The following is a 144179-nucleotide window of genomic DNA, read 5'->3' on the forward strand; positions in this document are numbered from 1 at the left end:
ATGGTCCATAGATGGTACTGTATTACCATGGTCCATAGATGTATTACCATGGTCCATAGATGATACTGTATTACCATGGTCCTGGTATTACCATGGTCCATACCATGGTCCATAGATGATACTGTATTACCATGGTCCATAGATGTATTACCATGGTCCATAGATGATACTGTATTACCATGGTCCATAGATGTATTACCATGGTCCATAGATGATGGTACATAGATGTATTACCATGGTCCATAGATGGTACTGTATTACCATGGTCCATAGATGGTACTGTATTACCATGGTCCATAGATGTATTACCATGGTCCATAGATGTATTATGGTCCATAGATTACCATGGTCCATAGATGTACTGTATTACCATGGTCCATAGATGATACTGTATTACCATGGTCCATAGATGTATTACCATGGTCCATAGATGATACTGTATTACCATGGTCCATAGATGTATTACCATGGTCCATAGATGATACTGTATTACCATGGTCCATAGATGTATTACCATGGTCCATAGATGGTACTGTATTACCATGGTCCATAGATGGTACTGTATTACCATGGTCCATAGATGATACTGTATTACCATGGTCCATAGATGTATTACCATGGTCCATAGATGGTACTGTATTACCGTGGTCCATAGATGGTACTGTATTACCATGGTCCATAGTCCATAGGTGTTACTGTATTACCATGGTCCATAGATGGTACTGTATTACCATGGTCCATAGATGGTACTGTATTACCATGGTCCATAGATGTACTGTATTGCCATGGTCCATAGATGGTACTGTATTGCCATGGTCCATAGATGGTACTGTATTACCATGGTCCATAGATGGTACTGTATTACCATGGTCCATAGACGGTACTGTATTACCATGGTCCATAGATGTACTGTATTACCATGGTCCATAGATGTACTGTATTACCATGGTCCATAGATGGTACTGTATTACCATGGTCCATAGATGATACTGTATTACCATGGTCCATAGATGTACTGTATTACCATGGTCCATAGATGTACTGTATTACCATGGTCCATAGATGAATTACCATGGTCCATAGATGGTACTGTATTACCATGGTCCATAGATGGTACTGTATTACCATGGTCCATAGATACTGTATTACCATGGTCCATAGATGGTACTGTATTACCATGGTCCATAGATGGTACTGTATTACCATGGTCCATAGATGATACTGTATTACCATGGTCCATAGATGTACTGTATTACCATGGTCCATAGATGGTACTGTATTACCATGGTCCATAGATGTATTACCATGGTCCATAGATGTATTACCATGGTCCATAGATGGTACTGTATTACCATGGTCCATAGATGGTACTGTATTACAATGGTCCATAGATGGTACTGTATTACCATGGTCCATAGATGGTACTGTATTACCATGGTCCATAGATGGTACTGTATTACCATGGTCCATAGATGGTACTGTATTACCATGGTCCATAGATGGTACTGTATTACCATGGTCCATAGATGGTACTGTATTACCATGGTCCATAGATGGTACTGTATTACCATGGTCCATAGATGGTACTGTATTACCATGGTCCATAGATGTATTACCATGGTCCATAGATGTACATGGTCCATAGATTACCATGGTCCATAGATGTACTGTATTACCATGGTCCATAGATGGTACTGTATTACCATGGTCCATAGATGGTACTGTACCTCATGCCAACTACCCATCACTAGTCTCTTATTCACTGTGTTGCTCAACATCTGCTTGTCTCAGTAGATCTTCATTGGTAACAAGGAGAAAGAGATCCCTGTGTTGAACATGTTTCCTGTTGCTGCCGTGGCTCGTTACATCAGGGTCAACCCTCGTTCCTGGTTCAACCGTGGCAGCATCTGTATGAGAGTGGAGATCCTGGGATGTCCCATGCCAGGTAACTGCTGTGTGTGAACTGTTTGATTCTGCCAGGTAACTGCTGTGTGTGTACTGTTTGATTCTGCCAGGTAACTGCTGTGTGTGTAACTGTCTGATTCTACCCAAGAACTGCTGTGTGTGTACTGTGTGATTCTACTAGGTAACTGCTGTCTGTACTGTGTGATTCTACTAGGTAACTGCTGTGTGTAACTGTCTGATTCTACCCAAGAACTGCTGTGTGTATAATGTGTGATTCTACTGGGTAACTGCTGTGTGTACTGTGTGATTCTACTAGGTAACTGCTGTGTGTATAATGTGTGATTCTACTGGGTAACTGCTGTGTGTACTGTGTGATTCTACTAGGTAACTGCTGTGTGTGTACTGTGTGATTCTACTGGGTAACTGCTGTGTGTGTACTGTGTGATTCTACTAGGTAACTGCTGTGTGTGTACTGTGTGATTCTACTAGGTAACTGCTGTGTGTGTACTGTGTGATTCTACTAGGTAACTGCTGTGTGTGTACTGTGTGATTCTACTAGGTAACTGCTGTGTGTGTACTGTGTGATTCTACTAGGTAACTGCTGTGTGTACTGTGTGATTCTACTAGGTAACTGCTGTGTGTGTACTGTGTGATTCTGCCAGGTAACTGCTGTGTGTACTGTGTGATTCTACTAGGTAACTGCTGTCTGTACTGTGTGATTCTGCTAGGTAACTGCTGTGTGTACTGTGTGATTCTACTAGGTAACTGCTGTGTGTATACTGTGTGATTCTACTAGGTAACTGCTGTGTGTATACTGTGTGTTTCTACTAGGTAACTGCTGTGTGTATACTGTGTGATTCTACTGGGTAACTGCTATGTGTGTACTGTGTGATTCTACTAGGTAACTGCTGTGTGTGTACTGTGTGATTCTACTGGGTAACTGCTGTGTGTGTACTGTGATTCTACCAGGTAAGGTAACTGTAACTGCTGTGTGTACTGTGTGATTCTACTGGGTAACTGCTGTGTGTGTACTGTGTGATTCTACCCAAGAACTGCTGTGTGTACTGTGTGAGGTAACTGCTGTGTGTACTGTGTGATTCTACTAGGTAACTGCTGTGTGTGTACTGTGTGATTCTACTAGGTAACTGCTGTGTGTGTACTGTGTGATTCTACTAGGTAACTGCTGTGTGTATACTGTGTGATTCTACTAGGTAACTGCTATGTGTATACTGTGATTCTACTAGGTAACTGCTGTGTGTATACTGTGTGATTCTACTAGGTAACTGCTGTGTGTGTACTGTGTGATTCTACTAGGTAACTGCTGTGTGTACTGTGTGATTCTACTAGGTAACTGTACTGTGTGATTCTACTAGGTAACTGCTGTGTGTGTACTGCGTGATTCTACTAGGTAACTGCTGTGTGTTTACTGCGTGATTCTACTAGGTAACTGCTATGTGTGTACTGTGTGATTCTGCCAGGTAACTGCTGTGTCTGTACTGTGTGATTCTACTAGGTAACTGCTGTGTGTACTGTGTGTTTCTACTAGGTAACTGCTGTGTGTACTGTGTGATTCTGCCAGGTAACTGCTGTGTGTACTGTGTGATTCTGCTAGGTAACTGCTGTCTGTACTGTGTGATTCTGCCAGGTAACTGCTGTGTGTACTGTGTGATTCTGCCAGGTAACTGCTGTGTGTACTGTGTGATTCTACTAGGTAACTGCTGTGTGTACTGTGTGATTCTACTAGGTAACTGCTGTGTGTGTACTGTGTGATTCTACTAGGTAACTGCTGTCTGTACTGTTTGATTCTGCTAGGTAACTGCTGTGTATACTGTGTGATTCTACTAGGTAACTGCTGTGTGTATACTGTGTGATTCTACTAGGTAACTGCTGTGTGTACTGTGTGATTCTACTGGGTAACTGCTGTGTGTACTGTGTGATTCTACTAGGTAACTGCTGTGTGTGTACTGTGTGATTCTACTAGGTAACTGCTGTGTCTGTACTGTGTGATTCTACTAGGTAACTGCTGTGTGTGTACTGTGTGATTCTGCTAGGTAACTGCTGTGTGTGTACTGTGATTCTGCTAGGTAACTGCTGTGTGTGTACTGTGTGATTCTACTAGGTAACTGCTGTGTCTGTACTGTGTGATTCTACTAGGTAACTGCTGTGTGTGTACTGTGTGATTCTGCTAGGTAACTGCTGTCTGTACTGTGTGATTCTACTAGGTAACTGCTGTCTGTACTGTGTGATTCTGCTAGGTAACTGCTGTGTGTACTGTGTGATTCTACTAGGTAACTGCTGTCTGTACTGTGTGATTCTGCTAGGTAACTGCTGTGTGTATACTGTGTGACTCTACTAGGTAACTGCTGTGTGTGTACTGTGTGATTCTACTAGGTAACTGCTGTGTGTACTGTGTGATTCTACTGGGTAACTGCTGTGTGTACTGTGTGATTCTACTGGGTAACTGCTGTGTGTGTACTGTGTGATTCTACTAGGTAACTGCTGTGTGTGTACTGTGTGATTCTACTAGGTAACTGCTGTGTGTGTACTGTGTGATTCTACTAGGTAACTGCTGTGTGTGTACTGTGTGATTCTACTAGGTAACTGCTGTGTGTACTGTGTGATTCTACTAGGTAACTGCTGTGTGTGTACTGTGTGATTCTACTAGGTAACTGCTGTGTGTACTGTGTGATTCTACTAGGTAACTGCTGTGTGTGTACTGTGTGATTCTACTAGGTAACTGCTGTGTGTGTACTGTGTGATTCTACTAGGTAACTGCTGTGTGTGTACTGTGTGATTCTACTAGGTAACTGCTGTGTGTGTACTGTGTGATTCTGCTAGGTAACTGCTGTGTGTATACTGTGTGATTCTGCTAGGTAACTGCTGTGTGTGTACTGTGTGATTCTACTATGTAACTGCTGTGTGTACTGTGTGATTCTACTAGGTAACTGTGTGTGTACTGTGTGATTCTACCAGGTAACTGCTGTGTGTACTGTGTGATTCTACTGGGTAACTGCTGTGTGTGTACTGTGTGATTCTACCCAAGAACTGCTGTGTGTACTGTGTGATTCTACTAGGTAACTGCTGTGTGTACTGTGTGTTTCTACTAAGTAACTGCTGTGTGTGTACTGTGTGATTCTACTAGGTAACTGCTGTGTGTGTACTGTGCGATTCTACTAGGTAACTGCTGTGTGTATACTGTGTGTTTCTACTAGGTAACTGCTGTGTGTGTAACTGTGTGATTCTACCAGGTAACTGCTGTGTGTACTGTGTGACTGTAACTGCTGTGTGTACTGTGTGATTCTACCAGGTAACTGCTGTGTGTACTGTGTGATTCTACTGGGTAACTGCTGTGTGTGTACTGTGTGATTCTACCCAAGAACTGCTGTGTGTACTGTGTGATTCTACTAGGTAACTGCTGTGTGTACTGTGTGATAACTGCTGTGTGTGTACTGGGTAACTGCTGTGTGTGTACTGTGTGATTCTACTAGGTAACTGCTGTGTGTATACTGTGTGATTCTACTAGGTAACTGCTGTGTATACTGTGTGTTTCTACTAGGTAACTGCTGTGTGTGTACTGTGTGATTCTACTAGGTAACTGCTGTGTGTATACTGTGTGATTCTACTAGGTAACTGCTGTGTGTATACTGTGTGATTCTACTAGGTAACTGCTGTGTGTGTACTGTTTGATTCTACTAGGTAACTGCTGTGTGTGTACTGTGTGATTCTACTAGGTAACTGTGTGCTGTGTGTACTGTGTGTTTCTACTAGGTAACTGCTGTGTGTACTGTGTGATTCTACTAGGTAACTGCTGTCTGTACTGTGTGATTCTGCTAGGTAACTGCTGTGTGTACTGTGTGATTCTACTAGGTAACTGCTGTGTGTATACTGTGTGATTCTACTAGGTAACTGCTGTGTGTATACTGTGTGTTTCTACTAGGTAACTGCTGTGTGTATACTGTGTGATTCTACTAGGTAACTGCTGTGTGTATACTGTGTGATTCTACTGGGTAACTGCTGTGTGTACTGTGTGTTTCTACTAGGTAACTGCTGTGTGTACTGTGTGATTCTACTAGGTAACTGCTGTGTGTATACTGTGTGATTCTGCTAGGTAACTGCTGTGTGTGTACTGTGTGATTCTACTAGGTAACTGCTGTGTGTACTGTGTGATTCTACTAGGTAACTGCTGTGTGTATACTGTGTGATTCTACTAGGTAACTGCTGTGTGTATACTGTGTGATTCTACTGGGTAACTGCTGTGTGTACTGTGTGTTTCTACTAGGTAACTGCTGTGTGTACTGTGTGTTTCTACTAGGTAACTGCTGTGTGTACTGTGTGATTCTACTAGGTAACTGCTGTGTCTGTACTGTGTGATTCTGCTAGGTAACTGCTGTGTGTGTACTGTGTGATTCTGCTAGGTAACTGCTGTGTGTGTACTGTGTGATTCTGCTAGGTAACTGCTGTGTCTGTACTGTGATTCTACTAGGTAACTGCTGTGTGTATACTGTGTGATTCTGCTAGGTAACTGCTGTGTCTGTACTGTGTGATTCTGCTAGGTAACTGCTGTGTGTGTACTGTGTGATTCTACTAGGTAACTGCTGTCTGTACTGTGTGATTCTGCTAGGTAACTGCTGTGTGTATACTGTGTGATTCTACTAGGTAACTGCTGTCTGTACTGTGTGATTCTGCTAGGTAACTGCTGTGTGTATACTGTGTGACTCTACTAGGTAACTGCTGTGTGTGTACTGTGTGATTCTACTAGGTAACTGCTGTGTGTACTGTGTGATTCTACTGGGTAACTGCTGTGTGTACTGTGTGATTCTACTGGGTAACTGCTATGTGTGTACTGTGTGATTCTACTAGGTAACTGCTGTGTGTGTACTGTGTGATTCTACTAGGTAACTGCTGTGTGTATACTGTGTGATTCTACTAGGTAACTTCTGTGTGTGTACTGTGTGATTCTACTAGGTAACTGCTGTGTGTACTGTGTGATTCTACTAGGTAACTGCTGTGTGTGTACTGTGTGATTCTACTAGGTAACTGCTGTGTGTACTGTGTGATTCTACTAGGTAACTGCTGTGTGTGTACTGTGTGATTCTACTAGGTAACTGCTGTGTGTGTACTGTGTGATTCTACTAGGTAACTGCTGTGTGTGTACTGTGTGATTCTACTAGGTAACTGCTGTGTGTATACTGTGTGATTCTGCTAGGTAACTGCTGTGTGTGTACTGTGTGATTCTGCTAGGTAACTGCTGTGTGTGTACTGTGTGATTCTACTAGGTAACTGCTGTGTGTGTACTGTGTGATTCTGCCAGGTAACTGCTGTGTGTACTGTGTGATTCTGCTAGGTAACTGCTGTGTGTGTACTGTGTGATTCTACTAGGTAACTGCTGTGTGTACTGTGTGATTCTACTAGGTAACTGCTGTGTGTGTACTGTGTGATTCTACTAGGTAACTGCTGTGTGTACTGTGTGATTCTACTAGGTAACTGCTGTGTGTACTGTGTGATTCTACTAGGTAACTGCTGTCTGTACTGTGTGATTCTACTAGGTAACTGCTGTGTGTGTACTGTGTGATTCTACTAGGTAACTGCTGTGTGTATACTGTGTGATTCTACTAGGTAACTGCTGTGTGTACTGTGTGATTCTACTAGGTAACTGCTGTGTGTGTACTGTGTGATTCTACTAGGTAACTGCTGTGTGTGTACTGCGTGATTCTGCTAGGTAACTGCTGTGTGTGTACTGTGTGATTCTGCTAGGTAACTGCTGTGTGTACTGTGTGATTCTACTAGGTAACTGCTGTGTGTGTACTGCGTGATTCTGCTAGGTAACTGCTGTGTGTGTACTGTATGATTCTGCTGGGTAACTGCTGTGTGTACTGTGTGATTCTACTAGGTAACTGCTGTGTGTGCTGTGTGATTCTACTAGGTAACTGCTGTCTGTACTGTGTGATTCTGCTAGGTAACTGCTGTGTGTATACTGTGTGATTCTGCTAGGTAACTGCTGTGTGTACTGTGTGATTCTGCTAGGTAACTGCTGTGTGTGTACTGTGTGATTCTGCTAGGTAACTGCTGTGTGTACTGTGTGATTCTACTAGGTAACTGCTGTCTGTACTGTGTGATTCTGCTAGGTAACTGCTGTGTGTATACTGATTCTGCTAGGTAACTGCTGTGTGTACTGTGTGATTCTGCTAGGTAACTGCTGTGTGTACTGTGTGATTCTGCTAGGTAACTGCTGTGTGTGTGTGATTCTGCTAGGTAACTGCTGTGTGTATACTGTGTGATTCTGCTAGGTAACTGCTGTGTGTACTGTGTGATTCTGCTAGGTAACTGCTGTGTGTACTGTGTGATTCTGCTAGGTAACTGCTGTCTGTACTGTGTGATTCTGCTAGGTAACTGCTGTGTGTACTGTGTGATTATACTAGGTAACTGCTGTGTGTTCTGTGTTATTCTGCTAGGTAACTGCTGTGTGTACTGTGTGATTCTACTAGGTAACTGCTGTGTGTTCTGTGTGATTATACTAGGTAACTGCTGTGTGTTCTGTGTTATTCTGCTAGGTAACTGCTGTGTGTGTACTGTGTGATTCTGCTAGGTAACTGCTGTGTGTACTGTGTTATTCTGCTAGGTAACTGCTGTGTGTGTACTGTGTGATTCTACTAGGTAACTGCTGTGTGTGTACTGTGTGATTCTGCTAGGTAACTGCTGTGTGTACTGTGTTATTCTGCTAGGTAACTGCTGTGTGTGTACTGTGTGATTCTGCTAGGTAACTGCTGTGTGTGTACTGTGTGATTCTGCTAGGTAACTGCTGTGTGTACTGTGTTATTCTACTAGGTAACTGCTGTGTGTGTACTGTGTGATTCTACTAGGTAACTGCTGTGTGTGTACTGTGTGATTCTACTAGGTAACTGCTGTGTATACTGTGTGATTCTGCTAGGTAACTGCTGTGTGTGTACTGTGTGATTCTACTAGGTAACTGCTGTGTGTACTGTGTGATCTCTAAAGGTAACTGCTGTGTGTGTACTGTGTGATTCTACTAGGTAACTGCTGTGTGTGTACTGTGTGATTCTGCTAGGTAACTGCTGTGTGTGTACTGTGTGATTCTGCTAGGTAACTGCTGTGTGTGTACTGTGTGATTCTACTAGGTAACTGCTGTGTGTACTGTGATTCTACTAGGTAACTGCTGTGTGTGAACTGTGTGATTCTACTAGGTAACTGCTGTGTGTACTGTGTGATTCTACTAGGTAACTGCTGTGTGTACTGTGTGATTCTGCTAGGTAACTGCTGTGTGTACTGTGTGATTCTACTAGGTAACTGCTGTGTGTACTGTGTGATTCTACTAGGTAACTGCTGTCTGTACTGTTTGATTCTACTAGGTAACTGCTGTGTGTACTGTGTGATTCTACTAGGTAACTGCTGTGTGTACTGTGTGATTCTGTGCCGTTTGGTTCCTGTTTGTGGCCCGCCTGTTAGCTTGCAGTTATCCTCCACAGAACTGCCACTGACTGCATGTTGTTTGTTTGTTCGTAGCACCTCTCTCTGTAAATCCAAGACTCTGTCGTGCGTTTAAAATCCCAGGAGGCCGGATGTTTCTGAGGCGCGCCTTGCACCGACGATCATGTTACGCTCAAAGTCGCTTCGGTCACTCGTTTTGCCCGTTCTAACATTTAATCAAACACTAACTGAATGCAATGATGACTGCCTACCTGATTCATATAGCATGTGGCCACATGACTCACTCTCTGTAGGAGAGAACCATTTTGGTGAATAGTGTTGGTGTACCTAATAAACTGACCAGTGGCCCTCTGTGTATTAAGGTGAATGGCAGTAGCAGACAAGGGGGTGGTGTACCTAATAAACTGTCCAGTTACCCTCTGTGTATTAAGGTGAATGGCAGTAGTAGACAGGGTGGTGTACCTAATAAACCTCAGTGTATGAATGGCAGTAGTAGACAGGGGTGGTGTACCTAATAAACTGACCAGTGGCCCTCTGTGTATTAAGGTGAATGGCAGTAGCAGACAAGGGGTGGTGTACCTAATAAACTGTCCAGTTACCCTCTGTGTATTAAGGTGAATGGCAGTAGTAGACAGGGTGGTGTACCTAATAAACCTCAGTGTATGAATGGCAGTAGCAGACAGGGGGTGGTGTTCCTAATAAACTGGCCAGTGGCTTCAGGGGTGGTGTATGGGCAGCATGTAGACCTACAAGACGCTGTATTTCCACAAGTCGATAAGACCATGAACAGTACAGGGGGAAGATATACAATAAGACCATGAACAACACAGGGGGAAGATATACAATAAGACCATGAACAGTACAGGGGGGAAGATATACAATAAGACCATGAACAGTACAGGGGAAGATATACAATAAGACCATGAACAATACAGGGGAAGATATACAATAAGACCATGAGCAATACAGGGGGAAGATATACAATAAGACAATGAACAGTACAGGGGGAAGATATACAATAAGACCATGAACAGTACAGGGGGAAGATGTACAATAAGACCATGAACAGTACAGGGGGAAGATGTACAATAAGACAATGAACAGTACAGGGGAAGATATACAATAAGACCATGAACAATACAGGGGGAATATATACAATAAGACCATGAACAGTACAGGGGGAAGATATACAATAAGACAATGAACAGTACAGGGGGAAGATATACAATAAGACCATGAACAGTACAGGGGGAATATATACAATAAGACCATGAACAGTACAGGGGAAGATAGTCATTAAAACTTTTCAACCACTCCACAACATTCTTGTTAACAAACTATAGTTTTGGTAATTCGGTTAGTACATCTAATTTGTGCATGACACAAGTCATTTTTCCAACAATTGTTTACAGACAGATTATTTCACTTATAATTCACTGTATCACAATTCCAGTGGGTCAGAAGTTTACATACACTGAGTTGACTGTGCCTTTAAACAGCTTGGAAAATTCCAGAAAATTTTGTCATGGCTTTAGAAGCTTCTGATAGGCTAATTGACATCATTTCAGTCAATTGGAGGTGTACCTGTGGATGTATTTCAAAGTTGTGGCAAAATGGCTTAAGGACAAAGTCAAGGTATTGGAGTGGCCATCACAAAGCCCTGACCTCAATCCTATAGAACATTTGTGGGCAGATCTGAAAAAGCGTGTGCGAGCAAGGAGGCCTACAAACCTGACTCAGTTACACCAGCTCTGTCAGGAGGAATGGACCAAAATTCACCCAACTTATTGTGGGAAACTTATGGAAGACTACCAGAAACGATTGACCCAAGATAAACAATTTAAAGGCAATGCTACCAAATAGTAATTTATATACCCTAAAGCCTAAGATAGTAAAGCTAAAACAGTTGAGAGCTCTCAACAAGTTTTACAAAAATTTTTTTTTTTACTTTGGGGGCGCCCCGAAAACAATATTAAAAAGTTAGGTCCTTTTCCGTGGTCTGAACAGTGTAGGTAGCTAGCAATGCTCAATCTACGTCACGTAATGTACTTCCAGAACCAGGACATAAGCATTGCCACACAACAAACTAAACCCAGTCTTTACAGGGGAGTATAAATCAAATCAAATCAAGTCAAATTTTATTTGTCACATACACATGGTTAGCAGATGTTAATGCGAGTGTAGCGAAATGCTTGTGCTTCTAGTTCCGACAATGCAGTAATAACCAACAAGTAATCTAACTAACAATTCCTAAACTACTGTCTTATACACAGTGTAAGGGGATAAAGAATATGTACATAATGATATATGAATGAGTGATGGTACAGAGCAGCATAGGCAAGATACAGTAGATGGTATCGAGTACAGTATATACAAATGAGATGAGTATGTAAACAAAGTGGCATAGTTAAAGTGGCTAGTGATACATGTATTACATAAGGATGCAGTGGATGATATAGAGTACAGTATATACGTATGCATATGAGATGAAATCAAACACAGGGAAACCATGGAAACCAGTGGAGGCTGCTGAGGGAGGACGGCTCATAATAATGTCTGGACCGGAGCCAATGGAACGGCATCAAACACAGGGAAACCATGGAAACCAGTGGAGGCTGCTGAGGGAGGGACGGCTCATAATAATGTCTGGACCGGAGCCAATGGAACGGCATCAAACACAGGGAAACCATGGAAACCAGTGGAGGCTGGTGAGGGAGGGACAGCTCATAATAATGTCTGGACCGAGCCAATGGAACGGCATCAAACACAGGGAAACCATGGAAACCAGTGGAGGCTGCTGAGGGGAGGACGGCTCATAATAATGTCTGGACCGGAGCCAATGGAACGGGGCATCAAACACATGGAAACCATGGAAACCAGTGGAGGCTGCTGAATGGAGGATGGTTGAGCCAATGGAACGGCATCAAACACAGGGAAACCATGTTTTTTTAATGTATTTGATACCATTCCACTAATTCCACTCCAGTCATTTCCACATGCCTGTCCTCCCCAATTCAGGCGACACCAACCTCCATTTTGTGGTATCGTGACTGTAACCCATTGATCATGATCAGACCTATCTAGCTCTTCAGTTGAGACTGTTGTCGATATAGTGATTTGTTCAATGACTTGATATGGGATGTGTTTGTTGTCAGACTCACAGAACTATTACCACAGACGGAACGAGATCACAACCACAGACAACCTGGACTTCAGACATCACAGCTACAAAGAGATGAGGCATGTAAGTAGAGGAATGCTGGGCAGATACTACACTACACCACAGACAACCTGGACTTCAGACATCACAGCTACAAAGAGATGAGGCATGTAAGCAGAGTAATGCTGGGCAGATACTACACTACACCACAGAGGAATGCTGGGCAGATACTACGCTACACCACAGAGTAATGCTGGGCAGATACTACACCACAGAGTAATGCTGGGCAGATACTACACTACACCACAGAGTAATGCTGGGCAGATACTACACTACACCACAGAGTAATGCTGGGCAGACACTACACTACACCACAGAGTAATGCTGAGCAGATACTACACCACAGAGTAATGCTGGGCAGATACTACACCACAGAGTAATGCTGGGCAGATACTACACTACACCACAGAGGAATGCTGGGCAGACACTACACCACAGAGTAATGCTGGGCAGATACTACACTACACCACAGAGTAATGCTGGGCAGATACTACACCACAGAGTAATGCTGGGCAGATACTACACTACACCACAGAGTAATGCTGGGCAGACCCTACACTACACCACAGAGTAATGCTGGGCAGATACTACACTACACCACAGAGGAATGCTGGGCAGACACTACACTACACCACAGAGTAATGCTGGGCAGATACTACACTACACCACAGAGTAATGCTGGGCAGATACTACACTACACCACAGAGTAATGCTGGGCAGATACTACACCACAGAGTAATGCTGGGCAGATACTACACTACACCACAGAGTAATGCTGGGCAGATACTACACTACACCACAGAGTAATGCTGGGCAGATACTACACTACACCACAGAGTAATGCTGGGCAGATACTACACTACACCACAGAGTAATGCTGGGCAGATACTACACTACATCACAGAGTAATGCTGGGCAGATACTACACTACACCACAGAGTAATGCTGGGCAGATACTACACTACACCACAGAGTAATGCTGGGCAGATACTACACTACACCACAGAGTAATGCTGGGCAGATACTACACTACACCACAGAGTAATGCTGGGCAGATACTACACTACACCACAGAGTAATGCTGGGCAGATACTACACTACACCACAGAGTAATGCTGGGCAGACACTGTAAGCGAAATGGAGGAACCCAGGCTTTGCTCTGGAGAGAGCCAATTTAAACCAATAAACATTTAAATGGTACCAATGTCCTTTATTAGAATGTTGTTATGAAAATGAAACATTTGGTAATACGTTATATGATAAAAAATATATTACATTATCACAGTGGAGTGATGCTGTTGTAGCTCATGGGGGATGTGTGGAATTAACTCCTCAGCCTTTAGTGTCCCCCTTATAGAGCCGGCGAATAGTTAGCCTTTCGCTTGGGGTGAGAAGCTTCAGGGAGGGCAGTCACGTGTGCTAGCAAGGCAGAGTTGGCCCCAGGTATGGGCAGAATCGGGAGGAAAGTGGTAGCCCGCTAAGTAAGCAGCGAGACATCATATCTGAAATCAATTTCGCCACGTGGAAGGCCTACTGAAAGTTCTGGGACTCTTGTTCTCTACTGGCTCTACAGCCGATGAAGGTGGTTAATTAATGAGGTGTTCTCTACAGCTGATGAAGGTGGTTAATTAATGAGGTGTTCTCTACAGCTGATGAAGGTGGTTAATTAATGAGGTGTTCTCTACAGCTGATGAGGGTGGATAATTAATGAGGTGTTCTCTACAGCTGATGAGGGTGGTTAATTAATGAGGTGTTCTCTACAGCTGATGAAGGTGGTTAATTAATGAGGTGTTCTCTACAGCTGATGAAGGTGATTAATGAGGTGTTCTCTACAGCTGATGAAGGTGGTTAATTAATGAGGTGTTCTCTACAGCTGATGAGGGTGGTTAATTAATGAGGTGTTCTCTACAGCTGATGAAGGTGGTTAATTAATGAGGTGTTCTCTACAGCTGATGAAGGTGGTTAATTAATGAGGTGTTCTCTACAGCTGATGAAGGTGGTTAATTAATGAGGTGTTCTCTACAGCTGATGAAGGTGGTTAATTAATGAGGTGTTCTCTACAGCTGATGAAGGTGATTAATTAATGAGGTGTTCTCTGACAGCTGATGAAGGTGGTTAATTAATGAGGTGTTCTCTACAGCTGATGAGGGTGATTAATTAATGAGGTGTTCTCTACAGCTGATGAAGGTGGTTAATTAATGAGGTGTTCTCTACAGCTGATGAAGGTGGTTAATTAATGAGGTGTTCTCTACAGCTGATGAAGGTGGTTAATTAATGAGGTGTTCTCTACAGCTGATGAAGGTGGTTAATTAATGAAGGTGTGTTCTCTACAGCTGATGAAGGTGGTTAATTAATGAGGTGTTCTTACAGCTGATGAAGGTGGTTAATTAATGAGGTGTTCTCTACAGCTGATGAAGGTGGTTAATTAATGAGGTGTTCTCTACAGCTGATGAAGGTGGTTAATTAATGAGGTGTTCTCTACAGCTGATGAAGGTGGTTAATTAATGAGGTGTTCTCTACAGCTGATGAAGGTGGATTAATGAGGTGTTCTCTACAGCTGATGAAGGGGTTAATGAGGTGTTCTCTACAGCTGATGAAGGTGATTAATGAGGTGTTCTCTACAGCTGATGAAGGTGGTTAATGAGGTGTTCTCTACAGCTGATGAAGGTGGTTAATTAATGAGGTGTTCTCTACAGCTGATGAAGGTGGTTAATTAATGAGGTGTTCTCTACAGCTGATGAAGGTGATTAATGAGGTGTTCTCTACAGCTGATGAAGGTGGTTAATTAATGAGGTGTTCTCTACAGCTGATGAAGGTGGTTAATTAATGAGGTGTTCTCTACAGCTGATGAAGGTGATGAGGTGTTCTCTACTGGCTCTACAGCTGATGAATTAATGAGGTGTTCTCTACAGCTGATGAAGGTGGTTAATGAGGTGTTCTCTACAGCTGATGAAGGTGGTTAATGAGGTGTTCTCTACAGCTGATGAAGGTGGGTGTTCCCTACAGCTGATGAAGGGCTCTACAGCTGATGAAGGTGGTTAATGAGGTGTTCTCTACAGCTGATGAAGGTGGTTAATGAGGTGTTCTCTACTGGCTCTACAGCTGATGAAGGTGGTTAATGAGGTGTTCTCTACAGCTGATGAAGGTGGTTAATTAATGAGGTGTTCTCTACAGCTGAATGAAGGTGTGGTACATTAATGAGGTGTTCTCTACAGCTGATGAAGGTGATTAATGAGGTGTTCTCTACAGCTGATGAAGGTGGTGATGAATTAATGAGGTGTTCTCTACAGCTGATGAAGGTGATTAATGAGGTGTTCTCTACAGCTGATGAATGGTTAATGAGGTGTTCTCTACAGCTGATGAAGGTGGTTAAAGTGTTCTCTACAGCTGATGAAGGTGGTTAATGAGGTGTTCTCTACAGCTGATGAAGGTGGTTAATTAATGAGGTGTTCTCTACAGCTGATGAAGGTGGTTAATGAGGTGTTCTCTACAGCTGATGAAGGTGGTTAATGAGGTGTTCTCTACAGCTGATGAAGGTGAAGGTGTTATCTACTGGCTCTACAGCTTGAATTAATGAGGTGTTCTCTACAGCTGATGAAGGTGATTAATGAGGTGTTCTCTACAGCTGATGAAGGTGGTTAATGAGGTGTTCTCTACAGCTGATGAAGGTGGTTAATTTAATGAGGTGTTCTCTACAGCTGATGAAGGTGGTTAATGAGGTGTTCTCTACAGCTGATGAAGGTGGTTAATGAGGTGTTCTCTACAGCTGATGAAGGTGGTTAATGAGCTCTCTACAGCTGATGAAGGTGGTTAATGAGGTGTTCTCTACAGCTGATGAAGGTGGTTAATGAGGTGTTCTCTACAGCTGATGAAGGTGATTAATGAGGTGTTCTCTACAGCTGATGAAGGTGGTTAATGAGGTGTTCTCAGCTGATGAAGCTGATAAGCTGGTGAAGGTGGTTAATGAGGTGTTCTCTACAGCTCTCTACAGCTGATGAGGTCTCTACTGGCTGATGAAGTGATGAAATTAATGAGGTGTTCTCTACAGCTGATGAAGGTGATTAATGAGGTGTTCTCTACAGCTGATGAAGGTGGTTAATTAATGAGGTGTTCTCTACAGCTGATGAAGGTGATTAATGAGGTGTTCTCTACAGCTGATGAAGGTGGTTAATTAATGAGGTGTTCTCTACAGCTGATGAAGGTGTTAATTAATTAATGAGGTGTTCTCTACAGCTGATGAAGGTGATTAATGAGGTGTTCTCTACAGCTGATGAAGGATTGTGTTACAGCTGATGAATTAATGAGGTGGTGTTCTCTACAGCTGATGAAGGTGGTTAATTAATGAGGTGTTCTCTACAGCTGATGAAGGTGATTAATGAGGTGTTCTCTACAGCTGATGAAGGTGGATTAATGAGGTGTTCTCTACAGCTGATGAAGGTGATTAATGAGGTGTTCTCTACAGCTGATGAAGGTGGTTAATGAGGTGTTCTCTACAGCTGATGAAGGTTAATGAGGTGTTCTCTACAGCTGATGAAGGTGGTCCCAGCTGATGAAGGGGGTTAATGGGTGTTCTCTACAGCTGATGAAGGGTGGTTAATGAGGTGTTCTCTACAGCTGATGAAGGTGATTAATGAGGTGTTCTCTACAGCTGATGAAGGTGATTAATGAGGTGTTCTCTACAGCTGATGAAGGTGGTTAATGAGGGTGCTCTACAGCTGATGAAGGTGGTTGAAATTAATGAGGTGTTCTCTACAGCTGATGAAGGTGATTAATGAGGTGTTCTCTACAGCTGATGAGGGTGGTTAATTAATGAGGTGTTCTCTACAGCTGATGAAGGTGGTTAATGAGGTGTTCTCTACAGCTGATGAAGGTGGTTAATGAGGTGTTCTCTACAGCTGATGAAGGGGATTAATGAGGTGTTCTCTACAGCTGATGAAGGTGTTAATTAATGAGGTGTTCTCTACAGCTGATGAAGGTGGTTAATGAGGTGTTCTCTACAGCTGATGAAGGTGATTAATGAGGTGTTCTCTACAGCTGATGAAGGTGGATTAATGAGGTGTTCTCTACAGCTGATGAAGGTGGTTAATGAGGTGTTCTCTACAGCTGATGAAGGTGATTAATGATGATGAGGTGGTTAATTAATGAGGTGTTCTCTACAGCTGATGAAGGTGATTAATGAGGTGTTCTCTACAGCTGATGAAGGTGGTTAATGAGGTGTTCTCTACAGCTGATGAAGGTGGATTAATGAGGTGTTCTCTACAGCTGATGAAGGTGGTTAATTAATGAGGTGTTCTCTACAGCTGATGAAGGTGATTAATGAGGTGTTCTCTACAGCTGATGAAGGTGGTTCTCTACAGCTGATGAAGGTGATTAATGAGGTGTTCTCTACAGCTGATGAAGGTGGTTAATTAATGAGGTGTTCTCTACAGCTGATGAAGGTGATTAATGAGGTGTTCTCTACAGCTGATGAAGGGGGCTGATAATTAATGAGGTGTTCTCTACAGCTGATGAAGGTGATTAATGAGGTGTTCTCTACAGCTGATGAAGGTGGTTAATGAGGTGTTCTCTACAGCTGATGAAGGTGGTTAATGAGGTGTTCTCTACAGCTGATGAAGGTGGTTAATGAGGTGTTCTCTACAGCTGATGAAGGTGATTAATGAGGTGTTCTCTACAGCTGATGAAGGTGGTTAATTAATGAGGTGTTCTCTACAGCTGATGAAGGTGATTAATGAGGTGTTCTCTACAGCTGATGAAGGTGGTTAATGAGGTGTTCTCTACAGCTGATGAAGGTGATTAAGGTGATTAATGAGGTGTTCTTACAGCTGATGAGGTGGTTAATTAATGAGGTGTTCTCTACAGCTGATGAAGGTGGTTAATTAATGAGGTGTTCTCTACAGCTGATGAAGGTGGTTAATTAATGAGGTGTTCTCTACAGCTGATGAAGGTGATTAATGAGGTGTTCTCTACAGCTGATGAAGGTGGTTAATTAATGAGGTGTTCTCTACAGCTGATGAAGGTGGTTAATTAATGAGGTGTTCTCTACAGCTGATGAAGGTGATTAATGAGGTGTTCTCTACAGCTGATGAAGGGGGTTAATGAGGTGTTCTCTACAGCTGATGAAGGTGATTAATGAGGTGTTCTCTACAGCTGATGAAGGTGGTTAATGAGGTGTTCTCTACAGCTGATGAAGGTGGTTAATTAATGGGGTGTTCTCTACAGCTGATGAGGGTGGTTAATTAATGAGGTGTTCTCTACAGCTGATGAAGGTGATTAATGAGGTGTTCTCTACAGCTGATGAAGGTGGTTAATTAATGAGGTGTTCTCTACAGCTGATGAAGGTGGTTAATTAATGAGGTGTTCTCTACAGCTGATGAAGGTGGTTAATGATGGTGTTCTCTACAGCTGATGAAGGTTGTTAATGAGGTGTTCTCTACAGCTGATGAAGGTGGTTAATGAGGTGTTCTCTACAGCTGATGAAGGGGTTAATGAGGTGTTCTCTACAGCTGATGAAGGTGATTAATGAGGTGTTCTCTACAGCTGATGAAGGTGGTTAATGAGGTGTTCTCTACAGCTGATGAAGGTGGTTAATGAGGTGTTCTCTACTGGCTCACAGCTGATGAAGGTGGTTAATTAATGAGGTGTTCTCTACAGCTGATGAAGGTGGTTAATTAATGAGGTGTTCTCTACAGCTGATGAAGGTGGTTAATGAGGTGTTCTCTACAGCTGATGAAGGTGGTTAATTAATGAGGTGTTCTCTACAGCTGATGAAGGTGGTTAATGAGGTGTTCTCTACAGCTGATGAAGGTGATTAATGAGGTGTTCTCTACAGCTGATGAAGGTGGTTAATGAGGTGTTCTCTACAGCTGATGAAGGTGATTAATGAGGTGTTCTCTACAGCTGATGAAGGTGGTTAATGAGGTGTTCTCTACAGCTGATGAAGGTGGTTAATTAATGGGGGTTCTCTACAGCTGATGAAGGTGGTTAATTAATGAGGTGTTCTCTACAGCTGATGAAGGTGATTAATGAGGTGTTCTCTACAGCTGATGAAGGTGGTTAATTAATGAGGTGTTCTCTACAGCTGATGAAGGTGGTTAATTAATGAGGTGTTCTCTACAGCTGATGAAGGTGGTTTAATGAGGTGTTCTCTACAGCTGATGAAGGTGGTTAATGAGGTGTTCTCTACAGCTGATGAAGGTGGTTAATGAGGTGTTCTCTACAGCTGATGAAGGGGTTAATGAGGTGTTCTCTACAGCTGATGAAGGTGATTAATGAGGTGTTCTCTACAGCTGAGGTGAAGGTGTTCTCTACAGCTGATGAAGGTGGTTAATGAGGTGTTCTCTACAGCTGATGAAGGTGGTTAATGAGGTGTTCTCTAGCTGATGCTCTGAGGTGTTCTCTACAGCTGATGAAGGTGATTAATGAGGTGTTCTCTACAGCTGATGAAGGTGATTAATGAGGTGTTCTCTACAGCTGATTAATGAGGTGGTGGTTAATTAATGAGGTGTTCTCTACAGCTGATGAAGGTGGTTAATGAGGTGTTCTCTACAGCTGATGAAGGTGATTTCTCTACAGCTGATGAAGGTGGTTAATGAGGTGTTCTCTACAGCTGATGAAGGTGGTTAATTAATGAGGTGTTCTCTACAGCTGATGAAGGTGATTAATGAGGTGTTCTCTACAGCTGATGAAGGTGGGTTAATGAGGTGTTCTCTACAGCTGATGAAGGTGATTAATGAGGTGTTCTCTACAGCTGATGAAGGTGGTTAATGAGGTGTTCTCTACAGCTGATGAAGGTGGTTAATTAATGAGGTGTTCTCTACAGCTGATGAGGGTGGTTAATTAATGAGGTGTTCTCTACAGCTGATGAAGGTGATTAATGAGGTGTTCTCTACAGCTGATGAGGGTGGTTAATTAATGAGGTGTTCTCTACAGCTGATGAAGGTGATTAATGAGGTGTTCTCTACAGCTGATGAAGGTGGTTAATTAATGAGGTGTTCTCTACAGCTGATGAAGGTGATTAATGAGGTGTTCTCTACAGCTGATGAGGGTGGTTAATTAATGAGGTGTTCTCTACAGCTGATGAAGGTGGTTAATTAATGAGGTGTTCTCTACAGCTGATGAAGGTGATTAATGAGGTGTTCTCTACAGCTGATGAAGGGGGTTAATGAGGTGTTCTCTACAGCTGATGAAGGTGATTAATGAGGTGTTCTCTACAGCTGATGAAGGTGGTTAATGAGGTGTTCTCTACAGCTGATGAAGGTGGTTAATTAATGGGGTGTTCTCTACAGCTGATGAGGGTGGTTAATTAATGAGGTGTTCTCTACAGCTGATGAAGGTGATTAATGAGGTGTTCTCTACAGCTGATGATGGGTGGTTAATTAATGAGGTGTTCTCTACAGCTGATGAAGGTGATTAATGAGGTGTTCTCTACAGCTGATGAAGGTGGTTAATTAATGAGGTGTTCTCTACAGCTGATGAAGGTGATTAATGAGGTGTTCTCTACAGCTGATGAGAGGTGGTTAATTAATGAGGTGTTCTCTACAGCTGATGAAGGTGGTTAATTAATGTTAATTAATGAGGTGTTCTCTACAGCTGATGAAGGTGGTTAATTAATGAGGTGTTCTCTACAGCTGATGAAGGTGATTAATGAGGTGTTCTCTACAGCTGATGAGGGTGGTTAATTAATGAGGTGTTCTCTACAGCTGATGAAGGTGGTTAATTAATGAGGTGTTCTCTACAGCTGATGAAGGTGGTTAATGAGGTGTTCTCTACAGCTGATGAAGGGGGTTAATGAGGTGTTCTCTACAGCTGATGAAGGTGATTAATGAGGTGTTCTCTACAGCTGATGAGGGTGGTTAATGAGGTGTTCTCTACAGCTGATGAAGGTGGTTAATTAATGAGGTGTTCTCTACAGCTGATGAGGGTGGTTAATTAATGAGGTGTTCTCTACAGCTGATGAAGGTGATTAATGAGGTGTTCTCTACAGCTGATGAGGGTGGTTAATTAATGAGGTGTTCTCTACAGCTGATGAAGGTGTTCTCTACAGTTAATTAATGAGGTGTTCTCTACAGCTGATGAAGGTGGTTAATCTAAGCTGATGAAGGGTTAATGAGGTGTTCTCTACAGCTGATGAAGGTGGTTAATGAGGTGTTCTCTACAGCTGATGAAGGTGGTTAATGAGGTGTTCTCTACAGCTGATCTCTGAGGTGTTCTCTACAGCTGATGAAGGTGTTAATGAGGTGTTCTCTACAGCTGATGAAGGTGGTTAATGAGGTGTTCTCTACAGCTGATGAAGGTGGTTAATTAATGAGGTGTTCTCTGATGACAGCTGATGAGGTGTTCTCTACAGTGATGAAGGGATTAATGAGGTGTTCTCTACAGCTGATGAAGGTGGTTAATGAGGTGTTCTCTACAGCTGATGAAGGTGGTTAATTAATGAGGTGTTCTCTACAGCTGATGAAGGTGATTAATGAGGTGTTCTCTACAGCTGATGAAGGTGGTTAATGAGGTGTTCTCTACAGCTGATGAAGGTGATTAATGAGGTGTTCTCTACAGCTGATGAAGGTGGTTAATTAATGAGGTGTTCTCTACAGCTGATGAAGGTTAATTAATGGGGTGTTCTCTACAGCTGATGAAGGTGGTTAATTAATGAGGTGTTCTCTACAGCTGATGAAGGTGATTAATGAGGTGTTCTCTACAGCTGATGAAGGTGGTTAATTAATGAGGTGTTCTCTACAGCTGATGAAGGTGGTTAATGAGGTGTTCTCTACAGCTGATGAAGGTGGTTAATGAGGTGTTCTCTACAGCTGATGAAGGTGGTTAATGAGGTGTTCTCTACAGCTGATGAAGGTGGTTAATGAGGTGTTCTCTACAGCTGATGAAGGGGGTTAATGAGGTGTTCTCTACAGCTGATGAAGGTGATTAATGAGGTGTTCTCTACAGCTGATGAAGGAGGTGTTCTCTACAGCTGATGAAGGTGGTAATGAGGTGTTCTCTACAGCTGATGAAGGTGGTTAATGAGGTGTTCTCTACAGCTGATGAAGGTGGTTAATTAATGAGGTGTTCTCTACAGCTGATGAAGGTGGAGGTGTTCTAATGAGGTGTTCTCTACAGCTGATGAAGGTGGTTAATTAATGAGGTGTTCTCTACAGCTGATGAAGGTGGTTAATGAGGTGTTCTCTACAGCTGATGAAGGTGGTTAATTAATGAGGTGTTCTCTACAGCTGATGAAGGTGGTTAATTAATGAGGTGTTCTCTACAGCTGATGAGGTGGTTAATTAATGAGGTGTTCTCTACAGCTGATGAAGGTGGTTAATGAGGTGTTCTCTACTGGCTCTACAGCTGATGAAGGTGGTTAATTAATGAGGTGTTCTCTAAGCTGATGAACAGCTGATGAAGGTGATTAATGAGGTGTTCTCTACAGCTGATGAAGGTGGTTAATTAATGAGGTGTTCTCTACAGCTGATGAAGGATTAATTAATGAGGTGTTCTCTACAGCTGATGAAGGTGGTTAATTAATGAGGTTCTCTACAGCTGATGAAGGTGGTTAATTCTCTACAGCTGATGAAGGTGGTTAATGAGGTGTTCTCTACAGCTGATGAAGGTGGTTAATGAGGTGTTCTCTACAGCTGATGAAGGTGGTTAATGAGGTGTTCTCTACAGCTGATGAAGGTGGTTAATGAGGTGTTCTCTACAGCTGATGAAGGTGGTTAATGAGGTGTTCTCTACAGCTGATGAAGGTGGTTAATTAATGAGGTGTTCTCTACAGCTGATGAAGGTGGTTAATGAGGTGTTCTCTACAGCTGATGAAGGTGGTTAATTAATGAAGGTGTTCTCTACAGCTGATGAAGGTGATTAATGAGGTGTTCTCTACAGCTGATGAAGGTGGTTAATGAGGTGTTCTCTACAGCTGATGAAGGTGATTAATGAGGTGTTCTCTACAGCTGATGAAGGTGGTTAATGAGGTGTTCTCTACAGCTGATGAAGGTGGTTAATTAATGAGGTGTTCTCTACAGCTGATGAGGGTGGTTAATTAATGAGGTGTTCTCTACAGCTGATGAAGGTGATTAATGAGGTGTTCTCTACAGCTGATGAAGGTGGTTAATTAATGAGGTGTTCTCTACAGCTGATGAAGGTGGTTAATTAATGAGGTGTTCTCTACAGCTGATGAAGGTGGTTAATTAATGAGGTGTTCTCTACAGCTGATGAAGGTGATTAATGAGGTGTTCTCTACAGCTGATGAAGGGTGGTTGAATTAATGAGGTGTTCTCTACAGCTGATGAAGGTGGTTAATTAATGAGGTGTTCTCTACAGCTGATGAAGGTGGTTAATTAATGAGGTGTTCTCTACAGCTGATGAAGGTGATTAATGAGGTGTTCTCTACAGCTGATGAAGGTGGTTAATTAATGAGGTGTTCTCTACAGCTGATGAAGGTGGTTAATGAGGGTGTTCTCTACAGCTGATGAAGGTGGTTAATGAGGTGTTCTCTACAGCTGATGAAGGTGGTTAATTAATGAGGTGTTCTCTACAGCTGATGAAGGTGATTAATGAGGTGTTCTCTACAGCTGATGAAGGTGGTTAATTAATGAGGTGTTCTCTACAGCTGATGAAGGTGGTTAATTAATGAGGTGTTCTCTACAGCTGATGAAGGTGATTAATGAGGTGTTCTCTACAGCTGATGAAGGTGTTCTCTACAGCTTAATTAATGAGGTGTTCTCTACAGCTGATGAAGGTGGTTAATTAATGAGGTGTTCTCTACAGCTGATGAAGGTGGTTAATGAGGTGTTCTTACTGATGAAGGTGGTTAATGAGGTGTTCTACAGCTGATGAAGGTGGTTAATGAGGTGTTCTCTACAGCTACAGCTGATGAGGTGATTAATGAGGTGTTCTCTACAGCTGATGAAATTAATGAGGTGTTCTCTACAGCTGATGAAGGTGGTTAATTAATGAGGTGTTCTCTACAGCTGATGAAGGTGGTTAATGAGGTGTTCTCTACAGCTGATGAAGGTTTAATTAATGAGGTGTTCTCTACAGCTGATGAAGGTGGTTAATTAATGAGGTGTTCTCTACAGCTGATGAAGGTGGTTAATTAATGAGGTGTTCTCTACAGCTGATGAAGGTGGTTAATTAATGAGGTGTTCTCTACAGCTGATGAAGGTGGATTAATGAGGTGTTCTCTACAGCTGATGAAGGTGGTTAATGAGGTGTTCTCTTCTCTACAGCTGATGAAGGTGGTTAATGAGGTGTTCTCTACAGCTGATGAAGGAGGGTTCTTACATTGAAGGTGGAGGTGTTCTCTACAGCTGATGAAGGTGGTTAATTGAAATGAGGTGTTCTCTACAGCTGATGAAGGTGGTTAATGAGGTGTTCTCTAGCTGATGAAGGTGGTTAATTAATGAGGTGTTCTCTACAGCTGATGAAGGTGGTTAATGAGGTGTTCTCTACAGCTGATGAAGGTGGTTAAGGTGGTTAATGAGGTGTTCTCTACAGCTGATGAAGTGTAATTAATGAGGTGTTCTCTACAGCTGATGAAGGTGGTTAATTAATGAGGTGTTCTCTACAGCTGATGAAGGTGGTTAATGAGGTGTTCTCTACAGCTGATGAAGGTGGTTAATGAGGTGTTCTCTACAGCTGATGAAGGTGGATTAATGAGGTGTTCTCTACAGCTGATGAAGGTGATTAATGAGGTGTTCTCTACAGCTGATGAAGGTGATTAATGAGGTGTTCTCTACAGCTGATGATGAAGTTGATTAATGAGGTGTTCTCTACAGCTGATGAAGGTGGTTAATGAGGTGTTCTCTACAGCTGATGAAGGTGGTTAATGAGGTGTTCTCTACAGCTGATGAAGGTGATTAATGAGGTGTTTCTACAGCTGATGAGGGTGATTAATTAATGAGGTGTTCTCTACAGCTGATGAAGGTGGTTAATTAATGAGGTGTTCTCTACAGCTGATGAAGGTGGTTAATTAATGAGGTGTTCTCTACAGCTGATGAAGGTGGTTAATGAGGTGTTCTCTACAGCTGATGAAGGTGTTAATTAAGGTGTTCTCTACAGCTGATGAAGGTGGTTAATTAATGAGGTGTTCTCTACAGCTGATGAAGGTGATTAATGAGGTGTTCTCTACAGCTGATGAAGGTGGTTAATTAATGAGGTGTTCTCTACAGCTGATGAAGGTGGTTAATTAATGAGGTGTTCTCTACAGCTGATGAAGGTGATTAATGAGGTGTTCTCTACAGCTGATGAGGGTGGTTAATTAATGAGGTGTTCTCTACAGCTGATGAAGGTGGTTAATTAATGAGGTGTTCTCTACAGCTGATGAAGGTGGTTAATTAATGAGGTGTTCTCTACAGCTGATGAAGGTGCTGATGAATTAATGAGGTGTTCTCTACAGCTGATGAAGGTGGTTAATTAATGAGGTGTTCTCTACAGCTGATGAAGGTGGTTAATTAATGAGGTGTTCTCTACTGATGAAGGTGAGCTGATGAAGGTGGTTAATTAATGAGGTGTTCTCTACAGCTGATGAAGGTGGTTAATGAGGTGTTCTCTACAGCTGATGAAGGTGATTAATCTCTACAGCTGATGAAGGTGGTTAATGAGGTGTTCTCTACAGCTGATGAAGGTGGTTAATTAATGAGGTGTTCTCTACAGCTGATGAAGGTGATTAATGAGGTGTTCTCTACAGCTGATGAAGGTGTTAAAGGTGCTGATGAAGGTGGTTAATGAGGTGTTCTCTACAGCTGATGAAGGTGTTAATGAGGTGTTCTCTACAGCTGATGAAGGTGATTAATGAGGTGTTCTCTACAGCTGATGAAGGTGATTAATTAATGAGGTGTTCTCTACAGCTGATGAAGGTGGTTAATGAGGTGTTCTCTACAGCTGATAAGGTTAATTAATCTCTACAGCTGATGAAGGTGATTAATGAGGTGTTCTCTACAGCTGATGAAGGTGGTTAATAATGAGGTGTTCTCTACAGCTGATTCTCTACAGCTGATGAAGGTGTTAATTAATGAGGTGTTCTCTACAGCTGATGAAGGTGATTAATGAGGTGTTCTCTACAGCTGATGAAGGTGGTTAATGAGGTGTTCTCTACAGCTGATGAAGGGGTTAATGAGGTGTTCTCTACAGCTGATGAAGGTGGTTAATGAGGTGTTCTCTCTACAGCTGATGAAGGTGATTAATGAGGTGTTCTCTACAGCTGATGAAGGTGGTTAATTAATGAGGTGTTCTCTACAGCTGATGAAGGTGGTTAATTAATGAGGTGTTCTCTACAGCTGATGAGGGTGGTTAATTAATGAGGTGTTCTCTACAGCTGATGAAGGTGGTTAATGAGGTGTTCTTCTCTACAGCTGATGAAGGTGGTTAATGAGGTGTTCTCTACAGCTGATGAAGGGGTGAGGTGTTCTTACAGCTGATGAAGGTGGTTAATGAGGTGTTCTCTACAGCTGATGAAGGTGGTTAATGAGGTGTTCTCTACAGCTGATGAAGGTGATTAATGAGGTGTTCTCTACAGCTGATGAAGGTGGTTAATGAGGTGTTCTCTACAGCTGATGAAGGTGGTTAATGAGGTGTTCTCTACAGCTGATGAAGGTGGTTAATGAGGTGTTCTCTACAGCTGATGAAGGTGGTTAATGAGGTGTTCTCTACAGCTGATGAAGGTGGTTAATGAGGTGTTCTCTACAGCTGATGAAGGTGATTAATGAGGTGTTCTCTACAGCTGATGAAGGTGGTTAATTAATGAGGTGTTCTCTACAGCTGATGAAGGTGTTAATGAGGTGATTAATGAGGTGTGTTCTCTACAGCTGATGAAGGTGGTTAATAATGAAGGTGTTCTCTACAGCTGATGAAGGTGGTTAATGAGGTGTTCTCTACAGCTGATGAAGGTGGTTAATTAATGGGGTGTTCTCTACAGCTGATGAAGGTGGTTAATTAATGAGGTGTTCTCTACAGCTGATGAAGGTGATTAATGAGGTGTTCTCTACAGCTGATGAAGGTGGTTAATGAGGTGTTCTCTACAGCTGATGAAGGTGGTTAATTAATGAGGTGTTCTCTACAGCTGATGAAGGTGGTTAATTAATGAGGTGTTCTCTACAGCTGATGAAGGTGATTAATGAGGTGTTCTCTACAGCTGATGAGGGTGGTTAATTAATGAGGTGTTCTCTACAGCTGATGAAGGTGGTTAATTAATGAGGTGTTCTCTACAGCTGATGAAGGTGGTTAATTAATGAGGTGTTCTCTACAGCTGATGAAGGTGGTTAATGAGGTGTTCTCTACAGCTGATGAAGGTTGTTAATGAGGTGTTCTCTACAGCTGATGAAGGTGGTTAATGAGGTGTTCTCTACAGCTGATGAAGGGGTTAATGAGGTGTTCCCTACAGCTGATGAAGGTGGTCAATGAGGTGTTCTCTACAGCTGATGAAGGTGGTTAATGAGGTGTTCTCTACTGCTGATGAAGGTGGTTAATGAGGTGTTCTCTACTGGCTCTACAGCTGATGAAGGTGGTTAATGAGGTGTTCTCTACAGCTGATGAAGGTGATTAATGAGGTGTTCTCTACAGCTGATGAAGGTGGTTAATTAATGAAGGTGGTGTTCTCTACAGCTGATGAAGGTGGTTAATGAGGTGTTCTCTACAGCTGATGAGGGTGGTTAATTAATGAGGTGTTCTCTACAGCTGATGAAGGTGGTTAATTTAATTAGCTGATGAAGGTGTTCTGATGAAGGTGATTAACAGCTGATGAAGGTGGTTAATTAATGAGGTGTTCTCTACAGCTGATGAAGGTGGTTAATTAATGAGGTCTTACAGCTGTTGAAGGTGGTTAATTAATGAGGTGTTCTTCTCTACAGCTGATGAAGGTGGTACAGCTGATGAATTAATGAGGTGTTCTCTACAGCTGATGAAGGTGGTTAATGAGGTGTTCTCTACAGCTGATGAAGGTGGTTACATTAATGTTAATGGGTGTTCTCTACAGCTGATGATGATGAGGTGGTTAATTAATGAGGTGTTCTCTACAGCTGATGAAGGTGATTAATGAGGTGTTCTCTACAGCTGATGAAGGTGGTTAATGAGGTGTTCTCTACTGGCTCTACAGCTGATGAAGGTGGTTAATTAATGAGGTGTTCTCTACAGCTGATGAAGGTGGTTAATTAATGAGGTGTTCTCTACAGCTGATGAAGGTGGTTAATGAGGTGTTTCTCTACAGCTGATGAAGGTGGTTAATAATGAGGTGTTCTCTACAGCTGATGAAGTGATTAATGAGGTGTTCTTAATCTCTACAGCTGATGAAGGTGGTTAATTAATGAGGTGTTCTCTACAGCTGATGAAGGTGGTTAATGAGGTGTTCTCTACAGCTGATGAAGGTTGTTAATGAGGTGTTCTCTACAGCTGATGAAGGTGGTTAATGAGGTGTTCTCTACAGCTGATGAAGGGGGTTAATGAGGTGTTCCCTACAGCTGATGAAGGTGATCAATGAGGTGTTCTCTACAGCTGATGAAGGTGGTTAATGAGGTGTTCTCTACTGCTGATGAAGGTGGTTAATGAGGTGTTCTCTACTGGCTCTACAGCTGATGAAGGTGGTTAATGAGGTGTTCTCTACAGCTGATGAAGGTGGTTAATGAGGTGTTCTCTACTGGCTCTACAGCTGATGAAGGTGGTTAATTAATGAGGTGTTCTCTACAGCTGATGAAGGTGATTAATGAGGTGTTCTCTACAGCTGATGAAGGTGGTTAATTAATGAGGTGTTCTCTACAGCTGATGAAGGTGGTTAATTAATGAGGTGTTCTCTACAGCTGATGAAGGTGATTAATGAGGTGTTCTCTACAGCTGATGAAGGGTGTGTTACATTAATGAGGTGTTCTCTACAGCTGATGAAGGTGATTAATGAGGTGTTCTCTACAGCTGATGAAGGTGGTTAATTAATGAGGTGTTCTCTACAGCTGATGAAGGTGGTTAATTAATGAGGTGTTCTCTACAGCTGATGAAGGTGGTTAATTAATGAGGTGTTCTCTACAGCTGATGAGGTGTTCTCTAAGCTGATGAAGGTGATTAATGAGGTGTTCTCTACAGCTGATGAAGGTGATTAATGAATTAATGAGGTGTTCTCTACAGCTGATGAAGGTGGTTAATTAATGAGGTGTTCTCTACAGCTGATGAAGGTGGTTAATTAATGAGGTGTTCTCTACAGCTGATGAAGGTGATTAATGAGGTGTTCTCTACAGCTGATGAAGAGTGGTTAATTAATGAGGTGTTCTCTACAGCTGATGAAGGTGGTTAATTAATGAGGTGTTCTCTACAGCTGTTGAAGGTGGTTAATTAATGAGGTGTTCTCTACAGCTGATGAAGGTGGTTAATGAGGTGTTCTCTACAGCTGATGAAGGTTGTTAATGAGGTGTTCTCTACAGCTGATGAAGGTGGTTAATGAGGTGTTCTCTACAGCTGATGAAGGGGGTTAATGAGGTGTTCCCTACAGCTGATGAAGGTGATCAATGAGGTGTTCTCTACAGCTGATGAAGGTGGTTAATTAATGAGGTGTTCTCTACTGCTGATGAAGGTGGTTAATGAGGTGTTCTCTACTGGCTCTACAGCTGATGAAGGTGGTTAATGAGGTGTTCTCTACAGCTGATGAAGGTGATTAATGAGGTGTTCTCTACAGCTGATGAAGGTGATTAATTAATGAGGTGTTCTCTACAGCTGATGAAGGTGGTTAATGAGGTGTTCTCTACTGGCTCTACAGCTGATGAAGATGGTTAATGAGGTGTTCTCTACTGGCTCTACAGCTGATGAAGGTGGTTAATGAGGTGTTCTTCTGGCTCTACAGCTGATGAAGGTGATTAATGAGGTGTTCTCTACAGCTGATGAAGGTGATTAATGAGGTGTTCTCTACAGCTGATGAAGGGGTTAATGAGGTGTTCTCTACAGCTGATGAAGGTAGTTAATGAGGTGTTCTCTACAGCTGATGAAGGTGGTTAATGAGGTGTTCTCTACAGCTGATGAAGGTGATTAATGAGGTGTTCTCTACAGCTGATGAAGGGGTTAATTAATGAGGTGTTCTCTACAGCTGATGAGGGTGGTTAATTAATGAGGTGTTCTCTACAGCTGATGAAGGGGTTAATGAGGTGTTCTCTACAGCTGATGAAGGTGGTTAATGAGGTGTTCTCTACTGGCTACAGATGATGAAGGTGGTTAATGAGGTGTTCTCTACAGCTGATGAAGGGGTTAATGAGGTGTTCTCTACAGCTGATGAAGGTGGTTAATGAGGTGTTCTCTACAGCTGATGAAGGTGGTTAATGAGGTGTTCTCTACAGCTGATGAAGGTGGTTAATGAGGGGTGTTCTCTGCAGCTGATGAAGGTGGTTAATGAGGTGTTCTCTACAGCTGATGAAGGTGGTTAATGAGGTGTTCTCTACTGGCTACAGCTGATGAAGGTGGTTAATGAGGTGTTCTCTACAGCTGATGAAGGTGGTTAATGAGGTGTTCTCTACAGCTGATGAAGGTGGTTAATGAGGTGTTCTCTACTGGCTCTACAGCTGATGATGGGGTTAATGAGGTGTTCTCTACAGCTGATGAGGGTGGTTAATTAATGAGGTGTTCTCTACAGCTGATGAAGGTGATTAATGAGGTGTTTCTACAGCTGATGAGAGTGGTTAATTAATGAGGTGTTCTCTACAGCTGATGAAGGTGGTTAATGAGGTGTTCTCTACAGCTGATGAAGGTGGTTAATTAATGGGGTGTTCTCTACAGCTGATGAGGGTGGTTAATTAATGAGGTGTTCTCTACAGCTGATGAAGGTGATTAATGAGGTGTTCTCTACAGCTGATGAGGGTGGTTAATTAATGAGGTGTTCTCTACAGCTGATGAAGGTGGTTAATTAATGAGCTGTTCTCTACAGCTGATGAAGGTGGTTAATTAATGAGGTGTTCTCTACAGCTGATGAAGGTGATTAATGAGGTGTTCTCTACAGCTGATGAGAGTGGTTAATTAATGAGGTGTTCTCTACAGCTGATGAAGGTGGTTAATTAATGAGGTGTTCTCTACAGCTGTTGAAGGTGGTTAATTAATGAGGTGTTCTCTACAGCTGATGAAGGTGGTTAATGAGGTGTTCTCTACAGCTGATGAAGGTTGTTAATGAGGTGTTCTCTACAGCTGATGAAGGTGGTTAATGAGGTGTTCTCTACAGCTGATGAAGGGGTTAATGAGGTGTTCCCTACAGCTGATGAAGGTGATCAATGAGGTGTTCTCTACAGCTGATGAAGGTGGTTAATGAGGTGTTCTCTACTGCTGATGAAGGTGGTTAATGAGGTGTTCTCTACTGGCTCTACAGCTGATGAAGGTGGTTAATGAGGTGTTCTCTACAGCTGATGAAGGTGATTAATGAGGTGTTCTCTACAGCTGATGAAGTGTGATTAGGGTGGTTAATGAGGTGTTCTCTACAGCTGATGAAGGTGGTTAATGAGGTGTTCTCTACTGGCTCTACAGCTGATGAAGGTGGTTAATGAGGTGTTCTCTACTGGCTCTACAGCTGATGAAGGTGGTTAATGAGGTGTTCTACTGGCTCTACAGCTGATGAAGGTGATTAATGAGGTGTTCTCTACAGCTGATGAAGGTGATTAATGAGGTGTTCTCTACAGCTGATGAAGGTGGGGGGTTAATGAGGTGTTCTCTACAGATTAATGAGGTGTTCTCTACAGCTGATGAAGGTATTAATGAGGTGTTCTCTACAGCTGATGAAGGTGGTTAATGAGGTGTTCTCTACAGCTGATGAAGGTGATTAATGAGGTGTTCTCTACAGCTGATGAAGGGGGTTAATTAATGAGGTGTTCTCTACAGCTGATGAGGGTGGTTAATTAATGAGGTGTTCTCTACAGCTGATGAAGGTGGTTAATGAGGTGTTCTCTACAGCTGATGAAGGTGGTTAATGAGGTGTTCTCTACTGGCTCTACAGCTGATGAAGGTGGTTAATGAGGTGTTCTCTACAGCTGATGAAGGGTGGTTAATTAATGAGGTGTTCTCTACAGCTGATGAAGGTGGTTAATGAGGTGTTCTCTACAGCTGATGAAGGTGTTAATGAGGTGTTCTCTACAGCTGATGAGGGTGGTTAATTAATGAGGTGTTCTCTACAGCTGATGAAGGTGGTTAATTAATGAGGTGTTCTCTACAGCTGATGAAGGTGTTAATGAGGTGTTAATGAGGTGTTCTCTAATGGCTCTACAGCTGATGAAGGTGGTTAATTAGGTGGTGTTCTCTACAGCTGATGAAGGTGTTAATTAATGAGGTGTTCTCTACAGCTGATGAAAAGGTGTAATGAGGTGTTCTACAGCTGATGAAGGTGGTTAATGAGGTGTTCTCTCTACAGCTGATGAAGGTGGTTAATGAGGTGTTCTCTACAGCTGATGAAGGTGGTTAATTAATGAGGTGTTCTCTACAGCTGATGAAGGTGATTAATGAGGTGTTCTCTACAGCTGATGAGGGTGGTTAATGAGGTGTTCTCTACAGCTGATGAAGGTGGTTAATTAATGAGGTGTTCTCTACAGCTGATGAAGGGGGTTAATGAGGTGTTCTCTACAGCTGATGAAGGTGGTTAATGAGGTGTTCTCTACAGCTGATGAAGGGGGTTAATGAGGTGTTCTCTACAGCTGAGGGTGGTTAATGAGGTGTTCTCTACAGCTGATGAGGGTGGTTAATTAATGAGGTGTTCTCTACAGCTGAAGAAGGGGGTTAATGAGGTGTTCTCTACAGCTGATGAGGGTGATTAATGAGGTGTTCTCTACAGCTGATGAAGGTGGTTAATGAGGTGTTCTCTACAGCTGATGAAGGGGGTTAATGAGGTGTTCTCTACAGCTGATGAAGGGGGTTAATGAGGTGTTCTCTACAGCTGATGAAGGTGGTTAATGAGGTGTTCTCTACAGCTGATGAAGGTGGTTAATTAATGAGGTGTTCTCTACAGCTGATGAAGGTGATTAATGAGGTGTTCTCTACTGGCTCTACAGCTGATGAAGGTAGTTAATGAGGTGTTCTCTACTGGCTCTACAGCTGATGAAGGGGGTTAATGAGGTGTTCTCTACAGCTGATGAAGGTGGTTAATGAGGTGTTCTCTACAGCTGATGAGGGTGGTTAATTAATGAGGTGTTCTCTACAGCTGATGAAGGTGGTTAATGAGGTGTTCTCTACAGCTGATGAGGGTGGTTAATGAGGTGTTCTCTACAGCTGATGAGGGTGGTTAATTAATGAGGTGTTCTCTACAGCTGATGAGGGTGGTTAATTAATGAGGTGTTCTCTACAGCTGATGAAGGTGGTTAATTAATGAGGTGTTCTCTACAGCTGATGAAGGTGGTTAATTAATGAGGTGTTCTCTACAGCTGATGAAGGTGGTTAATTAATGAGGTGTTCTCTACAGCTGATGAGGGTGGTTAATTAATGAGGTGTTCTCTACTGGCTCTACAGCTGATGAAGGGGGTTAATGAGGTGTTCTCTACAGCTGATGAAGGGGATTAATGAGGTGTTCTCTACAGCTGATGAAGGTGATTAATGAGGTGTTCTCTACAGCTGATGAAGGTGGTTAATGAGGTGTTCTCTACTGGCTCTACAGCTGATGAAGGGGGTTAATGAGGTGTTCTCTACAGCTGATGAAGGTGATTAATGAGGTGTTCTCTACAGCTGATGAAGGTGATTAATGAGGTGTTCTCTACAGCTGATGAAGGTGGTTATTGAGGTGTTCTCTACAGCTGATGAAGGTGGTTAATTAATGAGTTGTTCTCTACAGCTGATGAAGGTGATTAATGAGGTGTTCTCTACAGCTGATGAAGGTGATTAATGAGGTGTTCTCTACTGGCTCTACAGCTGATGAAGGTGGTTAATGAGGTGTTCTCTACTGGCTCTACAGCTGATGAAGGGGGTTAATGAGGTGTTCTCTACAGCTGATGAAGGTGATTAATGAGATGTTCTCTACAGCTGATGAAGGTGGTTAATGAGGTGTTCTCTACAGCTGATGAAGGGGGTTAATGAGGTGTTCTCTACTGGCTCTACAGCTGATGAAGGTGATTAATGAGGTGTTCTCTACTGGCTCTACAGCTGATGAAGGGGGTTAATGAGGTGTTCTCTACAGCTGATGAAGGTGATTAATGAGGTGTTCTCTACAGCTGATGAAGGTGATTAATGAGGTGTTCTCTACGGCTGATGAAGGGGGTTAATGAGGTGTTCTCTACAGCTGATGAGGGTGGTTAATGAGGTGTTCTCTACTGGCTCTACAGCTGATGAAGGGGGTTAATGAGGTGTTCTCCACAGCTGATGAAGGTGGTTAATGAGGTGTTCTCTACAGCTGATGAAGGTGATTAATGAGGTGTTCTCTACAGCTGATGAAGGTGATTAATGAGGTGTTCTCTACAGCTGATGAAGGGGGTTAATGAGGTGTTCTCTACAGCTGATGAAGGGGGTTAATGAGGTGTTCTCTACTGGCTCTACAGCTGATGAGGGTGGTTAATTAATGAGGTGTTCTCTACAGCTGATGAAGGTGGTTAATGAGGTGTTCTCTACTGGCTCTACAGCTGATGAAGGTAGTTAATGAGATGTGCCCCAACATCACAAGGATCTATAACATCGGCAAGAGCCACAGCGGACAGAAACTCTACGCCATTGAGATCTCAGACAACCCTGGAGAGCATGAACCAGGTAAGTTCAGAGAAAGGGCTCTGATAGGATTGTTATCCTTGGTTCATTCCTAGAAGTCAAGTTCTCTGGGTTCAAGTTGTTTGGTGAATGTGGTTTCCCTCCCTCTCTCCCTTCTCTCCCTCCCTCCCTCTCTTCCTCTCCCTCCCTCTCTTCCTCTCCCTCCCTCCCTCCCCGTCCCTCCCCTCCCTCCCTGTCCCTCCCCTCCCTCCCTCCCTCCTCCCTCCCTCCCTCCCTCCCTCCCTCCCTCTCCCTCCCTCCCTCCCTCCCCCTCCCTCCCTCCCTCCCTCCCTCCCTCCCTCCCTACGCCCCCCCCTCCCTCCCTCCCTCCCTCCCTCTCTTCCTCTCCCTCCCTCCCTCCCTCCCTCCCTGTCCCTCCCTCCCTCCTCTCCCAGGTGAACCAGAGTTCCGCTACACGGCCGGTTCCCATGGTAACGAGGTGCTGGGCCGAGAGCTGCTCCTGCTGCTGATGCAGTTCATGTGTCAGGAGTACCTGTCGGGTAGCCCACGGATACGTCACCTGGTGCACGAGACCAGGATACACCTGCTCCCCTCCGTCAACCCCGACGGGTACGACAAAGCCCTTGAAGTGGTAGGTGTGTGTGTCCGAAAGACCCCCAAAACCCCACAGCTGATATTGCAAATATTGACTGCATCCTTAAGGTTGTACTGAAACATACCACGGATACAACTGACTCTTCTGGGACACGTGTTGAGGGTCTTTTGCTTGTCAGCCCTATGTGATTGTCAGATGAAAGATTCTCCTCTTCAAAGTCAGAAGGTCAAAGCTTCCTCACCAGTGATTCCAGTGGCGGCTGGTGCCGTTTAGGATGAAGGAGGGTGACTCCTTCCTTATTTCTATTACAGCATATTGGATAACTGTCGCTCATATTCCATTCACCCAGTTCAATGTAACAGTGATATGTTTAGGCTACTACATGATACTGCAATGTTCCCCTATATCCATCATGAGGTTGCTACAACCTACACTATGAATCAAGGGTCAAGAGAAATTAGAGAAGAAGACAGACATTGACACATTCAATTGCCTGGCACTCTCTTGCCTTCATCTGGCTGATCTAGGATGAAATCACTTGTTTTCTTGTGGGGGGGGGGTTCACTTTAGGGTGTTGAGCAGCTTTAATATTGCAGGTAGATTGTAGCTTCCATCAACGTAATGATCTGCATCATTTTTATTAAGTATATATACAGTGGGGAGAACAAGTATTTGATTCACTGCCGATCTTGCAGGTTTTCCTACTTACAAAGCATGTAGAGGTCTGTAATTTTTATCATAGGTACACTTCAACTGTGAGAGACGGAATCTAAAACAAAAATCCAGAAAATCACATTGTATGATTTTTAGGTAATTAATTTGCATTTTATTGCATGCAATATGTATTTGATCACCTACCAACCAGTAAGAATTATTTCTGTCCTAGATTAATTATCTGACACTTTGATTGGGTGGACAACATGTACGTTCATGCTGCAAAAACTCTGATAGGTTGGTGGAGGGCATCCTCCAGAAGTTGTCATAATTACTGTGTAAGTCTATGGAAGGGGGTGAGAACCATGAGCCTCCTAGGTTTTGTATTGAAGTCAATGTACCTAGAGGAGGACCGAAGCTAGCTGTCCTCCGGCTACACTGTGGCGCTACCCTACAGAGTACTGCTGAGGCTACTGTAGACCTTCATTACAAAACATTGTGTTTTAATCAATTATTTGTTATGTGAATATATATATATAGTATAGTTTTATTTAAAAAATGATAACTTGTTATCCTTAATTAATTTAAAACCATTTGGGGACCTCATGTCTTAATTATCTGCTCTCACGTGTCACTCTGTGTCACTCTCCCGTTGTCCCTCAGGGTTCAGAGCTGAGTGGCTGGTCCCTGGGTCGGTGGAGTCAGGACGGAGTAGACATCCACCATAACTTCCCTGACCTCAACTCCATCCTGTGGGAGGCTGAAACAAAGAAATGGATCCCCAGGAAGATGCTCAACCACCATGTGCCCATTCCCGAATGGTATCAGTCCAAGAACTCCACGGTCAGTAAATGCCACACAAGATTCTGAGGAGTTTTCGAAAGACATTGATAGGGGAATCTCAGACATCCAGAACTAAAAAAGAAAAATGAGAAAAGATACTAATGAGACTAGCGAAGTCACCACCCTCCTTAACAGATACTTGCAGCCAGATTCGAGCCACTCTCTGGGCCAAAAACTGAGCACCTGAACAAAGTTCCTTGTTAGTCGTCGCATCCCACAGTTTGTTGATAGGGAACTTCTGGTTCTCATCATGTCACTATGACTCCATGACAGATAGAGGACTTCTGGTTCTCATCCTGTCACTATGACAGATAGAGGACTCCTGGTTCTCATCCTGTCACTATGACTCCATGACAGATAGGGAACTTCTGGTTCTCATTCTGTCACTATGACTCCATGACAGATAGAGGACTTCTGGTTCTCATCCTGTCACTATGACTCCATGACAGATAGAGGACTTCTGGTTCTCATCCTGTCACTATGACTCCATGACAGATAGAGGACTTCTGGTTCTCATCCTGTCACTATGACAGATAGTGGACTTCTGGTTCTCATCCTGTCACTATGACAGATAGAGGACTTCTGGTTCTCATCCTGTCACTATGACAGATAGAGGACTCCTGGTTCTCATCCTGTCACTATGACAGATAGAGGACTTCTGGTTCTCATCCTGTCACTATGACTCCATGACAGATAGAGGACTTCTGGTTCTCATCCTGTCACTATGACTCCATGACAGATAGAGGACTCCTGGTTCTCATCCTGTCACTATGACTCCATGACAGATAGGGGACTTCTGGTTCTCATCATGTCACTATGACTCCATGACAGATAGGGGACTTCTGGTTCTCATCCTGTCACTATGACTCCATGACAGATAGGGGACTCCTGGTTCTCATCCTGTCACTATGACAGATAGAGGACTTCTGGTTCTCATCCTGTCACTATGACTCCATGACAGATAGAGGACTTCTGGTTCTCATCCTGTCACTATGACTCCATGACAGATAGAGGACTTCTGGTTCTCATCCTGTCACTATGACTCCATGACAGATAGAGGACTTCTGGTTCTCATCATGTCACTATGACTCCATGACAGATAGAGGACTTCTGGTTCTCATCCTGTCACTATGACTCCATGACAGATAGTGGACTTCTGGTTCTCATCCTGTCACTATGACTCCATGACAGATAGAGGACTTCTGGTTCTCATTCTGTCACTATGACTCCATGACAGATAGAGGACTTCTGGTTCTCATCCTGTCACTATGACAGATAGAGGACTTCTGGTTCTCATTCTGCCACTATGACTCCATGACAGATAGAGGACTTCTGGTTCTCATTCTGTCACTATGACTCCATGACAGATAGAGGACTTCTGGTTCTCATCCTGTCACCATGACAGATAGAGGACTTCTGGTTCTCATCCTGTCACTATGACAGATAGTGGACTTCTGGTTCTCATCCTGTCACCATGACAGATAGAGGACTTCTGGTTCTCATCCTGTCACTATGACAGATAGTGGACTTCTGGTTCTCATCCTGTCACCATGACAGATAGAGGACTTCTGGTTCTCATCCTCTCACCATGACAGATAGAGGACTTCTGGTTCTCATCCTCTCACCATGACAGATAGAGGACTTCTGGTTCTCATCGTGTCACTATGACTGATAGGGGACTTCTGGTTCTCATTCTGTCACTATGACTCCATGACAGATAGGGGACTTCTGGTTCTCATTCTGTCACTATGACAGATAGAGGACTTCTGGTTCTCATTCTGCCACTATGACTCCATGACAGAGGACTTCTGGTTCTCATCCTGTCACTATGACAGATAGAGGACTTCGGGTTTTCCTCCTCACTTCTCCCCTCTCCTTTCCTCTCTCCTCTCCTTTCTCCTCTTTCCTCCCGTCCCTTTCCTTTTCTCTTCTCTTCTCCTCTCTTCTCTTCTCCTCTCCTCTCGTTCTCCTCTCCTCTCCTCAGGTAGCAGCAGAGACGCGTGCGCTGGTCTCCTGGATGGAGAAGATCCCGTTCGTCCTGGGTGGTAACCTCCAGGGAGGGGAGTTGGTGGTGACCTTCCCCTACGACAGGACCCGTTCCCAGGGTGTATCCAGGGAGCAGACCCCCACCCCAGACGACCACGTCTTCCGCTGGCTCGCCTTCTCCTACGCATCCACCCACCGCCTGATGACCGACGCCAGACGACGAGTCTGCCACACCGAGGACTTTGCCAAGGAAGATGGCACCATCAACGGGGCGTCCTGGCACACCGCGGCAGGGAGTTAGTGTTGATGTTTTCCCATTCAATTCATTTCAATTCAATTCATTTAAATTAAATTAAATTCAATTCAGTTCAATTCAGTTCAATTAAATTCAATTCAGTTCAGTTCAGTTCATTTCAGTTCAACTGATTTCAGTTCAGTTCAGTTCAATTAATTTCAATTCAGTTCAATTAATTTCTGATTCAAATAAATGAATGTATTGATGTATTATCACAGGCCAGTACCAGAGTAGTTCTGTAACGGTTTTCTTCCGCTGAAGGAGAGGAGGAGCCCCATAAACATACAAAAAACCTTAGAACAGGTACAACACATAAATCCCCCATGTCACACTCTGACCTCACCAAAATAATAAAGAAAACAAAGATAACTAAGGCCAGGGCGTGACAAGTTCTTCATTTCAACACATGTTGATTTGATTTATTATCACAGACCAGTACCAGAGTAGCTCTTCATTTCAACACATGTTGATTTGATGTATTATCACAGACCAGTACCAGAGTAGCTCTTCATTTCAACACATGTTGATTTGATGTATTATCACAGACCAGTACCAGAGTAGTTCTTCATTTCAACACATGTTGATTTGATTTATTATCACAGACCAGTACCAGAGTAGCTCTTCATTTCAAACATTTTTGGGGAAAAAAAACAAATTTCTTTGACCATCATTGTACAATTTCTCGTAAATGACGATAGATAAATGGTTGATTCTTTTTTTCCTGGCACCATGAATACAGGTTCATGTACTTCGACGTGAAGCGGTCAAATTAGCGCTCTCTTTTCGTTTTTGAAAAATGGCCTTAACTCAAAAAGCGTTGAGACCTCAACGCCATCTTGTTCCTGGGCTAACAGCCCATTAGGCCAAACCTATGTTTCTGGGCTAACAGCCGATTAGACCAAACCTATGCTCACCAAGTTTCATCTTCAAAGTCTTTTCCATTTAGGAGAAATGGCCATGTCGTGATTGGTGATGTTTTGTACATTTGCAATATAATCCATTCGCCATCTGGTGGAATTTACCAGGACAGCGAAAAATGACCAACATTTTAAAATGTTATAAAACGGAAACCGAATGTCCGAGAGACTTCGTTCGATGACTTCCCGGAAGATCTGGCCCTGGTGCACGGCCCGACGCTGTCGGCAAATTTTCAAACATTCGCGGACGTCTAGTAAGGGACCGTACATTTGCAATATGGAGATTCTCATCGATCATACAGCAAATGCCGAAAAGGGCACTTCAGGTATGATTTTTTTTTATGTCTCATGCATTGGCTTTCGAAAGTATTCACCCCCTTGGCATTTTTCCTATTTTGTTGCCTTACAACCTGGAATTAAAATATATTTTGGAGGGGGTTCTATCATTTGATTGACACAACATGCCTACCACTTTGTAGACTCAAAATACGTTTTATTGTGAATCAAGCAACAAATAAGACAAAAAACTGAACTTGTGTGTGCATAACTTTTCACCTCCCCAAAGTCAATAATATGTAGAGACACCTTTTGCTAAAATTACATCTGCAAGTCTCTTGGGGCATGTCTCTATAATCTTTGCACATCTAGCCACTGGGATTTTTGCCCATTCTTCAAGGCAAAACTGCTCCAGCTCCTTCAAGTTGGATGGGTTCCGCTGGTGTACAGCAATCTTTAAGTCATACAACATATTTTCAATTGGATTGAGGTCTGGGCTTTGACTAGGCCATTCCAAGACATTTAAATGTGTCCCCTTAAACCACTCGAGTGTTGCTTTAGCAGTATGCTTAGGGTCATTGTCCTGCTGGAAGGCGAACTTCATCCCAGTCTCAAATCTCTGGAAGACTGAAACAGGTTTCCCTCAAGAATTTCCCTGTATTTAGCGCCATCCATTATTCCTTCAATTCTGACCAGTTTCCCAGTTCCTGCCGATGGGAAAACATACCACAGACCAGTACCTGAGTAGCTCTTCATTTTAACACATGCTGATTTGATTTATTATCTTTATAAAACACTGGTGAAAAAAGAACATATCAGCTGATGTCTTTTCATTGGGCAAATGGCCGACAGATAAATGACTGTCTGTGCCGCTGTGTTGGCAGGTATGAACGACTAGCCCCCTGTCTCTCAGTGTTACAGTGCAGTAGCACCACTGTCTCTGTGTTGGCAGGTATGAACGACTAGCCCCCTGTCTCTCAGTGTTACAGTGCAGTAGCACCACTGTCTCTGTGTTGGCAGGTATGAACGACTTCAGCTACTTGCACACCAACTGCTTTGAGCTGTCGATGTACGTGGGCTGTGACAAATTCCCCCATGAGAGTGAGCTGGCGGAGGAGTGGGAAAACAACCGGGAGTCCCTGCTCGTCTTCATGGAGCAGGTACAGTATGTAGAGTCCAGAGAGGGCGTGTAGAGTCCAGAGAGGGCGTGTAGAGTCCAGAGAGGGCGTGTAGAGTCCAGAGAGGGCGTGTAGAGTCCAGAGAGGGCGTGTAGAGTCCAGAGAGGGCGTGTAGAGTCCAGAGAGGGTGTGTAGAGTCCAGAGAGGGCGTGTAGAATATGTGCACATGTTCATGAAATACAATATATGGCTGTAATCACCCCCAGACACACATGGCTAACTTGATGGGTCATTTAATCATCTGGTGAAATGCAGTCTTAAGTTCAGACATGTAACAAATAACTGCCATAATCCCAACTCATATTACTACCAATACAAACTGATTTTCATAGCTGTAGTATGAATCTGCAGTTAGCTACAGAGTTAATCATCTCGGTTCGATATTAGCTAGCTAACATTTGGTTATAACTAGCGATGCAAATAGATTTTCCGATTCAAGTAATTTTACTACACAGATCATACACGTAAAGTTAGCTAGCTGGCCAGTAAGGTAACGTTAGCTAGCTGGCCAGTAAGATAACGCTAGTTAGCCAGCCAGTAAGGTCATGATAGCTAGCCAGCCAGTAAGATAACGTTAGCTAGCCAGCCAGTAAGATAACGTTAGCTAGCGAGCCAGTAAGATACCGTTAGCTAGCCAGGCAGTAAGATAATGTTAGCTAGCGAGCCATTAAGATAATCTAACGTTAGCTAGCGAGCCAGTAAGGTCATGATAGCTAACCAGCCAGTAAGATAACATTAGCTAGCCAGCCAGTAAGATAATGTTAGCTAGCGAGCCATTAAGATAATCTAACGTTAGCTAGTGAACAATATGCTTTGACTTGCAATGAAATCCACTTTCTGACTAAATTAGAAATGTATAATATCTGACATGTAGCTAGACTCTGACCCACATACATGGATGAACGCGTCACGGCAGACTGGAACTATTTTATTCTGTTCTGTTTGCAGCTACATCTTGTTTGGTCAGCGTTGTGTCAAGTCACTCTGGTTCACACAGACTGGAACCATTTTATTCTGTTCTGTTTGTAGCTACATCTTGTTTGGTCAGCGTTGTGTCAAGTCACTCTGTTTCACACTGCCTGAAACCATCTTATTCTGTTCTCTTTGTAGCTACATCTTGTTTGGTCAGCGTTGTGTCAAGTCACTCAGGTCCACACAGACTGGAACCATTTTATTCTGTTTTGTTTGTAGCTACATCTTGTTTGGTCAGCGTTGTGTCAAGTCACTCAGGTTCACACTGCCTGAAACCATCTTATTCTGTTTTGTTTGTAGCTACATCTCGTTTGGTCAGCGTTGTGGCAGGTCACTCAGGTTTACACTGTTTCTGCAAGTGCAGAAAGTAGCCCGTCACAACTTTTTCCAACTTTAACTCCTGTTAAATTCAGGGCATAAATGTTGCTGAGAAAAGTAACAAAACCATTGTAGTTCTCGATGGCTAATGTTGTATCTTTCAAAAACACAGCAGTAGAAAGGACTGTCAACACATACTAAGCATCTCACGTTATAGACAGAAGTATGCTACATGGCAGACCAATCCAAACTCCTCTCTCGGCATGTCAAGCCCGTCCATTATCTCAGCCAATCATGGTAGTAATTAAGCTAGTATTTTAACAAATTGTATTCGTATTTACAGATTGAATAAATGTTTGTTTATTAAGGCACATGAAAGTTTACATGTTCCAGAATGCATTTCCATCAACGACAACAAGACGTTCAAATGCCTCTTCTGCAAAGTAGTGACATGCGACATACGCCTAGCTTTCTGAAACGAGTCATATTATATTGTTTAAATATTTATATCAAGGATCACATTGAAAATAATAGTTTTTAAGCATTCATGTGTCATACTCTGTGGTTTATTGTACTTTTAAATACTGTAATATTATAATATACTATAATATCATCAAATTAATATTATATATGATACATTACATATTATTATTGTTGTTATTATTATTATTCAGTCAGTTGATCTTTCACCTCTGACCTTTCATACACAGGTGCATCGTGGAATCAAAGGCATTGTCTGGGACATGCAGGGGCGGGGCATAGCCAACGCCACCATCCAAGTGGAAGGGATCGGCCATGACATCAGAACAGGTAGAGATACATTTATTTTATTGATTTATTTCACCTTTATTTAACCAGGTAGGCAAGTTGAGAACAAGTTCTCATTTACAATTGCGACCCTGACCAAGATAAAGCAAAGCAGTTCGATACAAACAACAACCCAGAGTTACACATGGAGTAAAACAAAACATACCGTCAATAATACAGTAGAAAAATAAGTCTATATACAATGTGAGCAAATGAGGTGAGATAAGGGAGGTAAAGGCAAAAAAAGGCCATGGTGGCGAAGTAAATACAATATAGCAAGTAAAACACTGGAATGGTAGATTTGCTGTGGAAGAATGTGCAAAGTAGAAATAAAAATAATGGGGTGCAAAGGAGCAAAATAAATAAATTAATTAATACAGTAGGGGAACAGGTAGTTGTCTGGGCTGAAGTATAGGTGGGTTATGTAGAGGTGCAGTAATCTGTCAGCTGCTCTGACATTTGGTGCTTAAAGCTAGTGAGGGAGATAAGTGTTTCCAGTTTCAGAGATTTTTGTAGTTCGTTCCAGTCATTGGCAGCAGAGAACTGGAAGGAAAGGTGGCCAAAGGAAGAATTGGTGTTGGGGGTGACCAGAGAGATATACCTGCTGGAGCGCATGCTACAGGTGGGTGCTGCTATGGTGACCAGCGAGCTGAGATAAGGCGGGGCTTTGCCGAGTAGTGACTTGTAGATGACCTGGAGCCAGTTGGTTTGGCGACGAGTGTGAAGCGAGGAGCAGCCAACGAGAGCGTACAGGTCGCAGTGGTGGGTAGTATATGTGGCTTCGGTGACCAAACTGATGGCACTGTGATAGACTGCATCCAATTTATTGAGTAGAGTATTGGAGGCTATTTTGTAAATGACATCGCCGAAGTCGAGGATCGGTAGGGTAGTCAGTTTTACGAGGCTATGTTTGGCAGCATGAGTGAAGGATGCTTTGTTGCGAAATAGGAAGCCAATTCTAGATTTAACTTTGGATTGGAGATGTTTGATATGGGTCTGGAAGGAGAGTTGACAGTCTAAGCAGACACCTAGGTATTTGTAGTTGTCCACATATTCTAAGTCAGAACCGTCCAGAGTAGTGATGTTGGATAGGCAAGCAGGTGTGGGCAGCGATCGGTTGAAGAGCATGCATTTAGTTTTACTTGTATTTAAGAGCAATTGGAGGCAAAGGAAGGAGAGTTGTATGGCATTGAAGCTTGCCTGGAGGGTTGTTAACACAGTGTCCAAAGAAGGGCCAGAAGTATACAGAATGGTGCCGTCTGCGTAGAGGTGGATCAGAGAATCACCAGCAGCAAGCGCGACATCATTGATGTATACAGAGAAGAGAGTTGGTCCAAGAATTGAACCCTGTGGCACCCCCATAGAGACTGCCAGATGTCCAGTCAACAGACCCTCCGATTTGACACACTGAACCCTATCAGAGAAGTAGTTGGTGAACCAGGCAAGGCAATCATTTGAGAAATCAAGGCTATCGAGTCTGCCGATGAGGATGTGGTGATTGACAGAGTCGAAAGCCTTGGCCAGGTCAATGAACACGGCTGCACAGTAATGTTTCTTATCGATGGCGGTTAAGATATGATTTAGGATCTTGAGTGTGACTAAGGTGCACCCATGACCAGCTCTGAAACCAGATGGGATTGCGGAGAAGGTATGGTGGGATTCGAAATTGTCGGTAATCTGTTGACTTGGCTATCGAAGACCTTAGAAAGGCAGAGTAGGATAGATATAGGTCTGTAGCAGTTTGGGTCAAGAGTGTCCCCCCCCTTTGAAGTGGGAGATGACCTCAGCCTCAGAAATACATGCTGTTATAGTATACTCTGTGTTCTCATTCTGTGTCCATACATACTATATATACCATATAGAGATGTATTATAGTAGACTCTGTGTTCTCATTCTGTGTCCATACATACCATATAGAGATGTATTATAGTAGACTCTCACCTCATTCTGTGTCCATACATACCATGTAGAGATGTATTATAGTAGACTCTGTGTTATCATTCTGTGTCCATACATACCATATAGAGATGTATTATAGTAGAATAGGTGTTCTCATTCTGTGTCCATAGATCTGACATTACTCCACCAAACCCAGCTATCAGAGTCCAAAATGCCACTCCAGTATCTGGCATGTCCAGTGTGTATCAACCAATGAGAATACAATAACACAATCAACGGCATAGTAGTACACAGGATATTGTTTTATCTTCATTCCATCAGTAGCATTCTATTGAAAACATCAGTAGCATTCTATTGAAAACATCATTAGCATTCTATAGAAAACATCTGTAGCATTCTATAGAAAACATCATTAGCATTCTATAGAAAACATCTGTAGCATTCTATAGAAAACATCAGTAGCATTCTATAGAAAACATCAGTAGCATTCTATAGAAAACATCAGTAGCATTCTATAGAAAACATCAGTAGCATTCTATTGAAAACATCAGTAGCATTCTATTGAAAACATCATTAGCATTCTATAGAAAACATCTGTAGCTTTCTATAGAAAACATCTGTAGCATTCTATTGAAAACATCATTAGCATTCTATAGAAAACATCATTAGCATTCTATAGAAAACATCATTAGCATTCTATAGAAAACATCATTAGCATTCTATAGAAAACATCAGTAGCATTCTATAGAAAACATCAGTAGCATTCTAGAGAAAACATCAGTAGCATTCTAGAGAAAACATCATTAGCATTCTAGAGAAAACATCATTAGCATTCTATAGAAAACATCATTAGCATTCTATAGAAAACATCTGTAGCATTCTATAGAAAACATCAGTAGCATTCTAGAGAAAACATCAGTAGCATTCTAGAGAAAACATCAGTAGCATTCTAGAGAAAACATCATTAGCATTCTAGAGAAAACATCAGTAGCATTCTAGAGAAAACATCAGTAGCATTCTAGAGAAAACATCATTAGCATTCTAGAGAAAACATCATTAGCATTCTAGAGAAAACATCATTAGCATTCTAGAGAAAACATCAGTAGCATTCTAGAGAAAACATCAGTAGCATTCTAGAGAAAACATCAGTAGCATTCTAGAGAAAACAGCATAAGCAGAGAATGTATTATGGACAACAGTATATATATTCATTTTGACAGGAAACCAAATGGACAAATTGAACGTGATAATCAGATAAGCAATATTTATAGCATGTAAATCAATCAAACATAATTAACGCTGCAAAAGTAATAACTTCTTCCAGAGCCAAAGACCATAACGTCGGATCATTAAACTCTCACAGACGCTGAACATGCTGGGATTTCATGCTTGACAAAAGTACGTCCGCAGCAGGAAATAGCTACCATTTTATAGAAAGACCTGAATATATTACTATACAGTAGATACTGCCTGTAAGGCATGATGACACAAGTACCCATCCCTATTTGCCTTGTATTTTCGAAGTCATATGTGTGGGGGTAAGCTTACATTGTGCAGTTAAAGCAATGGGCAGAAGTGTTGCTTCGGGGATTAATGAAAGTCCCATGTCTCTTCCTTTCAGCTTAATTCTACAGTGTTAGTCTCAAACACACACATGCACGCAAACACACGCACACACACACACACACACACACACACACACACACACACACACACACACACACACAAATATTCCTAGCACCCAATGATTACATCTAGCTTGTGACTCTACAAACTTGTTGGATGAATTCGCTGTTTGTTTTGGTTGTGTTACAGATTATTTTGTTCTCAATAGAAAATGAACGGTAAATAATGTATTGTGTCATTTCGGAGTCACTTCAATTGTAAATAAGATTATAATGTTTCTAAACACTTCTACCTTAATATGGATGCTACCATGATTATGGATAATCCTGGAATCCTGTAAGGATTGGTGCTGGTACTGTAGACGAGAAGCATCCTGTAAGGATCAGTGCTGGTACTGTAGATGAGAGCATCCTGTAAGGATCGGTGCTGGTACTGTAGACGAGAAGCATCCTGTAAGGATCGGTGCTGGTACTGTAGACGAGAAGCATCCTGTAAGGATCAGTGCTGGTACTGTAGATGAGAGCATCCTGTAAGGATCAGTGCTGGTACTGTAGATGAGAGCATCCTGTAAGGATCGGTGCTGGTACTGTAGACGAGAGCATCCTGTAAGGATCGGTGCTGGTACTGTAGACGAGAAGCATCCTGTAAGGATTGGTGCTGGTACTGTAGACGAGAAGCATCCTGTAAGGATTGGTGCTGGTACTGTAGATGAGATCATCCTGTAAGGATCGGTGCTGGTACTGTAGACGAGAAGCATCCTGTAAGGATTGGTGCTGGTACTGTAGATGAGATCATCCTGTAAGGATCGGTGCTGGTACTGTAGACGAGAGCATCCTGTAAGGATCGGTGCTGGTACTGTAGATGAGATCATCCTGTAAGGATCGGTGCTGGTACTGTAGACGAGAAGCATCCTGTAAGGATTGGTGCTGGTACTGTAGACGAGAAGCATCCTGTAAGGATTGGTGCTGGTACTGTAGACGAGAAGCATCCTGTAAGGATTGGTGCTGGTACTGTAGACGAGAAGCATCCTGTAAGGATTGGTGCTGGTACTGTAGACGAGAAGCATCCTGTAAGGATCGGTGCTGGTACTGTAGACGAGAAGCATCCTGTATCGGTGCTGGTACTGTAGACGAGAGGAATCCTGTATCGGTGCTGGTACTGTAGACGAGAGGAATCCTGTAAGGATCAGTGCTGGTACTGTAGATGAGAAGCATCCTGTAAGGATCGGTGCTGGTGCTGTAGATGAGAAGCATCCTGTAAGGATCGGTGCTGGTACTGTAGACGAGAGGCATCCTGTAAGGATCGGTGCTGGTACTGTAGATGAGAAGCATCCTGTAAGGATCGGTGCTGGTACTGTAGATGAGAAGCATCCTGTAAGGATCGGTGCTGGTACTGTAGATGAGAAGCATCCTGTAAGGATTGGTGCTGGTACTGTAGACGAGAGCATCCTGTAAGGATCGGTGCTGGTACTGTAGACGAGAAGCATCCTGTAATGATTGGTGCTGGTACTGTAGACGAGAGCATCCTGTAATGATTGGTGCTGGTACTGTAGACGAGAGCATCCTGTAATGATTGGTGCTGGTACTGTAGACGAGAGCATCCTGTAAGGATCGGTGCTGGTACTGTAGATGAGAAGCATCCTGTAATGATTGGTGCTGGTACTGTAGACGAGAGCATCCTGTAATGATTGGTGCTGGTACTGTAGATGAGAAGCATCCTGTAATGATTGGTGCTGGTACTGTAGACGAGAGCATCCTGTAAGGATCGGTGCTGGTACTGTAGACGAGAGCATCCTGTAAGGATCGGTGCTGGTACTGTAGACGAGAAGCATCCTGTAAGGATCGGTGCTGGTACTGTAGACGAGAAGCATCCTGTAAGGATCGGTGCTGGTACTGTAGACGAGAGCATCCTGTAAGGATCGGTGCTGGTACTGTAGACGAGAAGCATCCTGTAAGGATCGGTGCTGGTACTGTAGATGAGAAGCATCCTGTAAGGATCGGTGCTGGTACTGTAGACGAGAAGCATCCTGTAAGAGAGCAGGCGTGACAGTATCCCCCCCCCCTCTAGGACAGGAACAGCGTCTGGACAGGGGAGAGAGGGAGCAGATCCCCCTCTAGGACAGGAACAGCATCTGGACAGGGGAGAGAGGGAGCAGATCCCCCTCTAGGACAGGAACAGCATCTGGACAGGGGAGAGAGGGAGCAGACCCCCCTCTAGGACAGGATTGCATCTGGACAGGGGAGAGAGGAAGCAGACCCCCCTCTAGGGCAGGAACAGCATCTGGACAGGGGAGAGAGGAAGCAGACCCCCCCTCTAGGACAGGAACAGCATCTGGACAGGGGAGAGAGGGAGCAGATCCCCCTCTAGGACAGGAACAGCATCTGGACAGGGGAGAGAGGGAGCAGATCCCCCTCTAGGACAGGAACAGCATCTGGACAGGGGAGAGAGGGAGCAGACCCCCCTCTAGGACAGGATTGCATCTGGACAGGGGAGAGAGGGAGCAGACCCCCCCCCCCTCTAGGACAGGAACAGCATCTGGACAGGGGAGAGAGGAAGCAGACCCCCCTCTAGGGCAGGAACAGCATCTGGACAGGGGAGAGAGGGAGCAGATCCCCCTCTAGGACAGGATTGCATCTGGACAGGGGAGAGAGGAAGCAGACCCCCCTCTAGGGCAGGAACAGCATCTGGACAGGGGAGAGAGGAAGCAGACCCCCCCTCTAGGACAGGAACAGCATCTGGACAGGGGAGAGAGGGAGCAGATCCCCCCTCTAGGACAGGAACAGCATCTGGACAGGGGAGAGAGGGAGCAGATCCCCCACTAGGACAGGAACAGCATCTGGACAGGGGAGAGAGGGAGCAGACCCCCCTCTAGGACAGGAACAGCATCTGGACAGGGGAGAGAGGAAGCAGACCCCCCCTCTAGGGCAGGAACAGCATCTGGACAGGGGAGAGAGGGAGCACATCCCCCACTAGGATAGGAACAGCATCTGGACAGGGGAGAGAGGGAGCAGACCCCCCTCTAGGACAGGAACAGCATCTGGACAGGGGAGAGAGGGAGCAGACCCCCCTCTAGGACAGGAACAGCATCTGGACAGGGGAGAGAGGGAGCAGACCCCCCTCTAGGATAGGAACAGCATCTGGACAGGGGAGAGAGGGAGTAGACTCCCCCTCAAGGACAGGAACAGCATCTGGACAGGGGAGAGAGGGAGCAGACCCCCCTCTAGGACAGGAACAGCATCTGGACAGGAGAGAGAGAGAGCAGACCCCCCCTCTAGGACAGGAACAGCATCTTGACAGGGGAGAGCGGGAGCAGGTGTGACAATATCCCCCCCCCCTCTAGGACAGGAACAGCGTCTGGACAGGGGAGAGCGGGAGCAGACCCCCCCCCCTCTAGGACAGGAACAGCATCTTGACGGGGTAGAGAGGGAGCAGGCTTGACAGTGAATGTTGATGAGTGAGAAAGTTACAGAGGCATTCATATCAAAATCCACAAAAATGCTATAAAATCTAATAAAATTAAAAGTTTTTTGGTCACATACGCATTTTTAGCAGATGTTATTGCGAGTGTAGTGAAATACTTGTGTTCCTAGCTCCAACAGTGCAGTAATATCTAACTAAATGCTTGTGTTCCTAGCTCCAACAGTGCAGTAATATCTAACTAAATGCTTGTGTTTCTAGCTCCAACAGTGCAGTAGTATCTAACTAAATGCTTGTGTTTCTAGCTCCAACAGTGCAGTAATACCTAACTAAATGCTTGTGTTTCTAGCTCCAACAGTGCAGTAATATCTAACTAAATGCTTGTGTTCCTAGCTCCAACAGTGCAGTAATATCTAACTAAATGCTTGTGTTTCTAGCTCCAACAGTACAGTAATATCTAACTAAATGCTTGTGTTCCTAGCTCCAACAGTACTGTAATATCTAACTAAATGCTTGTGTTCCTAGCTCCAACAGTGCAGTAATATCTAACAATTCACAACAATACACACACATCTAAAAGTAAAAGAATGTAATTAATAAATATACAAATATTAGGACAAACAATGTCGGAATGGCATTGACTAAAATATGATATATACATATGAGATGAGTGAAGCAGTATGTAAACATTATTAAAGTGACCAGTGCTCCATTATTAAAGTGACCAGTGATTCCATGTCTATGTATATAGGGCAGCAGCATCTAAGGTGCAGGGTTGAGAGTGACTAGTGTTCCATTATTAAAGTGACCAGTGATTCCATGGCTATGTATATGGGGCAGCAGTCTCTAAGGTGTAGGGTTGAGTAACCAGGTGGAAGCTGGCTTGTGATGGCTGATGACAGTCTGATGACCTTGAGATAGAAGCTGTTTTTCAGTCTCTTTGTCCCAGCTTTGATGCACCTATACTGACCTCGCCTTCTGGATGATAGCGGGGTGAACAGGCAGTGGCTTGCATGGTTGTTGTCCTTGATCACCTTTTGGCCTTCCTGTGACATCGGATGCTGTAGGTGTCCTGGAGGGCAGGCAGTTTGCCCCCGGTGATGTGTTGGCCTCACCACACCACCCTCTGGAGAGCCCTGCGGTTGCGAGTGGTGCAGTTGCCGTACCAAGTGGTGATACAGTCCTACAGGATGCTCTCAGTGGTGCTTCTGTAAAAGTTTGTGAGGGTCTTAGGTGCCAAGCCAAATGTCTAATGCTGTTATTGTAATGGTGAGAGGTTAGCATGTCTTGGAGTTATGCTAACCTCCCCTGTTATTGTAATGGTGAGAGGTTAGCATGTCTTGGAGGTATGCTAACCTCTCTTGTAATTGTAATACTGAGATGTTAGCATGTCTTGGAGGTATGCAACCCTCCTCTGTCATTGTAATGCTGAGAGGTTAGCATGTCTTGGAGGTATGCTAACCTCCCTTGTTATTGTAATGGTGAGAGGTTAGCATGTCTTGGAGGTATGCTAACCTCCCTTGTTATTGTAATGGTGAGAGGTGAGCATGTCTTGGAGGTATGCTCACCCCCCCTGTCATTGTAATGGTGAGATGTTAGCATGTCTTGGGGGTATGCTAACCTCCATTGTTATTGTAATGACGAGAGGTTAGCATGTCTTGGGAGTAAGCTAACCTCCCCTGTTATTGTAATAATGAGATGTTAGCATGTCTTGGAGGTATGCTCACCCCCCCTGTCATTGTAATGGTGAGAGGTTAGCATGTCTTGGAGTTATGCTAACCTCCCCTGTTATTGTAATGGTGAGAGGTTAGCATGTCTTGGAGGTATGCTAACCTCTCTTGTAATTGTAATACTGAGATGTTAGCATGTCTTGGAGGTATGCAACCCTCCTCTGTCATTGTAATGCTGAGAGGTTAGCATGTCTTGGAGGTATGCTAACCTCCCTTGTTATTGTAATGGTGAGAGGTTAGCATGTCTTGGAGGTATGCTAACATCCCTTGTTATTGTAATGGTGAGAGGTGAGCATGTCTTGGAGGTATGCTCACCCCCCCTGTCATTGTAATGGTGAGATGTTAGCATGTCTTGGGGGTATGCTAACCTCCATTGTTATTGTAATGACGAGAGGTTAGCATGTCTTGGGAGTAAGCTAACCTCCCCTGTTATTGTAATAATGAGATGTTAGCATGTCTTGGAGGTATGCTAACCTCCCCTGTCATTGTAATGCTGAGAGCTTAGCATGTCTTGGGGGTATGCTAACCTCCCATTGTTATTGTAATGATGAGAGGTTAGCATGTCTTGGAGGTATGCTAACCTCCCTTGTTATTGTAATGATGAGAGGTTAGCATTTCTTGGGGGTATGCTAACCTCCCTGTTATAGTAATGATGAGAGGTTAGCATGTCTTGGAGGTATGCTAACCTCCCTTGTAATTGTAATACTGAGATGTTAGCATTTCTTGGCGGTATGCTAACCTCCATTGTTATTGTAATGATGAGAGGTTAGCATGTCTTGGAGGTATGCTAACCTCCCTTGTTATTGTAATGATGAGAGGTTAGCATTTCTTGGGGGTATGCTAACCTCCCCTGTTATAGTAATGATGAGAGGTTAGCATGTCTTGGAGGTATGCTAACCTCCCTTGTAATTGTAATACTGAGATGTTAGCATTTCTTGGCGGAATGCTAACCTCCATTGTTATTGTAATGATGAGAGGTTAGCATGTCTTGGAGGTATGCTAACCTCCCTTGTTATTGTAATGATGAGAGGTTAGCATGTCTTGGAGGTATGCTAACCTCCCTTGTTATTGTAATGATGAGAGGTTAGCATGTCTTGGGGGTATGCTGACCTTCATTGTTATTGTAATGATGAGAGGTTAGCATGTCTTGGAGGTATGCAACCCTCCCCTGTCATTGTAATGCTGAGAGGTTAGCATGTCTTGGAGGTATGCTAACCTCCCTTGTTATTGTAATGGTGAGAGGTTAGCATGTCTTGGAGGTATGCTAACCTCCCTTGTTATTGTAATGGTGAGAGGTGAGCATGTCTTGGGGGTATGCTAACCTCCATTGTTATTGTAATGATGAGAGGTTAGCATGTCTTGGGAGTAAGCTAACCTCCCCTGTTATTGTAATAATGAGATGTTAGCATGTCTTGGAGGTATGCTAACCTCCCCTGTCATTGTAATGCTGAGAGCTTAGCATGTCTTGGAGGTATGCTAACCTCCCCTGTCATTGTAATGCTGAGAGCTTAGCATGTCTTGGAGGTATGCTAACCTCCCTTGTTATTGTAATGATGAGAGGTTAGCATTTCTTGGGGGTATGCTAACCTCCCTGTCATTGTAATGATGAGAGGTTAGCATGTCTTCGAGGTATGCTAACCTCCCTTGTAATTGTAATACTGAGATGTTTGCATTTCTTGGCGGTATGCTAACCTCCATTGTTATTGTAATGATGAGAGGTTAGCATGTCTTGGAGGTATGCTAACCTCCCTTGTTATTGTAATGATGAGAGGTTAGCATTTCTTGGGGGTATGCTAACCTCCCTTGTTATTGTAATGATGAGAGGTTAGCATGTCTTGGGGGTATGCTGACCTTCATTGTTATTGTAATGATGAGAGGTTAGCATGTCTTGGAGGTATGCAACCCTCCCCTGTCATTGTAATGCTGAGAGGTTAGCATGTCTTGGAGGTATGCTAACCTCCCTTGTTATTGTAATGGTGAGAGGTTAGCATGTCTTGGAGGTATGCTAACCTCCCTTGTTATTGTAATGGTGAGAGGTTAGCATGTCTTGGGGTATGCTAACCTCCCTTGTTATTGTAATGATGAGAGGTTAGCATTTCTTGGGGGTATGCTTACCTCCCTTGTTATTGTAATGATGAGAGGTTAGCATGTCTTGGGGGTATGCTGACCTTCATTGTTATTGTAATGATGAGAGGTTAGCATGTCTTGGGGGTATGCTAACCTCCCTTGTTATTGTAATGATGAGAGGTTAGCATGTCTTGGAGGTATGCTAACCTCCCTTGTAATTGTAATACTGAGATGTTAGCATGTCTTGGAGGTATGCAACCCTCCCCTGTCATTGTAATGCTGAGAGGTTAGCATGTCTTGGAGGTATGCTAACCTCCCTTGTTATTGTAATGGTGAGAGGTTAGCATGTCTTGGGGTATGCTAACCTCCCTTGTTATTGTAATGATGAGAGGTTAGCATTTCTTGGGGGTATGCCTACCTCCCTTGTTATTGTAATGATGAGAGGTTAGCATGTCTTGGGGGTATGCTGACCTTCATTGTTATTGTAATGATGAGAGGTTAGCATGTCTTGGGGGTATGCTAACCTCCCTTGTTATTGTAATGATGAGAGGTTAGCATGTCTTGGAGGTATGCTAACCTCCCTTGTAATTGTAATACTGAGATGTTAGCATGTCTTGGAGGTATGCAACCCTCCCCTGTCATTGTAATGCTGAGAGGTTAGCATGTCTTGGAGGTATGCTAACCTCCCTTGTTATTGTAATGGTGAGAGGTTAGCATGTCTTGGAGGTATGCTAACCTCCCTTGTTATTGTAATGGTGAGAGGTTAGCATGTCTTGGAGGTATGCTAACCTCCCTTGTAATTGTAATACTGAGATGTTAGCATGTCTTGGAGGTATGCAACCCTCCCCTGTCATTGTAATGCTGAGAGGTTAGCATGTCTTGGAGGTATGCTAACCTCCCTTGTTATTGTAATGATGAGAGGTTAGCATGTCTTGGGGGTATGCTAACCTCCCTTGTTATTGTAATGATGAGAGGTTAGCATTTCTTGGGGGTATGCTAACCTCCCTTGTTATTGTAATGATGAGAGGTTAGCATGTCTTGGAGGTATGCTAACCTCCCCTGTTATAGTAATGATGAGAGGTTAGCATGTCTTGGAGGTATGCTAACCTCCCTTGTTATAGTAATGATGAGAGGTTAGCATGTCTTGGGGGTATGCTAACCTCCCCTGTTATAGTAATGATGAGAGGTTAGCATGTCTTGGAGGTATGCTAACCTCCCTTGTTATAGTAATGATGAGAGGTTAGCATGTCTTGGGGGTATGCTAACCTCCCCTGTTATAGTAATGATGAGAGGTTAGCATGTCTTGGAGGTATGCTAACCTCCCTTGTTATAGTAATGATGAGAGGTTAGCATGTCTTGGAGGTATGCTACCCTCCCCTGTTATTGTAATGGTGAGAGGTTAGCATGTCTTGGAGGTATGCTACCCTCCCCTGTTATTGTAATGGTGAGAGGTTAGCATGTCTTGGAGGTATGCTAACCTCCCTTGTTATAGTAATGATGAGAGGTTAGCATGTCTTGGGGGTATGCTAACCTACCCTGTTATTGTAATGGTGAGAGGTTAGCATGTCTTGGGGGTATGCTACCCTCCCTTGTTATTGTAATGGTGAGAGGTTAGCATGTCTTGGAGGTATGCTAACCTCCCTTGTTATAGTAATGATGAGAGGTTAGCATGTCTTGGAGGAATGCTACCCTCCCCTGTCATTGTAATGGTGAGAGGTTAGCATATCTTGGAGGTATGCTACCCTCCCCTGTTATTGTAATGGTGAGAGATTAGCATGTCTTGGAGGTATGCTAACCTCCCTTGTTATTGTAATGGTGAGAGGTTAGCATGTCTTGGGGGTATGCTAACCTCCCTTGTAATTGTAATGGTGAGAGGTTAGCATGTCTTGGGGGTATGCTAACCTCCCTTGTTATTGTAATGGTGAGAGGTTCGCATGTCTTGGAGGTATGCTAACCTCCCTTGTTATATTAATGATGAAAGGTTAGCATGTCTTGGAGGTATGCTACCCTCCCCTGTTATTGTAATGGTGAGAGGTTAGCATGTCTTGGAGGTATGCTACCCTCCCCTGTTATTGTAATGGTGAGAGGTTAGCATGTCTTGGAGCTATGCTAACCTCCCCTGTTATTGTAATGGTGAGAGGTTAGCATGTCTTGGGGGTATGCTAACCTCCCTTGTTATTGTAATGGTGAGAGGTTAGCATGTCTTGGAGGTATGCTAACCTCCATTGTTGACATTTGTGCGTCACTCATCGTTATTCACGATTCATTCAGGACTATATCTGTAGCTGTTGTTAGTGTTCCTGGAACCAACTGTTCCGTCTGCAAGTCACGTTCCTTCAAGAGAATCCAGTTCTCTCTGCTGCGGTCCCAGAGAGGAGGGAGGAAACAAGTCCAGCTGCTCTTCTTAAAATTGTCTTACTTTCGACTGACACACACACACACACACACACTCTCTCTCTCTCTCTCTCTCTCTCTCTCTCTCTCTCTCTCTCTCTCTCTCTCTCTCTCTCTATCTATCTATCTATCTATTTATCTGTTAAAAAGGAGGCTCTGCATGTGGAAAGAGGGGAACACCAAGTCCCTGCTGTGAACGACCTACTGGTAGAGAAGGTACTTGCTATTCCCCAGTTAGTCAGAGAGTGTGAATCATCAACATGATGTCATCACTGTGAACCCAGGACAGACAGACAGCTGATACACACACACACACATAACATTCTCACACAGAAGGATAGACGCACATTATTAATGAAGACGTTCCAGGTTTTGTTATCAAAATTATAAGTTATTAGCATTTTATAGCGTGTCATTTTTTGTTGTTGGTTAGAGGTCAAAGCAGAATGTGTTGCTCTTCGTGTGTCTGGTGCAGCGGATCAACAGTGTCATAACTGGCACCGTACACACACACACATACAACATTCTCTCACACACACACGCACAACATTCTCTCACACACACACGCACAACATTCTCTCACACACACACACACAACATTCTCTCTCACACACACACACAACATTCTCTCACACACACACAACATTCTCTCTCACACACACACACACACAACATTCTCTCACACACACACAACATTCTCTCACACACACACACACACAACATTCTCTCACACACACACACACACAACATTCTCTCACACACACACACACACACAACATTATCTCACACACACACACACACAACATTATCTCACACACACACACACACAACATTCTCTCACACACACACACACACACACACACAACATTCTCTCACACACTCTTCGTGTGTCTGGTACAGCGGATCAACAGTGTCATAACTGCCACCGTATCTCACACACAGATCAGTGGATGAGATGTGGGGATGGGTGGGTGGGTGAACAGCATGATGGGTAGGAAATCAAACGCTCTGTTTCTGTGGCTGGATCAAAGGTTCAGCACACACGGTGAGTTCAGTTCACTGTTGCTTCCAGCAGGATTGGCACAAACAATGTCATGCCTAGTGGAGACAGGAGGGAGGAGACAGGAGGGAGGTGAAACACAATATCCTGCCTAGAGGAGGCAGGAGACAGGAGGGAGGTGAAACACAATGTCCTGCCTAGAGGAGACAGGAGGGAGGTGAAACACAATGTCCTGCCTAGAGGAGACAGGAGACAGGAGACAGGTGAAACACAATGTCCTGCCTAGAGGAGACAGGAGGGAGGAGGGAGGTGAAACACAATGTCATGCCTCGTGGAGACAGGAGGTAAAACACAATGTCATGCCTTGTGGAGACAGGAGACAGGTGAAACACAATGTCATGCCTAGTGGAGACAGGAGGTAAAACACAATGTCATGCCTAGTGGAGACAGGAGACAGGTGAAACACAATGTCATGCCTCGTGGAGACAGGAGGGAGGTGAAACACAATGTCATGCCTAGAGGAGACAGGAGGGAGGAGACAGGAGGGAGGAGACAGGAGGGAGGTGAAACACAATGTCATGCCTAGAGGAGACAGGAGGGAGGTGAAACACAATGTCATGCCTAGAGGAGACAGGAGACAGGAGGGAGGTGAAACAATGTCCTGCCTAGAGGAGACAGGAGACAGGAGGGAGGAGGGAGGAGACAGGAGGGAGGTGAAACACAATGTCATGCCTAGAGGAGACAGGAGGGAGGTGAAACACAATGTCCTGCCTAGAGGAGACAGGAGACAGGAGGGAGGTGAAACACAATCTCATGCCTAGAGGAGACAGGAGACAGCAGGGAGGTGAAACACAATGTCATGCCTCGAGGAGACAGGAGACAGGAGGGAGGAGGGAGGTGAAACACAATGTCATACCTAGAGGAGACAGGAGGTGAGGTGAAACACAATGTCATGCCTAGAGGAGACAGGAGACAGGAGGGAGGTGAAACACAATGTCATGCCTAGAGGAGACAGGAAGCAGCAGGGAGGTGAAACACAATGTCCTGCCTAGAGGAGACAGGAGACAGGAGGTAAAACACAATGTCATGCCTAGCGGAGAAAGGAGACAGGAGGTAAAACACAATGTCATGCCTACAGGAGACAGGAGGGAGGTGGGAGGTGAAACACAATGTCATGCCTCGTGGAGACAGGAGACAGGAGGTAAAACACAATGTCATGCCTGGAGGAGACAGGAGACAGGAGACAGGAGGTAAAACACAATGTCATGCCTAGTGGAGACAGGAGACAGGTGAAACACAATGTCATGCCTCGTGGAGACAGGAGGGAGGTGAAACACAATGTCATGCCTAGAGGAGACAGGAGACAGGAGACAGGAGACAAGAGACAGGAGACAAGAGACAAGAGACAAGAGACAGGAGACAGGAGACAGGAGACAGGAGACAGGAGACAGGAGACAGGAGAAAAACGTTGTCATTCCTAGAGGAGACAGGAGGGAGGTAAATCCAAGATGACAATGCGGTGCTATTTTTAAACTTCTTAACAGTTGAGCAGGAGAGATGAGAGTTCCTCTTTTCATGAAGTAGGCTAGAACACCCTCTTCTTCCCTTTTTCCCACTTTCTCTAAGTTCTGCCCTCCTCCTTTCTCTATGTTCTGCCCTCACTCCTTTCTCTATGTTCTACCCTCCATCCTTTCTCTATGTTCTGCCCTCACTCCTTTCTCTATGTTCTGCCCTCCCTCCTTTCTCTATGTTCTGCCCTCCTCCTTTCTCTATGTTCTACCCTCCCTCCTTTCTCTATGGTCTGCCCTCCCTCCTTTCTCTATGTTCTGCCCTCCCTCCCTTCTCTATGTTCTGCCCTCCCTCCCTTCTCTATGTTCTGCCCTCCCTCCCTTCTCTATGTTCTGCCCTCCCTCCTTTCTCTATGTTCTACCCTCCCTCCTTTCTCTATGTTCTCCCCTCCCTCCTTTCTCTATGTTCTACCCTCCCTCCTTTCTCTATGTTCTGCCCTCCCTCCTTTCTCTATGTTCTGCCCTCCCTCCTTTCTCTATGTTCTGCCCTCCCTCCTTTCTCTATGTTCTTCCCTCCCTCCTTTCTCTATGTTCTGCCCTCCTCCTTTCTCTATGTTCTGCCCTCCTCCTTTCTCTATGTTCTACCCTCCATCCTTTCTCTATGTTCTGCCCTCCCTTCCTTCTCTAAGTTCTGCCCTCCCTCCCCTCTCTAAGTTCTGCCCTCCCTCCTTTCTCTATGTTCTGCCCTCCTCCTTTCTCTATGTTCTGCCCTCCCTCCTTTCTCTATGTTCTGCCCTCCCTCCTTTCTCTATGTTCTGCCCTCCCTCCTTTCTCTATGTTCTACCCTCCCTCCTTTCTCTATGTTCTACCCTCCCACCTTTCTCTATGTTCTACCCTCCCACCTTTCTCTATGTTCTGCCCTCCCTCCTTTCTCTATGTTCTGCCCTCCCTCCTTTCTCTATGTTCTACCCTCCATCCTTTCTCTATGTTCTGCCCTCCTCCTTTCTCTATGTTCTGCCCTCCCTCCTTTCTCTATGTTCTACCCTCCCACCTTTCTCTAAGTTCTGCCCTCCTCCTTTCTCTATGTTCTGCACTCCTCCTTTCTCTATGTTCTACCCTCCCTCCTTTCTCTATGTTCTGCCCTCCCTCCTTTCTCTATGTTCTGCCCTCCCTCCTTTCTCTATGTTCTACCCTCCATCCTTTCTCTATGTTCTGCCCTCCTCCTTTCTCTATGTTCTGCCCTCCCTTCTTTCTCTATGTTCTACCCTCCCACCTTTCTCTAAGTTCTGCCCTCCCTCCTTTCTCTATGTTCTGCACTCCTCCTTTCTCTATGTTCTGCCCTCCCTCCTTTCTCTATGTTCTGCCCTCCCTCCTTTCTCTATGTTCTGCCCTCCCTCCTTTCTCTATGTTCTACCCTCCCTCCTTTCTCTATGGTCTGCCCTCCCTCCTTTCTCTATGTTCTGCCCTCCCTCCCTTCTCTATGTTCTGCCCTCCCTCCCTTCTCTATGTTCTGCCCTCCCTCCTTTCTCTATGTTCTACCCTCCCTCCTTTCTCTATGTTCTCCCCTCCCTCCTTTCTCTATGTTCTACCCTCCCTCCTTTCTCTATGTTCTGCCCTCCCTCCTTTCTCTATGTTCTGCCCTCCCTCCTTTCTCTATGTTCTGCCCTCCCTCCTTTCTCTATGTTCTTCCCTCCCTCCTTTCTCTATGTTCTGCCCTCCTCCTTTCTCTATGTTCTACCCTCCCACCTTTCTCTAAGTTCTGCCCTCCCTCCTTTCTCTATGTTCTGCACTCCTCCTTTCTCTATGTTCTACCCTCCCTCCTTTCTCTATGTTCTGCCCTCCCTCCTTTCTCTATGTTCTGCCCTCCCTCCTTTCTCTATGTTCTACCCTCCATCCTTTCTCTATGTTCTGCCCTCCTCCTTTCTCTATGTTCTGCCCTCCCTTCTTTCTCTATGTTCTACCCTCCCACCTTTCTCTAAGTTCTGCCCTCCCTCCTTTCTCTATGTTCTGCACTCCTCCTTTCTCTATGTTCTGCCCTCCCTCCTTTCTCTATGTTCTGCCCTCCCTCCTTTCTCTATGTTCTGCCCTCCCTCCTTTCTCTATGTTCTACCCTCCCTCCTTTCTCTATGGTCTGCCCTCCCTCCTTTCTCTATGTTCTGCCCTCCCTCCCTTCTCTATGTTCTGCCCTCCCTCCCTTCTCTATGTTCTGCCCTCCCTCCTTTCTCTATGTTCTACCCTCCCTCCTTTCTCTATGTTCTCCCCTCCCTCCTTTCTCTATGTTCTACCCTCCCTCCTTTCTCTATGTTCTGCCCTCCCTCCTTTCTCTATGTTCTGCCCTCCCTCCTTTCTCTATGTTCTGCCCTCCCTCCTTTCTCTATGTTCTTCCCTCCCTCCTTTCTCTATGTTCTGCCCTCCTCCTTTCTCTATGTTCTGCCCTCCTCCTTTCTCTATGTTCTACCCTCCATCCTTTCTCTATGTTCTGCCCTCCCTTCCTTCTCTAAGTTCTGCCCTCCCTCCCCTCTCTAAGTTCTGCCCTCCCTCCTTTCTCTATGTTCTGCCCTCCTCCTTTCTCTATGTTCTGCCCTCCCTCCTTTCTCTATGTTCTGCCCTCCCTCCTTTCTCTATGTTCTGCCCTCCCTCCTTTCTCTATGTTCTGCCCTCACTCCTTTCTCTATGTTCTGCACTCCCTCCTTTCTCTATGTTCTACCCTCCCTCCTTTCTCTATGTTCTGCCCTCCCTCCTTTCTCTATGTTCTACCCTCCCTCCTTTCTCTGCCAGTTCAGTCAGTGAATTCCTAGAGGATTGCTTTGTGGAGCTCTTTGCCTTTCGCTGTTGCGAAGTATCAAGATGTGCTGCTTTCTTCCAGGGCTATATTTGCATACAGGAAAGTTACATTTGACTAGCTGAAAACAAGTTTTTTTTGGTGATTCACAGTCCGTGACCTCTATGGTGGAATGCAATGTGGATCAGAATGCTGACAAGGGCTGTGAACGCTGAACTTTCTCACAATTCTTCTGACACGTAACCTACAATACACATGTAGCACCTCTCTCCCTCTCCCTCTCTCTTCTCTCCTCTCTCTCTCTCTTCTCTTCTCTCCTCTCCTCTCTCTCCCTCTCTCTCTCTTCTCTCCTCTCTCTCTCTCTCTCTCTCTCTCTCTGTCTCTCTCTCTCTTCTCTCCTCTCCTCTCCTCTCCCTCTCTCTCTCTTCTCTCCTCTCTCTCTCTCTGTCTCTCTCTGTCTCTCTCTCTTCTCTCTTCTCTCCTCTCTCTCTCTCTCTCTCTCTGTCTCTCTCTCTCTCTGTCTCTCTCTCTCTCCCTCTCTTCTCTCTCTCTGTCTCTCTCTCTCTCTCTCTCTCTCTCTCTCTCTCTCTCTCTCTCTCTCTCTCTCTGTCTCTCTCTCTGTCTGTCTCTCTCTATCTGTCTCTCTGTCTCTCTCTCTGTCTCTCTCTCTCTGTCTCTCTCTCTCTGTCTCTCTCTCTCTCTCTCTCTCTCTCTCTCTCTCTCTCTCTCTCTAATCAGTTCAATTCAAAGGGGCTTTATTGGCATGTGGAAACACATTGCCAAAGCAAGTGAGGTAGATAATAAACCCCCCAAAAAAGTGAAATAATCAATATGAAATTGTAAACAGAAAACATTACACTCTAGTGTTCTAAAAAAAAATCAAGACATTTCACACGTCATATTATATATATATATATATACAGTGTTGTAACGATGTGCAAATGGTTAAAGTACAAAGAGAGCCAGGTCTGCCTACGGCGGCGTCTGTACATAGTCAAAGCTTTCCTTAAGTTTGGGTCAGTCACAGTGGTCAGGTATTCTGCCGCTGTGTACTCTCTGTTTAGGGCCAAATAGCATTCTAGTTTGCTCTGTTTTTTTTGTTAATTCTTTCCAATGTGTCATGCAATTATCTTTTTGTTTTCTCATGATTTGGTTGGGTCTAATTGTGCTGTTGTCCTGGGGCTCTGTAGGTTGGGTGTTTGTGTCTGTGAACAGAGCCCCAGGACCAGCTTGCTTAGGGGACTCGTCTTCAAGTTCAAATCAAATCAAATCACATTGTGTTAGTCACGTGCACCGAATACAACAGGTGTAGACCTTACAGTGAAATGCTTACTATCAAGCCCCTAACCAACAGTTCAGTTTAAAGATATATATATATATATATATATATATATATATATATATATATATATATATATATATATATATATATATATATATATATATATATATATATATATATATATATATAATAATAATTTAAAAAATACAAATAAGAATTAAAAGTAACAGATAATTAAAGAGCAGCAGTAAAATAACAATAGCGAGAGTATATACAGTGGGTACCGGTACAGAGTCAATGTGCAGGGGCACCTGAGGTTATTGAGGAAGCTGTTTAGAAGCCTCTTGGACCTAGACTTGGCGCTCCGGTACCTCTTGCCGTGCGATAGCAGAGAGAACAGTCTATGACTGGGGTGGCTGGAGTCTTTGACAATTGGATGGCAGGAAGCCTGGCCCCAGTGATGTACTCTGTCGTGCCTTGTGGTCGGAGGCCGAGCAGTTGCCGTACCAGGCATTGATGCAACCTGTCAGGATGCTCTCGATGGTGCAGCTGAAGATACATTTTGAGAATCTGAGGACCGAAGCTTTTCAGTTTCCTGAGGGGGAATAGGTTTTGTTGTGTCCTCTTCACGACTGTCTTGGTGTGCTTGGACCATGTTGGTTCATCTCTCTGTAGGTGATGGCTTTGTTATGGAAGGTTTGGGAATCGCTTCCTTTTAGGTGGTTGTAGAATTTTGATCATTAGTGGGTATCGGCCTTATTCTGCTCTTCGTGCATTATTTGGTGTTTTACGTTGTACACAGAGGTTATTTTTTGCAGAATTCTGCATGCAGAGTCTCAATTTGTTGTTTGTCCCATTTTGTGAAGTCTTGGTTGGTGAGCGGACCCCAGACCTCACAACCATAAAGGGCAATGGGCTCTATGACTGATTCAAGTATTTTTAGCCAAATCCTAATTGGTATGTAGAATTTTATGTTCCTTTTGATGGCATAGAAAGCCCTTCTTGCCTTGTCTCTCAGATCGTTCACAGCTTTGTGGAAGTTACCTGTGGCGCTGAAGTTTAGGCCAAGGTATGTATAGTTGTGTGCTCTAGGGCAACTGTGTCTAGATGGAATTTGTATTTGTGGTCCTGGTGACTGGACCTTTTTTGGAACACCATTATTTTTTGTCTTACTGAGATTTACTGTCAGGGCCCAGGTCTGACAGAATCTGTGCAGAAGATCTAGGTGCTGCTGTAGGCCATTCTTGGTGCTGCAGACTTTTCTAGTGCCCCCGCCAATTCTAATAAGAATCTATGCATAAGATTTAGGTGTCTCACTCACTCACTCACTCACTCACTCCCTCACTTTATTCTTGGATAATAATGTTATTATTGTGTAGTAACAACCCAGTAATAAAGGCCTGATTTATTCAGAAGGATATTCCTTCAGCTCTACTTTAACCCTGAGGTCACTCCCTCACTCACTCCCTCACTCACTCCCTCCCTCACTCCCTCACTCCCAGTCCTCTCTTTGTCTCCCTAGCGGCGGACGGGGACTACTGGAGGCTGTTGAACCCAGGAGAGTACAGCATCACGGTGAGGGCCGAGGGCTACAGCGCCAGCAGTAAGGTGTGTGAGGTGGGCTATGACGTCGGAGCGACCCGCTGTGACTTCACCGTCAGCCGCACCAACCTGTCACGCATCAAGGAGATCATGGAGAGGTACAACAAGCAGCCCATCAGGCAGCCTCTCAGGCCACCCGTCAGGCAGCTGCAAGCACGCAGGCCCGGCCCCCGACACAGACGTGTGAGGACATCATAGGGGCCCCCACCAGGGAGCGTTAGAGAGAACGAGTAGCCTGGTCCCGCACCTGAATGCGCTGTCTTGCCAACACCTGTGGTCATTGTTCTGCCAATCTGCCAATGACCAGAGGGTTTTACAGCACAAACTGATCTGGGACAAGGCTAGGTGTGAAGAGAGCAATGAGAGACAGACTCTAACATCTCTCTCTCTAGTTCTGATCCAACATCTTCTTTGATCGGAACTCCTTTCTCTGCTTTAGCCACGTCCATCCTGAGTGTCTGTGGAAGTGCAGATTGGAGACTGATGGTAAAAGATGAGATATTTTGAGTGATAACGGCATTTTTCTGTATTAAAAACAAGGTGCTGTTCTTTCAACCATGAATTAAGCTCTCTGGTGCTGGTCTTACTGTAAAATACGTGTCTTTTTGGGGGGGGGCGCGCGCATCTTAAAAAAAGTTGCAATGACTTCTCTACCAAAGAGTTGTTACAGTATACATGACTAACCTGAAATGTCCATGTTTTCCTTTGTGCCATTATTTGGTAATGAAAGTGTCAGTCTATATTCCATTATTTGGTAATGAAAGTGTCAGTCTATATTCCATTATTTGGTAATGAAAGTGTCAGTCTATATTCCATTATTTGGTCATGAAAGTGTCAGTCTATATTCCATTATTTGGTCATGAAAGTGTCAGTCTATATTTTAAATGATGAATTTTGACCATGGATATTACCATGTGTCTCTCTACTAACTCATGCAGTACCAGTACCATACCAGTACCAGTACCAGTACAGTACCAGTACCAGTACAGTACCAGTACAATACCAGTACCAGTACAGTACCAGTACAATACCAGTACAGTACCAGTACAGTACCAGTACCAGTACAAGTACAAGTACAGTACCAGTACCAGTACCAGTACAGTACCAGTACAATACCAGTACAGTACCAGTACAGTACCTGTACCAGTACAAGTACAAGTACAGTACCAGTACCAGTACAGTACCAGTACCAGTACAGTACCAGTACAATACCAGTACAGTACCAGTACCAGTACAAGTACAAGTACAGTACCAGTACCAGTACAGTACCAGTACCAGTACCAGTACAGTACCAGTACCAGTACAATACCAGTACAGTACCAGTACCAGTACAAGTACAAGTACAGTACCAGTACCAGTACAATACCAGTACAGTACCAGTACCAGTACCAGTACAGTACCAGTACCAGTACAAAGCAGTAATAACTATCTTACCGACACGTTTACAAGCTTCATCCTTGCAAGTAATATCTTTTGAAATTGTTCTTTGGAATAAATAAATAAAATGATGCATATATTTTGAATGTAGAAAAAGCTCTATATATTTTTTTATATAATGCCACTCCTCATGTTACTTTTCTGCGTTCAGAAAGGATTTAGAGTCCTAAAGGATTTAGAGTCCTAAAGGATTTAGAGTCCTAAAGGATTTAGAGTCCTAAAGGATTTAGAGTCCTTAAGGATTTAGAGTCCTAAAGGATTTAGAGTCCTAAAGGATTTAGAGTCCTAAAGGATGTAGAGTCCTAAAGGATGTAGAGTCCTAAAGGATTTAAAGTCCTAAAGGATTTAGAGTCCTAAAGGATTTAGAGTCCTAAAGGATTTAGAGTCCTTAAGGATTTAGAGTCCTAAAGGATTTAAAGTCCTAAAGGATTTAGAGTCCTAAAGGATTTAGACTCCAGGCTGCTTTTCAGCTCATTTATCCCCTGATTTACTTAACAAAACAAAATGTCTCAATAGCTGGTCCAGGTATCCTCATGACATCACAAGTTGGGAGGTGGGGGTGGGGGGGCTTTCCTCTTTTGTTCTCTGCTGCTCCTCTATTGGTCCTCATGCAAAGGGAGGAGGCTGATGACATCACGAATTCCCCCATTCAAACCAACTCTTTGAAAGCCCGGCTCATTAAAGGTTGCAGTTGTGTCTTAAAAAAAACACTATTTTGCTCAAAACGTGTTTGTTTTTTTACCCTTTAGTGTGTGTTTACTCGACTGTATTTATAGACGTCGCTTTTCAACAGTAAAAGTTCCTGAATCGCTGGAGGACATCTTTAATAAAATATATATTTATATATTTTATATTTGAAGAGCTTTGAACACTGTAGTCTCTCTGAAATCCTACCATGTTATTTGACAATGTTCTGAAAGGTTTTGTAGGTTCCTACCAAAAAGGTAAAAGAAAAACAACTGAACATGGTGATGGACGGTTGGCGCCACTATGATAGTAGGATGAAGCTCAATGTTACATTCAAATCTCCCTACCATCATGTCTAAGACAATATGTCACCAACATTTGCAAATCAAATTGGAGGTACACAACACACTCCCCGCCTCTCATCATGAGCCGTCCGGTCGTTACCGAGAACCACATATCGGATTTTTAACATATCGGATTTTTAACGTGGGTCGTTAGCAATTGAATTTTCAGAGTATTTTCTGCGCCCTACCTAGCTAGCTATCACCAGTCGGATGAGAAGCAAGCGACAAGCAAAGGAAGATAGGTAGCTAGTAAAGCGTAGCTAGTTAGCTATATTCATCCATAAAGCGTAGCTAGCTAGCTATATTCTTAAATTAAATACAAATTTAAAAAAAATATTTTACTCTGCAAGTCAGTTAAGAACAAATTCTTATTTTCAATGACGGCCTAGGAACAGTGGGTTAACTGCCTGTTCAGGGGCAGAACGACAGATTTGTACCTTGTCAGCTCGGGGATTCGAACTTGCAACCTTTCGGTTACTAGTCCAACGCTCTAACCATAGCTAATGGGTTTATTAGCAAGACATCAGTTAGTTTGTGTTGTGATGCAAGTAGCGCATTGGCTGTGCATTGCAGTGAGTGTACACATGCTATCTAGCTAGCTAATTAGCCTGATAAACACACAAGACAGACACTTTGCTCTTTGAGCATCGAGAACAAGTTCCAGCCCTTATGATGTGTTGATTCAGTACACTCCCTCCTCTGTCAATGCATTTTTCATCATCAGACATCCTTACTTTTCAGTCTGTTACCCACATTCTGAACCCAGTAAGCATAATTACATTTAAAATTCATATTTTCCAGGCGTTGAAGTTGGGTTCATTTTAGGTTGAAGGAAAGGTGAATGGATTTTGAGGAAGTCATAAATATGTATTTTCTGGGCGTATAAAATGTGTTTTTTAGTTGAAAATACATATATATATTTTTTTAAATCAGGCTCATTTTCAGGTCTGAATGAATGTTGAATGTTAATCTATTTTGTTTTTGTTTTACTGTACATTTACATTTTACATTTAAGTCATTTAGCAGACGCTCTTATCCAGAGCGACTTACACTGTTCTCTCTGTTGTGCTCTACTGCAGTGGTTCTCAAACCTCTCCCTGGTGACCTCCAGACGTTTCACCCATTTTTGCTAAACCTCTAAACTTGTTTTCTAATTTTAAATTTATACATTTTAGTCATTTAGCAGACACACTTATCCAGAGCAATTTATAGTTAGTGCATTAATCTTAAGATAGCTAGGTGAGATTCGAGAGCTTGAAGGTTTGATCTGGGGTCCCCCCGTGGAGAGGTTTGAGAACCACAACTCTATTGTACTGTACTGTGCTGTCCAAACTTGTGAAACATGGATGTCTATGATTGGTCTATGATTGGGTCACTTGTATCGAAGTGGTTTTAAGGAGTTCCGTCCGTGGACTTTGAAATCAAGGCCAGTCCGGACCTCACCAAGAAAAAGACATCCGGTCTGAACAGGACCAAGAAAAAGACATCCGGTCTGAACAGGACCAAGAAAAAGACATCTGGTCTGAACAGGACCAAGAAAAAGACATCCGGTTTGAACAGGACCAAAAAAAAAGACATCTAAAAGACATTGGCAGAGATCCCCTTAATGGGTGGTAGATCACAGATTTCTTTCCAAATGCTGACTAATTCAGTACGGATTTCATTCCAAATGCTGACTAATGCCAACTAATTCAGTACGTTGAGAGCCACTTCCTGGAACTGGTATGTGATTAATGTGAGGCAGCTGCTGTTGATATTCACCCCCTCCCCTCTTTAAAAGGGAGAATCCATGTGTTTTGCATAAATTTAAATAGCCATGTCGATGGAGTAACTACTAGGACCCGGTTTCCCGACAGCAATGGAACTTAAGCTTCCCAAGTTTTTTTTAACAATGAATCTATAATGGATGTAGAACATACATGCATTCACCACATAGGGAGAACTTTCAATAAGTTTGTCGTTGTTAAAGTTAAAGATATTGATAACATCGACAGAAAGGCAGATTTAGGCCTTGTGCTGGAAAACCTTGGCAGAACATGGGCGGAGGAGGCATTGCGGTGCTCATGTGATTTTCCATTCTTTTTCTTTTTCAGACCAATGCCTACTTCTCACTTAAAACATAGTTCTTTGTTTTAATATGTAAATAAACCATTTAAAGCATATAGGTCTCAGTAAGGAGCTCCCCTCACCTGGTTGTCTAGGTCTGAATAAGGAACTCCCCTCACCTGGTTGTCTAGGTCTCAGTAAGTAACTCCCCTCACCTGGTTGTCTAGGTCTGAATAAGGAACTCCCTTCACCTGGTTGTCTCAGTAAGGAACTCCCCTCACCTGGTTGTCTAGGTCTGAATAAGGAACTCCCTTCACCTGGTTGTCTCAGTAAGGAACTCCCCTCACCTGGTTGTCTAGGTCTCAGTAAGGAACTTCCCTCACCTGGTTGTCTGGGTCTGAATAAGGAACTCCCCTCACCTGGTTGTCTAGGTCTGAATAAGGAACTCCCCTCACCTGGTTGTCTAGGTCTCAGTAAGTAACTCCCCTCACCTGGTTGTCTAGGTCTGAATAAGGAACTCCCCTCACCTGGTTGTCTAGGTCTCAGTAAGTAACTCCCCTCACCTGGTTGTCTAGGTCTCAGTAAGGAACTCCCTTCACCTGGTTGTCTCAGTAAGGAACTCCCCTCACCTGGTTGTCTAGGTCTCAGTAAGGAACTTCCCTCACCTGGTTGTCTAGGTCTCAGTAAGGAACTCCCCTCACCTGGATGTCTGGGTCTCAGTAAGGAACTCCCCTCACCTGGTTGTCTGGGTCTGAATAAGGAACTCCCCTCACCTGGTTGTCTAGGTCTGAATAAGGAACTCCCCTCACCTGGTTGTCTAGGTCTCAGTAAGTAACTCCCCTCACCTGGTTGTCTAGGTCTGAATAAGGAACTCCCCTCACCTGGTTGTCTAGGTCTCAGTAAGTAACTCCCCTCACCTGGTTGTCTAGGTCTCAGTAAGGAACTCGCCTCACCTGGTTGTCTCAGTAAGTAACTCCCCTCACCTGGTTATCTAGGTCTCAGTAAGGAACTCCCCTCACCTGGTTGTCTCAGTAAGTAACTCCCCTCACCTGGTTGTCTAGGTCTCAGTAAGGAACTCCCCTCACCTGGTTGTCTCAGTAAGGAACTCCCCTCACCTGGTTGTCTAGGTATCAGTAAGGAACTCCCCTCACCTGGTTGTCTAGGTCTCAGTAAGGAACTCCCCTCACCTGGTTGTCTAGGTCTCAGTAAGGAACTCCCCTCACCTGGTTGTCTAGGTCTGAATAACGAACTCCCCTCACCTGGTTGTCTAGGTCTCAGTAAGGAACTCCCCTCACCTGGTTGTCTAGGTCTCAGTAAGGAACTCCCCTCACCTGGTTGTCTAGGTCTCAGTAAGGAACTCCCCTCACCTGGTTGTCTAGGTCTCAGTAAGGAACTCCCCTCACCTGGTTGTCAGGGTCTCAGTAAGGTACTCCCCTCACCTAGTTGTCTCAGTAAGGAACTCCCCTCACCTGGTTGTCTCAGTAAGGAGCTACACTCACCTGGTTGTCTAGGTCTCAGTAAGGAACTCCCCTCACCTGGTTGTCTAGGTCTCAGTAAGGAACTCCCCTCACCTGGTTGTCTAGGTCTGAATAAGGAACTCCCCTCACCTGGTTGTCTAGGTCTCAGTAAGGAACTCCCGTCACCTGGTTGTCTAGGTCTCAGTAAGGAACTCCCCTCACCTGGTTGTCTAGGTCTCAGTAAGGTACTCCCCTCACCTAGTTGTCTCAGTAAGGAACTCCCCTCACCTGGTTGTCTCAGTAAGGAGATCCACTCACCTGGTTGTCTAGGTCTCAGTAAGGGACTCCCCTCACCTGGTTGTCTAGGTCTCAGTAAGGAACTCCCCTCACCTGGTTGTCTAGGTCTCAGTAAGGAACTCCCCTCACCTGTTACAGAACAGCAAGTCCTCCCATTAGGCCTACAATACAGAACATCAGCTCAACATCTACCAGAGCAGAACATCAGTTAAATATCTACCAGAGCAGAACATCAGTTAAACATATACCAGAGCAGAACATCAGTTAAACATCTACCAGAGCAGAACATCAGCTAAACATCTACCATCTACCAGAGCAGAACATCAGCTAAACATCTACCAGAGCAGAACATCAGCTAAACATCTACTAGAGCAGAACATCAGCTAAACATCTACCAGAGCAGAACATCAGTTAAACATCTACCAGAGCAGAACATCAGTTAAACATCTACCATCTACCAGAGCAGACCATCAGCTAAACATCGACCAGAGCAGAACATCAGCTAAACATCGACCAGAGCAGAACATCAGCTAAACATCTACCAGAGCAGAACATCAGTTAAACATCTACCAGAGCAGAACATCAGTTAAACATCTACCATCTACCAGAGCAGAACATCAGCTAAACATCTACCAGAGCAGAACATCAGTTAAACATCTACCAGAGCAGAACATCAGCTAAACATCTACCATCTACCAGAGCAGAACATCAGCTAAACATCTACCAGAGCAGAACATCAGTTAAACATCTACCATCTACCAGAGCAGAACATCAGCTAAACATCTACCAGAGCAGAACATCAGTTAAACATCTACCAGAGCAGAACATCAGCTAAACATCTACCAGAGCAGAACATCAGCTAAACATCTACCATCTACCAGAGCAGAACATCAGCTAAACATCTACCAGAGCAGAACATCAGTTAAACATATACCAGAGCAGAATATCAGCTAAACATCTACCATAGCAGAATATCAGCTAAACATCTACCAGAGCAGAACATCAGTTAAACATCTACCAGAGCAGAACATCAGTTAAACATCTACCAGAGCAGAACATCAGCTAAACATCTACCATCTACCAGAGCAGAACATCAGCTAAACATCTACCAGAGCAGAACATCAGCTAAACATCTACTAGAGCAGAACATCAGCTAAACATCTACCAGAGCAGAACATCAGTTAAACATCTACCAGAGCAGAACATCAGTTAAACATCTACCAGAGCAGAACATCAGTTAAACATCTACCAGAGCAGAACATCAGTTAAACATCTACCAGAGCAGAACATCAGCTGAACATCTACCAGAGCAGAACATCAGCTAAACATCTACCATCTACCAGAGCAGAACATCAGCTAAACATCTACCAGAGCAGAACATCAGCTAAACATCTACCAGAGCAGAACATCAGCTAAACATCTACCATATACCAGAGCAGAACATCAGTTAAACATCTACCAGAGCAGAACATCAGTTAAACATCTACCAGAGCAGAACATCAGTTAAACATCTACCAGAGCAGAACATCAGTTAAACATCTACCAGAGCAGAACATCAGTTGTACCAGGTGAGGTAATAACTACAAGTCAGTTTTTGACTTCCTTTCTGTTTCTCTCCGTGGCAACGCTGTTGGAGGTTGGTGTGAAAGGATACCCCCCCTTCCCTGCAAGCTGCAGACTACTCTGTGGAACTACGACTCCACTGAAACCAGAAACCCTTATACCCCTGTTAGTCATTACAGTCGAGAAATACAAATCCCCATTTTAATAAAGTATTCTTTCAATTGCGCAATTGGCTTCACAGACATGTTCTTTAAACACACTGGATTTATCTAAACAGCATCACCGTGTATTTAATTGTTCCTTGATAGGATGGTTTATCCCTTTCACGTTCCATGAGTTCCATTTAATCAGCTATTTCGTTTCATTGTAAATGCATCCTTTAACTGTTTTTTAATACCTTGTCGATTTCTTCTTGGGTTAGCTAAGCTCATATCTGGGGCATGTCGGGAAGCAATGTCCCCAATTAGCTAGATGGCTCGCCTGAAAGAAAGTGGTCTGCGTCTCTCTGTCTCTCTTCCTCTCCTTCTCCCTCTCCTTCTCCCTCTCCCTCTCTCTCTCTCTCTCTCCATTTGTCCTCCTCTCATTCCTCCTTCCTTCAAACCTACCAATTACAAGAAGCACTCAACCTTTGGTTCCTTCCTATGTGAGCCATACACCTGTCGTCGTTCCACGTGAACGAATGAAAGAAACATTGAATGGAGTTAGTAAGCGATTCCTCAACACCCTCAAGCCTCCAGTCTTCCCATATGTAGTAGATAACAGCCTCCAGTCTCCAGTCTCCCCATATGTAGTAGATAACAGCCTCCAGCCTCCAGTCTCCCCATATGTAGTAGATAACAGCCTCCAGTCTCCACATATGTAGTAGATAACAACATCCAGTCTCCCCATATGTAGTAGATAACAGCCTCCAGTCTCCAGTCTCCCCATATGTAGTAGATAACAGCCTCCAGTCTCCAGTCTCCCCATATGTAGTAGATAACAACATCCAGTCTCCCCATATGTAGTAGATAACAGCCTCCAGTCTCCCCATATGTAGTAGATAACAGCCTCCAGTCTCCCCATATGTAGTAGATAACAGCCTCCAGTCTCCCCATATGTAGTAGATAACAGCCTCCAGTCTCCAGTCTCCCCATATGTAGTAGATAACAGCCTCCAGTCTCCAGTCTCCCCATATGTAGTAGATAACAGCCTCCAGTCTCCCCATATGTAGTAGATAACAGCCTCCAGCCTCCAGTCTCCCCATATGTAGTAGATAACAGCCTCCAGCCTCCAGTCTCCCCATATGTAGTAGATAACAGCCTCCAGTCTCCCCATATGTAGTAGATAACAGCCTCCAGTCTCCCCATATGTAGTAGATAACAGCCTCCAGTCTCCCCATATGTAGTAGATAACAACATCCAGTCTCCCCATATGTAGTAGATAACAGCCTCCAGTCTCCAGTCTCCCCATATGTAGTAGATAACAGCCTCCAGTCTCCCCATATGTAGTAGATAACAGCCTCCAGCCTCCAGTCTCCCCATATGTAGTAGATAACAGCCTCCAGTCTCCCCATATGTAGTAGATAACAGCCTCCAGCCTCCCCATATGTAGTAGATAACAGCCTCCAGTCTCCCCATATGTAGTAGATAACAGCCTCCAGTCTCCCCATATGTAGTAGATAACAGCCTCCAGTCTCCCCATATGTAGTAGATAACAGCCTTCAGTCTCCCCATATGTAGTAGATAACAGCCTCCAGTCTCCCCATATGTAGTAGATAACAGCCTCCAGTCTCCCCATATGTAGTAGATAACAGCCTCCAGTCTCCCCATATGTAGTAGATAACAGCCTCCAGTCTCCCCATATGTAGTAGATAACAGCCTCCAGTCTCCCCATATGTAGTAGATAACAGCCTCCAGTCTCCCCATATGTAGTAGATAACAGCCTCCAGTCTCCCCATATGTAGTAGATAACAGGCTCCAGTCTCCCCATATGTAGTAGATAATAGCCTCCAGACTCCAGTCTCCCCATATGTAGTAGATAACAGCCTCCAGTCTCCCCATATGTAGTAGATAACAGCCTCCAGTCTCCCCATATGTAGTAGATAACAGCCTCCAGTCTCCCCATATGTAGTAGATAACAGCCTCCAGCCTCCGCATATGTAGTAGATAACAGCCTCCAGTCTCCCCATATGTAGTAGATAACAGCCTCCAGTCTCCCCATATGTAGTAGATAACAGCCTCCAGTCTCCCCATATGTAGTAGATAACAGCCTTCAGTCTCCCCATATGTAGTAGATAACAGCCTCCAGTCTCCCCATATGTAGTAGATAACAGCCTCCAGTCTCCCCATATGTAGTAGATAACAGCCTCCAGTCTCCCCATATGTAGTAGATAACAGCCTCCAGTCTCCCCATATGTAGTAGATAACAGCCTCCAGTCTCCCCATATGTAGTAGATAACAGCCTCCAGTCTCCCCATATGTAGTAGATAACAGCCTCCAGCCTCCAGTCATTTCATTTATAATTGACTGTATCATAATTCCAGTGGGTCAGAAGTTTACATACACTAAGTTGACTGTGCCTTTAAGCAGCTTGGAATATTCCAGAAAATGTTGTCATGGCTTTAGAAGCTTCTGATAAGCTAATTGGCATCATTTGAGTCAATTGGAGGTGTACCTGTGGATGTATTTCAAGGCCTACCTTCAAATTCAGTGCCTCTGTGCTTAACATCATGGGAAAATCAAAAGAAATTGTATACCTCCACAAGGCTGGTTCATCCGTAGGAGCAATTTCCAAACACCTAAAGGTACCACTTTCATCTGTACAAACAATAATACGCAAGTATAAACACCATGGAACCACGCAGCCATCATACCGCTCAGGAAGGAGACGCGTTCTGTCTCCTAGAGAGGAACGTACTTTGGTGCGAAAAGTGCAAATCAATCCCAGAACAACAGCAAAGGACCTTGTGAAGATGAGGGAGGAAATGGGTACAAAAGTATCTACTGTTGAAGTCTGAAGTTTGCATGCACCTTAGCCAAATACATTTACATTTCTGACATTTAATCCTAGTAAAAATGTCCTGTCTTAGGTCAGTTAGGATCACCACTTTATTTTAAGAATGTGAAATGTCAGAATAATAGTAGAGAGAATGATTTATTTCAGCTTTTATTTCTTCCATCACATTCCCAGTGGGTCAGAAGTTTACATACACTCAATTAGTATTTGGTTAGCATTGCCTTTAAATTGTTTAACTTGGGTCAAATGTTTCGGGTAGCCTTCCACAAGCATTCCACAATAAGTTGTGGGAATTCTGGCCCATTCCTCCTCACAGAGCTGGTGTAACCGAGTCAGGTTTGTAGGCCTCCTTGCTCGCACACGCTTTTCCAGTTCTGCCCACACATCTTCTCTACGACTGAGGTCGGGGCTTTGTGATGACCACTGCAATACCTTGACTTAGTTGTCCTTATTAAGAGATGAACGTACTTTGGTGAGAAAAGTGGATGAAGGTGGAAACTAGAATCGGCACAATTGTAGTGTAGAGCAGCAGAAGCTTATCGTTAGTGCATTTAATAACACATTCTAATCTGAAACATTCTGATTTCTATGTTAGGGGGCCCAGTAGTATTGTTTACATGGGCCCCTAAAATTCTGCCAACTGCCTGTGTTTAGATTGACTATTGTGTTGGTTAGTTATAATAGGGCCCCTTTGTCTTATAACCCAGGCTCTGATTGCTTGGTGTAACACAGCAGGCTTTTTCTATTTCACCAGGCAAGTCAGTTAAGAACAAATTCTTATTTTCAATGATGGAACAGTGGGTTAACTGCCTGTTCAGGGGCAGAACAACAGATTTTGTACCTTGTCAGCTCGGGGGTTTGAATTTGCAACCTTCTGGTTACTAGCCCAACGCTCTAACCACTAGGCTACCCTGCCGCCCTCTTAAACAAACCCAACACTGATGCTGGGAACAGGAGATGGACTACAACTGTAGTCTCTCAGCTAGGATTAAACATGGAGCCCTGATCGTAGATGGACTACAACTGTAGTCTCTCAGCTAGGATTAAACATGGAGCCCTGATAGTAGATGGACTACAACTGTAGTCTCTCAGCTAGGATTAAACATGGAGCCCTGATAGTAGATGGACTACAACTGTAGTCTCTCAGCTAGGATTAAACATGGGGCCCTGATAGTAGATGGACTACAACTGTAGTCTCTCAGCTAGGATTAAACATGGAGCCCTGATAGTAGATGGACTACAACTGTAGTCTCTCAGCTAGGATTAAACATGGGGCCCTGATAGTAGATGGACTACAACTGTAGTCTCTCAGCTAGGATTAAACATGGCGCTCTGATAGGAGACGGACTACAACTGTAGTCTCTCAGCTAGGATTAAACATGGAGCCCTGATAGTAGATGGACTACAACTGTAGTCTCTCAGCTAGGATTAAACATGGAGCCCTGATAGTAGATGGACTACAACTGTAGTCTCTCAGCTAGGATTAAACATGGCGCTCTGATAGGAGACGGACTACAACTGTAGTCTCTCAGCTAGGATTAAACATGGAGCCCTGATAGTAGATGGACTACACTATAGTCTCTCAGCTACGATTGCATGCACGCACACACACACACAAACACACAAACAAAAACACACAATCTCACACAAACACACACACACACACTTACATACGAACACACACACACCACACACACGCGCAAACACAAACCATACACCCATACACACAGTGCAGTGTTGTGGTGTTGTTTAATTACCACCAGCAGTGAGGAGTGAAGAGTGACACCGTCCCTGGAGATCAGAGAGTCTAAATGTGTCAGAGAGAGATACAACTCCAATCTCCACGTGTTACAACGGGCCAAAGGCCATTTACTGTGACTCCTTGTTTCCTGCATCCAATAGTGACCTCTGTTGTAAAGGTTCATTATGTTATGTTGTTCCTGTATCTAAAATCTCCGACACAACTCTTCTATTTTATTATTCTTTTGCCGTTTATCTGTATCTGCGTCAGCTATCATTTCTTCTGATCGACAAAAGCTTTTGCTCCGATCGGCAGTTACATTTACATTTACATTTAAGTCATTTAGCAGATGCTCTTATCCAGAGCGACTTACAAATTGGTGAATTCACCTTCTGACATCCAGTGGAACAGCCACTTTACAATAGTGCATCTAAATCATTAAGGGGGGTGAGAAGGATTACTTATCCTATCCTAGGTATTCCTTGAAGAGGTGGGGTTTCAGGTGTCTCCGGAAGGTGGTGATTGACTCCGCTGTCCTGGCGTCGTGAGTGAGTTTGTTCCACCATTGGGGGCCAGAGCAGCGAACAGTTTTGACTGGGCTGAGCGGGAACTGTACTTCCTCAATGGTAGGGAGGCGAGCAGGCCAGAGGTGGATGAACACAGTGCCCTTGCTTGGGTGTAGGGCCTGATCAGAGCCTGGAGTTACTGCGGTGCCGTTCAATTCACACTGAGGCAAGCACCATGGTCTTTAGCGGATGCGAGCTTCAACTGGAAGCCAGTGGAGAGAGCGGAGGAGCGGGGTGACTGAGAGAACTTGGGAAGGTTGAACACCAGACTACGGCGTTCTGGATGAGTTGTAGGGGTTTAATGGCACAGGCAGGGAGCCCAGCCAACAGCGAGTTGCAGTAATCCAGACGGGAGATGACAAGTGCCTGGATTAGACCTGATCCTGTGTGAGGCAGGGCTTTTGCGGATGTTGTAGAGCATGAACCTCACAGGAACGGGCCACCGCCATGATGTTGGTTGAGAACGACAGGGTGTTGTCCAGGATCACGCCAAGGTTCTTAGCGATCTGGGAGGAGGACACAATGGAGTTGTCAACCGTGATGGCGAGATCATGGAACGGGCAGTCCTTCCCCGGGAGGAAGAGCAATTCCGTCTTGCCGAGGTTCAGCTTGAGGTGGTGATCCGTCATCCACACTGATATGTCTGCCAGACATGCAGAGATGCGATTCGCCACCTGGTCATCAGAAGGGGGAAAGGAGAAGATTAATTGTGTGTCAGTCTGCATAGCAATGATAGGAGAGACCATGTGAGGTTATGACAGAGCCAAGTGACTTTGTATAGCGAGAATAGGAAGGGCCTCAGAACAGAGCCCTGGGGGACACCAGTGGTGACTGGGCGTGGCGAGGGAGACAGATTCTCGCCACGCCACCTGGTAGGAGCGACCTGTCAGTTAGGACTCAATCCAAGCGTGGGCCGCGCCGGAGATGCCCAACTCGGAGAGGGTGGAGAGGAGGATCTGATGGTTCACAGTATCGAAGGCAGCCTGGGATAGGTCTAGAAGGATGAGAGCAGAGGATTCAAGTTAGATTTAGCAGTGCGGAGCGCCTTTTGATACAGAGAAACAGTCTCAGTTGAATGACTAGTCTTGGACTTTTTGGATCAAGAAGGTCATTCTGAGAGAGATCGGGAGAGCTGGCCAAGGACGGCTAACGTTCAAGAGTTTTGGAGAGAAAAGAAAGAAGGGATACTGGTCTGTAGTTGTTGACATCGGAGGGATCTGACTGTAGGTTTTTTCAGAAGGGGTGCAACTCTCAATTCTTGAAGACGGAAGGGACTGCACGGTCAGGGATGAGTTGATGAGCGAGGTGAGGTAGGGAGAAGGTCTCCGGAAATGGTCTGGAGAAGAGAGGAGGGGATAGGGTCAAGCGGGCAGGTTTTGGGCGGCCGGCCGTCACAAGAAGCCAGATTTCATCTGGAGAGAGAGGGAGAAAGAGGTCAGAGCACAGGGTAGGGCAGTGTGAGCAGAACCAGCTGGTGTCACTTTTTAGCAAACGAGGATCGGATTCGTCGACCTTCTTTTCAAAATGGATTGACTGAAGTCATCTGCAGAGAGGGAGGAGGGGGGGGAGGGGGAGGAGGATTCAGGAGGGAGGAGAAGGTGGCAAAGAGCTTTAGGGTTAGAGGCAGATGCTTGGAATTTAGAGTGGTAGAAAGTGGCTTTAGCAGCAGAGACAGAGGAGGAAAATGTAGAGAGGAGGGAGTGAAAGGATGCCAGGTCCGCAGGACTAACCTCCATTTCCGCTCGGCTGCCCGGAGCTTGTTCTGTGAGCTCGCAATGAGTCATCGAGCCACGGAGCGGGAGGGGAGGACCGAGCCGGCCTGGAGGATAGGGGACATAGAAGTCAAAGGATGCAGAAAGGGAAGAGAGGAGGGTTGAGGAGGCAGAATCAGGAGATAGGTTGGAGAAGGTATGAGCAGAGGGAAGAGATGATAGGATGGAAGATTCGAGATCGGGGGAGAGAGAGCTTTTTGGGACGGCGCGATACCATCCGAGTAGGGGCAATTGGGAAGTGTTGGATGAGAGCGAGAGGGAAAAGGATACAAGGTAGTGGTCGGAGACTTGGAGGGGGAGTTGCAATGAGGTTAGTGGAAGAACAGCATCTAGTAAAGATGATCTGCAGCGTATTGCCTGCCTTGTGAGTAGGGGGAAGGTGAGAGGGTGAGGTCAAAAAGGAGAGGAGTGGAAAGAAGGAGGCAGAGAGGAATGAGTCAAAGGTAGACGTGGGGAGGTTAAATCTGCCCAGGACTGTGAGAGGTGAGCCGTCCTCAGGAAAGGAGCTTTAAGGCATCAAGCTCATTTATGAATTCTCCGAGGAACCTGGAGGGCGATAAATGATAAGGATGTTAAGCTTGAAAGGGCTGGTAACTGTGACAGCATGGAATTCAAAGGAGGCGATAGACAGATGGGTAAGGGGAGAGAAAGAGAATGACCACTTGGGAAAGATGAGGATCCCGGTGCCACCACCCCGCTGACCAGAAGCTCTCGGGGTGTGCGAGAACACGTGGGCGGACGAAGAGAGAGCAGTAGGAGTAGCAGTGTTATCTGTGGTGATCCATGTTTTTCAGTGCCAAGAAGTCGAGGAACTGGAGGGAGGCATAGGCTGAGATGAACTCTGCCTTGTTGGCCGCAGATCGGCAGTTCCAGAGGCTATGGAGACCTGGTCCACGTTCGGCGCGCTGGGACCACCAGATTAGGGTGGCCGCGGAATGCGGTGTGGAGCGTTTGTATGGTCTGTGCAGAGGGAGAGAACAGGGATAGATAGACACATAGTTGACAGGCTACAGAAGAGGCTACGCTAATGCAAAGGAGATTGGAATGACAAGTGGACTACACGTCTCAATGTTCAGAAAGTTAAGTTTACGTAGCAAGAATCTTATTGACTAAAATGATTGAAATGATACAGTACTGCTGGAGTAGGCTAGCTGGTAGTGGCTGCGATGTTGACACTACACTAATCAAGTTGTTCCGTCGAGTGTAATAGTTTCTACAGTGCTGCTATTCGGGGGCCAGCTGGCTAGCTAGCCGGTTGATTGCGTTACGTTACCTTAAAAGAACGACAATAGCTGGCTAGCTAACCTAGAAAATCGCTCTAGGCTACACAATTGTCTTAGATACAAAGACGGCTATGTAGCTAGCTAGCTACGATCAAACAAATCAAACCGTTGTACTGTAATAGTTTCTACAGTGCTGCTATTCGGGGGCTAGCTGGCTAGCTACGTTAAAAGAACGACAATAGCTGGCCAGCTAACCTAGAAAATCGCTCTAGACTACACAATTGTCTTAGATACAAAGACGGCTATGTATCTGGCTAGCTACGATCAAAGTTAGTTACTAACCCCAATTCAACTGATCTGCACCGGGCTTTTTCGGCAGTTACTAACCTCAATTCAACTGATCTGCACCGGGCATTTCAGGATTTTGACATCAGCACAAACTACTTCTAGGATAACAGCTTCAGATATCAGCACAAACTACTTCTAGGATAACAGCTTCAGACTGGATGGAGAAATCGATAAAGCAGCGGAATTAAATTCAGGATGAGTCACCAGGGAAACAAATGAACACTTTGGCAAAATAATGACAGCTGTGGTTTAATTATAATCATCATCATCATCAACATCATCATCACACTCTTCATCATCATCATCAACATCATCATCACACTCTTCATCATCAACATCATCACATTCTTCATCATCATCATCACACTCTTCATCATCATCATCATCACACTCTTCATCATCATCATCATCACACTCTTCCTCATCATCAACATCACAATCTTCATCATCATCATCCTCAACATCACACTCTTCTTCATCATCAATACAATCTTCATCATCATCATCATCAACATCACAATCTTCATCATCATCATCCTCAACATCACACTCTTCTTCATCATCAATACAATCTTCATCATCTTCATCATCATCAACATCATCACACTCTTTATCATCAACACCATCATCATCATCATCATCATCAACATCACAATCTTCATCATCATCATCAGAATCTTTATCATCATCATCATCATCATCATCATCAACATCACCATCTTCATCATCATCATCATCATCATCATCATCAACATCACCATCTTCATCATCATCAGAATCTTCATCATCATCATCATCATCATCACCATCTTCATCATCATCAGAATCTTCATCATCATCATCATCATCATAGTCACCATCAACATCATCATCTTCATCATCATCATCATCATCAGAATCTTCCTCATCATCATCATCATCATCGTCACCATCAACATCACCATCTTCATCATCATCAACATCACCATCTTCATCATCATCAACATCACCATCTTCATCATCCTCAACATCACCATCATCATCAACATTGTCAGCATCGTCATGATACGTAATTATAATAAGTTAGGAGGTACATATAAATATGTAATTGTGTATCTTCTTTGAACCAATCAACAGCCGTGGTAAGATTAGGTATAGAACCCTCCGTACAGAGTCAAGGACACAGAGACGTTTTAAACCCATGACTGGTATTATATAACCGTACATTCTGAAACACTTCAGTCTCCAAAAATTACATTTAGTATGTATCAAATGACACCAAAATACTGTTTTAACACATTTTAACACTCTTCCTGTATATATTTTACTGTATAAACTCTGCAGAGCTCCACAGAATATCACCGACTTAACACATTGACACGTTTATCATAATATTCACCAGAATTCATAATTCATTCAAGCGAATGATAATTGTACTATAATGTCATGAGTGAAGAACATCAGCCATGAATCTCTATGCAACATGAGGACAGCCGAGGCAGGGATGGGCAACTGCAGTCCTAACGTTACAGCTGATTAAAACACATGTTTTTTACTATCAACAGAAGATCACGATTAGTTGATTATCGGAGACAGGTTGTTGTGAGCTGGAGACAAAGTGTGTCACCAATCAGGCCCCGAGGACTGGAGATGTCCATCCCTGGTACAGCATGAGGATCCCAACAAGAAGTTCATACACATCAATGAATAAGGCAACGACAGACTATCTAATCCTGATCTCTCAGTGAATAATTGTATTACGATGATACCAATCTCACTGCTGAAAGGAGATTTTGTTATATTATGTGACAGAAATGATACCATCGTTACGTGGAAGGCATAATTATCTCATCTTGACTGATGAGTGTTATTCACAGTACTGTGCAATCCATCCAAATAACCAGCTCGCCCACTTTTATTAAATAAAGATAATTACGTGGAAGAAATACAGATCTCAATTCTAATGAAGACGGTGTCGTTCAGACCGTAATCTGACTCACTAATATTACACCCCTTCGGCGCACTTTGATGACAACACAAGTTGCTAAAAGAATACTGCAGATGAGGTCAACGACTGATCCCATTAGACGATGGATGTATTTCAGTTAGCGTTTGTCCTTCTCGAATGTTGATTCCACCGAAAGTCGGTTCCTCTCCTTGTCCGGGCGGAGTTCGGCGGTCGGCGTTCGGCGGTCGATGTCACCGGTCTTCCAGCCATCGCCGATCCACTTTCCATTTTCCATTTGTTTGGTCTTGTCTTCCCAACACACCTGGTTTACATTTCCCTCATTACTTGTCATGTATTTAACCCCCCCACCCATGTCTGTGTGTGAAATTGTTAACTGTTGAGGTTGGCACGCTTCCGGCTGGTTTACGCCGAGTTTCATTTATTACCCGTGTTTTGAGGCAGCCGGTACTTTGTACTTGGGTTTTGAGTACTTGCGCTACCTTACTGGTTCGTCGGGCATTTGTTTTGTGACGCGGTTGTGTTCTGTGCTTCATTGCCTCAGTAAAGTGCTTTGTCCACTCATCTCTGGTCTCCTGTGCCTGACGTCGATGCACCAGCTACACCCACCCCTTGACAGTTGATTTATAACATATTTCTGGAGTCAGATTTAATGGGATTTCCTTCGTGTTTAATCTAATAGCGAGTGTGATTCTGTCTCCCTGGACCTTCCAGTACTCAATGTACATTATTTTGGCACTGTGTATCTTTTCTCCCGTAGAAATACCCGTTGGCACTTTGTGGACCCGTCAATCCCAAAAAACGCAGGAGATTCATGAGATAAGTACCAAAAAGAAAATTGCATTTTACCCTCCAAAGCCATCCAATGAATCATATGTAATGAGGTAGATGGGTGCAGCTACAAAAGCTGTCCGAATTTATGGGCTGTAACTGTAGTCTCTTCCAGATATCAACTATTCACCATTAACTGCTCATTCTTCAGGTCTGCGCAGTGGAAAATACACCTAGAATATTTTACTTTTTTATTAGTAATGTCATGCTAAGGCTGCAATGTTCAGTGCAAACAACAAACAGGATATTGAAAATCAATAGATCACGAACGTTATGATTCTTCAGGTAAAACTCAAAGCCCCCCATCTCTATTAAACCAACCCTGATATACTGTGTTCAATCACACCCCCATATCTATTAAACCAACCCTGATATACTGTGTTCAATCACACCCCCATCTCTATTAAACCAACCCTGGAATACTGTGTTCAATCACAACCCCATCTCTATTAAACCAGCCCTGAAATGTGTTCAATCACACCCCATCTCTATTAAACCAGCCCTGAAATACTGTGTTCAATCACACCCCATCTCTATTAAACCAACCCTGATATACTGTGTTCAATCACAACCCCATCTCTATTAAACCAACCCTGATATACTGTGTTCAATCACACCCCCATCTATATTAAACCAACCCTGATATACTGTGTTCAATCACAACCCCATCTCTATTAAACCAACCCTGATATACTGTGTTCAATCACACCCCCATCTCTATTAAACCAACCCTGATATACTGTGTTCAATCACACCCCCATATCTATTAAACCAACCCTGAAATGTGTTCAATCATACCCCCATCTCTATTAAACCAGCCCTGAAATGTGTTCAATCATACCCCCATCTCTATTAAACCAGCCCTGATATACTGTGTTCAATCACACCCCCATATATATTAAACCAACCCTGATATACTGTGTTCAATCACACCCCCATATCTATTAAACCAACCCTGAAATACTGTGTTCAATCACACCCCCATCTCTATTAAACCAACCCTGATATACTGTGTTCAATCACAAACCCATCTCTATTAAACCAACCCTGATATACTGTGTTCAATCACACCCCCATATCTATTAAACCAACCCTGATATACTGTGTTCAATCACACCCCCATATATATTAAACCAACCCTGATATACTGTGTTCAATCACACCCCCATATCTATTAAACCAACCCTGAAATACTGTGTTCAATCACACCCCCATCTCTATTAAACCAACCCTGATATACTGTGTTCAATCACAACCCCATCTCTATTAAACCAACCCTGATATACTGTGTTCAATCACAACCCCATCTGATATACTGTGTTCAATCACAACCCCATCTCTATTAAACCAACCCTGATATACTGTGTTCAATCACAACCCCATCTCTATTAAACCAACCCTGAAATACTGTGTTCAATCACAACCCCATCTCCATTAAACCAACCCTGATATACTGTGTTCAATCACAACCCCATCTCTATTAAACCAACCCTGATATACTGTGTTCAATCACACCCCTCTGATACAGAGTCTGTTCACTTCTAATGCAGAAAACGTAATAATAATGATGCCAACATTTAAAGTGAGTAGGATAAGAATCCCCTTTATCAACAAATACAAAGTGTGGAAGATAAGGATTCCTCGTAAAGATAATATCTTGTCAGTCAATTAGGAATGTGTTCATGTTGACTCCCTCAGTGTGATCCAATAACTGAACATATGGAAATGGTAGGTAGTGTAAAGATGGGTAAGGGTGGGGTAAATACTCTGGGTATGTAGGTTATTAAGAGGCTTTAACATCACTCGTTACACAGCTTTGTATCTGGGTCATTATACAGGAGTCCTCTGGGGTTTTATCTGGTCCTCTGGGGCCAATCTGGGTCATTATACAGGAGTCCTGTGGGGGTTAATCTGGGTCATTATACAGGAGTCCTCTGGGGTTTAATCTGGGTCATTATACAGGAGTCCTCTGGGGGTTAATCTGGGTCATTATACAGGAGTCCTGTGGGGGTTAATCTGGGTCATTATACAGGAGTCCTCTGGGGGTTAATCTGGGTCATTATACAGGAGTCCTCTGGGGTTAGTCTGGGTCATTATACAGGAGTCCTGTGGGGGTTAACCTGGGTCATTATACAGGAGTCCTGTGGGGGTTAATCTGGGTCATTATACAGGAGTCCTGTGGGGGTTAATCTGGGTCATTATACAGGAGTCCTCTGGGGTTAATCTGGGTCATTATACAGGAGTCCTGTGGGGTTAATCTGGGTCAATATACAGGAGTCCTCTGGGGGTTAATCTGGGTCATGATACAGGAGTCCTCTGGGGTTTATGTGATAACATCTTGTCAATCACTTAGCAATAAACTCAAACTTTTCAAGGTGACCCAATAACTGAAGTCTTGGGAATGGGAGGTCCCCTGCTCCGCTAGGATCTAAAAGGAATAGGTAAAGTTGGGAATGGGAGGTCCCCTGCTCCACTAGGATCCAAAAGGAATAGGTAAAGTTGGGAATGGGAGGTCCCCTGCTCCACTAGGATCCAAAAGGAATAGGTAAAGTTGGGAATGGGAGGTCCCCTGCTCCACTAGGATCTAAAAGGAATAGGTAAAGTTGGGAATGGGATAACCCTTGCTCCACTAGGATCCAAAAGGAATAGGTAACGTTGGGAATGGGAGGTCCCCTGCTCCACTAGGATCCAAAAGGAATAGGTAAAGTTGGGAATGGGAGGTCCCCTGCTCCACTAGGATCTAAAAGGAATAGGTAAAGTTGGGAATGGGAGGTCCCCTGCTCCACTAGGATCTAAAAGGAATAGGTAAAGTTGGGAATGGGAGGTCCCCTGCTCCACTAGGATCTAAAAGGAACAGGTAAAGTTGGGAATGGGAGGTCCCCTGCTCCACTAGGGGCTAAAAGGAACAGGTAAAGTTGGGAATGGGAGGTCCCCTGCTCCACTAGGAGAGAAAAGGAATAGGTAAAGTTGGGAATGGGAGGTCCCCTGCTCCACTAGGATCTAAAAGCAATAGGTAAAGTTGGGAATGGGAGGTCCCATGCTCCACTAGGATCCAAAAGGAACAGGTAAAGTTGGGAATGGGTGGTCCCCTGCTCCACAGAATCCAAAAGGTATAGGTAAAGTTGGGAATGGGAGGTCCCCTGCTCCACTAGGATCCAAAAGGAATAGGTAAAGTTGGGAATGGGAGGTCCCCTGCTCCACTAGGATCCAAAAGGAATAGGTAAAGTTGGGAATGGGAGGTCCCCTGCTCCACTAGGATCTAAAAGCAATAGGTAAAGTTGGGAATGGGAGGTCCCCTGCTCCACTAGGATCCAAAAGGAATAGGTAAAGTTGGGAATGGGAGGTCCCCTGCTCCACTAGGATCCAAAAGGAATAGGTAAAGTTGGGAATGGGAGGTCCCCTGCTCCACTAGGATCCAAAAGGAATAGGTAAAGTTGGGAATGGGAGGTCCCCTGCTCCACTAGGATCCAAAAGGAATAGGTAAAGTTGGGAATGGGAGGTCCCCTGATTCACTAGGATCCAAAAGGAATAGGTAAAGTTGGGAATGGGAGGTCCCCTGCTCCACTAGGAGAGAAAAGGAATAGGTAAAGTTGGGAATGGGAGGTCCCCTGCTCCACTAGGATCCAAAAGGAATAGGTAAAGTTGGGAATGGGAGGTCCCCTGATTCACTAGGATCCAAAAGGAATAGGTAAAGTTGGGAATGGGAGGTCCCCTGCTCCACTATGATCCAAAAGGAATAGGTAACGTTGGGAATGGGAGGTCCCCTGCTCCACTAGGATCCAAAAGGAATAGGTAAAGTTGGGAATGGGAGGTCCCCTAAAAGGAATAGGTAAAGTTGGGAATGGGATTCTCCACTAGGATCCAAAAGGAATAGGTAACGTTGGGAATGGGAGGTCCCCTGCTCCACTAGGATCCAAAAGGAATAGGTAAAGTTGGGAATGGGAGGTCCCCTGCTCCTCTAGGAGAGAAATGGAATAGGTAAAGTTGGGAATGGGAGGTCCCCTGCTCCACTAGGATCCAAAAGGAATAGGTAAAGTTGGGAATGGGAGGTCCCCTGCTCCACTAGGGGCTAAAAGGAATAGGTAAAGTTGGGAATGGGAGGTCCCCTGCTCCACTAGGATCCAAAAGGAATAGGTAACGTTGGGAATGGGAGGTCCCCTGCTCCACAGAATCCAAAAGGAATAGGTCAAGTTGGGAATGGGAGGTCCCCTGCTCCACTAGGAGAGAAAAAGGAATAGGTCAAGTTGGGAATGGGAGGTCCCCTGCTCCACTAGGATCCAAAAGGAATAGGTAAAGTTGGGAATGGGAAGTGAGAATTACTGTTATTAATGTATTGTCTACCAAACACATTATTCTGACCGTATTTCCACTGCTGTGAGTACTCAAGAAGATAAACATATTTATGGATTGATTTCCATATTCCATAATAATAGCACCCATCACCCATCATTTTCGCTGAAAGAGACACCCACACAAACACACACACACACAAACACAACACACAAGGTTGAAGAGCTCTTCTCTTCTCTGTGGGATGCAAGCCGAGGCTCGCCAAGCTCTGTCAATTGTTACACTTGACCAAACAACCTCAGGGAAATAGTTAATTAGTAAGTCAGTCAACCAGTCAGTTAGTAAGTCAGTCAGCCAGTAAGTCAGTCAGTCAGTCAGTTAGTTAGTCAGCCAGCCAGCCAGCCAGCCAGCCAGTCAGTTAGTTAGTCAGACAGTCAGACAGTCAGCCAGTCAGTTAGTTAATCAGCCAGTCACCAGTCAGTTAGTTAGTCAGACAGCCAGACAGCCAGCCAGTCAGTTAGTTAGTCAGACAGTCAGACAGTCAGCCAGTCAGCCAGTCAGTTAGTTAGTCAGACAGCCAGACAGCCAGCCAGTGAGTTAATTAGTCAGACAGTCAGCCAGTCAGCCAGTCAGCCAGTCAGTTAGTAAGTCAGTCAGCCAGTAAGTCAGTCAGTCAGTCAGTTAGTTAGTCAGACAGCCAGACAGCCAGCCAGTCAGTTAGTTAGTCAGACAGTCAGACAGTCAGCCAGTCAGCCAGTCAGTTAGTTAGTCAGACAGCCAGACAGCCAGCCAGTGAGTTAATTAGTCAGACAGTCAGCCAGTCAGCCAGTCAGCCAGTCAGTTAGTTAGTCAGACAGCCAGACAGCCAGCCAGTCAGTTAGTTAGTCAGACAGTCAGACAGTCAGACAGTCAGGCAGTCAGTTAGTTAGTCAGTCAGTCAGTCAACCAGTCAGTTAGTTAATCAGACAGTCAGCTAGTCAGTTAGTTAGTCAGACAGCCAGACAGCCAGCCAGTCAGTTAGTTAGTCAGACAGTCAGCCAGTCAGCCAGTCAGCTAGTCAGTTAGTTAGTCAGACAGTCAGACAGTCAGACAGTCAGACAGTCAGACAGTCAGTTAGTTAATCAGACAGCCAGCCAGTCAGTTAGTTAATCAGACAGTCAGACAGCCAGCCAGTCAGTTAGTTAGTCAGACAGTCAGACAGTAAGACAGTCAGACAGTCAGTTAGTTAATCAGACAGCCAGCCAGTCAGTTAGTTAATCAGACAGTCAGACAGCCAGCCAGTCAGTTAGTTAGTCAGACAGTCAGACAGTCAGACAGTCAGACAGTCAGTTAGTTTGTCAGTCAGTCAGTCAACCAGTCAGTTAGTTAATCAGACAGTCAGCTAGTCAGTTAGTTAGTCAGACAGCCAGACAGCCAGCCAGTCAGTCAGACAGCCAGACATCCAGACAGCCAGCCAGTCAGTTAGTTAGTCAGACAGTCAGACAGTCAGACAGTCAGTTAGTTAGTCAGTCAGTCAGTCAACCAGTCAGTTAGTTAATCAGACAGTCAGCTAGTCAGTTAGTTAGTCAGACAGCCAGACAACCAGCCAGTCAGTTAGTTAGTCAGACAGCTAGCCAGTCAGTTAGTTAGTCAACCAGCCAGACAGTCAGACAGTCAGTTAGTTAGTTAGACAGTCAGCAAGGCAGTTAGTTAATCAGACAGTCAGCCAGTCAGTTAGTTAGTCAGCCAGTCAGCCAGTCAGCCAGTCAGCCAGTCAGTTAGTTAGTCAGCCAGTCACCAATCAGTTAGTTAGTCAGCCAGTCAGCCAGTCAGTTAATTAGTCAGCCAGTCAGCCAGTCAGTTAGTTAGTCAGTTAGTCAGCCAGTCAGCCAGTCAGTTATTTAGTCAGCCAGTCAACCAGTCAGTCAGCCAGTGAGCATGACAGTCTGTCAGTCGTGTAGACGGTTAGTCTGACAGCCAGTCAGCCAGTCAGTTAGTCAGCCAGTCAGTCAGTCTGACAGTCAGTAAGTTAGTCAGTCTGACAGCCAGTCAGTTAGTCAGCCAGTCAGTCAGTCTGACAGCCAGTCAGTCAGTTAGTTAGTCAGTCTGACAGCCAGTCAGTCAGTTAGTTAGTTAGTCAGTCTGACAGCCAGTCAGTTAGTCAGCCAGTCAGCCAGTCAGTTATTTAGTCAGCCAGTCAACCAGTCAGTCAGCCAGTGAGCATGACAGTCTGTCAGTCGTGTAGACGGTTAGTCTGACAGCCAGTCAGCCAGTCAGTTAGTCAGCCAGTCAGTCAGTCTGACAGTCAGTAAGTTAGTCAGTCTGACAGCCAGTCAGTTAGTCAGCCAGTCAGTCAGTCTGACAGCCAGTCAGTCAGTTAGTTAGTCAGTCTGACAGACAGTCAGTCAGTTAGTTAGTCAGTCTGACAGCCAGTCAGTCAGTTAGTTAGTCAGTCTGACAGCCAGCCAGTCAGTAAGTTAGTCAGTCTGACAGCCAGTCAGTTAGTCAGCCAGTCAGTCAGTCTGACAGCCAGTCAGTCAGTTAGTTAGTCAGTCTGACAGCCAGCCAGTCAGTAAGTTAGTCAGTCTGACAGCCAGTCAGTCAGTTAGTTAGTCAGTCTGACAGTCAGTCAGTTAGTTAGTTAGTCAGTCTGACAGCCAGTCAGTCAGTTAGTTAGTCAGTCTGACAGTCAGTCAGTCATGTAGACAGTCAGTTAGTTAGTCAGTCTGACAGTCAGTCAGTCAGTTAGTTAGTTAGTCAGTCTGACAGCCAGTCAGTCAGTTAGTTAGTTAGTCAGTCTGACAGTCAGTCAGTCAGTTAGTTAGTTAGTCAGTCTGACAGTCAGTCAGTCATGTAGACAGTCAGTTAGTTAGTCAGTCTGACAGTCAGTCAGTCAGTTAGTTAGTTAGTCAGTCTGACAGCCAGTCAGTCAGTTAGTTAGTCAGTCTGACAGCCAGTCAGTCAGTTAGTTAGTCAGTCTGACAGCCAGTCACCAGTCAATTAGTTAGTCAGACAGTCAGTCAGATAGACAGTCAGTCAGTCGCAACAAAAGCAATGTTAACGGTCTGAAGGCCAGATCCCCCATTAAAACATGAACTTGTCTAGTGCGCCAGTTGAATAATCAGTCTGAAGGCCAGATCCCCCATTAAAACATGAACTTGTCTAGTGCGCCAGTTGAATAATCAGTCTGAAGGCCAGATCCCCCATTAAAATAAGGCTAGTGGGCCAGTTGAATAATCAGTCTGAAGGCCAGATCCCCCATTAAAATAAGGCTAGTGGGCCAGTTGAATAATCAGTCTGAAGGCCAGATCCCTCATTAAAACATGAACTTGTCTAGTGGGCCAGTTGAATAATCAGTCTGAAGGCCAGATCCCCCATTAAAATAAGGCTAGTGGGCCAGTTGCATAATCAGTCTGAAGGCCAGATCCCCCATTAAAACATGAACTTGTCTAGTGCGCCAGTTGAATAATCAGTCTGAAGGCCAGATCCCCCATTAAAATAAGGCTAGTGGGCCAGTTGAATAATCAGTCTGAAGGCCAGATCCCCCATTAAAATAAGGCTAGTGCACCAGTTGAATAATCAGTCTGAAGGCCAGATCCCCCATTAAAACATGAACTTGTCTAATGGGCCAGTTGAATAATCAGTCTGAAGGCCAGATCCCTCATTAAAATAAGGCTAGTGCGCCAGTTAAATAATCAGTCTGAAGGCCAGATCCCCCATTAAAACATGAACTTGTCTAGTGGGCCAGTTGAAGAATTAGTCTGAAGGCCAGATCCCCCATTAAAACATGAACTTGTCTAGTGGGCCAGTTGAAGAATTAGTCTGAAGGCCAGATCCCCCATTAAAACATGAACTTGTCTAGTGCGCCAGTTGAATAATCAGTCTGAAGGCCAGATCCCTCATTAAAACATGAACTTGTCTAGTGGGTCAGTTGAATAATCAGTCTGAAGGCCAGATCCCCCATTAAAATAAGGCTAGTGGGCCAGTTGAATAATCAGTCTGAAGGCCAGATCCCCCATTAAAACATGAACTTGTCTAGTGGGCCAGTTGAATAATCAGTCTGAAGGCCAGATCCCCCATTAAAATAAGGCTAGTGCACCAGTTGAATAATCAGTCTGAAGGCCAGATCCCCCATTAAAACATGAACTTGTCTAGTGGGCCAGTTGAATAATCAGTCTGAAGGCCAGATCCCTCATTAAAATAAGGCTAGTGCGCCAGTTAAATAATCAGTCTGAAGGCCAGATCCCCCATTAAAACATGAACTTGTCTAGTGGGCCAGTTGAAGAATTAGTCTGAAGGCCAGATCCCCCATTAAAACATGAACTTGGCTAGTGGGCCAGTTGAAGAATTAGTCTGAAGGCCAGATCCCCCATTAAAACATGAACTTGTCTAGTGGGCCAGTTGAAGAATTAGTCTGAAGGCCAGATCCCCCATTAAAACATGAACTTGTCTAGTGGGCCAGTTGAAGAATCCGAGAATACATAGGGTTACATCCCAAATAGCACCATATCCCCTATTCAGTGCAATGCTTTTGACCAGGGCCCAGAGCTGTACATAGGGAATAGGGTTCCATTGGGGACATATCGATGCATGTGAGAGCGACATAAACACTGCTTTCAAATACGACAGGGAAAGAACCGGTCTTTCTCCCTATCTAATCCTGTTAGGGTGTGCTCACAAGCGCTGACAGGACCATTTCACCTGAGTCGAGATGAGAGCCCAGGTAACAAGCCTCAATGTGTTTTAAATACCTGAGTCTATCGCCCAGGTAACAAGCCTCAATGTGTTTTAAATACCTGAGTCTATCGCCCAGGTAACAAGCCTCAATGTGTTTTAAATACCTGAGTCTATCGCCCAGGTAACAAGCCTCAATGTGTTTTAAATACCTGAGTCTATCTCCCAGGTAACAAGCCTCAATGTGTTTTAAATACCTGAGTCTATGTGCCAGGTAACAAGCCTCAATGTGTTTTAAATACCTGAGTCTAGGTAACAAGCCCAGGTAACAAGCCTCAATGTGTTTTAAATACCTGAGTCTATCGCCCAGGTAACAAGCCTCAATGTGTTTTAAATACCTGAGTCTATCGCCCAGGTAACAAGCTTCAATGTGTTTTTAAATACCCAGGTAACAAGCCTCAATGTGTTTTAAATACCTGAGTCTATCGCCCAGGTAACAAGCCTCAATGTGTTTTAAATACCTGAGTCTATCGCCCAGGTAACAAGCCTCAATGTGTTTTAAATACCTGAGTCTATCTCCCAGGTAACAAGCCTCAATGTGTTTTAAATACCTGAGTCTATCTCCCAGGTAACAAGCCTCAATGTGTTTTAAATACCTGAGTCTATCTCCCAGGTAACAAGCCTCAATGTGTTTTAAATACCCGAGTCTATCTCCCAGGTAACAAGCCTCAATGTGTTTTAAATACCTGAGCCTATCTCCCAGGTAACAAGCCTCAATGTGTTTTAAATACCTGAGTCTATCGCCCAGGTAACAAGCCTTAATGTGTTTTAAATACCTGAGCATATCTCCCAGGTAACAAGCCTCAATGTGTTTTAAATACCTGAGTCTATCGCCCAGGTAACAAGCCTTAATGTGTTTTAAATACCTGAGCATATCTCCCAGGTAACAAGCCTCAATGTGTTTTAAATACCTGAGTCTATCTCCCAGGTAACAAGCCTCAATGTGTTTTAAATACCTGAGTCTTTCGCCCAGGTAACAAGCCTCAATGTGTTTTAAATACCTGAGTCTATCACCCAGGTAACAAGCCTCAATGTGTTTTAAATACCTGAGTCTATCTCCCAGGTAACAAGCCTCAATGTGTTTTAAATACCTGAGTCTATCGCCCAGGTAACAAGCCTCAATGTGTTTTAAATACCTGAGTCTATCGCCCAGGTAACAAGCCTCAATGTGTTTTAAATACCTGAGTCTATCTCCCAGGTAACAAGCCTCAATGTGTTTTAAATACCTGAGTCTATCTCCCAGGTAACAAGCCTCAATGTGTTTTAAATACCTGAGCCTATCTCCCAGGTAACAAGCCTCAATGTGTTTTAAATACCTGAGTCTATCTCACAGGTAACAAGCCTCAATGTGTTTTAAATACCTGAGTCTATCTCCCAGGTAACAAGCCTCAATGTGTTTTAAATACCTGAGTCTATCTCCCAGGTAACAAGCCTCAATGTGTTTTAAATACCTGAGTCTATCTCCCAGGTAACAAGCCTCAATGTGTTTTAAATACCTGAGCCTATCGCCCAGGTAACAAGCCTCAATGTGTTTTAAATACCTGAGTCTATCGCCCAGGTAACAAGCCTCAATGTGTTTTAAATACCTGAGTCTATCGCCCGGGTAACAAGCCTCAATGTGTTTTAAATACCTGAGTCTATCTCCCGGGTAACAAGCCTCAATGTGTTTTAAATACCTGAGTCTATCGCCCAGGTAACAAGCCTCAATGTGTTTTAAATACCTGAGTCTATCGCCCAGGTGACAAGTCTCAATGTGTTTTAAATACCTGAGTCTATCGCCCAGGTAACAAGCCTCAATGTGTTTTAAATACCTGAGCCTATCGCCCAGGTAACAGGCCTCAATGTGTTTTAAATACCTGAGTCTATCGCCCAGGTAACAAGCCTCAATGTGTTTTAAATACCTGAGCCTATCTCCCAGGTAACAAGCCTCAATGTGTTTTAAATACCTGAGTCTATCGCCCAGGTAACAAGCCTCAATGTGTTTTAAATACCTGAGTCTATCGCCCAGGTAACAAGCCTCAATGTGTTTTCCTAACACGTCGTCATCACAGCAATAATCAGATTGTATCCTCTCCTTTAGGTGCCATGTTATGTGCGACCTTTCAACACCGCAACACTTACTGAGGCACCTCCTTCATACAAAGCTACTTGGCCCCGCAGGGCCACCGTACCCCTCCCCCTCCCCAAACTCAGCACACATACTAAAACATACTGTACAACTATTGGTACCTTCCATGTCTTTATGTAACGTTACTCCTACACACTTAGGGGGGGGAAAGGTGATATCAAGAACCCAAAGGGGTTGTTCAGCTGTTCCCATTGGACTCGTTTTGGTTGCAGGGAGAACCCTGTTCCACAGAGGGTTTAACACGGAACACAAAAGAGTTCTTCTCGGAACCAAAAAGGGGTTCTCCTACGGGGACAGCCGTTTCACCCTTGTTGGAGTGTAGTGGTATAGATATATTTGTCGTTAATGTGAAAGCCTACAAATGCTGACAATCATAGAATTGCTAGTGTGTTTACGGCTCACAACTACCTCTCCTCAGTAGGATCAACATAAGAGGAATTTGTTCTCAGTGAGAGTAAGTCTGCCTCAACAACAAATCTGCCCGGAGTCCAGTTCATCCTCTTCACAACAACACGTTCATGCTACGGACGTATCGGTCGCTGTGTGACGTGATTCGGTTGGATAACCACAGAAATACACGGAATCGTATCCCAGAAATCCTTGCCTCCGTTCTTCCTGTGTTCTTGTTTTGTGACATGTAACTTTACATTCTCATATAGAGTATTAGACAATAACAGTACCACATACATCAGTCTGAACATAGAGTATCAAACCCTTAGACAATAACACAACCCCCTTCCTCAGTCTGAACATAGAGTATCAACCCTTAGACAATAACACAACCCCAGGCCTCAGTCTGAACATAGAGTATCAACCCTTAGACAATAACACAACCCCCGGCCTCAGTCTGAACATAGAGTATCAACCCTTAGACAATAACACAACCCCCGGCCTCAGTGTGAACATAGAGTATCAACCCTTAGACAATTACACAACCCCCGGCCTCAGTCTGAACATAGAGTATCAACCCTTAGACAATAACACAACCCCCGGCCTCAGTCTGAACATAGAGTATCAACCCTTAGACAATAACACAACCCCCGGCCTCAGTCTGAACATAGAGTATCAACCCTTAGACAATAACACAACCCCCGGCCTCAGTGTGAACATAGAGTATCAACCCTTAGACAATAACACAACCCCCGGCCTCAGTGTGAACATAGAGTATCAACCCTTAGACAATAACACAACCCCCGGCCTCAGTCTGAACATAGAGTATCAACCCTTAGACAATAACACAACCCCCTTCCTCAGTCTGAACATAGAGTATCAACCCTTAGACAATAACACAACCCCCGGCCTCAGTCTGAACATAGAGTATCAACCCTTAGACAATAACACAACCCCCGGCCTCAGTGTGAACATAGAGTATCAACCCTTAGACAATAACACAACCCCCGGCCTCAGTCTGCTGCAGTCTGGACTGTGTTGCTCCTCCCCCTAGTCTCATGGTTGTTATGGTGACCTGGTCCAGATGCATTCATAGAGCTGGGCCGCAGCAGCCTGTTGATGATGTCACCACACGTCTTCTTGTACTGGTTACGGAGCAGGGAGTAGACGAAGGGGTCGCAGGCCGCCTTGCTGTAGGCCAGGCACTTGGAGACCGCTCCCCAGCGGTGGTCGATAGGCACGGACGGAAATAACTCCACAATCCTATACAGGATCGGGAAAGAGGGATGAGAGAGAGAGAGGGGGAGCCAGAGAGAGGGGAGGGAGAGGAGGGGAGGAGAGGGAGAGAGGAAGAGAGGGGGGGGGAGAGGGAGAGAGGGGGAGAGGGGGGGGGGGGAGAGAGAGAGAGGGGAGGAGAGGGAGAGAGGGGGGAGAGGGAGAGAGGGGGAGAGCCAGAGAGAGTGTCAGAGAGGGAGAGAGGGGAGGATAGGGAGAGAGTGTAGGAGAGGGAGAGAGTGTAGGAGAGGGGGAGAGGGGAGGGGAGGAGAGAGGGGAGGAGAGAGGAGAGAGGAACGAGAGGGAGAGAGGGGGAGAGCCAGAGAGAGTGTCAGAGAGGGAGAGAGGTGGGGGAGCCAAAGAGAGGGGGGGGGGGGGAGAGAGGGAGGAGAGGGAGAGAGGGGGAGAGGGGAGGGGAGGAGAGAGAGAGAGGGGGAGGAGAGTGAGAGAGGGGGAGAGGGAGAGAGGGGGAGAGCCAGAGAGAGTGTCAGAGAGGGAGAGAGGGGGAGGATAGGGGGAGAGGGGGAGGGGAGGGAGAGAGGGGAGGAGAGAGGAGAGAGGAGGAGAGGGGAGAGAGGAGGAGAGGGAGAGAGTGGAGGAGAGGGAGAGAGGGGAGGAGAGGGAGAGAGGGGAGGAGAGGGAGAGAGGGGAGGAGAGGGAGAGAGGGGGAGAGCCAGAGAGAGGGGGAGAGGGGAGGAGAGGGAGAGAGGGAGGGAGGGGCGGGAGAGGGAGAGAGGGGGAGAGGGGAGGGGAGGAGAGGGAGAGAGGGGGTGAGAGGGAGAGAGGGGGTGAGAGCCAGAGAGAGTGTTGGAGAGGGAGAGAGGGGGAGGATAGGGAGAGAGTGTAGGTGAGGGAGAGAGTGTAGGAGAGGGGGAGAGAGGGAGGAGAGGGAGAGAGGGGAGGGGAGGAGAGAGGGGAGGAGAGGGAGAGAGGGGAGGAGAGGGGAGAGAGGAGGAGATGGAGAGAGGGGAGGAGAGGGAGAGAGGGGGAGGAGAGGGAGAGAGGGAGGAGAGGGATGTCTTAGATATCTCTCTATCTATGGATGTCAAAGTGCAACATTCTAATTGTCATCCCACAACTACAGAAGAGGTCAGAGTTCAAAGCAGACATTTAGTTCTGTTGTTTGTTACATAATATCATATTATTCAGTTCATGATAATGTACTTACAGGGCAGATAAAGATTAATTTTCATTATTAAAATACTTAGGGCTTGGTTAATTCCATAACGCAGAAGATCTGTATTGTAGCACAGTTTAAATGCAAAGGACATCTCTGTATAAGGCCTAAACGTCTGCGCGACGGATTGAATCGAGGTCTTTGAATCGAGCACATAGATATTTATCTTCCATTTGAAGATGCCTGGGTATATTGTGCCTTTCTGTTGTCCCGAAAGTCAACAGCACGGTAAGTTACCAAAACACAGCAGGGATACGTTACTGTAGACCGAATTAACGTGCAATATCAAATGTGGCTGGCTGTCAAGAGTCCACCAAAACACATGGTTGTGTTGATTTATGAGCCTGTCTTCCAACCACCCGGAGAAATCATCTCCTCAACATCCGTCTCCAACACTTCCACTTGTTATTACGGCTGGCTGGTGGTATAGATCCTGTTGATCCTTGTTATTATGGCTGGCTGCCAGGTGGTATAGATCCTGTTGATCCTTGTTATTATGGCTGGCTGGCTGGTGGTATAGATCCTGTTGATCCTTGTTATTATGGCTGGCAGGTGGTATAGATCCTGTTGATCCTTGTTATTATGGCTGGCTGGTGGTATAGATCCTGTTGATCCTTGTTATTATGGCTGGCTGGTGGTATAGATCCTGTTGATCCTTGTTAATATGGCTGCCAGGTGGTATAGATCCTGTTGATCCTTGTTATTATGGCTGGCTGGCTGGTGGTATAGATCCTGTTGGTCCTTGTTATTATGGCTGGCTGGCTGGTGGTATAGATCCTGTTGATCCTTGTTATTATGGCTGGCTGGTGGTATAGATCCTGTTGATCCTTGTTATTATGGCTGGCTGGCTGGTGGTATAGATCCTGTTGATCCTTGTTATTATGGCTGGCAGGTGGTATAGATCCTGTTGGTCCTTGTTATTATGGCTGGCTGGCTGGTGGTATAGATCCTGTTGATCCTTGTTATTATGGCTGGCTGGCTGGTGGTATAGATCCTGTTGATCCTTGTTATTATGGCTGGCTGGCAGGTGGTATAGATCCTGTTGGTCCTTGTTATTATGGCTGGCTGGTGGTATAGATCCTGTTGATCCTTGTTATTATGGCTGGCTGGTGGTATAGATCTTGTTGGTCCTTGTTATTATGGCTGGCTGGTGGTATAGATCCTGTTGATCCTTGTTATTATGGCTGGCTGGCTGGTGGTATAGATCCTGTTGATCCTTGTTATTATGGCTGGCTGCCAGGTGGTATAGATCCTGTTGATCCTTGTTATTATGGCTGGCTGGCTGGTGGTATAGATCCTGTTGATCCTTGTTATTATGGCTGGCTGCCAGGTGGTATAGATCCTGTTGATCCTTGTTATTATGGCTGGCTGGTGGTATAGATCCTGTTGATACTTGTTATTATGGCTGCCAGGTGGTATAGATCCTGTTGATCCTTGTTATTATGGCTGGCTGGCAGGTGGTATAGATCCTGTTGATCCTTGTTATTATGGCTGGCTGGTGGTATAGATCCTGTTGATCCTTGTTATTATGGCTGGCTGCCAGGTGGTATAGATCCTGTTGATCCTTGTTATTATGGCTGGCTGGTGGTATAGATCCTGTTGATCCTTGTTATTATGGCTGGCTGGCAGGTGGTATAGATCCTGTTGATCCTTGTTATTATGGCTGGCTGGTGGTATAGATCCTGTTGATCCTTGTTATTATGGCTGGCTGGCAGGTGGTATAGATCCTGTTGATCCTTGTTATTATGGCTGGCTGGCTGGTGGTATAGATCCTGTTGATCCTTGTTATTATGGCTGGCTGGCTGGTGGTATAGATCCTGTTGATCCTTGTTAATATGGCTGGCTGGCTGGTGGTATAGATCCTGTTGGTCCTTGTTATTATGGCTGGCTGCCAGGTGGTATAGATCCTGTTGATCCTTGTTATTATGGCTGCCAGGTGGTATAGATCCTGTTGGTCCTTGTTATTATGGCTGCCAGGTGGTATAGATCCTGTTGATCCTTGTTATTATGGCTGGCTGGTGGTATAGATCCTGTTGGTCCTTGTTATTATGGCTGGCTGGTGGTATAGATCCTGTTGATCCTTGTTATTACGGCTGGCTGGTGGTATAGATCCTGTTGATCCTTGTTATTATGGCTGGCTGGTGGTATAGATCCTGTTGATCCTTGTTATTATGGCTGGCTGGTGGTATAGATCCTGTTGATCCTTGTTATTATGGCTGGCTGGTGGTATAGATCCTGTTGATCCTTGTTATTATGGCTGGCTGCCAGGTGGTATAGATCCTGTTGATCCTTGTTATTATGGCTGTCAGGTGGTATAGATCCTGTTGATCCTTGTTATTATGGCTGGCTGCAAGGTGGTATAGGTCCTGTTGATCCTTGTTAATATGGCTGGCAGGTGGTATAGATCCTGTTGATCCTTGTTATTATGGCTGGCGGCCAGGTGGTATAGATCCTGTTGGTCCTTGTTATTATGGCTGGCTGCCAGGTGGTATAGATCCTGTTGATCCTTGTTATTATGGCTGGCTGGTGGTATAGATCCTGTTGATCCTTGTTATTATGGCTGGCTGGCAGGTGGTATAGATCCTGTTGATCCTTGTTATTATGGCTGGCTGGCAGGTGGTATAGATCTTGTTGATCCTTGTTATTATGGCTGGCTGGTGGTATAGATCCTGTTGATCCTTGTTATTATGGCTGGCAGGTGGTATAGATCCTGTTGATCCTTGTTATTATGGCTGGCAGGTGGTATAGATCCTGTTGATCCTTGTTAATATGGCTGGCAGGTGGTATAGATCCTGTTGGTCCTTGTTATTATGGCTGGCAGGTGGTATAGATCCTGTTGATCCTTGTTATTATGGCTGGCTGGTGGTATAGATCCTGCTGATCCTTGTTATTATGGCTGGCTGGCAGGTGGTAGTGATCAAGTTGATCCTTGTTAATATGGCTGGCAGGTGGTATATATCCTGTTGATCCTTGTTATTATGGCTGGCAGGTGGTATAGATCCTGTTGATCCTTGTTATTATGGCTGGCAGGTGGTATAGATCCTGTTGATCATTGTTATTATGGCTGGCTGCCAGGTGGTATAGATCCTGTTGATCCTTGTTATTATGGCTGGCTGGTGGTATAGATCCTGTTGATACTTGTTATTATGGCTGCCAGGTGGTATAGATCCTGTTGATCCTTGTTATTATGGCTGGCTGGCAGGTGGTATAGATCATGTTGGTCCTTGTTATTATGGCTGGCTGGCAGGTGGTATAGATCATGTTGATCCTTGTTATTATGGCTGGCTGGTGGTATAGATCCTGTTGATCCTTGTTATTATGGCTGGCTGGTGGTATAGATCCTGTTGGTCCTTGTTATTATGGTTGGCTGGTGGTATAGATCCTGTTGTTCCTTGTTATTATGGCTGGCTGGTGGTATAGATCCTGTTGATCCTTGTTATTATGGCTGGCTGGTGGTATAGATCCTGTTGATCCTTGTTATTATGGCTGGCTGGTGGTATAGATCCTGTTGATCCTTGTTATTATGGCTGGCTGGTGGTATAGATCCTGTTGATCCTTGTTATTATGACTGGCAGGTGGTACAGATCCTGTTGATCCTTGTTATTATGGCTGGCTGGCTGGTGGTATAGATCCTGTTGATCCTTGTTATTATGGCTGGCTGGCTGGTGGTATAGATCCTGTTGATCCTTGTTATTATGGCTGCCAGGTGGTATAGATCCTGTTGATCCTAGTTATTATGGCTGGCTGGTGGTATAGATCCTGTTGATCCTTTTTATTATGGCTGGCTGGTGGTATATATCCTGTTGATCCTTGTTATTATGGCTGTCAGGTGGTATAGATCCTGTTGATCCTTGTTATTATGGCTGTCAGGTGGTATAGATCCTGTTGATCCTTGTTATTATGGCTGCCAGGTGGTATAGATCCTGTTGGTCCTTGTTATTATGGCTGGCAGGTGGTATAGATCCTGTTGGTCCTTGTTATTATGGCTGCCAGGTGGTATAAATCCTGTTGATCCCTGTTAATATGGGCGGCAAGGTGGTATAGATCCTGTTGATCCTTGTTATTATTGCTGGCTGGTGGTATAGATCCTGTTGAACCTTGTTATTATGGCTGGCTGCCAGGTGGTATAGATCCTGTTGATCCTTGTTATTATGGCTGGCTGGTGATATAGATCCTGTTGGTCCTTGTTATTATGGCTGGCTGCCAGGTGGTATAGATCCTGTTGGTCCTTGTTATTATGGCTGGCTGGTGGTATAGATCCTGTTGATCCTTGTTATTATGGCTGCCAGGTGGTATAGATCCTGTTGATCCTTGTTATTATGGCTGGCTGGTGGTATAGATCCTGTTGATCCTTGTTAATATGGCTGGCTGGTGGTATAGATCCTGTTGATCCTTGTTATTATGGCTGGCTGGCTGGTGGTATAGATCCTGGTGATCCTTGTTATTATGGCTGGCTGGCAGGTGGTATAGATCCTGTTGGTCCTTGTTATTATGGCTGCCAGATGGTATAGATCCTGTTGATCCTTGTTATTATGGCTGGCTGCCAGGTGGTATAGATCCTGTTGATCCTTGTTATTATGGCTGGCTGGTGGTATAGATCCTGTTGATCCTTGTTATTATGGCTGGCTGGTGGTATAGATCCTGTTGATCCTTGTTATTATGGCTGGCTGCCAGGTGGTATAGATCCTATTGATCCTTGTTTATATGGCTGGCTGGTGGTATAGATCCTGTTGATCCTTGTTATTATGGCTGGCAGGTGGTATAGATCCTGTTGATCCTTGTTATTATGGCTGGCAGGTGGTACGGATCCTGTTGATCCTTGTTATTATGGCTGGCTGGTGGTATAGATCCTGTTGATCCTTGTTATTATGGCTGGCTGCCAGGTGGTATAGATCCTGTTGATCCTTGTTAATATGGCTGGCTGGTGGTATAGATCCTGTTGGTCCTTGTTATTATGGCTGGCTGGCAGGTGGTATAGATCCTTTTGATCCTTGTTAATATGGCTGGCTGGTGGTATAGATCCTGTTGGTCCTTGTTATTATGGCTGGCTGGCTGGTGGTATAGATCCTGTTGATCCTTGTTATTATGGCTGGCTGTCAGGTGGTATAGATCCTGTTGATCCTTGTTATTATGGCTGGCTGCCAGGTGGTATAGATCCTGTTGATCCTTGTTATTATGGCTGGCTGGTGGTATAGATCCTGTTGATCCTTGTTATTATGGCTGGCAGGTGGTATAGATCCTTTTGATCCTTGTTAATATGGCTGGCTTCCTGCTAGGTGATATTGGTCCTGTTGGTCCTTGTTATTATGGTTAGCTGGATGGTGGTATAGATCCTGTTGATCCTTGTTATTATGGCTGGCTGGTGGTATAGATCCTGTTGATCCTTGTTATTATGGCTGGCTGGCTGGTGGTATAGATCCTGTTGATCTTTGTTATTATCGCTGGCTGGTGGTATAGATCCTGTTGATCATTGTTATTATGGCTGGCTGGTGGTATAGATCCTGTTGGTCCTTGTTATTATGGCTAGCTGGATGGTGGTATAGATCCTGTTGATCCTTGTTATTATGGCTGGCTGGTGGTATAGATCCTGTTGATCATTGTTATTATGGCTGGCTTCCTGCTAGGGAATATTGGTCCTGTTGATCCTTGTTATTATGGCTGGCTGGCTGGTGGTATAGATCCTGTTGATCCTTGTTATTATGGCTGGCTGGTGGTATAGATCCTGTTGATCCTTGTTAATATGGCTGGCTGGTGGTATAGATCCTGTTGATCCTTGTTATTATGGCTGGCTAGCTGGTGGTATAGATCCTGTTGATCCTTGTTATTATGGCTGTCAGGTGGTATAGATCCTGTTGATCCTTGTTATTATGGCTGTCAGGTGGTATAGATCCTGTTGATCATTGTTATTATGGCTGGCAGGTGGTATAGATCCTGTTGATCCTTGTTATTATGGCTGGCTGGTGGTATAGATCCTGTTGATCCTTGTTATTATGGCTGGCTGGTGGTATAGATCCTGTTGATCCTTGTTATTATGGCTGGCTGGTGGTATGGATCCTGTTGATCCTTGTTATTATGGCTGGCTGGCAGGTGGTATAGATCCTGTTGATCCTTGTTATTATGGCTGGCTGTCAGGTGGTATAGATCCTGTTGATCCTTGTTATTATGGCTGGCAGGTGGTACAGATCCTGTTGATTCTTGTTATTATGGCTGGCTGTCAGGTGGTATAGATCCTGTTGATCCTTGTTATTATGGCTGGCTGGCTGGTGGTATAGATCCTGTTGGTCCTTGTTAATATGGCTGGCTGGCAGGTGGTATAGATCCTGTTGATCCTTGTTATTATGGCTGGCTGGCAGGTGGTATAGATCCTGTTGATCCTTGTTATTATGGCTGGCTGGCAGGTGGTATAGATCCTGTTGATCCTTGTTATTACGGCTGGCAGGTGGTATAGATCCTGTTGATCCTTGTTATTATGGCTGGCTGGTGGTATAGATCCTGTTGATCCTTGTTATTATGGCTGGCTGGTGGTATAGATCCTGTTGATCCTTGTTATTATGGCTGGCTGGTGGTATAGATCCTGTTGATCCTTGTTATTATGGCTGGCTGGCAGGTGGTATAGATCCTGTTGATCCTTGTTATTATGGCTGGCTGGTGGTATAGATCCTGTTGATCCTTGTTATTATGGCTGGCAGGTGGTATAGATCCTGTTGGTCCTTGTTATTATGGCTGGCTGGTGGTATAGATCCTGTTGATCCTTGTTATTATGGCTGGCTGGTGGTATAGATCCTGTTGGTCCTTGTTATTATGGCTGGCTGGCTGGTGGTATAGATCCTGTTGATCCTTGTTATTATGGCTGGCTGGTGGTATAGATCCTGTTGATCCTTGTTATTATGGCTGGCAGGTGGTATAGATCCTGTTGATCCTTGTTATTATGGCTGGCTGGTGGTATAGATCCTGTTGATCCTTGTTATTATGGCTGGCTGGCAGGTGGTATAGATCCTGTTGATCCTTGTTATTATGGCTGGCTGGTGGTATAGATCCTGTTGATCCTTGTTATTATGGCTGGCAGGTGGTATAGATCCTGTTGGTCCTTGTTATTATGGCTGGCTGGTGGTATAGATCCTGTTGATCCTTGTTATTATGGCTGGCTGGTGGTATAGATCCTGTTGGTCCTTGTTATTATGGTTAGCTGGATGGTGGTATAGATCCTGTTGATCCTTGTTATTATGGCTGGCTGGTGGTATAGATCCTGTTGATCCTTGTTATTATGGCTGGCTGGCTGGTGGTATAGATCCTGTTGATCTTTGTTATTATCGCTGGCTGGTGGTATAGATCCTGTTGATCATTGTTATTATGGCTGGCTGGTGGTATAGATCCTGTTGGTCCTTGTTATTATGGCTAGCTGGATGGTGGTATAGATCCTGTTGATCCTTGTTATTATGGCTGGCTGGTGGTATAGATCCTGTTGATCATTGTTATTATGGCTGGCTTCCTGCTAGGGAATATTGGTCCTGTTGATCCTTGTTATTATGGCTGGCTGGCTGGTGGTATAGATCCTGTTGATCCTTGTTATTATGGCTGGCTGGTGGTATAGATCCTGTTGATCCTTGTTAATATGGCTGGCTGGTGGTATAGATCCTGTTGATCCTTGTTATTATGGCTGGCTAGCTGGTGGTATAGATCCTGTTGATCCTTGTTATTATGGCTGTCAGGTGGTATAGATCCTGTTGATCCTTGTTATTATGGCTGTCAGGTGGTATAGATCCTGTTGATCATTGTTATTATGGCTGGCAGGTGGTATAGATCCTGTTGATCCTTGTTATTATGGCTGGCTGGTGGTATAGATCCTGTTGATCCTTGTTATTATGGCTGGCTGGTGGTATAGATCCTGTTGATCCTTGTTATTATGGCTGGCTGGTGGTATGGATCCTGTTGATCCTTGTTATTATGGCTGGCTGGCAGGTGGTATAGATCCTGTTGATCCTTGTTATTATGGCTGGCTGTCAGGTGGTATAGATCCTGTTGATCCTTGTTATTATGGCTGGCAGGTGGTACAGATCCTGTTGATTCTTGTTATTATGGCTGGCTGTCAGGTGGTATAGATCCTGTTGATCCTTGTTATTATGGCTGGCTGGCTGGTGGTATAGATCCTGTTGGTCCTTGTTAATATGGCTGGCTGGCAGGTGGTATAGATCCTGTTGATCCTTGTTATTATGGCTGGCTGGCAGGTGGTATAGATCCTGTTGATCCTTGTTATTATGGCTGGCTGGCAGGTGGTATAGATCCTTTTGATCCTTGTTAATATGGCTGGCTGGTGGTATAGATCCTGTTGGTCCTTGTTATTATGGCTGGCTGGCTGGTGGTATAGATCCTGTTGATCCTTGTTATTATGGCTGGCTGTCAGGTGGTGTAGATCCTGTTGATCCTTGTTATTATGGCTGGCTGGTGGTATAGATCCTGTTGATCCTTGTTATTATGGCTGGCAGGTGGTATAGATCCTTTTGATCCTTGTTAATATGGCTGGCTTCCTGCTAGGTGATATTGGTCCTGTTGGTCCTTGTTATTATGGTTAGCTGGATGGTGGTATAGATCCTGTTGATCCTTGTTATTATGGCTGGCTGGTGGTATAGATCCTGTTGATCCTTGTTATTATGGCTGGCTGGCTGGTGGTATAGATCCTGTTGATCTTTGTTATTATCGCTGGCTGGTGGTATAGATCCTGTTGATCATTGTTATTATGGCTGGCTGGTGGTATAGATCCTGTTGGTCCTTGTTATTATGGCTAGCTGGATGGTGGTATAGATCCTGTTGATCCTTGTTATTATGGCTGGCTGGTGGTATAGATCCTGTTGATCATTGTTATTATGGCTGGCTTCCTGCTAGGGAATATTGGTCCTGTTGATCCTTGTTATTATGGCTGGCTGGCTGGTGGTATAGATCCTGTTGATCCTTGTTATTATGGCTGGCTGGTGGTATAGATCCTGTTGATCCTTGTTAATATGGCTGGCTGGTGGTATAGATCCTGTTGATCCTTGTTATTATGGCTGGCTAGCTGGTGGTATAGATCCTGTTGATCCTTGTTATTATGGCTGTCAGGTGGTATAGATCCTGTTGATCCTTGTTATTATGGCTGTCAGGTGGTATAGATCCTGTTGATCATTGTTATTATGGCTGGCAGGTGGTATAGATCCTGTTGATCCTTGTTATTATGGCTGGCTGGTGGTATAGATCCTGTTGATCCTTGTTATTATGGCTGGCTGGTGGTATAGATCCTGTTGATCCTTGTTATTATGGCTGGCTGGTGGTATGGATCCTGTTGATCCTTGTTATTATGGCTGGCTGGCAGGTGGTATAGATCCTGTTGATCCTTGTTATTATGGCTGGCTGTCAGGTGGTATAGATCCTGTTGATCCTTGTTATTATGGCTGGCAGGTGGTACAGATCCTGTTGATTCTTGTTATTATGGCTGGCTGTCAGGTGGTATAGATCCTGTTGATCCTTGTTATTATGGCTGGCTGGCTGGTGGTATAGATCCTGTTGGTCCTTGTTAATATGGCTGGCTGGCAGGTGGTATAGATCCTGTTGATCCTTGTTATTATGGCTGGCTGGCAGGTGGTATAGATCCTGTTGATCCTTGTTATTATGGCTGGCTGGCAGGTGGTATAGATCCTGTTGATCCTTGTTATTACGGCTGGCAGGTGGTATAGATCCTGTTGATCCTTGTTATTATGGCTGGCTGGTGGTATAGATCCTGTTGATCCTTGTTATTATGGCTGGCTGGTGGTATAGATCCTGTTGATCCTTGTTATTATGGCTGGCTGGTGGTATAGATCCTGTTGATCCTTGTTATTATGGCTGGCTGGCAGGTGGTATAGATCCTGTTGATCCTTGTTATTATGGCTGGCTGGTGGTATAGATCCTGTTGATCCTTGTTATTATGGCTGGCAGGTGGTATAGATCCTGTTGGTCCTTGTTATTATGGCTGGCTGGTGGTATAGATCCTGTTGATCCTTGTTATTATGGCTGGCTGGTGGTATAGATCCTGTTGGTCCTTGTTATTATGGCTGGCTGGCTGGTGGTATAGATCCTGTTGATCCTTGTTATTATGGCTGGCTGGTGGTATAGATCCTGTTGATCCTTGTTATTATGGCTGGCAGGTGGTATAGATCCTGTTGATCCTTGTTATTATGGCTGGCTGGTGGTATAGATCCTGTTGATCCTTGTTATTATGGCTGGCTGGCAGGTGGTATAGATCCTGTTGATCCTTGTTATTATGGCTGGCTGGTGGTATAGATCCTGTTGATCCTTGTTATTATGGCTGGCAGGTGGTATAGATCCTGTTGGTCCTTGTTATTATGGCTGGCTGGTGGTATAGATCCTGTTGATCCTTGTTATTATGGCTGGCTGGTGGTATAGATCCTGTTGGTCCTTGTTATTATGGTTAGCTGGATGGTGGTATAGATCCTGTTGATCCTTGTTATTATGGCTGGCTGGTGGTATAGCTCCTGTTGATCCTTGTTATTATGGCTGGCTGGCTGGTGGTATAGATCCTGTTGATCTTTGTTATTATCGCTGGCTGGTGGTATAGATCCTGTTGATCATTGTTATTATGGCTGGCTGGTGGTATAGATCCTGTTGGTCCTTGTTATTATGGCTAGCTGGATGGTGGTATAGATCCTGTTGATCCTTGTTATTATGGCTGGCTGGTGGTATAGATCCTGTTGATCATTGTTATTATGGCTGGCTTCCTGCTAGGGAATATTGGTCCTGTTGATCCTTGTTATTATGGCTGGCTGGCTGGTGGTATAGATCCTGTTGATCCTTGTTATTATGGCTGGCTGGTGGTATAGATCCTGTTGATCCTTGTTAATATGGCTGGCTGGTGGTATAGATCCTGTTGATCCTTGTTATTATGGCTGGCTAGCTGGTGGTATAGATCCTGTTGATCCTTGTTATTATGGCTGTCAGGTGGTATAGATCCTGTTGATCCTTGTTATTATGGCTGTCAGGTGGTATAGATCCTGTTGATCATTGTTATTATGGCTGGCAGGTGGTATAGATCCTGTTGATCCTTGTTATTATGGCTGGCTGGTGGTATAGATCCTGTTGATCCTTGTTATTATGGCTGGCTGGTGGTATTGATCCTGTTGATCCTTGTTATTATGGCTGGCTGGTGGTATGGATCCTGTTGATCCTTGTTATTATGGCTGGCTGGCAGGTGGTATAGATCCTGTTGATCCTTGTTATTATGGCTGGCTGTCAGGTGGTATAGATCCTGTTGATCCTTGTTATTATGGCTGGCAGGTGGTACAGATCCTGTTGATTCTTGTTATTATGGCTGGCTGTCAGGTGGTATAGATCCTGTTGATCCTTGTTATTATGGCTGGCTGGCTGGTGGTATAGATCCTGTTGGTCCTTGTTAATATGGCTGGCTGGCAGGTGGTATAGATCCTGTTGATCCTTGTTATTATGGCTGGCTGGCAGGTGGTATAGATCCTGTTGATCCTTGTTATTATGGCTGGCTGGCAGGTGGTATAGATCCTGTTGATCCTTGTTATTACGGCTGGCAGGTGGTATAGATCCTGTTGATCCTTGTTATTATGGCTGGCTGGTGGTATAGATCCTGTTGATCCTTGTTATTATGGCTGGCTGGTGGTATAGATCCTGTTGATCCTTGTTATTATGGCTGGCTGGTGGTATAGATCCTGTTGATCCTTGTTATTATGGCTGGCTGGCAGGTGGTATATATCCTGTTGATCCTTGTTATTATGGCTGGCTGGTGGTATAGATCCTGTTGATCCTTGTTATTATGGCTGGCAGGTGGTATAGATCCTGTTGGTCCTTGTTATTATGGCTGGCTGGTGGTATAGATCCTGTTGATCCTTGTTATTATGGCTGGCTGGTGGTATAGATCCTGTTGGTCCTTGTTATTATGGCTGGCTGGCTGGTGGTATAGATCCTGTTGATCCTTGTTATTATGGCTGGCTGGTGGTATAGATCCTGTTGATCCTTGTTATTATGGCTGGCAGGTGGTATAGATCCTGTTGATCCTTGTTATTATGGCTGGCAGGTGGTATAGATCCTTTTGATCCTTGTTAATATGGCTGGCTGGTGGTATAGATCCTGTTGGTCCTTGTTATTATGGCTGGCTGGTGGTATAGATCCTGTTGATCCTTGTTATTATGGCTGGCTGGTGGTATAGATCCTGTTGGTCCTTGTTATTATGGCTGCCAGGTGGTATAGATCCTGTTGGTCCTTGTTATTATGGCTGGCTGGTGGTATAGATCCTGTTGATCCTTGTTATTATGGCTGGCTGGTGGTATAGATCCTGTTGATCCTAGTTATTATGGCTGGCGGCCAGGTGGTATAGATCCTGTTGATCCTTGTTATTATGGCTGGCTGGTGGTATAGATCCTGTTGATCCTTGTTATTATGGCTGGCTGGTGGTATAGATCCTGTTGATCCTTGTTATTATGGCTGGCTGGTGGTATAGATCCTGTTGATCCTTGTTATTATGGCTGTCAGGTGGTATAGATCCTGTTGATCCTTGTTATTATGGCTGGCTGGTGGTATAGATCCTGTTGGTCCTTGTTATTATGGCTGGCTGGTGGTATAGATCCTGTTGATCCTTGTTATAATGGCTGGCTGGTGGTATAGATCCTGTTGGTCCTTGTTATTATGGCTGGCTGGTGGTATAGATCCTGTTGATCCTTGTTATTATGGCTGGCTGGTGGTATAGATCCTGTTGATCCTTGTTATTATGGCTGGCTGGTGGTATAGATCCTGTTGATCCTTGTTATTATGACTGGCTTCCTGCTAGGTGGTATAGGTCCTGTTGATCCTTGTTATTATGGCTGGCTTCCTGCTAGGTGATATTGGTCCTGTTGATCCTTGTTATTATGGCTGGCTGCCAGGTGGTATAGATCCTGTTGATCCTTGTTATTATGGCTGGCTGGTGGTATAGATCCTGTTGATCCTTGTTATTATGACTGGCTTCCTGCTAGGTGATATTGGTCCTGTTGATCCTTGTTATTATGGCTGGCTTCCTGCTAAGTGATATGCGGTGAAGTGCTAGGGACATGCCATCTAATGTACTCAGGGACATCTTATGTACTCTTGTAAAGATATCAGGGACATCTCATTTAATGTTGCTTGTAAAGATATCTCTCTCTCTCTTCCCCTCCCCCTTTCTACCTACCTGGTGATGACGTAGGGAGCAAAGCAGACCATGAACGTGCCGATGAAGGTACTGATTTTCCTGGTTGCCCTCTGTCTCCTCCTCTTCTGCTCCTCCAGACAACGCTCTCGAACACTGATCAGGGAAATATGTGGTTACACTTTATTTGACACACGTGACATGACATGACATGAACATGATTATGTAGTTAGACCTAAAATCAGGTTTCATGAGTTGTCATGAGGTGCCATGAGGTGCCATGAGGTGCCATGAGGTGTCATGGGGTGTCATGAGGTGCCATGGGGTGTCATGAGGTGTCATGAGGTGTCATGAGGTTTCGTGAGGTTTCATTAGGTGCCATGAGGTGCCATGAGGTGCCATGAGGTGTCATTAGGTGTCATTATGTTTCATTAGGTGCCAATGGATGTCATGAGGTGCCATGAGGTGTCATTAGGTGTCATGAGGTGTCATGAGGTGCGATGAGGTGTCATGAGATGCCATGAGGTGCCATGAGGTGTCATTAGGTGCCATGAGGTGCCATGAGGTGTCATGAGGTGCCATGAGGTGCCATGAGCTGTCATGAGGTGCCATGAGGTGCCATGAGGTGTCATGAGGTGCCATGAGGTGTCATGAGGTGCCATGAGGTGTCATGAGGTGCCATGAGGTGTCATGAGGTGCGATGAGGTGCCATGAGGTGTCATCAGGTGCCATGAGGTGCGATGAGGTGTCATGAGGTGTCATGAGGTGCCATGAGGTGCCATGAGGTGTCATGAGGTGCCATGTGGTGTCATGAGGTGCGATGAGGTGTCATGAGGTGTCATGAGGTGCCATGAGGTGTGATGAGGTGCCATGAGGTGCCATGAGGTGCCATGAGGTGTCATGAGGTGCCATGAGGTGTCATGAGGTGCGATGAGGTGCCATGAGGTGTCATGAGGTGCCATGAGGTGCGATGAGGTGTCATGAGGTGCCATGAGGTGCCATGAGGTGCCATGAGGTGTCATGAGGTGCCATGAGGTGCGATGAGTTGTCATGAGGTGCCATGAGGTGCCATGAGGTGCCATGAGGTGCCATGAGGTGTCATGAGGTGCCATGAGGTGTCATGAGGTGCCATGAGGTGTCATGAGGTGCCATGAGGTGCCATGAGGTGCCATGAGGTGCCATGAGGTGTCATGAGGTGTCATGAGGTGCCATGAGGTGTCATGAGGTGCCATGAGGTGCCATGAGCTGTCATGAGGTGCCATGAGGTGCGATGAGGTGTCATGAGGTGTCATGAGGTGTCATGAGGTGTCATGAGGTGCGATGAGGTGTCATGAGATGCCATGAGGTGCCATGAGGTGTCATGAGGTGCCATGAGGTGTCATGAGGTGCCATGAGGTGTCATGAGGTGCCATGAGGTGTCATGAGGTGCGATGAGGTGCCATGAGGTGTCATCAGGTGCCATGAGGTGCGATGAGGTGTCATGAGGTGTCATGAGGTGCCATGAGGTGCCATGAGGTGTCATGAGGTGCCATGTGGTGTCATGAGGTGCGATGAGGTGTCATGAGGTGTCATGAGGTGCCATGAGGTGTGATGAGGTGCCATGAGGTGCCATGAGGTGCCATGAGGTGTCATGAGGTGCCATGAGGTGTCATGAGGTGCGATGAGGTGCCATGAGGTGTCATGAGGTGCCATGAGGTGCCATGAGGTGTCATGAGGTGCCATGAGGTGCCATGAGGTGCCATGAGGTGTCATGAGGTGCCATGAGGTGCGATGAGTTGTCATGAGGTGCCATGAGGTGCCATGAGGTGCCATGAGGTGCCATGAGGTGTCATGAGGTGCCATGAGGTGTCATGAGGTGCCATGAGGTGTCATGAGGTGCCATGAGGTGCCATGAGGTGCCATGAGGTGCCATGAGGTGTCATGAGGTGTCATGAGGTGCCATGAGGTGTCATGAGGTGCGATGAGGTGCCATGAGCTGTCATGAGGTGCCATGAGGTGCGATGAGGTGTCATGAGGTGTCATGAGGTGCCATGAGGTGCCATGAGGTGTCATGAGGTGCCATGAGGTGTCATGAGGTGCGATGAGGTGCCATGAGGTGTCATGAGGTGCCATGAGGTGCGATGAGGTGTCATGAGGTGCCATGAGGTGCCATGAGGTGCCATGAGGTGTCATGAGGTGCCATGAGGTGCGATGAGGTGTCATGAGGTGCCATGAGGTGTCATGAGGTGCCATGAGGTGTCATGAGGTGCCATGAGGTGCCATGAGGTGCCATGAGGTGCCATGAGGTGCCATGAGGTGTCATGAGGTGTCATGAGGTGCCATGAGGTGCCATGAGGTGCCATGAGGTGCCATGAGGTGTAATGAGGTGCCATGAGGTGTCATGAGGTGCCATGAGGTGTCATGAGGTGCCATGAGGTGTCATGAGGTGCCATGAGGTGTCATGAGGTGTCATGAGGTGCCATGAGGTGCCATGAGGTGTCATGAGGTGCCATGAGGTGTCATGAGGTGTCATGAGGTGCCATGAGGTGTCATGAGGTGCCATGAGGTGCCATGAGGTGTCATTAGGTGCCATGAGGTGCCATGAGGTGTCATGAGGTGCCATGAGGTGCCATGAGGTGTCATGAGGTGCCACGAGGTGCCATGAGGTGCGATGAGGTGCCATGAGGTGCCATGAGGTGTCATGAGGTGTCATGAGGTGCCATAAGGTGCCATGAGGTGCCATGAGGTGCCATAAGGTGTCATTATGTGTCATTACATGTGTGCTTCGGTGTGCTGTAATGACACGAGGTGTCATTAGGTGTGCTTAGCTGTGCTGAATTGCCAAGAGGTGCCATTAGGTGTCTGTTTATCTGTCAGCCATAGAGATTGAGGACGACAGTGTGCATGTGTGTATGTGTGCATGTGTGTGCATATGCATGTGCACATGGCAGTCGTAAACAGCAATACAGCAATACGTTTGGTGTGTGTGTGGTCTGGTGTGTGATGATGATGGTTATAGAATTTAACCCATATCAGACTGTTTTATCCTGAAAAACAGACTGAGAGTCTGTCTATAACGCCACAGTAAATGACCATGTCATAGGAGACCCCTCCCACTCAGTAAAACACTGGCTTTATCCTATTCTAACCAGGAAACAGACAGTCTGTCTATAACGCCACAGTAAATGACCATGTCATAGGAGACCCCTCCCACTCAGTAAAACACTGGCTTTATCCTATTCTAACCAGGAAACAGACAGAGTCTGTCTATCACGCCACAGTAAATGACCATGTAATAGGAGACCCCTCCCACTCAGTAAAACACTGGCTTTATCCTATTCTAACCAGGAAACAGACTGAGAGTCTGTCTATAACGCCACAGTAAATGACCATGTCATAGGAGACCCCTCCCACTCAGTAAAACACTGGCTTTATCCTATTCTAACCAGGAAACAGACTGAGAGTCTGTCTATCACGCCACAGTAAATGACCATGTAATAGGAGACCCCTCCCACTCAGTAAAACACTGGCTTTATCCTATTCTAACCAGGAAACAGACTGAGAGTCTGTCTATAACGCCACAGTAAATGACCATGTCATAGGAGACCCCTCCCACTCAGTAAAACACTGGCTTTATCCTATTCTAACCAGGAAACAGACTGAGAGTCTGTCTATAACGCCACAGTAAATGACCATGTCATAGGAGACCCCTCCCACTCAGTAAAACACTGGCTTTATCCTATTCTAACCAGGAAACAGACAGTCTGTCTATAACGCCACAGTAAATGACCATGTCATAGGAGACCCCTCCCACTCAGTAAAACACTGGCTTTATCCTATTCTAACCAGGAAACAGACAGTCTGTCTATAACGCCACAGTAAATGACCATCTCATAGGAGACCCCTCCCACTCAGTAAAACACTGGCTTTATCCTATTCTAACCAGGAAACAGAGAGTCTGTCTATAACGCCACAGTAAATGACCATGTCATAGGAGACCCCTCCCACTCAGTAAAACACTGGCTTTATCCTATTCTAACCAGGGAACAGACTGAGAGTCTGTCTATAACGCCACAGTAAATGACCATGTCATAGGAGACCCCTCCCACTCAGTAAAACACTGGCTTTATCCTATTCTAACCAGGAAACAGACTGAGAGTCTGTCTATAGTGCCACAGTAAATGACCATGTCATAGGAGACCCCTCCCACTCAGTAAAACACTGGCTTTATCCTATTCTAACCAGGAAACAGACTGAGAGTCTGTCTATAACGCCACAGTAAATGACCATGTCATAGGAGACCCCTCCCACTCAGTAAAACACTGGCTTTATCCTATTCTAACCAGGAAACAGACAGTCTGTCTATAACGCCACAGTAAATGACCATGTCATAGGAGACCCCTCCCACTCAGTAAAACACTGGCTTTATCCTATTCTAACCAGGAAACAGACAACGAGTCTGTCTATAATGCCACAGTAAATGACCATGTAATAGGAGACCCCTCCCACTCAGTAAAACACTGGCTTTATCCTATTCTAACCAGGAAACAGACAGTCTGTCTATAACGCCACAGTAAATGACCATGTCATAGGAGACCCCTCCCACTCAGTAAAACACTGGCTTTATCCTATTCTAACCAGGAAACAGACTGAGAGTCTGTCTATAACGCCACAGTAAATGACCATGTAATAGGAGACCCCTCCCACTCAGTAAAACACTGGCTTTATCCTATTCTAACCAGGAAACAGACTGAGAGTCTGTCTATAATGCCACAGTAAATGACCATGTCATAGGAGACCCCTCCCACTCAGTAAAACACTGGCTTCATCCTATTCTAACCAGGAAACAGACTGAGAGTCTGTCTATAACGCCACAGTAAATGACCATGTAATAGGAGACCCCTCCCACTCAGTAAAACACTGGCTTTATCCTATTCTAACCAGGAAACAGACTGAGAGTCTGTCTATAACGCCACAGTAAATGACCATGTCATAGGAGACCCCTCCCACTCAGTAAAACACTGGCTTTATCCTATTCTAACCAGGAAACAGCCTGCATCCCAAATGGCACCTCCATTCCCTATTTAGTGCACTACATTCAACCAGGGCTCTGATCTAAAGTGGTGCACTACAGAGGGAACAAGGTGCCATGCATCCAGAGCTGAAACGATCTGGAGTTACTACATGTAGAACAGATATAACCATTAACTATCTGGGGTTGCTACATGTAGATATAACCATTAACTATCTGGAGTTACTACATGTAGAACAGAAATGACCATTAACTATCTGGGGTTACTACATGTAGAACAGATATAACCATTAACTATCTGGGGTTACTACATGTAGAACAGATATAACCATTAACTATCTGGGGTTACTACATGTAGAACAGATATAACCATTAACTATCTGGGGTTACTACATGTAGAACAGATATAACCATTAACTATCTGGGGTTACTACATGTAGAACAGATATAACCATTAACTATCTGGGGTTACTACATGTAGAACAGATATAACCATTAACTATCTGGAGTTACTACATGTAGAACAGATATAACCATTAACTATCTGGGGTTACTACATGTAGAACATCTATAAACATTAACTATCTGGAGTTACTACATGTAGAACAGATATAACCATTAACTATCTGGAGTTACTACATGTAGAACAGATATAACCATTAACTATCTGGGGTTACTCCATAGAACACAACACAATAGAACACAACAGTAGAGAACACAACAGTAGAGAACACAACAGAATAGAACAACACACATTAGAACACAACAGAATAGAACACAACACAATATAACACAACACAGTATAATAGAACACAACACCATATAACACAATAGAATATAACTCCATAGAACACAACACAATAGAACACAACAGTAGAGAACACAACAGTAGTGAACACAACAGTAGAGTACATAACACAATATAACACAACACAATAGAACACAACAGAATAGAACACAACAATAGAGAACACAACAGAATATAACACAACAGAATAGAACACAACAGTAGAGAACACAACAGTAGAGAACACAACACAATAGAACACAACACAATAGAACACAACAGAATAGAACACAACAGTAGAGAACACAACAGAATAGAACACAACAGAATAGAACACAACAGTAGAGAACACAACAGTAGAGAACACAACAGATTAGAACACAACACAATAGAACACAACAGAATAGAACACAACATTAGAGAACACAACAGAATAGAACACAACACAATAGAACACAACACAATAGAACACAACACAATAGAACACAACAGATCATAATAGAATAAAGAAATGTCCCATGATGCATTGTTCTGATTTCAACATGAATTCAAAACAATAGTGAGTTGGAGTAAGGTGAGTTGGAGTAAGGTCAGTTGGAGTAAGGTGAGTTGGAGTAAGGTGAGTTGGAGTAAGGTGAGTTGGGGTAAGGTGAGTTGGAGTAAGGTGATTTGGAGTAAGGTGAGTTGGAGTAAGGTGAGTTGGAGTAAGGTCAGTTGGAGTAAGGTCAGTTGGAGTAAGGTGAGTTGGAGTAAGGTGAGTTGGAGTAAGGTGAGTTGGAGTAAGGTCAGTTGGAGTAAGGTAAGTTGGAGTAAGGTGAGTTGGAGTAAGGTCAGTTGGAGTAAGGTGAGTTGGAGTAAGGTGAGTTGGAGTAAGGTGAGTTGGAGTAAGGTGAGTTGGAGTAAGGTGAGTTGGAGTAAGGTGAGTTGGAGTAAGGTGAGTTGGAGTAAGGTGAGTTGGAGTAAGGTGAGTTGGAGTAAGGTGAGTTGGAGTAAGGTGAGTTGGAGTAAGGTGAGTTGGAGTAAGGTGAGTTGGAGTAAGGTCAGTTGGAGTAAGGTGAGTTGGAGTAAGAGTTGGAAAGGAGTTGAGTAAGGTAAGGTGAGTTGGAGTAAGGTGAGTTGGAGTAAGGCGAGTTGGAGTAAGGTGAGTTGGAGTAAGGTGAGTTGGAGTAAGGTGAGTTGGAGTAGGTGAGGTAAGGTGAGTTGGAGTAAGGTGAGTTGGAAAGGTGAGTTGGAGTAAGGTGAGTTGGAAGGTGAGTTGGAGTAAGGTGAGTTGGAGTAAGGTGAGTTGGAGTAAGGTGAGTTGGAGTAAGGTGAGTTGGAGTAAGGTGAGTTGGAGTAAGGTGAGTTGGAGTAAGGTGAGTTGGAGTAAGGTGAGTTGGAGTAAGGTCAGTTGGAGTAAGGTGAGTTGGAGTAAGGGAGTTAAGGTGAGTTGGAGTAAAGTTGGGAAAGGTGAGTTGGAGTAAGGTGAGTTGGGGTAAGGTGAGTTGGAGTAAGGTGAGTTGGAGTAAGGTGAGTTGGAGTAAGGTGAGTTGGAGTAAGGTGAGTTGGAAAGGTGAGTTGGAGTAAGGTGAGTTGGAGTAAGGTGAGTTGGAGTAAGGTGAGTTGGAGTAAGGTGAGTTGGAGTAAGGTGAGTTGGAAAGGTGAGTTGGAGTAAGGTCAGTTGGAGTAAGGTGAGTTGGAGTAAGGTGAGTTGGAGTAAAGTGAGTTGGAGTAAGGTGAGTTGGAGTAAGGAGAGTTGGGGTAAGGTGAGTTGGAGTAAGGTGAGTTGGAGTAAGGTGAGTTGGAAAGGTGAGTTGGAGTAAGGTGAGTTGGAGTAAGGTGAGTTGGAGTAAGGTGAGTTGGAAAGGTGAGTTGGAGTAAGGTCAGTTGGAGTAAGGTGAGTTGGAGTAAGGTGAGTTGGAGAAAGGTCAGTTGGAGTAAGGTCAGTTGGAGTAAGGTGAGTTGGAGTAAGGTGAGTTGGAGTAAGGTGAGTTGGAAAGGTGAGTTGGAGTAAGGTGAGTTGGAGTAAGGTGAGTTGGAGTAAGGTGAGTTGGAGTAAGGTGAGTTGGAAAGGTGAGTTGGAGTAAGGTCAGTTGGAGTAAGGTGAGTTGGAGTAAGGTGAGTTGGAGAAAGGTCAGTTGGAGTAAGGTCAGTTGGAGTAAGGTGATTTGGAGTAAGGTGAGTTGGAGTAAGGTGAGTTGGAAAGGTGAGTTGGAGTAAGGTGAGTTGGAGTAAGGTGAGTTGGAGTAAGGTGAGTTGGAAAGGTGAGTTGGAGTAAGGTCAGTTGGAGTAAGGTGAGTTGGAGTAAGGTGAGTTGGAGAAAGGTCAGTTGGAGTAAGGTCAGTTGGAGTAAGGTGATTTGGAGTAAGGTGAGTTGGAGTAAGGTGAGTTGGAGTAAGGTGAGTTGGAAAGGTGAGTTGGAGTAAGGTCAGTTGGAAAGGTGAGTTGGAAAGGTGAGTTGGAGTAAGGAAGACAGAGAGAAATGCAACTCAAAGACCTCCTCTTACCTTGGGTGAATATCCACAAGCAGCACTAACGTTTGCATTGTGATAACGTCTATCCGTTTACAGTGGAACCTTGCCACCTTCAGCACTTTCAGGTAAGTGACGCACAGGACTAGAAAGGACAGGAGAAAGGTGAGGGAGTGAAACGCCACAGTAAAGACAACAAACGGAGTCTGACTGTTGTCCGTCACGTCGGAGAGCGTGCACGACGCGTAAAGCGGACGGTATCCCAACCACGAGAGGCAAGCAGCCGCCGTCGAAAAAGACATAGAATGTATCCACGTGTATCCGAGCACGAGAGCGGCATCTCTATGTCGTATCCTAGAGTGGTACCTCAACGGGAACACGACAGCGATCCACCTGTCGATGCTCAGAGCGGCCACGCTCAACATCGAATTAGTCGTTAAAAACGTCTCCGAGAAGCCGACGAACTGACAGAGCGCATCACTTCCGGGTTGACCCTTGCTGACGAGACCCGCCAGAGTTAGAGGCATGTTGGCAACGGTCAGCAACAAGTTACAAAAAGTGAGGTTGAGGGTGAACACACAGGGCACTCGCTTCCTGATCTGTGGGTTGTACAGAAAGCAGATCAGCACCACGGCGTTGGACAGCAACGACACTGCGATAATGACTAGCATCAAGACGGAGAGAAGCACCTCCACGGCGGCCATGGTGTGTGTCCCAGTCACTTATTATGAATCTGCTTTTTGGTCATGATTATGTCCACATCCAGCCACCGTATGTGGCTATGGAATAAAGGCATGGTGTTAGCTGGAAGACTCACCCCATAACCACATCCAGACATTCCCGGTTATATCCCTCTCCTGTGGAGCGCAGCCGTGTCTCTCCTCTGCCTCCTTGTCCTCAGACTTCTACTGCAGGAAGCAGCAAGAGGGGATGGTGAAGTCCATCAAGTTAGGAGGATTCCGAACGTAACGAGAGAGGCCGAGAGAGAGGCAAGTAAACTCCCCCGTTTACGACGAAGTGCAAAGAAACGCCAGCTGTCAGGCACTGTGCCAATATGCCCGTGTCTCTGCAGTGGTGTTATCTTCTGTGACGCTGCTCTCTGAAGACAGCTCCTCTCTCTCTCTCTCTCTCTCTCTCTCTCCCTCTCTCCCTCTCTCTCTCTCTCTCCCCCTCTCTCTCTCTCTCTCTCTCTCTCTCTCTCTCTCTCTCTCTGTATCTCTCTCTCTCTCTCTCTCCTTCTCTCTCCCCCTCTCTCTCTCTCTCTCTCTCTCTCTCCCCCTTCTCTCTCTCTCGCTCTCTCTCTCTCTCTCTATTCAGAATAGACTGAGTGGGAGGTAGATCTCTCTCTCTCTTCAGAATAGACTGAGTGGGAGGTAGATCTCCTCTCTCTCTCTTCAGAATAGACTGAGTGGGAGGTAGATCTCCTCTCTCTCTCTCTCTCTTCAGAATAGACTGAGTGGGAGGTAGATCTCCCTCTCTCTCTTCAGAATAGACTGAGTGGGAGGTAGATCTCTCTCTCTCTCTCTTCAGAATAGACTGAGTGGGAGGTAGATCTCTCTCTCTCTATTCAGAATAGACTGAGTGGGAGGTAGATCTCTCTCTCTCTATTCAGAATAGACTGAGTGGGAGGTAGATCTCTCTCTCTCTATTCAGAATAGACTGAGTGGGAGGTAGATCTCTCTCTCTTCAGAATAGACTGAGTGGGAGGTAGATCTCCTCTCTCTCTTCAGAATAGACTGAGTGGGAGGTAGATCTCTCTCTCTCTCTTCAGAATAGACTGAGTGGGAGGTAGATCTCTCTCTCTATTCAGAATAGACTGAGTGGGAGGTAGATCTCTCTCTCTCTATTCAGAATAGACTGAGTGGGAGGTAGATCTCCTCTCTCTCTCTCTTCAGAATAGACTGAGTGGGAGGTAGATCTCTCTCTCTCTCTCTTCAGAATAGACTGAGTGGGAGGTAGATCTCTCTCTCTATTCAGAATAGACTGAGTGGGAGGTAGATCTCCTCTCTCTCTCTCTTCAGAATAGACTGAGTGGGAGGTAGATCTCTCTCTCTCTCTTCAGAATAGACTGAGTGGGAGGTAGATCTCTCTCTCTCTATTCAGAATAGACTGAGTGGGAGGTAGATCTCCTCTCTCTCTCTCTTCAGAATAGACTGAGTGGGAGGTAGATCTCTCTCTCTCTCTTCAGAATAGACTGAGTGGGAGGTAGATCTCTCTCTCTCTCTTCAGAATAGACTGAGTGGGAGGTAGATCTCCTCTCTCTCTCTTCAGAATAGACTGAGTGGGAGGTAGATCTCTCTCTCTCTCTTCAGAATAGACTGAGTGGGAGGTAGATCTCTCTCTCTCTTCAGAATAGACTGAGTGGGAGGTAGATCTCTCTCTCTCTCCAGAATAGACTGAGTGGGAGGTAGATCTCTCTCTCTCTTCAGAATAGACTGAGTGGGAGGTAGATCTCCTCTCTCTCTTCAGAATAGACTGAGTGGGAGGTAGATCTCTCTCTCTCTCTCTCCAGAATAGACTGAGTGGGAGGTAGATCTCCTCTCTCTCTCCAGAATAGACTGAGTGGGAGGTAGATCTCTCTCTCTCTTCAGAATAGACTGAGTGGGAGGTAGATCTCTCTCTCTCTCTTCAGAATAGACTGTGTGGGAGGTAGATCTCCTCTCTCTCTCCAGAATAGACTGAGTGGGAGGTAGATCTCCTCTCTCTCTTCAGAATAGACTGAGTGGGAGGTAGATCTCTCTCTCTCTTCAGAATAGACTGAGTGGGAGGTAGATCTCTCTCTCTCTCTCCAGAATAGACTGAGTGGGAGGTAGATCTCCTCTCTCTCACTCTCTCTTCAGGGGTCTTTACAGTTGTTCTCTGTTTCACTAAGGGTCTTTACAGTTCTCTGTTTCAGTAAGGGTCTTTACAGTTCTCTGTTTCAGTAAGGGTCTTTACAGTTCTCTGTTTCAGTAAGGGTCTTTACAGTTGTTCTCTGTTTCAGTAAGGGTCTTTACAGTTGTTCTCTGTTTCACTAAGGGTCTTTACAGTTCTCTGTTTCAGTAAGGGTCTTTACAGTTCTGTTTCAGTAAGGGTCTTTACAGTTCTCTGTTTCACTAGGGGTCTTTACAGTTCTCTGTTTCAGTAATGGTCTTTACAGTTCTCTGTTTCAGTAATGGTCTTTACAGTTCTCTGTTTCAGTAAGGGTCTTTACAGTTCTCTGTTTCAGTAATGGTCTTTACAGTTCTCTGTTTCAGTAATGGTCTTTACAGTTCTCTGTTTCAGTAAGGGTCTTTACAGTTCTCTGTTTCAGTAATGGTCTTTACAGTTCTCTGTTTCAGTAAGGGTCTTTACAGTTCTCTGTTTCACTAAGGGTCTTTACAGTTCTCTGTTTCACTAAGGGTCTTTACAGTTCTCTGTTTCACTAAGGGTCTTTACAGTTCTCTGTTTCAGTAAGGGTCTTTACAGTTCTCTGTTTCAGTAAGGGTCTTTACAGTTCTCTGTTTCAGTAATGGTCTTTACAGTTCTCTGTTTCAGTAATGGTCTTTACAGTTCTCTGTTTCAGTAAGGGTCTTTACAGTTCTCTGTTTCAGTAAGGGTCTTTACAGTTCTCTGTTTCACTAAGGGTCTTTACAGTTCTGTTTCAGTAAGGGTCTTTACACTTCTCTGTTTCAGTAAGGGTCTTTACAGTTCTCTGTTTCACTAAGGGTCTTTACAGTTCTGTTTCAGTAAGGGTCTTTACAGTTCTGTTTCAGTAAGGGTCTTTACAGTTCTGTTTCAGTAAGGGTCTTTACAGTTCTCTGTTTCACTAAGGGTCTTTACAGTTCTGTTTCAGTAAGGGTCTTTACAGTTCTCTGTTTCACTAAGGGTCTTTACAGTTCTGTTTCAGTAAGGGTCTTTACAGTTCTGTTTCAGTAAGGGTCTTTACAGTTCTGTTTCAGTAAGGGTCTTTACAGTTCTCTGTTTCACTAAGGGTCTTTACAGTTCTGTTTCAGTAAGGGTCTTTACACTTCTCTGTTTCAGTAAGGGTCTTTACAGTTCTCTGTTTCACTAAGGGTCTTTACAGTTCTGTTTCAGTAAGGGTCTTTACAGTTCTGTTTCAGTAAGGGTCTTTACAGTTCTCTGTTTCACTAAGGGTCTTTACAGTTCTGTTTCAGTAAGGGTCTTTACAGCTCTCTGTTTCAGTAAGGGTCTTTACAGTTCTCTGTTTCACTAAGGGTCTTTACAGTTCTCTGTTTCACTAAGGGTCTTTACAGTTCTCTGTTTCAGTAAGGGTCTTTACAGTTCTGTTTCACTAAGGGTCTTTACAGTTCTCTGTTTCAGTAAGGGTCTTTACAGTTCTCTGTTTCACTAAGGGTCTTTACAGTTCTCTGTTTCAGTAAGGGTCTTTACAGTTCTCTGTTTCAGTAAGGGTCTTTACAGTTCTCTGTTTCAGTAATGGTCTTTACAGTTCTCTGTTTCACTAAGGGTCTTTACAGTTCTCTGTTTCAGTAAGGGTCTTTACAGTTCTCTGTTTCAGTAAGGGTCTTTACAGTTCTCTGTTTCAGTAAGGGTCTTTACAGTTCTCTGTTTCAGTAAGGGTCTTTACAGTTCTCTGTTTCAGTAAGGGTCTTTACAGTTCTCTGTTTCACTAAGGGTCTTTACAGTTCTGTTTCAGTAAGGGTCTTTACAGTTCTCTGTTTCAGTAAGGGTCTTTACAGTTATGTTTCAGTAAGGGTCTTTACAGTTCTCTGTTTCACTAAGGGTCTTTACAGTTCTCTGTTTCACTAAGGGTCTTTACAGTTCTCTGTTTCACTAAGGGTCTTTACAGTTCTCTGTTTCAGTAAGGGTCTTTACAGTTCTCTGTTTCACTAAGGGTCTTTACAGTTCTGTTTCAGTAAGGGTCTTTACAGTTGTTCTCTGTTTCACTAAGGGTCTTTACAGTTCTATTTCAGTAAGGGTCTTTACAGTTCTCTGTTTCACTAAGGGTCTTTACAGTTCTGTTTCAGTAAGGGTCTTTACAGTTGTTCTCTGTTTCACTAAGGGTCTTTACAGTTCTATTTCAGTAAGGGTCTTTACAGTTCTCTGTTTCACTAAGGGTCTTTACAGTTCTGTTTCAGTAAGGGTCTTTACAGTTGTTCTCTGTTTCAGTAAGGGTCTTTACAGTTCTCTGTTTCAGTAAGGGTCTTTACAGTTATGTTTCAGTAAGGGTCTTTACAGTTCTCTGTTTCACTAAGGGTCTTTACAGTTATGTTTCAGTAAGGGTCTTTACAGTTCTCTGTTTCAGTAAGGGTCTTTACAGTTCTCTGTTTCAGTAAGGGTCTTTACAGTTCTCTGTTTCACTAAGGGTCTTTACAGTTCTGTTTCAGAAAGGGTCTTTACAGTTCTCTGTTTCAGTAAGGGTCTTTACAGTTGTTATCTGTTTTATTAGGGGTCTTTACAGTTGTTCTCTGTTTCAGTAAGGGTCTTTACAGTTATGTTTCAGTAAGGGTCTTTACAGTTCTCTGTTTCACTAAGGGTCTTTACAGTTCTCTGTTTCACTAAGGGTCTTTACAGTTCTCTGTTTCACTAAGGGTCTTTACAGTTCTCTGTTTCAGTAAGGGTCTTTACAGTTCTCTGTTTCACTAAGGGTCTTTACAGTTCTGTTTCAGTAAGGGTCTTTACAGTTGTTCTCTGTTTCACTAAGGGTCTTTACAGTTCTATTTCAGTAAGGGTCTTTACAGTTCTCTGTTTCACTAAGGGTCTTTACAGTTCTGTTTCAGTAAGGGTCTTTACAGTTGTTCTCTGTTTCAGTAAGGGTCTTTACAGTTCTCTGTTTCAGTAAGGGTCTTTACAGTTATGTTTCAGTAAGGGTCTTTACAGTTCTCTGTTTCACTAAGGGTCTTTACAGTTATGTTTCAGTAAGGGTCTTTACAGTTCTCTGTTTCAGTAAGGGTCTTTACAGTTCTCTGTTTCAGTAAGGGTCTTTACAGTTCTCTGTTTCAGTAAGGGTCTTTACAGTTCTCTGTTTCACTAAGGGTCTTTACAGTTCTGTTTCAGAAAGGGTCTTTACAGTTCTCTGTTTCAGTAAGGGTCTTTACAGTTGTTATCTGTTTTATTAGGGGTCTTTACAGTTGTTCTCTGTTTCAGTAAGGGTCTTTACAGTTGTTATCTGTTTTATTAGGGGTCTTTACAGTTGTTCTCTGTTTCAGTAAGGGTCTTTTTATTTATTTATTTATTTTTATTTCACCTTTATTTAACCAGGTAGGCTAGTTGAGAACAAGTTCTCATTTGCAACTGCGACCTGGCCAAGAAAAAGCATAGCAGTGTGAACAGACAACACAGAGTTACACATGGAGTAAACAATTAACAAGTCGATAACACAGTAGAAAACAGAGAGTCTATATACATTGTGTTCAAAAGGCATGAGGAGGTAGGCGAATAATTACAATTTTGCAGATTAACACTGGAGTGATAAATGATCAGATGGTCATGTACAGATAGAGATATTGGTGTGCAAAAGAGCAGAAAATAAATAAATAAAAACAGTATGGGGATGAGGTAGGTAAATTGGGTGGTCTATTTACTGATAGACTATGTACAGCTGCAGCGATCGGTTAGCTGCTCAGATAGCAGATGTTTGAAGTTGGTGAGGGAGATAAACGTCTCCAACTTCAGCGATTTTTGCAATTCGTTTCAGTCACAGGCAGCAGAGAACTGGAAGGAAAGGCGGCCAAATGAAGTGTTGGCTTTAGGGATGATCAGTGAGATACACCTGCTGGAGCGCATGCTACGGATGGGTGTTGCCATCGTGACCAGTGAACTGAGATAAGGCGGAGCTTTACCTAGCATGGACTTGTAGATGACCTGGAGCCAGTGGGTCTGGCGACGAATATGTAGCGAGGGCCAGCCGACTAGAGCATACAAGTCGCAGTGGTGGGTGGTATAAAGTGCTTTAGTGACAAAACGGATGGCACTGTGATAAACTGCATCCAGTTTGCTGAGTAGAGTGTTGGAAGCTATTTTGTAGATGACATCGCCGAAGTCGAGAATCGGTAGGATAGTCAGTTTTACTAGGGTAAGTTTGGCGGCGTGAGTGAAGGAGGCTTTGTTGCGGAATAGAAAGCCGACTCTAGATTTGATTTTCGATTGGAGATGTTTGATATGGGTCTGGAAGGAGAGTTTACAGTCTAGCCAGACACCTAGGTTCTTATAGATGTCCACATATTCAAGGTCGGAACCATCCAGGGTGGTGATGCTAGTCGGGCATGCGGGTGCAGGCAGCGATCGGTTGAAAAGCATGCATTTGGTTTTACTAGCGTTTAAGAGCAGTTGGAGGCCACGGAAGGAGTGTTGTATGGCATTGAAGCTCGTTTGGTGGTTAGATAGCACAGTGTCCAAGGACGGGCTGGAAGTATATAGAATGGTGTCGTCTGCGTAGAGGTGGATCAGGGAATCGCCCGCAGCAAGAGCAACATCATTAATATATACAGAGAAAAGAGTCGGCCCGAGAATTGAACCCTGTGGCACCCCGATAGAGACTGCCAGAGGACCGGACAGCATGCCCTCCGATTTGACAAACTGAACTCTGTCTGCAAAGTAGTTGGTGAACCAGGCAAGGCAGTCATCAGAAAAACCGAGGCTACTGAGTCTGCCGATAAGAATATGGTGATTGACAGAGTCGAAAGCCTTGGCAAGGTCCATGAAGACGGCTGCACAGTACTGTCTTTTATCGATAGCGGTTATGATGTCGTTTAGTACCTTGAGTGTGGCTGAGGTGCACCCATGACCGGCTCGGAAACCAGATTGCACAGCGGAGAAGGTACGGTGGGATTCGAGATGGTCAGTGACCTGTTTGTTGACTTGGCTTTCGAAGACCTTAGATAGGCAGTTGTTCTCTGTTTCAGTAACGGTCTTTACAGTTGTTCTCTGTTTCAGTAACGGTCTTTACAGTTGTTCTCTGTTTCAGTAACGGTCTTTACAGTTGTTCTCTGTTTCAGTAATGGTCTTTACAGTTGTTCTCTGTTTCAGTAATGGTCTTTACAGTGTGGGGGCCTCTCTCTGTCGTCTGCAGGCTGCTATTGCTTTCCAACCACATGTTTTTGATTAAAGACACTTGAATCTCTTTATTATTAATATCTCTAACATCAAGTTCAGGGGATCTCACTCACACACACACACACACACACACACACACGGTGTGGGGGAGGTGGTTGGATGGAGAGGGGGTAGGGGACAGGGTGGTGTGGGAGGTGAGGGAGAGGTGATGGAGGTTGGGGAGAGGGGGTTGGGGAGGTAAGAGTGGTTGTAATTGGCAACACATAATAATAATATATAAAAATATATCCCATTTAGCAGACGCTTTTGTCCAAAGCGACTTACAAGTCGGCTGGGGCCACTACTTTTACATATGGGTGGCCCCAGTGGGAATCGAACCCACGACGCTTGGCGTTGCAAGCGCCATGCTCTACCGACTGAGCCACACAGGACTCTCACATACACTGTAGGCTGCAGTATTCACATTCCTCTTGTAACGACGTTCTTCGTTTGTTGGAAGAGAGTCGGACCGAAATGCAGCGTGTTGGTTACTCATGTCTTTAATGAATGAATCGCGGTACATGAAATAACTATTACAAAATACAAAAACAACAAAACGGAACGTGAAACCTAATTACAGCCTTTCTGGAGAAACTACACAGAGACAGGAACAATCACCCACGAAATACACAGTGAAACCCAGGCTACCTAAATACGGTTCCCCATCAGAGACAACAAGAATCACCTGACTCTGATTGAGAACCGCCTCAGGCAGCCAAACCTAAACTAAACACACCCCTAATCAACCACAATCCCAATGCCTACAAAAACCCCAATACGACAACACAATAACATAAACCCATGTCACACCCTGGCCTGACCAACTAATTAACTAAAACACAAAATACTAAGACCAAGGCGTGACACCTGTGTTCCAGTTGTTTTAAAAGATGTGAAAATATACTATAACATAATAGGCTCATAGTTTAGGCTAACATCTCCTAGATTTACGGTTGACTGAGTACACTATAGAATAACTATGAAAGAGGTGACTTGCAGATTGAGTTGTCTGAAACTGAAATTGCATTATATTCTACAGTAGGGAGGCATCTACTTTTCGCTGACAGTCACTACTCAACATTCATCTAAACTATTTGGTATTTATCGCACGCTCTGCCCAAAATGCAACACTGCCTTTCCTTCTGACTGCAGGGCAGGCACACACACACCACAAGGCTGAGAACAGACACACACACACACACACACACACACACGCACACGCACACGCACACGCACACACACCACAAGGCTGAGAACAGACACACACACACACACACACACACACACACACACACACACACACACACACACACACACACACACACCACAAGGCTGAGAACAGACACACACATGCACACGCACACACACACGCACACACACACACCACAAGGCTGAGAACAGACACACACACACACACACACACACACACACACACACACACACACACCACAAGGCTGAGAACAGACACACACACACACACACACACACACACCACAAGGCTGTGCCAGGCTGGATCTGATTTCCAACCCCATGGGCCATGCAACTCAGCTCTAACCAGTACACACACGCACGCACACACACGCGCACACACACACGCACGCACACACACACACACACACACACACACACACACACACACACACGCACACACACACACACTGTTCTTCCCAGACCCTCAGTTAGGATTTGTCAGGCTGAGGGCTGAGTGGCTGGGGGGCTGGAGTCTGGAGTCTGAGTGGCTGGTGGCTGGAGTCTGGGGGACTGGGGGGCTGGTGGTTGGAGTCTGGGGGGCTTGGGGGCTGGTGGTTGGAGTCTGGGGGGCTGGTGGCTGGAGGCTGGGGGCTGGTGGTTGGAGTCTGGGGGGCTTGGGGGCTGGTGGTTGGAGTCTGGGGGCTGGTGGCTGGAGGCTGGGGGGCTGGTGGCTGAAGTCTGGGGGGCTGGGGGCTGGTGGCTGGAGTCTGGGGGCTGGGGGCTGGTGGTTGGAGTCTGGGGGCTGGGGGCTGGTGGTTGGAGTCTGGGGGGCTTGGGGGCTGGTGGTTGGAGTCTGGGGGGCTGGTGGCTGGAGGCTGGGGGCTGGTGGCTGAAGTCTGGGGGCTGGGGGGCTGGTGGCTGGAGTCTGGGGGCTGGGGGGCTGGTGGTTGGAGTCTGGGGGCTTGGGGGCTGGTGGTTGGAGTCTGGGGGCTGGTGGCTGGAGGCTGGGGGGCTGGTGGCTGAAGTCTGGGGGGCTGGGGGCTGGTGGCTGGAGTCTGGGGGCTGGGGGGCTGGAGTCTGAGGGGCTGGTGGCTGAAGTCTGGGGGCTGGGGGCTGGAGTCTGAGGGGCTGGTGGCTGAAGTCTGGGGGCTGGGGGCTGGAGTCTGAGGGGCTGGTGGCTGGAGTCTGGGGGTCTGGGGGCTGGGGGCTGGACTCTGGGGGCTGGGGGCTGGTGGCTGGAGGCTGGGGGGCTGGTGGCTGAAGTCTGGGGGGCTGGGGGGCTGGTGGCTGGAGTCTGGGGGCTGGGGGCTGGAGTCTGAGGGGCTGGTGGCTGAAGTCTGGGGGCTGGGGGCTGGAGTCTGAGGGGCTGGTGGCTGGAGTCTGGGGGTCTGGGGGCTGGGGGGCTGGGGAATGTAGTCTGGGGGCTGGTGGCTGGAGTCTGGGGGTCTGGGGGCTGGGGGGCTGGTGGCTGGAGTCTGGGGGCTGGAGTCTGGGGGCTGGGGGCTGGAGTCTGGGGGCTGGGGGCTGGAGTCTGCGGGGCTGGGGGCTGGGGGCTGGGGAATGTAGTCTGGGGGCTGGGGACTGGAGTCTGTGGGGCTGGGGGCTGGGGGCTGGGGAATGTAGTCTGGGGGCTGGAGTCTGGGGGCTGGGGGCTGGAGTCTGGGGGCTGGGGAATGTAGTCTGGGGGCTGGGGGCTGGAGTCTGGGGGCTGGGGAATGTAGTCTGGGGGGCTGGGGGCTGGAGTCTGCGGGGCTGGGGGCTGGGGGCTGGGGGGCTGGTGGCTGGGGGGCTGGGGGGCTGGGGGGCTGGGGGCTGGGGGCTGGGGGCTGGAGTCTGGGGGCTGGAGTCTGGGGGCTGGGGAATGTAGTCTGGGGGCTGGAGTCTGGGGGCTGGGGAATGTAGTCTGGGGGCTGGAGTCTGGGGGTCTGGGGGCTGGGGGCTGGACTCTGGGGGGCTGGTGGTTGGAGTCTGGGGGCTGGAGTCTGGGGGCTGGGGAATGTAGTCTGGGGGCTGGAGTCTGGGGGCTGGGGAATGTAGTCTGGGGGCTGGAGTCTGGGGGCTGGGGAATGTAGTCTGGGGGCTGGAGTCTGGGGGGCTGGGGAATGTAGTCTGGGGGCTGGTGGCTGGGGGGCTGGGGGCTGGGGGCTGGGGGGCTGGGGGCTGGAGTCTGGGGGCTGGAGTCTGGGGGCTGGGGAATGTAGTCTGGGGGCTGGAGTCTGGGGGCTGGGGAATGTAGTCTGGGGGCTGGAGTCTGGGGGTCTGGGGGCTGGGGGCTGGACTCTGGGGGCTGGTGGTTGGAGTCTGGGGGCTGGAGTCTGGGGGCTGGGGAATGTAGTCTGGGGGCTGGAGTCTGGGGGGCTGGGGAATGTAGTCTGGGGGCTGGAGTCTGGGGGCTGGGGAATGTAGTCTGGGGGCTGGAGTCTGGGGGTCTGGGGGCTGGGGGCTGGACTCTGGGGGGCTGGTGGTTGGAGTCTGGGGGCTGGAGTCTGGGGGTTGGAGTCTGGGGGCTGGAGTCTGGGGGCTGGGGGGCTGGGGGCTGGGGGCTGGGGGCTGGGGAATGTAGTCTGGGGGCTGGGGAATGTAGTCTGGGGGCTGGGGAATGTAGTCTGGGGGCTGGAGTCTGGGGGCTGGAGTCTGGGGGCTGGGGAATGTAGTCTGGGGGCTGGAGTCTGGGGGCTGGAGTCTGGGGGCTGGGGGCTGGGGGCTGGGGGGCTGGGGGCTGGAGTCTGGGGGCTGGAGTCTGGGGGCTGGGGAATGTAGTCTGGGGGCTGGAGTCTGGGGGGCTGGGGAATGTAGTCTGGGGGCTGGAGTCTGGGGGTCTGGGGGCTGGGGGCTGGACTCTGGGGGCTGGTGGTTGGAGTCTGGGGGCTGGAGTCTGGGGGCTGGGGAATGTAGTCTGGGGGCTGGAGTCTGGGGGCTGGGGAATGTAGTCTGGGGGCTGGAGTCTGGGGGCTGGGGAATGTAGTCTGGGGGCTGGAGTCTGGGGGTCTGGGGGGCTGGGGGCTGGACTCTGGGGGCTGGTGGTTGGAGTCTGGGGGCTGGAGTCTGGGGGTTGGAGTCTGGGGGCTGGAGTCTGGGGGCTGGGGGGCTGGGGGCTGGGGGCTGGGGGCTGGGGAATGTAGTCTGGGGGCTGGGGAATGTAGTCTGGGGGCTGGGGAATGTAGTCTGGGGGCTGGAGTCTGGGGGCTGGAGTCTGGGGGCTGGGGAATGTAGTCTGGGGGGCTGGAGTCTGGGGGCTGGGGAATGTAGTCTGGGGGCTGGGGGCTGGAGTCTGGGGGCTGGGGAATGTAGTCTGGGGGCTGGGGGCTGGAGTCTGGGGGCTGGGGGCTGGGGGCTGGGGGGCTGGTGGCTGGGGGCTGGGGGGCTGGGGAATGTAGTCTGGGGGCTGGAGTCTGGGGGCTGGGGAATGTAGTCTGGGGGCTGGAGTCTGGGGGCTGGAGTCTGGGGGCTGGGGAATGTAGTCTGGGGGCTGGAGTCTGGGGGCTGGGGAATGTAGTCTGGGGGCTGGGGGCTGGAGTCTGGGGGCTGGGGGATGTAGTCTGGGGGCTGGGGGGCTGGGGGCTGGAGTCTGGGGGCTGGGGAATGTAGTCTGGGGGCTGGGGGCTGGAGTCTGCGGGGCTGGGGGCTGGGGGCTGGGGGCTGGTGGCTGGGGGGCTGGGGGCTGGGGGCTGGGGGCTGGAGTCTGGGGGCTGGAGTCTGGGGGCTGGGGAATGTAGTCTGGGGGCTGGGGGCTGGAGTCTGCGGGGCTGGGGTCTGGAGCCTGGGGGCTGGGGGCTGGGGGCTGGAGTCTGCGGGGCTGGGGTCTGGAGCCTGGGGGCTGGGGGGCTGGGGGCTGGGGGCTGGAGTCTGAGGGGCTGAGTGCTGGAGTCTGGGGGCTGGGGACTGGAGTCTGTGGGGCTGGAGTCTGGGGGGCTGGTGGCTGGAGTCTGGGGGGCTGGAGTCTGGGGGGGCTGGGAGCAGGAGTCTGAGGGTTGGGGGGCTGGGGGCTGGGGGCTGTGGGCTGTTGAACCTGTTGAGGAGCGTGTTGCGGAGCGTAGTGAGGAGTGTGTTGAGGAGCGTAGTGAGGAGTGTGTTGAGGAGCGTAGTGAGGAACCTGTTGAGGAACCTAATGAGGAGCGTAGTGAGGAGCGTAGTGAGGAGCGTAGTGAGGAGCGTATGAGGAGTGTGTTGAGGAGCGTAGTGAGGAACCTGTTGACGAGCGTAATGAGGAGCGTAGTGAGGAGCGTAGTGAGGAGCGTAGTGAGGAGCGTATGAGGAGTGTGTTGAGGAGCGTAGTGAGGAGCGTGTTGAGGAGCGTAGTGAGGAGCGTAGTGAGGAGTGTGTTGAGGAGTGTAGTGAGGAGCGTGTTGAGGAGCGTAGTGAGGAGCATGTTGAGGAGCATAGCGAGGAGCGTAGTGAGGAACCTGTTGAGGAGCGTAGTGAGGAGCGTGTTGAGGAGCGTGTTGAGGAGCGTAGTGAGGAGCGTAGTGAGGAGCGTAGTGAGGAGCGTGTTGAGGAGCATGTTGAGGAGCGTGTTGAGGAGCGTAGTGAGGAGCGTAGTGAGGAGCGTAGTGAGGAGCGTATGAGGAGTGTGTTGAGGAGCGTAGTGAGGAGCGTGTTGAGGAGCGTAGTGAGGAGTGTGTTGAGGAGCGTAGTGAGGAGCGTGTTGAGGAGCGTAGCGAGGAGCGTAGCGAGGAACCTGTTGAGGAGCGTAGTGAGGAGCGTAGTGAGGAGCGTGTTGAGGAGCGTGTTGAGGAGCGTAGTGAGGAGCGTAGTGAGGAGCGTAGTGAGGAGCGTGTTGAGGAGCGTGTTGAGGAGCGTAGTGAGGAGCGTAGTGAGGAGCGTGTTGAGGAGCGTAGTGAGGAGCATAGTGAGGAGCGTAGTGAGGAGCGTAGTGAGGAGCGTAGTGAGGAGCGTGTTGAGGAGCGTAGTGAGGAGCGTGTTGAGGACCGTATTGAGGAGAGTGTTGAGTAGCGTAGTGAGGAGCGTAGCGAGGAACCTGTTGAGGAGCGTAATGAGGAGTGTGTTGAGGAGCGTAGTGAGGAGCGTAGTGAGGAGTGTGTTGAGGAGCGTGTTGAGGAGCGTAGTGAGGAGCGTGTGAGTAGCGTAGTGAGGAGCGTGTTGAGGAGCGTAGTGAGGAGCGTAGTGAGGAGAGTAGTGAGGAGCATAGTGAGGAGCGTGTTGAGGAGAGTAGTGAGGAGCATAGTGAGGAGCGTGTTGAGGAGCGTAGTGAGGAGCGTAGTGAGGAGCGTAGTGAGGAGCGTAAGTGAGGAGCGTAGTGAGAAGCGTAGTGAGGAGCGTAGTGAAGAGCGTAGTGAGGAGCGTAGTGAGGAGCGTAGTGAGGAGCGTAGTGAGGAGCGTGTTGAGGAGCGTAGTGAGGAGCGTGTTGAGGAGCGTAGTGAGGAGCGTGTTGAGGAGCGTAGTGAGGAGCGTAGTGAGGAGCGTGTTGAGGAGCGTAGTGAGGAGCGTAGTGAGGAGCGTGTTGAGGAGCGTAGTGAGGAGCGTGTTGAGGAGCGTAGTGAGGAGCGTAGTGAGGAGCGTAGTGAGGAGCGTGTTGAGCGTAGTGAGGAGCGTAGTGAGGAGCGTAGTGAAGAGCATAGTGAGGAGCGTAGTGAGGAGCGTGTTGAGGAGCGTAGTGAGGAGCGTGTTGAGGAGCGTAGTGAGGAGCGTAGTGAGGAGCATAGTGAGGAGCGTAGTGAAGAGCGTAGTGAGGAGCGTAGTGAAGAGCGTAGTGAGGAGCGTGAGGAGCGTAGTGAGGAGCGTGTGAGGAGCGTAGTGAGGAGCGTAGTGAGGAGCGTAGTGAAGAGCGTAGTGAGGAGCGTAGTGAGGAGCGTGTTGAGGAGCGTAGTGAGGAGCGTAGTGAGGAGCGTAGTGAGGAGCGTGTTGAGGAGCGTAGTGAGGAGCGTATGAGTAGCGTAGTGAGGAGCGTATGAGGAGCGTAGTGAGGAGCGTATGAGGAGCGTATGAGGAGCGTAGTGAGGAGCGTATGAGGAGCGTAGTGAGGAGCGTAGTGAGGAGCGTAGTGAGGAGCGTATGAGGAGCGTAGTGAGGAGCGTATGAGGAGCGTAGTGAGGAGCGTAGTGAGGAGCGTAGTGAGGAGCGTAAGTGAGGAGCGTAGTGAGGAGCGTGTTGAGGAGCGTAAGTGAGGAGCGTAGTGAGGAGCGTATGTGAGGAGCGTGTTGAGGAGCGTAGTGAGGAGCGTGTTGAGGAGCGTAGTGAGGAGCGTGTTGAGGAGCGTAGTGAGGAGCGTGTGAGTAGCGTAGTGAGGAGCGTATGAGTAGCGTAGTGAGGAGCGTGTTGAGGAGCGTAGTGAGGAGCGTAGTCAGGAGCGTGTTGAGGAGCGTAGTGAGGAGCGTGTTGAGGAGCGTAAGTGAGGAGTGTAGTGAGGAGCGTATGAGTAGCGTAGTGAGGAGCGTATGAGGAGCGTAGTGAGGAGCGTATGAGTAGCGTAGTGAGGAGCGTATGAGTAGCGTAGTGAGGAGCGTAGTGAGGAGCGTATGAGTAGCGTAGTGAGGAGCGTATGAGTAGCGTAGTGAGGAGCGTAGTGAGGAGCGTATGAGTAGCGTAGTGAGGAGCGTATGAGTAGCGTAGTGAGGAGCGTAGTGAGGAGCGTAGTGAGGAGCGTGTTGAGGAGCGTAGTGAGGAGCGTATTGAGGAACCTGTTGAGGAGCATAGTGAGTAGCGTAGTGAGGAGCGTATGAGGAGCGTAGTGAGGAGCGCGTTGATGAACCTGTTGAGGAGCGTAGTGAGGAGCGTAGTGAGGAGCGCGTTGAGGAGCTTAGTGAGGAACCTGTTGAGGAGCGTAGTGAGGAGCATAGTGAGGAGCGCGTTGAGGAGCATAGTGAGGAACCTGTTGAGGAGCGTAGTGAGGAGCGTGTTGAGGAGCGTAGTGAGGAGCATAGTGACGAGCGTAGTGAGGAGCGTAGTGAGGAGCGCGTTGAGGAGCATAGTGAGGAACCTGTTGAGGAGCGTAGTGAGGAGCGTGTTGAGGAGCGTAGTGAGGAGCATAGTGACGAGCGTAGTGAGGAGCGTAGTGACGAGCGTAGTGAGGAGCGTAGTGAGGAGCGTGTTGAGGAGCGTGTTGAGGAGCGTGTTGAGGAGCGCGTTGAGGAGCGTGGTGAGGAGCGTAGTGAGGAGCGTGGTGAGGAGCGTGGTGAGGAGCGTAGTGAGGAGCGCTCTGAGGAGCGTAGTGAGGAGCGTAGTGAGGAGCGTAGTGAGGCGTAGTGAGGAGCGTAGTGACGAGCGTAGTGAGGAGCGTAGTGACGAGCGTAGTGAGGCGTAGTGAGGAGCGTGTTGAGGAGCGTGTTGAGGAGCGCGTTGAGCGTGGTGAGGGCGTAGTGAGGAGCGTGGTGAGGAGCGTGGTGAGGAGCGTAGTGAGGAGCGTTCTGAGGAGCGTAGTGAGGAGCGTAGTGAGGAGCGTAGTGAGGAGCGTAGTGAGGAGCGTAGTGACGAGCGTAGTGAGGAGCGTAGTGACGAGCGTAGTGAGGAGCGTAGTGAGGAGCGTGTTGAGGAGCGTGTTGAGGAGCGTGTTGAGGAGCGCGTTGAGGAGCGTGGTGAGGAGCGTAGTGAGGAGCGTGGTGAGGAGCGTGGTGAGGAGCGTAGGAGGAGCGCTCTGAGGAGCGTAGTGAGGAGCGTAGTGAGGAGCGTAGTGAGGAGCGTGTTGAGGAGCGTGTTGAGGAGCGTGTTGAGGAGCGCGTTGAGGAGCGTGGTGAGGAGCGTAGTGAGGAGCGTGGTGAGGAGCGTGGTGAGGAGCGTAGTGAGGAGCGCTCTGAGGAGCGTAGTGAGGAGCGTAGTGAGGAGCGTAGTGAGGAGCGTAGTGAGGAGCGCGTTGAGGAGCGTTTTATTCTGTCCTCTGTTGTCCTCTCCAGCTGGACCTTGGCAACAGCCTGATGAAACACGACCCCTTGAAAGACCAACAACACGTTTGGGATCCATTTCTAGCAGGCAGAATCACATGTCATAACGGGCCTTTTACTGCTCTCCAATGGGACAAAGTACTGCTGCCCTGAATCCCAAATGGCACCCTATTCCCACTGTGCCCTGGTCAGACGTACTGCACTACGTAGCGGACAGGGGGCCATTTGGGACTCCGACATGGAATGTGTTGAGGTTCCAGAGAAAAGGAAACCCAGCTGAAGGTCCCTGGTGGGCAGTCAGGGTCTGTTTCACACACAACCCCCCCTCACACACAACCCCCCCTCACACACAACCCCCTCACAACCCACAACCCCCACAACACACACAACCCCCCACCCCACACACAACCCCCACCGCACACACAACCCCCCACCCCACACACAACCCCCCACAACACACAACCACCCACCACACACACAACCCCCCACAACACACAACCCCCCACCCCACACACAACCCCCCACAACCCACAACCCCCCACCGCACACACAACCCCCCCCACAACACACAACCCCCACCCCACACACAACCCCCACCGCACACACAACCCCCCCACAACACACAACCCCCCACCCCACACACAACCCCCCACCCCACACACAACCCCCCACAACACACAACCCCCACCCCACACACAACCCCCCACCCCACACACAACCCCCCACACACAACCCCCCACAACACACAACCCCCCACCCCACACACAACCCCCCCACAACACACAACCCCCCACCCCCACACACAACCCCCACCCCACACACAACCCCCCCACAACACACAACCCCCACCCCACACACAACCCCCCACCCCACACACAACCCCCACAACACACAACCCCCCACCCCACACACAACCCCCCACCCCACACACAACCACCCACCCCACACACAACCACCCACCCCACACACAACCCCCCACAACACACAACCCCCCCACAACACACAACCACCCACCCCACACACAACCCCCCACCCCACACACAACCACCCACCCCACACACAACCCCCCACAACACACAACCCCCACAACACACAACCCCCACCCCACACACACCCCCCCCCACAACACACAACCCCCCCCCACACAACCCCCCACAACACACAACCCCCCCCCACAACACACAACCCCCCCCACAACACACAACCCCCACAACACACAACCCCCCCACAACACACAACCCCCACCCCACACACAACCCCCCACAACACACAACCCCCCACCCCACACACAACCCCCCACAACACACAACCCCCACCCCACACACAACCCCCCACAACACACAACCACCCACCCACCCCACACACAACCCCCACAACACACAACCCCCCACCCCACACACAACCCCCCCTCTAATGTGGGGACTATCTCTGAGACCCAGTGTACTATTTTTTGAGGGGAAAATATATAAAATAAGCACCACTTATTTTGAAAATTAGGAATCCAAGTTCCATTTGTTTATTTCTGTGTTTACGTGACTAATGCTACAACTTTTTGGAAAATGTGTTGTATAAGTTGTATATCTTTCGTTTCTCTTTGTTTTCGTCATTTTCCTTCAGTTCGCAAGAGACAGAATGTATCTCACAGGAGAAAGTTACCGAGAAAAACAGCGCCCCATCTATCTGATGCTGTCTGGTCAAAAAGAGTATGACATTGTTGTCGCCCATAGTATTGAAAGCAAGGGAAGCCAGCGAGCACTTAGCCTCCCTTGATAAAAATAAAATAAAATAATAGCCAATCACCGTTGAGCTAAACTGAGTGAGCTCAGCTGTGAATGTTACAGATATTATGTCTCCAGGGGACTCTGGGGTGACTATCTCTGAGACCAGGAGAGAGAGAGAGAGAGAGAGAGAGAGAGAGAGAGAGAGAGGAGAGAGAGGAGAGAGAGAGAGAGAGAGAGAGAGAGAGAGAGAGAGAGAGAGAGAGAGAGAGAGAGAGAGAGAGAGAGAGAGAGAGAGAGAGAGAGAGAGAGAGAGAGAGAGAGAGGAGGGAGGGAGGGAGGGAGGGAGGGGGAGGGAGGGAGGGAGGGAGGGAGGGAGGGAGGGAGGGAGGGGGAGGGAGGGGAGGGAGGGAGGGAGAGAGAGAGAGAGAGAGAGAGAGAGAGAGAGAGAGAGAGAGAGAGAGAGAGAGAGAGAGAGAGAGAGAGAGAGAGAGAGAGAGAGAGAGAGAGAGAGAGAGAGAGAGAGAGAGAGAGAGAGAGAGAGAGAGAGAGAGAGAGGGAGGGAGGGAGGGAGACTGCAGCACTGCTCCTCTTCCCTCTGACAGTGTGGGTTTGATTCACAGGAGGTTTGTGGCACCATAATTGGGGAGGAGGGGCTTGTGGTCATTTCCTGGAGTGGAATCAGTGGTATGGTATCAAACACATAGATGTCATGGATACAGAACTAACAGTATCAGATAGAGGGATAAGAGGACAGAACTAACGGTATCAGAGAGATAAGAGGACAGAACTAACGGTATCAGATAGAGAGATAAGAGGACAGAACTAACGGTATCAGATAGAGAGATAAGAGGACAGAACTAACGGTATCAGAGAGATAAGAGGACAGAACTAACGGAATCAGATAGAGAGATAAGAGGACAGAACTAACGGTATCAGATAGAGAGATAAGAGGACAGAACTAACGGTATCAGAGAGATAAGAGGACAGAACTAACGGTATCAGATAGAGAGATAAGAGGACAGAACTAACGGTATCAGAGAGATAAGAGGACAGAACTAACGGTATCAGATAGAGAGATAAGAGGACAGAACTAACGGTATCAGATAGAGATATAAGAGGACAGAACTAACAGTATCAGATAGAGAGATAAGAGGACAGAACTAACGGTATCAGAGAGCGAGATAAGAGGACAGAACTAACGGTATCAGATAGAGAGATAAGAGGACAGAACTAACGGTATCAGAGAGATAAGAGGACAGAACTAACGGTATCAGATAGAGAGATAAGAGGACAGAACTAACGGTATCAGATAGAGAGATAAGAGGACAGAACTAACGGTATCAGAGAGATAAGAGGACAGAACTAACGGTATCAGAGAGATAAGAGGACAGAACTAACGGTATCAGAGAGATAAGAGGACAGAACTAACGGTATCAGATAGAGAGATAAGAGGACAGAACTAACGGTATCAGATAGATAAGAGGACAGAACTAACGGTATCAGAGAGATAAGAGGACAGAACTAACGGTATCAGATAGAAGATAAGAGGACAGAACTAACGGTATCAGAGAGATAAGAGGACAGAACTAACGGTATCAGATAGAGAGATAAGAGGACAGAACTAATGGTATCAGATAGAGGAAGATACGTTATGTCAATTAAACCAGCTGCAGATCCTACCTCTCTCTATCCTACCTCTCTCTATCCTACCTCTCTCTATCCTACCTCTCTCTATCCTACCTCTCTCTATCCCACCTCTCTCTATCCCACCTCTCTTTATCCTACCTCTCTCTATCCCACCTCTCTCTCTCCCACCTCTCTCTATCCCACCTCTCTCTATCCCACCTCTCTCTATCCCATCTCTCTCTCTATCCCATCTCTCTCTCTCTCTCTCTCAATTCAATTCAATTCAATTCAAGGGGCTTTATTGGCATGGGAAACATGTGTTAACATTGCCAAAGCAAGTAAGGTATATAATATATAAAGTGAAATAAACAATAAAAATTAACAGTAGACATCACACATACAGAAGTTTCAAAACAATAAAGACATTACAAATGTCATATTATATATATATATATACAGTGTTTTTACAATGTGCAAATGGTAAAGGACACAAGATAAAATAAATAAGCATAGATATGTGTTGTATTTACAATGGTGCGTGTTCTTCACTGGTTGCCCTTTTCTCGTGGCAACAGGTCACAAATCTTGCTGCTCTGATGGCACACTGTGGAATTTCACCCAGTAGATATGGGAGTTTTTCAAAATTGGATTTGTTTTCAAATTCTTTGTGGATCTGTGTAATCTGAGGGAAATATGTCTCTCTAATATGGTCATACATTGGGCAGGAGGTTAGGAAGTGCAGCTCAGTTTCCACCTCATTTTGTGGGCAGTGAGCACATAGCCTGTCTTCTCTTGAGAGCCATGTCTGCCTACGTCGACCTTTCTCAATAGCAAGGCTATGCTCGCTGAGTCTGTACATAGTCAAAGCTTTCCTTAATTTTGGGTCAGTCACAGTGGTCAGGTATTCTGCCGTTGTGTACTCTCTGTGTAGGGCCAAATAGCATTCTAGTTTGCTCTGTTTTTTTGTTAATTCTTTCCAGTGTGTCAAGTAATTATCTTTTTGTTTTCTCATGATTTGGTTGGGTCTAATTGTGCTGCTGTCATGGGGCTCTGTAGGGTGTGTTTGTGAACAGAGCCCCAGGACCAGCTTGCTTAGGGGACTCTTCTCCAGGTTCATCTCTCTGTAGGTGATGGCTTTGTTGTGGAAGGTTTGGGAATCGCTTCCTTTTAGGTGGTTATAGAATTTAACTGCTCTTTTCTGGATTTTGATAATTAGTGGGTATCGGCCTAATTCTGCTCTGCATGCATTATTTGGTGTTCTACGTTGTACACTGAGGATATTTTTGCAGAATTCTGCGTGCAGAGTCTCAATTTGGTGTTTGTCCCATTTTGTGAAGTCTTGGTTGGTGAGCGGACCCCAGACCTCACAACCATAAAGGGCAATGGGCTCTATGACTGATTCAAGTATTTTTAGCCAAATCCTAATTGGTATGTTGAAATTTATGTTCCTTTTGATGGCATAGAATGCCCTTCTTGCCTTGTCTCTCAGATCGTTCACAGCTTTGTGGAAGTTACCTGTGGCGCTGATGTTTAGGCCAAGGTATGTATAGTTTTTTGTGTGCTCTAGGGCAACAGTGTCTAGATGGAATTTGTATTTGTGGTCCTGGTGACTGGACCTTTTTTGGAACACCATTATTTTGGTCTTACTGAGATTTACTGTCAGGGCCCAGGTCTGACAGAATCTGTGCATAAGATCTAGGTGCTGCTGTAGGCCCTCCTTGGTTGGTGACAGAAGCACCAGATCATCAGCAAACAGCAGACATTTGACTTCAGATTCTAGTAGGGTGAGGCCAGGTGCTGCAGACTTTTCTAGTGCCCGCGCCAGTTCGTTGATATAGATGTTGAAGAGGGTGGGGCTTAAGCTGCATCCCTGTCTAACCCCACGACACTGTGTGAAGAAATGTGTGTGTTTTTTGCCAATTTTAACCGCACACTTGTTGTTTGTGTACATGGATTTTATGATGTCGTATGTTTTACCCCCAACACCACTTTCCATCAGTTTGTATAGCAGACCCTCATGCCAAATTGAGTCGAAGGCTTTTTTGAAATCAACAAAGCATGAGAAGACTTTGCCTTTGTTTTGGTTTGTTTGGTTGTCAATTAGGGTGTGCAGGGTGAATACATGGTCTGTTGTACGGTAATTTGGTAAAAAGCCAATTTGACATTTGCTCAGTACATTGTTTTCATTGAGGAAGTGTACGAGTCTGCTGTTAATGATAATGCAGAGGATTTTCCCAAGGTTACTGTTGACGCATATTCCACGGTAGTTATTGGGGTCAAATTTGTCTCCATTTTTGTGGATTGGGGTGATCAGTCCTTGGTTCCAAATATTGGGGAAGATGCCAGAGCTAAGGATGATGTTAAAGAGTTTTAGTATAGCCAATTGGAATTTGTTGTCTGTATATTTGTATATCCTCATTTCATTGAGGATACCATCAACACCACAGGCCTTTTTGGGTTGGAGGGTTTTTATTTTGTCCTGTAACTCATTCAATGTTATTGGAGAATCCAGTGGGTTCTGGTAGTCTTTAATAGTTGATTCTAAGATCTGTATTTGATCATGTATATGTTTTTGCTCTTTATTCTTTGTTATAGAGCCAAAAAGATTGGAGAAGTGGTTTACCCATACATCTCCATTTTGGATAGATAATTCTTCGTGTTGTTGTTTGTTTAGTGTTTTCCAATTTTCCCAGAAGTGGTTAGAGTCTATGGATTCTTCAATTACATTGAGCTGATTTCTGACATGCTGTTCCTTCTTTTTCCGTAGTGTATTTCTGTATTGTTTTAGTGATTCACCATAGTGAAGGCGTAGACTCAGGTTTTCCGGGTCTCTATGTTTTTGGTTGGACAGGTTTCTCAATTTCTTTCTTAGAATTTTGCATTCTTCATCAAACCATTTGTCATTGTTGTTAATTTTCTTCGGTTTTCTATTTGAGATTTTTAGATTTGATAGGGAAGCTGAGAGGTCAAATATACTGTTAAGATTTTCTACTGCCAAGTTTACACCTTCACTATTATAGTGGAACGTTTTACCCAGGAAATTGTCTAAAAGGGATTGAATTTGTTGTTGCCTAATTGTTTTTTGGTAGGTTTCCAAACTGCATTCCTTCCATCTATAGCATTTCTTAATGTTACTCAGTTCCTTTGGCTTTGATGCCTCATGATTGAGTATTGCTCTGTTTAGGTAGACTGTGATTTTGCTGTGGTCTGATAGGGGTGTCAGTGGGCTGACTGTGAACGCTCTGAGAGACTCTGGGTTGAGGTCAGTGATAAAGTAGTCTACAGTACTACTGCCAAGAGATGAGCTATAGGTGTACCTACCATAGGAGTCCCCTCGAAGCCTACCATTGACTATGTACATACCCAGCGTGCGACAGAGCTGCAGGAGTTGTGACCCGTTTTTGTTGGTTATGTTGTCATAGTTGTGCCTAGGGGGGCATACGGGGGAGGGGATGCTGTCACCTCCAGGCAGGTGTTTGTCCCCCTGTGTGCTGAGGGTGTCAGGTTCTTGTCCGGTTCTGGCATTTAGGTCACCACAGACTAGTACATGTCCCTGGGCCTGGAAATGGTTGATTTCCCCCTCCAGGATTTCCCCCTCTCTCTCTCTCTCTCTCTCTCTCTCTCTCTCTATCCTCTCTCTCTCTGTCTCTCTCTCTCCTACCTCTCTCTCCTACCTCTCTCTCTCTCTCCTACCTCTCTCTATCCTACCTCTCTCTATCCTACCTCTCTCTCCTACCTCTCTCTCTCCTACCTCTCTCTATCCTACCTCTCTCTATCCTACCTCTCTTTATCCCACCTCTCTCTCTCCCACCTCTCT

General features: G+C 45.6%; 2 protein-coding genes across 3 annotated transcripts; one reads left to right on the forward strand and one right to left on the reverse strand.

Moving 5' to 3' along the window:
- Window positions 1-1799: 1799 nt before the first annotated feature.
- Window positions 1800-66440, forward strand: LOC135511829 (inactive carboxypeptidase-like protein X2). Of its 2 annotated transcripts, XM_064933309.1 has the most exons (9): window positions 1800-1945; window positions 12507-12595; window positions 35101-35224; window positions 35617-35813; window positions 37095-37274; window positions 39259-39556; window positions 41769-41908; window positions 43927-44026; window positions 65251-66440. In XM_064933309.1, exons 1-9 carry the CDS (start codon window positions 1837-1839, stop codon window positions 65526-65528), a joined length of 1515 nt encoding a protein of 504 aa, XP_064789381.1. In that variant the 5' UTR covers window positions 1800-1836; the 3' UTR covers window positions 65529-66440. The 2 variants fall into 2 exon arrangements, with proteins under 2 accessions (XP_064789381.1, XP_064789382.1); XM_064933310.1 differs by lacking the exons at window positions 1800-1945; window positions 12507-12595 and adding an exon at window positions 12639-12681.
- A 30675-nt stretch (window positions 66441-97115) lies between these two features.
- LOC135511552 (G-protein coupled receptor 26-like) lies at window positions 97116-120659 on the reverse strand. Its single transcript, XM_064933036.1, has 3 exons — window positions 119992-120659; window positions 111750-111863; window positions 97116-97365 (listed from the first exon to the last, which is right to left on the reverse strand). Exons 1-3 carry the CDS (start codon window positions 120657-120659, stop codon window positions 97116-97118), a joined length of 1032 nt encoding a protein of 343 aa, XP_064789108.1.
- Between the last annotated feature and the right edge of the window lie 23520 nt (window positions 120660-144179).

This window comes from Oncorhynchus masou, chromosome 24, assembly GCF_036934945.1.
Source record: "Oncorhynchus masou masou isolate Uvic2021 chromosome 24, UVic_Omas_1.1, whole genome shotgun sequence".
Lineage (NCBI taxonomy): Eukaryota > Metazoa > Chordata > Actinopteri > Salmoniformes > Salmonidae > Oncorhynchus > Oncorhynchus masou.

What these genes read in the sequence shown, in the direction of transcription:
- LOC135511829 (XM_064933309.1), top strand. Translation starts at nt 1,837, where the DNA reads ATGTTTCCTGTTGCTGCCGTGGCTCGTTACATCAGGGTCAACCCTCGT. An exon ending in ACGACAAAGCCCTTGAAGTG is followed by an intron (nt 35,814 to 37,094) that starts GTAGGTGTGTGT and finishes GTTGTCCCTCAG; the next exon opens with GGTTCAGAGCTGAGTGGCTG. An exon ending in TGCTCGTCTTCATGGAGCAG is followed by an intron (nt 41,909 to 43,926) that starts GTACAGTATGTA and finishes TTTCATACACAG; the next exon opens with GTGCATCGTGGAATCAAAGG.
- LOC135511552 (XM_064933036.1), bottom strand. Translation starts at nt 120,659, where the DNA reads ATGGCCGCCGTGGAGGTGCTTCTCTCCGTCTTGATGCTAGTCATTATC. An exon ending in CTTGTGGATATTCACCCAAG is followed by an intron (nt 111,864 to 119,991) that starts GTAAGAGGAGGT and finishes TTCCCTGATCAG; the next exon opens with TGTTCGAGAGCGTTGTCTGG. An exon ending in GCTCCCTACGTCATCACCAG is followed by an intron (nt 97,366 to 111,749) that starts GTAGGTAGAAAG and finishes GATCCTGTATAG; the next exon opens with GATTGTGGAGTTATTTCCGT.